Raw genomic sequence first — 144179 nt, forward strand, 5'->3', positions numbered from 1 at the left:
TGTTCCCAACAAGCTAGGTGAATGACGGCTTTCACACACACTTATCTCTCAGAACTGAGCATGTGGAGAGACGATCGTTCATCTAGCACAAAGGGAAGGGTTTGCAGGAGAAACTTTTACTCTGGTTTCTCAGTCTGTTTCCTAGTGTCGGTTTGAAGTTCCTGCAGTTTTCACTGTAAAACCGAGTTGGAGCTTGTACATCCCCATATATATGTATGGAGTGCAGTTTGCAACTGAAAAGAAACTTTGTTTTCCCAACAAGCTAGGTGAAGGACGGCTTTCACACACACTTATCTCTCAGAACTGAGCATGTGGAGAGACGTTCGTTCATCTAGCACAAAAGGAACGTGTTGCAGTAGAAATTTTTACTCTGGTCTCTCATTCTGTTTCCTAGTGTCGGTTTGATTTTACTTCAGTTTTCACTGTAAAACCGTGTTGGAGCTAGTACCTCCCCATATATATGTATGGAGAGGAGTTTGCAAAAGAAAAGAAACTTTGTGTTCCCAACAAGCTAGTTGAAGTACGGCTTTCACACACACTTATCTCTCAGAACTGAGCATGTGGAGAGACGTTAGTTCATCTAGCACAAAGGGAACGGGTTGCAGGAGAAACTTTTACTCTGGTTTCTCAGTCTGTTTCCTAGTACCGGTTTGAAGTTCCTGCAGTTTTCACTGTAAAACCGAGTTTGAGCTAGTACCTCCCCATATATATTTATGGAGTGGTGTTTGCAACTGAAAAGAAACTTTGTGTTCCTAACAAGCTAGGTGAAGTACGGCTTTCACACACACTTATCTTTCAGAACTGAGCATGTGGAGAGACGTTCGTTCATCTATCACAAAAGGAACGGTTTGCAGGTGAAACTTTATCTCTGGTTTCTCGGTCTGTTTCCTAGTGCCGGTTTGATGTTCCTGCAGTTTTCATTGTAAAATCGATTTGGAGCTAGTACCTCCCCATAAAAATGTTTGGAGTGGAGTTTGCAACTGAAAAGAAACTTTGTGTTCCCAACAAGCTAGGTGAATTAAGGCTTTCACACACACTTATCTCTGAGAACTGAGCATGTGGAGAGACTTTCGTTCATCTAGCAAAAAGGGAACGTGTTGCAGGAGGAACTTTTACTCTGGTCTCTCAGTCTGTTTCCTAGTGCCGGTTTGAAGTTCCTGCAGTTTTCACTGTAAAACAGAGTTGGAGCTAGTACCTCCCCATATATATGTATGAAGTGGAGTTTGCAACTGAAAAGAAACTTTGTGTTCCCAACAAGCTAGTTGAAGTACGGCTTTCACACACACTTATCTCTCAGAACTGAGCATGTGGAGAGACGTTAGTTCATCTAGCACAAAGGGAACGGGTTGCAGGAGAAACTTTTACTCTGGTTTCTCAGTCTGTTTCCTAGTGCCGGTTTGAAGTTCCTGCAGTTTTCACTGTAAAACCGAGTTTGAGCTAGTACCTCCCCATATATATTTATGGAGTGGTGTTTGCAACTGAAAAGAAAATTTGTGTTCCTAACAAGCTAGGTGAAGTACGGCTTTCACACACACTTATCTTTCAGAACTGAGCATGTGGATAGACGTTCGTTCATCTATCACAAAGGGAACGGTTTGCAGGTGAAACTTTAACTCTGGTTTCTCAGTCTGTTTCCTAGTGCCGGTTTGATGTTCCTGCAGTTTTCATTGTAAAATCGATTTGGAGCTAGTACCTCCCCATAAAAATGTTTGGAGTGGAGTTTGCAACTGAAAAGAAACTTTGTGTTCCCAACAAGCTAGGTGAATTAAGGCTTTCACACACACTTATCTCTGAGAACTGAGCATGTGGAGAGACTTTCGTTCATCTAGCAAAAAGGGAACGTGTTGCAGGAGAAACTTTTACTCTGGTCTCTCTGTCTGTTTCCTAGTGCCGGTTTGAAGTTCCTGCAGTTTTCACTGTAAAACCGAGTTGGAGCTAGTACCTCCCCATATATATGTATGGAGTGGAGTTTGCAACTGAAAAGAAACTTTGTGTTCCAAACAAGCTAGGTGAATACGGCTTTCACACACACTTATCTCTCAGAACTGAGCATGTGGAGGGACGTTCGTTCATCTAGCACAAAGGGAACGGGTTGCAGGAGAAACTTTTACTCTGGTTTCTCAGTCTGTTTCCTAGTGCCGATTTGATGTTCCTGCAGTTTTCACTGTAAAATCGATTTGGAGCTAGTACCTCCCCATAAAAATGTATGGATTGGAGTTTGCAACTGAAAAGAAACTTTGTGTTCCCAACAAGCTAGGTGAAGGAAGGCTTTCAAACACACTTATCTCTCAGAACTGAGCATGTGGAGAGACGTTCGTTCATCTAGCACAAAGGGAACGGGTTGCAGGAGAAACTTTTACTCTGGTTTCTCAGTCTGTTTCCTAATGCCGGTTTGAAGTTCCTGCAGTTTTCACTGTAAAACCGATTTGGAGCTAGTATATCCACATATATATGTATGGAGTGGGGTTTGCAAGTGAAAAGAAACTTTGTGTTCCCAAGAAGCTAGGTGAAGGACGGCTTTCACAAACATTTATCTCTCAGAACTGAGCATGTGGAGAGACGTTCGTTCATCTAGCACAAAGGGAACGGGTTGAAGGAGAAACTTTTAGTCTGGTTTCTCAGTCTGTTTCCTAGTTCCGGTTTGAAGTTCCTGCAGATTTCACTGTAAAACCGAGTTGGATCTGGTACCTCCCCACATATATGTATGGAGTGGAGTTTGCAACTGAAAAGAAACTTTGTGTTCCCAACAAGCTAGGTGAAGGACAGCTTTCACACACAATTATCTTTCAGAACTGAGCATGTGGAGAGATGTTCGTTCATCTATCACAAAGGGAACGGTTTACAGGTGAAACTTTAACTCTGGTTTCCCAGTCTGTTTCCTAGTGCCGGTTTGATGTTCCTGCAGTTTTCATTGTAAAATCGATTTGGAGCTAGTACCTCCCCATAAAAATATATGGAGTGGAGTTTGCAACTGAAAAGAAACATTGTGTTCCCCACAAGCTAGGTTAATTAAGGCTTTCACACACACTTATCTCTGAGAACTGAGCATGTGGAGAGACTTTCGTTCATCTAGCAAAAAGGGAACGTGTTGCAGGAGAAACTTTTACTCTGGTCTCTCAGTCTGTTTCCTAGTGCCGGTTTGAAGTTCCTGCAGTTTTCAATGTAAAACCGAGTTGGAGCTAGTACCTCCCCTTATATATGTATGGAGTGGAGTTTGCAACTGAAAAGAAACTTTGTGTTCCCAACAAGCTAGGTGAAGGACGGCTTTCACACACACTTATCTCTCAGAACTGAGCATGTGGAGAGACGTTCGTTCACCTAGCACAAAGGGAACGGGTTGCAGGAGAAACTTTTACTCTGGTTTCTCAGTCTGTTTCCTAGTGCCGGTTTGAAGTTCCAGCAGTTTTCACTGTAAAACCGATTTGGAGTTAGTACATCCCCATATATATGTATGGAGTGGAGTTTGCAAGTGAAAAGAAACTTTGTGATCCCAAGAAGCTAGGTGAATAAGGCTTTCACACACACTTATCTCTCAGAACTGAGCATGTGGAGAGACGTTCGTTCATCTAGCACAAAGGGAACGGGTTGCAGGAGAAACTTTTACTCTGGTTTCTCAGTCTGTTTCCTAGTGCCGGTTTGATGTTCCTGCAATTTTCACTGTAAAATCGATTTGGAGCTTGTACCTCCCCATAAAAATGTATGGAGTGGAGTTTGCAACTGAAAGGAACTTTGTGTTCCCAAGAAGCTGGGTGAAGGACGGCTTTCACACACACTTATCTCTCAGAAATGAGCATGTGGAGAGACTTTCGTTCATCTAGCACAATGGGAACATGTTGCAGGAGAAACTTTTACTCTCGTTTCTCAGTCTGTTTCCTAGTGCCGGTTTGAAGTTCCTGCAGTTTTCACTGTAAAACCGAGTTGGAGCTTGTACATCCCCATATATATGTATGGAGTGCAGTTTGCAACTGAAAAGAAACTTTGTTTTCCCAACAAGCTAGGTGAAGGATGGCTTTCACACACACTTATCTCTCAGAACTGAGCATGTGGAGAGACGTTCGTTCATCTAGCACAAAAGGAACGTGTTGCAGTAGAAATTTTTACTCTGGTCTCTCATTCTGTTTCCTAGTGTCGGTTTGATTTTACTTCAGTTTTCACTGTAAAACCGTGTTGGAGCTAGTACCTCCCCATATATATGTATGGAGAGGAGTTTGCAAAAGAAAAGAAACTTTGTGTTCCCAACAAGCTAGTTGAAGTACGGCTTTCACACACACTTATCTCTCAGAACTGAGCATGTGGAGAGACGTTAGTTCATCTAGCACAAAGGGAAAGGGTTGCAGGAGAAACTTTTACTCTGGTTTCTCAGTCTGTTTCCTAGTACCGGTTTGAAGTTCCTGCAGTTTTTACTGTAAAACCGAGTTTGAGCTAGTACCTCCCCATATATATTTATGGAGTGGTGTTTGCAACTGAAAAGAAACTTTGTGTTCCTAACAAGCTAGGTGAAGTACGGCTTTCACACACACTTATCTTTCAGAACTGAGCATGTGGAGAGACGTTCGTTCATCTATCACAAAAGGAACGGTTTGCAGGTGAAACTTTAACTCTGGTTTCTCGGTCTGTTTCCTAGTGCCGGTTTGATGTTCCTGCAGTTTTCATTGTAAAATCGATTTGGAGCTAGTACCTCCCCATAAAAATGTTTGGAGTGGAGTTTGCAACTGAAAAGAAACTTTGTGTTCCCAACAAGCTAGGTGAATTAAGGCTTTCACACACACTTATCTCTGAGAACTGAGCATGTGGAGAGACTTTCGTTCATCTAGCAAAAAGGGAACGTGTTGCAGGAGGAACTTTTACTCTGGTCTCTCAGTCTGTTTCCTAGTGCCGGTTTGAAGTTCCTGCAGTTTTCACTGTAAAACAGAGTTGGAGCTAGTACCTCCCCATATATATGTATGAAGTGGAGTTTGCAACTGAAAAGAAACTTTGTGTTCCCAACAAGCTAGTTGAAGTACGGCTTTCACACACACTTATCTCTCAGAACTGAGCATGTGGAGAGACGTTAGTTCATCTAGCACAAAGGGAACGGGTTGCAGGAGAAACTTTTACTCTGGTTTCTCAGTCTGTTTCCTAGTGCCGGTTTGAAGTTCCTGCAGTTTTCACTGTAAAACCGAGTTTGAGCTAGTACCTCCCCATATATATTTATGGAGTGGTGTTTGCAACTGAAAAGAAAATTTGTGTTCCTAACAAGCTAGGTGAAGTACGGCTTTCACACACACTTATCTTTCAGAACTGAGCATGTGGATAGACGTTCGTTCATCTATCACAAAGGGAACGGTTTGCAGGTGAAACTTTAACTCTGGTTTCTCAGTCTGTTTCCTAGTGCCGGTTTGATGTTCCTGCAGTTTTCATTGTAAAATCGATTTGGAGCTAGTACCTCCCCATAAAAATGTTTGGAGTGGAGTTTGCAACTGAAAAGAAACTTTGTGTTCCCAACAAGCTAGGTGAATTAAGGCTTTCACACACACTTATCTCTGAGAACTGAGCATGTGGAGAGACTTTCGTTCATCTAGCAAAAAGGGAACGTGTTGCAGGAGAAACTTTTACTCTGGTCTCTCAGTCTGTTTCCTAGTGCCGGTTTGATGTTCCAGCAGTTTTCACTGTAAAACCGAGTTGGAGCTAGTACCTCCCCATATATATGTATGGAGTGGAGTTTGCAACTGAAAAGAAACTTTGTGTTCCAAACAAGCTAGGTGAATACGGCTTTCACACACACTTATCTCTCAGAACTGAGCATGTGGAGGGACGTTCGTTCATCTAGCACAAAGGGAACGGGTTGCAGGGAAACTTTTACTCTGGTTTCTCAGTCTGTTTCCTAGTGCCGATTTGATGTTCCTGCAGTTTTCACTGTAAAATCGATTTGGAGCTAGTACCTCCCCATAAAAATGTATGGATTGGAGTTTGCAACTGAAAAGAAACTTTGTGTTCCCAACAAGCTAGGTGAAGGAAGGCTTTCAAACACACTTATCTCTCAGAACTGAGCATGTGGAGAGACGTTCGTTCATCTAGCACAAAGGGAACGGGTTGCAGGAGAAACTTTTACTCTGGTTTCTCAGTCTGTTTCCTAATGCCGGTTTGAAGTTCCTGCAGTTTTCACTGTAAAACCGATTTGGAGCTAGTATATCCACATATATATGTATGGAGTGGGGTTTGCAAGTGAAAAGAAACTTTGTGTTCCCAAGAAGCTAGGTGAAGGACGGCTTTCACAAACATTTATCTCTCAGAACTGAGCATGTGGAGAGACGTTCGTTCATCTAGCACAAAGGGAACGGGTTGAAGGAGAAACTTTTAGTCTGGTTTCTCAGTCTGTTTCCTAGTTCCGGTTTGAAGTTCCTGCAGATTTCACTGTAAAACCGAGTTGGATCTGGTACCTCCCCACATATATGTATGGAGTGGAGTTTGCAACTGAAAAGAAACTTTGTGTTCCCAACAAGCTAGGTGAAGGACAGCTTTCACACACAATTATCTTTCAGAACTGAGCATGTGGAGAGATGTTCGTTCATCTATCACAAAGGGAACGGTTTACAGGTGAAACTTTAACTCTGGTTTCCCAGTCTGTTTCCTAGTGCCGGTTTGATGTTCCTGCAGTTTTCATTGTAAAATCGATTTGGAGCTAGTACCTCCCCATAAAAATATATGGAGTGGAGTTTGCAACTGAAAAGAAACATTGTGTTCCCCACAAGCTAGGTTAATTAAGGCTTTCACACACACTTATCTCTGAGAACTGAGCATGTGGAGAGACTTTCGTTCATCTAGCAAAAAGGGAACGTGTTGCAGGAGAAACTTTTACTCTGGTCTCTCAGTCTGTTTCCTAGTGCCGGTTTGAAGTTCCTGCAGTTTTCAATGTAAAACCGAGTTGGAGCTAGTACCTCCCCTTATATATGTATGGAGTGGAGTTTGCAACTGAAAAGAAACTTTGTGTTCCCAACAAGCTAGTTGAAGGACGGCTTTCACACACACTTATCTCTCAGAACTGAGCATGTGGAGAGACGTTCGTTCACCTAGCACAAAGGGAACGGGTTGCAGGAGAAACTTTTACTCTGGTTTCTCAGTCTGTTTCCTAGTGCCGGTTTGAAGTTCCAGCAGTTTTCACTGTAAAACCGATTTGGAGTTAGTACATCCCCATATATATGTATGGAGTGGAGTTTGCAAGTGAAAAGAAACTTTGTGATCCCAAGAAGCTAGGTGAATAAGGCTTTCACACACACTTATCTCTCAGAACTGAGCATGTGGAGAGACGTTCGTTCATCTAGCACAAAGGGAACGGGTTGCAGGAGAAACTTTTACTCTGGTTTCTCAGTCTGTTTCCTAGTGCCGGTTTGATGTTCCTGCAATTTTCACTGTAAAATCGATTTGGAGCTAGTACCTCCCCATAAAAATGTATGGAGTGGAGTTTGCAACTGAAAGGAACTTTGTGTTCCCAAGAAGCTGGGTGAAGGACGGCTTTCACACACACTTATCTCTCAGAACTGAGCATGTGGAGAGACTTTCGTTCATCTAGCACAATGGGAACATGTTGCAGGAGAAACTTTTACTCTCGTTTCTCAGTCTGTTTCCTAGTTCCGGTTTGAAGTTCCTGCAGATTTCACTGTAAAACCGAGTTGGATCTGGTACCTCCCCACATATATGTATGGAGTGCAGTTTGCAACTGAAAAGAAACTTTGTGTTCCCAACAAGCTAGGTGAAGGACAGCTTTCACACACAATTATCTCTCAGAACTGAGCATGTGGAGAGATGTTCGTTCATCTATCACAAAGGGAACGGTTTGCAGGTGAAACTTTAACTCTGGTTTCCCAGTCTGTTTAGTAGTGCCGGTTTGATGTTCCTGCAGTTTTCATTGTAAAATCGATTTGGAGCTAGTACCTCCCCATAAAAATGTTTGGAGTGGAGTTTGCAACTGAAAAGAAACTTTGTGTTCCCAACTAGCTAGGTGAATTAAGGCTTTCACACACACTTATCTCTGAGAACTGAGCATGTGGAGAGACTTTCGTTCATCTAGCAAAAAGGGAACGTGTTGCAGGAGAAACTTTTACTCTGGTCTCTCAGTCTGTTTCTTAGTGCCGGTTTGAAGTTCCTGCAGTTTTCACTGTAAAACCGAGTTGGAGCTAGTACCTCCCCATATATATGTATGGAATGGAGTTTGCAACTGAAAAGAAACTTTGTGTTCCCAACAAGCTAGTTGAAGTACGGCTTTCACACACACTTATCTCTCAGAACTGAGCATGTGGAGAGACGTTAGTTCATCTAGCACAAAGGGAACGGGTTGCAGGAGAAACTTTTACTCTGGTTTCTCAGTCTGTTTCCTAGTGCCGGTTTGAATTTCCTGCAGTTTTCACTGTAAAACCGAGTTTGAGCTAGTACCTCCCCATATATATTTATGGAGTGGTGTTTGCAACTGAAAAGAAACTTTGTGTTCCTAACAAGCTAGGTGAAGTACGGCTTTCACACACACTTATCTTTCAGAACTGAGCATGTGGAGAGACGTTCGTTCATCTATCACAAAGGGAACGGTTTGCAGGTGAAACTTTATCTCTGGTTTCTCAGTCTGTTTCCTAGTGCCGGTTTGATGTTCCTGCAGTTTTCATTGTAAAATCGATTTGGAGCTAGTACCTCCCCATAAAAATGTTTGGAGTGGAGTTTGCAACTGAAAAGAAACTTTGTGTTCCCAACAAGCTAGGTGAATTAAGGCTTTCACACACACTTATCTCTGAGAACTGAGCATGTGGAGAGACTTTCGTTCATCTAGCAAAAAGGGAACGTGTTGCAGGAGAAACTTTTACTCTGGTCTCTCAATCTGTTTCCTAGTGCCGGTTTGAAGTTCCTGCAGTTTTCACTGTAAAACCGAGTTGGAGCTAGTACCTCCCCATATATATGTATGGAGTGGAGTTTGCAACTGAAAAGAAACTTTGTGTTCCCAACAAGCTAGGTGAATACGGCTTTCACACACACTTATCTCTCAGAACTGAGCATGTGGAGAGACGTTCGTTCATCTAGCACAAAGGGAACGGGTTGAAGGAGAAACTTTTAGTCTGGTTTCTCAGTCTGTTTCCTAATGCCGGTTTGAAGTTCCTGAAGTTTTCACTGTAAAACCGATTTGGAGCTAGTATATCCACATATATATGTATGGAGTGGGGTTTGCAAGTGAAAAGAAACTTTGTGTTCCCAAGAAGCTAGGTGAAGGACGGCTTTCACACACATTTATCTCTCAGAACTGAGCATGTGGAGAGACGTTCGTTCATCTAGCACAAAGGGAACGGGTTGAAGGAGAAACTTTTAGTCTGGTTTCTCAGTCTGTTTCCTAGTTCCGGTTTGAAGTTCCTGCAGATTTCACTGTAAACCCGAGTTGGATCTGGTACATCCCCACATATATGTATGGAGTGGAGTTTGCAACTGAAAAGAAACTTTGTGTTCCCAACAAGCTAGGTGAAGGACAGCTTTCACACACAATTATCTCTCAGAACTGAGCATGTGGAGAGATGTTCGTTCATCTATCACAAAGGGAACGGTATGCAGGTGAAACTTTAACTCTGGTTTCCCAGTCTGTTTCCTAGTGCCGGTTTGATGTTCCTGCAGTTTTCATTGTAAAATCGATTTGGAGCTGGTACCTCCCCATAAAAATATATGGAGTGGAGTTTGCAACTGAAAAGAAACATTGTGTTCCCCACAAGCTAGGTGAATTAAGGCTTTCACACACACTTATCTCTGAGAACTGAGCATGTGGAGAGACTTTCGTTCATCTAGCAAAAAGGGAACGTGTTGCAGGAGAAACTATTACTCTGGTCTCTCAGTCTGTTTCTTAGTGCCGGTTTGAAGTTCCTGCAGTTTTCAATGTAAAACCGAGTTGGAGCTAGTACCTCCCCTTATATATGTATGGAGTGGAGTTTGCAACTGAAAAGAAACTTTGTGTTCCCAACAAGCTAGGTGAAGGACGGCTTTCACACACACTTATCTCTCAGAACTGAGCATGTGGAGAGACGTTCGTTCACCTAGCACAAAGGGAACGGGTTGCAGGAGAAACTTTTACTCTGGTTTCTCAGTCTGTTTCCTAGTGCCGGTTTGAAGTTCCAGCAGTTTTCACTGTAAAACCGATTTGGAGTTAGTACATCCCCATATATATGTATGGAGTGCAGTTTGCAAGTGAAAAGAAACTTTGTGATCCCAAGAAGCTAGGTGAATACGGCTTTCACACACACTTATCTCTCAGAACTGAGCATGTGGAGAGACGTTCGTTCATCTAGCACAAAGGGAACGGGTTGCAGGAGAAACTTTTACTCTGGTTTCTCAGTCTGTTTCCTAGTGCCGGTTTGATGTTCCTGCAGTTTTCACTGTAAAATCGATTTGGAGCTAGTACCTCCCCATAAAAATGTATGGAGTGGAGTTTGCAACTGAAAAGAAACTTTGTGTTCCCAACAAGTTAGGTGAATTAAGGCTTTCACACACACTTATCTCTGAGAACTGAGCATGTGTAGAGACTTTCGTTCATCTAGCAAAAAGGGAACCTGTTGCAGGAGAAACTTTTACAATGGTCTCTCAGACTGTTTCCTAGTGCCGGTTTGAACTTCCTGCAGTTTTCACTGTAAAACCGAGTTGGAGCTAATACCTCCCCATATATATTTATGGAATGGAGTTTGCAACTGAAAAGAATCTTTGTGTTCCCAACAAGCTAGGTGAAGGGAGGCTTTCAAACACACTTATCTCTCAGAAATGAGCATGTGGAGAGACGTTCGTTCATCTATCACAAACGGAACGGGTTGCAGGAGAATCTTTTACTCTGGTTTCTCAGTCTGTTTCCTAGTGCCGGTTTGAAGTTCCTGCAGTTTTCACTGTAAAACCGAGTTGGAGCTAGTATATCCCCATATATATGTATGGAGTGGGGTTTGCAAGTGAAAAGAAACTTTGTGTTCCCAAGAAGCTAGGTGAAGGACGGCTTTCACACACACTTATCTCTCAGAATTGAGCATGTGGAGAGACGTTCGTTCATCTAGCACAAAGGGAACGGGTTGAAGGGGAAACTTTTATTCTGGATTCTCAGTCTGTTTCCTAGTTCCGGTTTGAAGTTCCTGCAGATTTCACTGTAAAACCGAGTTGGATCTAGTACCTCCCCACATATATGTATGGAGTGGAGTTTGCAACTGAAAAGAAACTTTGTGTTCCCAACAAGCTAGGTGAAGGACAGCTTTCACACACAATTATCCCTCAGAACTGAGCATGTGGAGAGACGTTCGTTCATCTAGCACAAAGGGAATGAGTTGCAGGAGAAACTTTTACTCTGGTTTCTCAGTCTGTTTGCTAGTGCCGGTTTGAAGTTCCTTCAGTTTTCACTGTAAAACCGAGTTGGAGCCATTACCTCCCCATATATATATGGATTGGAGTTTGAAACTGAAAAGAAACTTTGTGTTCCCAACAAGCTAGGTGAAGGACGGCTTTCAAACGTACTTATCTCTCAGAACTGAGCATGTGGAGAGACTTTCGTTCATTTAGCACAAAGGGAAGGGGTTGCAGGGAAACTTTACTCTGGTTTCTCAGTCTGTTTCCTAGTGCCGTTTTGAAGTTCCTGCAGTTTTCACTGTAAAAGAGAGTTGGGGCTAGTACCTCCCCATATATATGTATGGAATGGAGTTTGCAACTGAAAAGAAACTTTGTGTTCCCAACAAGCTAGGTGAAGGACGGCTTTCACACACACTTATCTCTCAGAACTGAGCATGTGGAGAAACGTTCGTTCATCTTGCACAAAGGGAACGGGTTGCAGGAGAAACTTTTTCTCTGGTTTCTCAGTCTGTTTCCTAGTGCCGGTTTGAAGTTCCTGCAGTTTTCACTGTAAAACCGAGTTGGAGCTAGTTCCTCCCCATATTTATGTATGGAGTGGAATTTGCAAATGAAAACAAACTTTGTGTTCCCAACCAGCTAAGTGTAGGACGGCTTTCACACACACTTATCTCTCAGAACTGAGCATGTGGAGAGACGTTCGTTCATCTAGCACAAAGGAACGGGTTGCAGGAGAAACTTTTACTCTGGTTTCTCACTCTGTTTCCTAGAGACGGTTTGAAGTTCCTGCAATTTTCACTGTAAAACAGATTTGGAGCTAGTACCTCCCCATATATATGTATGGAGTGGAGTTTGCAACTGAAAAGAAACTTTGTGTTCCCAACAAGCTAGGTGAAGGACGGCTTTCACACACACTAATCTCTCAGAACTGAGCATGTGGAGAGACGTTCATTCATCTAGCATAAAGGGAATGGGTTGCGGTAGAAAATTTGACTCTGGTTTCTCAGTGTGTTTCCTAGTGCCGGTTTGAAGTTCCTGCAATTTTCACTGTAAAACCGAGTTGGAGCTAGTACCTACCCAACAATATGTATGGAGTGGAGTTGGCAAGTGAAAAGAATCTTTGTGTTCCCAACAAGCTAGGTGAAGGACGGCTTTCACACACACTTATCTCTCAGAACTGAGCATGTGGAGTGAGGTTGGTTCATCTAGCACAAGGGGAACTGGGTGCAGGATAAACTTTTACTCTGGTTTCTCAGTCTGTTTACTAGTGCCGGTTTGAAGTTCCTGCAGTTTTCACTGTAAAACCGATTTGGAGCTAGTACCTCCCCATATATATGTATGCAGTGGAGTTTGCAACTGAAAAGAAACTTTGTGTTCTAAACAAGCTAGGTGAAGGACGGCTTTCACACACACTTATCTCTCAGAACTGAGCATGTGGAGAGACGATCGTTCATTTAGTCAAGGGGAACGGGTTGCATTAGAAACTTTTACTCTGGTTTCTCAGTCTGTTTCCTAGTGCCGATTTGAAGTTCCTGCATTTTTCACTGTAAAACCGAGTTTGAGCTAGTACCTCCCCTTATATATGTATGGAGTGGAATTTGCAACTGAAAAGAAACATTGTGTTCCCAACACCTAGGTGAAGGACGGCTTTCACAATCACTTATCTCTCAGAACTGAGCATGTGGAGAGACGTTCGTTCATCTAGCACAAATGGAACGGGTTGCAGGAGAAACTTTTTCTCTGGTTTCGCCGTTTTTTTCCTAGTGCCTGTTTGAAGTTCCTGCAATTTTCACTGTAAAACCGAGTTGGAGTTAGTACCACCCCATATATATGTATGGAGCGGAGTTTGCAACTGAAAAGAAACTTTGTGTTCCCAACAAGGTAGTTGAAGGACGGCTTTCACACACAATTATCTCTCAGAACTGAGCATGTGGAGAGACGTTCGTTCATCTAGCACAAAGCTAACTGGTTGCAGGAGAAACTTTTACTCATTTTTCTCAGTCTGTTTCCTAGTGCCGGTTTGAAGTTCCTGCAGTTTTCACTGTAAAACCGAGTTGGAGCTAGTACCTCGCCATATATATGTATGGAGTGGAGTTTGTAACTGAAAAGAAACTTTGTGTTCCCAACAATCTAGGTGAATTTCGGCTTTCACACACAATTATATCTCAGAAATGAGAATGTGGAGAGACGTTCGTTCATCTAGCACAAAGGGAACGGGTTGAAGGAGAAACTTTTTCTCTGGTTTCTCAGTCTGTTTCCTAGTGCCAGTTTGAAGTTCCTGTAGTTTTCACTGTAAAACCGAGTTGGAGCTACTTCCTCCCCATATATATGTATGGAGTGGAGTTTGCAACTGAAAGGAACTTTGTGTTCCCAAGAAGCTAGGTGAAGACGGCTTTCACACACACTTATCTCTCAGAACTGAGCATGTGGAGAAACGTTCGTTCATCTTGCACAAAGGGAACGGGTTGCAGGAGAAACTTTTACTCTGGTTTCTCAGTCTGTTTCCTAGTGCCGGTTTGAAGTTCCTGCAGTTTTCACTGTAAAACCGAGTTGGAGCTAGTTCCTCCCCATATTTATGTATGGAGTGGAATTTTCAAGTGAAAAGAATCTTTGTGTTCCCAACCAGCTAAGTGTAGGACGGCTTTCACACACACTTATCTCTCAGAACTGAGCATGTGGAGAGACGTTCGTTCATCTAGCACAAAGGAACGGGTTGCTGGAGAAACTTTTACTCTGGTTTCTCACTCTGTTTCCTAGAGACGGTTTGAAGTTCCTGCAATTTTCACTGTAAAACAGATTTGGAGCTAGTACCTCCCCATATATATGTATGGAGTGGAGTTTGCAACGGAAAAGAAACTTTGTGTTCCCAACAAGCTAGGTGAAGGACGGCTTTCACACACACTAATCTCTCAGAACTGAGCATGTGGAGAGACGTTCATTCATCTAGCATAAAGGGAATGGTTTGCGGTAGAAAATTTGACTCTGGTTTCTCAGTGTGTTTCCTAGTGCCGGTTTGAAGTTCCTGCAATTTTCACTGTAAAACCGAGTTGGAGCTAGTACCTACCCAACAATACGTATGGAGTGGAGTTGGCAAGTTAAAAGAATCTTTGTGTTCCCAACAAGCTAATTGAAGGACGGCTTTCACACACACTCATCTCTCAGAACTGAGCATGTGGAGTGAGGTTGGTTCATCTAGCACAAGGGGAACGGGGTGCAGGGTAAACTTTTACTCTGGTTTCTCAGTCTGTTTACTACTGCCGGTTTGAAGTTCCTGCAGTTTTCACTGTAAAACCGATTTGGAGCTAGTACCTCCCCATATATATGTATGGAGCGGAGTTTGCAACTGAAAAGAAACTTTGTGTTCCCAACAAGGTAGTTGAAGGACGGCTTTCACACACAATTATCTCTCAGAACTGAGCATGTGGAGAGACGTTCGTTCATCTAGCACAAAGCTAACTGGTTGCAGGAGAAACTTTTACTCATTTTTCTCAGTCTGTTTCCTAGTGCCGGTTTGAAGTTCCTGCAGTTTTCACTGTAAAACCGAGTTGGAGCTAGTACCTCGCCATATATATGTATGGAGTGGAGTTTGCAACTGAAAAGAAACTTTGTGTTCCCAACAAGCTAGGTGAATTTCGGCTTTCACACACAATTATATCTCAGAACTGAGAATGTGGAGAGACGTTCGTTCATCTAGCACAAAGGGAACGGGTTGAAGGAGAAACTTTTTCTCTGGTTTCTCAGTCTGTTTCCTAGTGCCAGTTTGAAGTTCCTGTAGTTTTCACTGTAAAACCGAGTTGGAGCTACTTCCTCCCCATATATATGTATGGAGTGGAGTATGCAACTGAAAGGAACTTTGTGTTCCCAAGAAGCTAGGTGAAGGACGGCTTTCACACACACTTATCTCTCAGAACTGAGCATGTGGAGAAACGTTCGTTCATCTTGCACAAAGGGAACGGGTTGCAGGAGAAACTTTTACTCTGGTTTCTCAGTGTGTTTCCTAGTGCCGGTTTGAAGTTCCTGCAGTTTTCACTGTAAAACCGAGTTGGAGCTAGTTCCTCCCCATATTTATGTATGGAGTGGAATTTTCAAGTGAAAAGAATCTTTGTGTTCCCAACCAGCTAAGTGTAGGACGGCTTTCACACACACTTATCTCTCAGAACTGAGCATGTGGAGAGACGTTCGTTCATCTAGCACAAAGGAACGGGTTGCTGGAGAAACTTTTACTCTGGTTTCTCACTCTGTTTCCTAGAGACGGTTTGAAGTTCCTGCAATTTTCACTGTAAAACAGATTTGGAGCTAGTACCTCCCCATATATATGTATGGAGTGGAGTTTGCAACTGAAAAGAAACTTTGTGTTCCCAACAAGCTATGTGAAGGACGGCTTTCACACACACTAATCTCTCAGAACTGAGCATGTGGAGAGACGTTCATTCATCTAGCATAAAGGGAATGGTTTGCGGTAGAAAATTTGACTCCGGTTTCTCAGTGTGTTTCCTAGTGCCGGTTTGAAGTTCCTGCAATTTTCACTGTAAAACCGAGTTGGAGCTAGTACCTACCCAACAATACATATGGAGTGGAGTTGGCAAGTTTAAAGAATCTTTGTGTTCCCAACAAGCTAGGTGAAGGACGGCTTTCACACACACTTATCTCTCAGAACTGAGCATGTGGAGTGAGGTTGGTTCATCTAGCACAAGGGGAACGGGGTGCAGGGTAAACTTTTACTCTGGTTTCTCAGTCTGTTTACTACTGCCGGTTTGAAGTTCCTGCATTTTTCACTGTAAAACCGATTTGGAGCTAGTACCTCCCCATATATATGTATGGAGTGGAGTTTGCAACTGAAAAGAAACTTTGTGTTCTAAACAAGCTAGGTGAAGGACGGCTTTCACACACACTTATCTCTCAGAACTGAGCATGTGGAGAGACGATCGTTCATCTAGTCAAGGGAACGGGTTGCATTAGAAACTTTTACTCTGGTTTCTCAGTCTGTTTCCTAGTGCCGATTTGAAGTTCCTGCATTTTTCACTGTAAAACCGAGTTTGAGCTAGTACCTCCCCTTATATATGTATGGAATGGAATTTGCAACTGAAAAGAAACATTGTGTTCCCAACACCTAGGTGAAGGACGGCTTTCACAATCACTTATCTCTCAGAACTGAGCATGTGGAGAGACGTTCGTTCATCTAGCACAAAGGGAACTGTTTGCAGGAGAAACTTTTTCTCTGGTTTCTCAGTCTGTTTCCTAGTGCCGGTTTGAAATTCCTGCAATTTTCACTGTAAAACCGAGTTGGAGCTAGTACCTACCCATATATATGTATGGAGTGGAGTTTGCAACTGAAAAGAAACTTTGTGTTCCCAACAAGCTAGGTGAAGGGCGGCTTTTACACACACTTATCTCTCAGAACTGAGCATGTGTAGAGACGTTCGTTCATCTAGCACAAATGGAACGGGTTGCAGGAGAAACTTTTTCTCTGGTTTCTCAGTTTGTTTCCTAGTGCCGGTTTGAAGTTCCTGCAATTTTCACTGTAAAACCGAGTTGGAGTTAGTACCACCCCATATATATGTATGGAGCGGAGTTTGCAACTGAAAAGAAACTTTGTGTTCCCAACAAGGTAGTTGAAGGACGGCTTTCACACACAATTATCTCTCAGAACTGAGCATGTGGAGAGACGTTCGTTCATCTAGCACAAAGCTAACTGGTTGCAGGAGAAACTTTTAATCATTTTTCTCAGTCTGTTTCCTAGTGCCTGTTTGAAGTTCCTGCAGTTTTCACTGTAAAACCGAGTTGGAGCTAGTACCTCGCCATATATATGTATGGAGTGGAGTTTGCAACTGAAAAGAAACTTTGTGTTCCCAACAAGCTAGGTGAATTTCGGCTTTCACACACAATTATATCTCAGAACTGAGAATGTGGAGAGACGTTCGTTCATCTAGCATAAAGGGAACGGGTTGAAGGAGAAACTTTTTCTCTGGTTTCTCAGTCTGTTTCCTAGTGCCAGTTTGAAGTTCCTGTAGTTTTCACTGTAAAACCGAGTTGGAGCTACTTCCTCCCCATATATATGTATGGAGTGGAGTTTGCAACTGAAAGGAACTTTGTGTTCCCAAGAAGCTAGGTGAAGGACGGCTATCACACACACTTATCTAGCAGAACTGAGCATGTGGAGAGACTTTCGTTCATCTAGCACAAAGGGAACGGGTTGCAGGAGAAACTTTTACTCTGGTTTCTCAGTCTGTTTCCTAGTGCCGGTTTGAAGTTCCTGCAGTTTTCACTGTAAAAGCGAGTTGGAGCTAGTACTTCCCCATATATATGTATGGAGTGGAGTTTGCAACTGAAAAGAAACTTTGTGTTCCCAACAAGCTAGCTGAAGGACGGCTTTCACACACACTTATCTCTCAGAACTGAGCATGTGGAGTGAGGTTGGTTCATCTAGCACAAGGGGAACGGGGTGCAGGATAAACTATTACTCTGGTTTCTCAGTCTGTTTACTAGTGCCGGTTTGAAGTTCCTGCAGTTTTCACTGTAAAACCGATTTGGAGCTAGTACCTCCCCATATATATGTATGGAGTGGAGTTTGCAACTGAAAAGAAACTTTGTGTTCTAAACAAGCTAGGTGAAGGACGGCTTTCACACACACTAATCTCTCAGAACTGAGCATGTGGAGAGACGATCGTTCATTTAGTCAAAGGGAACGGGTTGCATTAGAAACTTTTACTCTGTTTTCTCAGTCTGTTTCTTAGTGCCGATTTGAAGTTCCTGCATTTTTCACTGTAAAACCGAGTTTGAGCTAGTACCTCCCCTTATATATGTATGGAGTGGAATTTGCAACTGAAAAGAAACATTGTGTTCCCAACACCTAGGTGAAGGACGGCTTTCACAATCACTTATCTCTCAGAACTGAGCATGTGGAGAGACGTTCGGTCATCTAGCACAAAGGGAACTGTTTGCAGGAGAAACTTTTTCTCTGGTTTCTCAGACTGTTTCCGAGTGCCGGTTTGAAATTCCTGCAATTTTCACTGTAAAACCGAGTTGGAGCTAGTACCTACCCATATATATGTATGGAGTGGAGTTTGCAACTGAAAAGAAACTTTGTGTTCCCAACAAGCTAGGTGAAGGGCGGCTTTTACACACACTTATCTCTCAGAACTGAGCATGTGTAGAGACGTTCGTTCATCTAGCACAAATGGAACGGGTTGCAAGAGAAACTTTTTCTCTGGTTTCTCAGTTTGTTTCCTAGTGCCGGGTTGAAGTTCCTGCAATTTTCACTGTAAAACCGAGTTGGAGTTAGTACCACCCCATATATATGTATGGAGCGGAGTTTGCAACTGAAAAGAAACTTTGTGTTCCCAACAAGGTAGTTGAAGGACGGCTTTCACACACAATTATCTCTCAGAACTGAGCATGTGGAGAGACGTTCGTTCATCTAGCACAAAGCTAACTGGTTGCAGGAGAAACTTTTACTCATTTTTCTCAGTCTGTTTCCTAGTGCCGGTTTGAAGTTCCTGCAGTTTTCACTGTAAAACCGAGTTGGAGCTAGTACCTCGCCATATATATGTATGGAGTGGAGTTTGCAACTGAAAAGAAACTTTGTGTTCCCAACAAGCTAGGTGAATTTCGGCTTTCACACACAATTATATCTCAGAACTGAGAATGTGGAGAGACGTTCGTTCTTCTAGCACAAAGGGAACGGGTTGAAGGAGAAACTATTTCTCTGGTTTCTCAGTCTGTTTCCTAGTGCCAGTTTGAAGTTCCTGTAGTTTTCACTGTAAAACCGAGTTGGAGCTACTTCCTCCCCATATATATTTATGGAGTGGAGTTTGCAACTGAAAGGAACTTTGTGTTCCCAAGAAGCTAGGTGAAGGACGGCTATCACACACACTTATCTATCAGAACTGAGCATTTGGAGAGACTTTCGTTCATCTAGCACAAAGGGAACGGGTTGCAGTAGAAACTTTTACTCTGGTTTCTCAGTCTGTTTCCTAGTGCCGGTTTGAAGTTCCTGCAGTTTTCACTGTAAAAGCGAGTTGGAGCTAGTACTTCCCCATATATATGTATGGAGTGGAGTTTGCAACTGAAAAGAAACTTTGTGTTCCCAACAAGCTAGGTGAAGGACGGCTTTCACACACACTTATCTCTCAGAATTGAGCATGTGGAGAGACGTTCGTTCATCTAGCACAAAGTGAACGGGTTGAAGGAGAAACTATTTCTCTGGTTTCTCAGTCTGTTTAATGTTGCCGGTTTAAAGTTCCTGCAGTTATCACTGTAAAACCGAGTTGGAGCTACTACCTCCCCATATATATGTAAGGAGTGGAGTTTGAAACTGAAAGGAACTTTGTGTTCCCAAGAAGCTAGGTGAAGGACGGCTTTCACACCCACTAATCTCTCAGAACTGAGCATGTGGAGAGACGTTCATTCATCTAGCATAAAGGGAATGGGTTGCGGTAGAAAATTTGACTCTGGTTTCTCAGTGTGTTTCCTAGTGCCGGTTTGAAGTTCCTGCAATTTTCACTGTAAAACCGAGTTGGAGCTAGTACCTACCCAACAATATGTATGGAGTGGAGTTGGCAAGTGAAAAGAATCTTTGTGTTCCCAACAAGCTAGGTGAAGGACGGCTTTCACACACACTTATCTCTCAGAACTGAGCATGTGGAGTGAGGTTGGTTCATCTAGCACAAGGGGAACGGGGTGCAGGATAAACTTTTACTCTGGTTTCTCAGTCTGTTTACTAGTGCCGGTTTGAAGTTCCTGCAGTTTTCACTGTAAAACCGAGTTTGAGCTTGTACCTCCCCTTATATATGTATGGAGTGGAATTTGCAACTGAAAAGAAACATTGTGTTCCCAACACCTAGGTGAAGGGCGGCTTTCACAATCACTTATCTCTCAGAACTGAGCATGTGGAGAGACGTTCGTTCATCTAGCACAAAGGGAACTGTTTGCAGGAGAAACTTTTTCTCTGGTTTCTCAGTCTGTTTCCTAGTGCCGGTTTGAAATTCCTGCAATTTTCACTGTAAAACCGAGTTGGAGCTAGTACCTACCCATATATATGTATGGAGTGGAGTTTGCAACTGAAAAGAAACTTTGTGTTCCCAACAAGCTAGGTGAAGGGCGGCTTTTACACACACTTATCTCTCAGAACTGAGCATGTGGAGAGACGTTCGTTCATCTAGCACAAATGGAACTGTTTGCAGGAGAAACTTTTTCTCTGGTTTCTCAGTCTGTTTCCTAGTGCCGGTTTGAAATTCCTGCAATTTTCACTGTAAAACCGAGTTGGAGTTAGTACCACCCCATATATATGTATGGAGCGCAGTTTGCAACTGAAAAGAAACTTTGTGTTCCCAACAAGGTAGTTGAAGGACGGCTTTCACACACAATTATCTCTCAGAACTGAGCATGTGGAGAGACGTTCGTTCATCTAGCACAAAGCTAACTGGTTGCAGGAGAAACTTTTACTCATTTTTCTCAGTCTGTTTCTTAGTGCCTGTTTGAAGTTCCTGCAGTTTTCACTGTAAAACCGAGTTGGAGCTAGAACCTCGCCATATATATGTATGGAGTGGAGTTTGCAAGTGAAAAGAAACTTTGTGTTCCCAACAAGCTAGGTGAATTTCGGCTTTCACACACAATTATATCTCAGAACTGAGAATGTGGAGAGACTTTCGTTCATCTAGCACAAAGGGAACGGGTTGAAGGAGAAACTTTTTCTCTGGTTTCTCAGTCTGTTTCCTAGTGCCGGTTTGAAGTTCCTGTAGTTTTCACTGTAAAACCGAGTTGGAGCTACTTCCTCCCCATATATATGTATGGAGTGGAGTTTGCAACTGAAAGGAACTTTGTGTTCCCAAGAAGCTAGGTGAAGGACGGCTATCACACACACTTATCTATCAGAACTGAGCATGTGGTGAGACTTTCGTTCATCTAGCACAAAGGGAACGGGTTGCATGAGAAACTTTTACTCTGGTTTCTCAGTCTGTTTCCTAGTGCCGGTTTGAAGTTCCTGCAGTTTTCACTGTAAAAGCGAGTTGGAGCTAATACTTCCCCATATATATGTATGGAGTGGAGTTTGCAACTGAAAAGAAACTTTGTGTTCCCCACAAGCTAGGTGAAGGACGGCTTTCACACACACTTATCTCTCAGAATTGAGCATGTGGAGAGACGTTCGTTCATCTAGCACAAAGTGAACGGGTTGAAGGAGAAACTATTTCTCTGGTTTCTCAGTCTGTTTAATGTTGCCGGTTTAAAGTTCCTGCAGTTATCACTGTAAAACCGAGTTGGAGCAACTACCTCCCCATATATATGTATGGAGTGGAGTTTGCAACTGAAAGAAACTTTGTGTTCCTAAGAAGCTAGTTGAAGGACGACTTTCACACACACTTATCTCTCAGAACTGAGCATGTGGAGAGACGTTCGTTCATCTTGCACAAAGCGATCGGGTTGCAGGAGAAACTTTTACTCTGGTTTCTCAGTCTGTTTCCTAGTGCCGGTTAGAAGTTCCTGCAGTTTTCACTGTAAAACCGAGTTGGAGCTAGAAACTCCCCATATATATGTATGGAGTGGAGTTTGCAACTGAAAAGAAACTTTGTGTTCCCAACAAGCTAGCTGAAGGACGGCTTTCACACACACTTATCTCTCAGAACTGAGCATGTGGAGTGAGGTTGGTTCATCTAGCACAAGGGGAACGGGGTGCAGGATAAACTTTTACTCTGGTTTCTCAGTCTGTTTACTAGTGCCGGTTTGAAGTTCCTGCAGTTTTCACTGTAAAACCGATTTGGAGCTAGTACCTCCCCATATATATGTATGGAGTGGAGTTTGCAACTGAAAAGAAACTTTGTGTTCTAAACAAGCTAGGTGAAGGACGGCTTTCACACACACTTATCTCTCAGAACTGAGCATGTGGAGAGACGATCGTTCATCTAGTCAAAGGGAACGGGTTGCATTAGAAACTTTTACTCTGGTTTCTCAGTCTGTTTCCTAGTGCCGATTTGAAGTTCCTGCATTTTTCACTGTAAAACCGAGTTTGAGCTAGTACCTCCCCTTATATATGTATGGAGTGGAATTTGCAACTGAAAAGAAACATTGTGTTCCCAACACCTAGGTGAAGGACGGCTTTCACAATCACTTATCTCTCAGAACTGAGCATGTGGAGAGACGTTCGTTCATCTAGCACAAAGGGAACTGTTTGCAGGAGAAACTTTTACTCTGGTTTCTCAGTCTGTTTCCTAGTGCCGGTTTGAAATTCCTGCAATTTTCACTGTAAAACCGAGTTGGAGCTAGTACCTACCCATATATATGTATGGAGTGGATTTTGCAACTGAAAAGAAACTTTGTGTTCCCAACAAGCTAGGTGAAGGGCGGCTTTTACACACACTTATCTCTCAGAACTGAGCATGTGTAGAGACGTTCGTTCATCTAGCACAAATGGAACGGGTTGCAGGAGAAACTTTTTCTCTGGTTTCTCAGTTTGTTTCCTAGTGCCGGTTTGAAGTTCCTGCAATTTTCACTGTAAAACCGAGTTGGAGTTAGTACCACCCCATATATATGTATGGAGCGGAGTTTGCAACTGAAAAGAAACTTTGTGTTCCCAACAAGGTAGTTGAAGGACGGCTTTCACACACAATTATCTCTCAGAACTGAGCATGTGGAGAGACGTTCGTTCATCTAGCACAAAGCTAACTGGTTGCAGGAGAAACTTTTACTCATTTTTCTCAGTCTGTTTCCTAGTGCCGGTTTGAAGTTCCTGCAGTTTTCACTGTAAAACAGAGTTGGAGCTAGTACCTCGCCATATATATGTATGGAGTGGAGTTTGCAACTGAAAAGAAACTTTGTGTTCCCAACAAGCTAGGTGAATTTCGGCTTTCACACACAATTATATCTCAGAACTGAGAATATGGAGAGAAGTTCGTTCATCTAGCACAAAGGGAACGGGATGCAGGAGAAACTTTTTCTCTGGTTTCTCAGTTTGTTTCCTAGTGCCAGTTTGAAGTTCCTGTAGTTTTCACTGTAAAACCGAGTTGGAGCTACTTCCTCCCCATATATATGTATGGAGTGGAGTTTGCAACTGAAAGGAACTTTGTGTTCCCAAGAAGCTAGGTGAAGGACGGCTATCACACACACTTATCTATCAGAACTGAGCATTTGGAGAGACTTTCGTTCATCTAGCACAAAGGGAACGGGTTGCAGGAGAAACTTTTACTCTGGTTTCTCAGTCTGTTTCCTAGTGCCGGTTTGAAGTTCCTGCAGTTTTCACTGTAAAACCGAGTTGGAGCTAGAAACTCCCCATATATATGTATGGAGTGGAGTTTGCAACTGAAAAGAAACTTTGTGTTCCCAACAAGCTAGCTGAAGTACGGCTTTCACACACACTTATCTCTCAGAACTGAGCATGTGGAGAGACTTTCGTTCATCTAGCACAAAGGGAACGGGTTGAAGGAGAAACTTTTCCTCTGGTTTCTCAGTCTGTTTAACGTTGCCGGTTTAAAGTTCCTGCAGTTTTCACTGTAAAACCGAGTTGGAGCTACTACCTCCCCATATATATGTAAGGAGTGGAGTTTGAAACTGAAAGGAACTTTGTGTTCCCAAGAAGCTAGGTGAAGGACGGCTTTCACACACACTTATCTCTCAGAACTGAGAATGTGGAGAGACTTTCGTTCATCTAGCAGAAAGGGAACGGGTTGCAGGAAAAACTTTTACTCTGGTTTGTCATTCTGTTTCCTAGTGCCGGTTGAAGTTCCTGCAGTTTTCACTGTAAAACCGAGTTGGAGCTAGTTCCTCCCCATATTTATGTATGGAGTGGAATTTGCAAATGAAAAGAAACTTTGTGTTCCCAACCAGCTAAGTGTAGGACGGCTTTCACACACACTTATCTCTCAGAACTGAGCATGTGGAGAGACGTTCGTTCATCTAGCACAAAGGAACGGGTTGCAGGAGAAACTTTTACTCTGGTTTCTCACTCTGTTTCCTAGAGACGGTTTGAAGTTCCTGCAATTTTCACTGTAAAACAGATTTGGAGCTTGTACCTCCCCATATATATGTATGGAGTGGAGTTTGCAACTGAAAAGAAACTTTGTGTTCCCAACAAGCTAGTTGAAGGACGGCTTTCACACACACTAATCCCTCAGAACTGAGCATGTGGAGAGACGTTCATTCATCTAGCATAAAGGGAATGGGTTGCGGTAGAAAATTTGACTCTGGTTTCTCAGTGTGTTTCCTAGTGCCGGTTTGAAGTTCCTGCAATTTTCACTGTAAAACCGAGTTGGAGCTAGTACCTACCCAACAATATGTATGGAGTGGAGTTGGCAAGTGAAAAGAATCTTTGTGTTCCCAACAAGCTAGGTGAAGGACGGCTTTCACACACACTTATCTCTCAGAACTGAGCATGTGGAGTGAGGTTGGTTCATCTAGCACAAGGGGAACGGGGTGCAGGATAAACTTTTACTCTGGTTTCTCAGTCTGTTTACTAGTGCCGGTTTGAAGTTCCTGCAGTTTTCACTGTAAAACCGATTTGGAGCTAGTACCTCCCCATATATATGTATGGAGTGGAGTTTGCAACTGAAAAGAAACTTTGTGTTCTAAACAAGCTAGGTGAAGGACGGCTTTCACACACACTTATCTCTCAGAACTGAGCATGTGGAGAGACGATCGTTCATCTAGTCAAAGGGAACGGGTTGCATTAGAAACTTTTACTCTGGTTTCTCAGTCTGTTTCCTAGTGCCGATTTGAAGTTCCTGCATTTTTCACTGTAAAACCGAGTTTGAGCTAGTACCTCCCCTTATATATGTATGGAGTGGAATTTGCAACTGAAAAGAAACATTGTGTTCCCAACACCTAGGTGAAGGACGGCATTCACAGTCACTTATCTCTCAGAACTGAGCATGTGGAGAGACGTTCGTTCATCTAGCACAAAGGGAACTGTTTGCAGGAGCAACTTTTTCTCTGGTTTCTCAGTCTGTTTCCTAGTGCCGGTTTGAAATTCCTGCAATTTTCACTGTAAAACCGAGTTGGAGCTAGTACCTACCCATATATATGTATGGAGAGGAGTTTGCAACTGAAAAGAAACTTTGTGTTCCCAACAAGCTAGGTGAAGGGCGGCTTTACCACACACTTATCTCTCAGAAATGAGCATGTGGAGAGACGTTCGTTCATCTAGCACAAATGGAACGGGTTGCAAGAGAAACTATTTCTCTGGTTTCTCAGTTTGCTTCCTAGTGCCGGTTTGAAGTTCCTGCAATTTTCACTGTAAAACCGAGTTGGGGTTAGTACCACCCCATATATATGTATGGAGCGGAGTTTGCAACTGAAAAGAAACTTTGTGTTCCCAACAAGGTAGTTGAAGAACGGCTTTCACACACAATTATCTCTAAGAACTGAGCATGTGGAGAGACGTTCGTTCATCTAGCACAAAGCTAACTGGTTGCAGGAGAAACTTTTACTCATTATTCTCAGTCTGTTTCCTAGTGCCGGTTTGAAGTTCCTGCAGTTTTCACTGTAAAACCGAGTTGGAGCTACTTCCTCCCCATATATATGTATGGAGTGGAGTTTGCAACTGAAAAGAAACTTTGTGTTCCCAACAAGCTAGGTGAATTTCGGCTTTCACACACAATTATATCTCAGAACTGAGAATGTGGAGAGACGTCCGTTCATCTAGCACAAAGGGAACGGGTTGAAGGAGAAACTTTTTCTCTGGTTTCTCAGTCTGTTTCCTAGTGCCAGTTTGAAGTTCCTGTAGTTTTCACTGTAAAACCGAGTTGGAGCTACTTCCTCCCCATATATATGTATGGAGTGGAGTTTGCAACTGAAAGGAACTTTGTGTTCCCAAGAAGCTAGGTGAAGGACGGCTTTCACACACACTTATCTCTCAGAACTGAGCATGTGGTGAAACGTTCGTTCATCTTGCACAAAGGGAACGGGTTGCAGGAGAAACTTTTACTCTGGTTTCTCAGTCTGTTTCCTAGTGCCGGTTTGAATTTCCTGCAGTTTTCACTGTAAAACCGAGTTGGAGCTAGTTCCTCCCCATATTTATGTATGGAGTGGAATTTGCAAATGAAAAGAAACTTTGTGTTCCCAACCAGCTAAGTGTAGGACGGCTTTCACACACACTTATCTCTCAGAACTGAGCATGTGGAGAGACGTTCGTTCATCTAGCACAAAGGAACGGGTTGCTGGAGAAACTTTTACTCTGGTTTCTCACTCTGTTTCCTAGAGACGGTTTGAAGTTCCTGCAATTTTCACTGTAAAACAGATTTGGAGCTAGTACCTCCCCATATATATGTATGGTGTGGAGTTTGCAAATGAAAAGAAACTTTGTGTTCCCAACAAGCTAGGTGAAGGACGGCTTTCACACACACTTATCTCTCAGAACTGAGCATGTGGAGAAACGTTCGTTCATCTTGCACAAAGGGAACGGGTTGCAGGAGAAACTTTTACTCTGGTTTCTCAGTCTGTTTCCTAGTGCCGGTTTGAATTTCCTGCAGTTTTCACTGTAAAACCGAGTTGGAGCTAGTTCCTCCCCATATTTATGTATGGAGTGGAATTTGCAAATGAAAAGAAACTTTGTGTTCCCAACCAGCTAAGTGTAGGACGGCTTTCACACACACTTATCTCTCAGAACTGAGCATGTGGAGAGACGTTCGTTCATCTAGCACAAAGGAACGGGTTGCTGGAGAAACTTTTACTCTGGTTTCTCACTCTGTTTCCTAGAGACGGTTTGAAGTTCCTGCAATTTTCACTGTAAAACAGATTTGGAGCTAGTACCTCCCCATATATATGTATGGTGTGGAGTTTGCAACTGAAAAGAAACTTTGTGTTCCCAACAAGCTAGGTGAAGGACGGCTTTCACACACACTAATCTCTCAGAACTGAGCATGTGGAGAGACGTTCATTCATCTAGCATAAAGGGAATGGGTTGCGGTAGAAAATTTGACTCTGGTTTCTCAGTGTGTTTCCTAGTGCCGGTTTGAAGTTCCTGCAATTTTCACTGTAAAACCGAGTTGGAGCTAGAACCTACCCAACAATATGTATGGAGTGGTGTTGGCAAGTTAAAAGAATCTTTGTGTTCCCAACAAGCTAGGTGAATTACGGCTTTCACACACACTTATCTCTCAGAACTGAGCATGTGGAGTGAGGTTGGTTCATCTAGCACAAGGGGAACGGGGTGCAGGATAAACTTTTACTCTGGTTTCTCAGTCTGTTTACTAGTGCCGGTTTGAAGTTCCTGCAGTTTTCACTGTAAAACCGAGTTTGAGCTAGTAACTCCCCTTATATATGTATGGAGTGGAATTTGCAACTGAAAAGAAACTTTGTGTTCTAAACAAGCTAGGTGAAGGACAGCTTTCACACACACTTATCTCTCAGAACTGAGCATGTGGAGAGACGATCGTTCATCTAGTCAAAGGGAACGGGTTGCATTAGAAACTTTTACTCTGGTTTCTCAGTCTGTTTCCTAGTGCCGATTTGAAGTTCCTGCATATTTCACTGTAAAACCGAGTTTGAGCTAGTAACTCCCCTTATATATGTATGGAGTGGAATTTGCAACTGAAAAGAAACGTTGTGTTCCCAACACCTAGGTGAAGGACGGCTTTCACAATCACTTATCTCTCAGAACTGAGCATGTGGAGAGACGTTCGTTCATCTAGCACAAAGGGAACTGTTTGCAGGAGAAACTTTTCTCTGTTTTCTCAGTCTGTTTCCTAGTGCCGGTTTGAAATTCCTGCAATTTTCACTGTAAAACCGAGTTGGAGCTAGTACCTACCCATATATATGTATGGAGTGGAGTTTGCAACTGAAAAGAAACTTTGTGTTCCCAACAAGCTAGGTGAAGGGCGGCTTTTACACACACTTATCTCTCAGAAATGAGCATGTGTAGAGACGTTCGTTCATCTAGCACAAATGGAACGGGTTGCAGGAGAAACTTTTTCTCTGGTTTCTCAGTTTGTTTCCTAGTGCCGGTTTGAAGTTCCTGCAATTTTCACTGTAAAACCGAGTTGGAGTTAGTACCACCCCATATATATGTATGGAGCGGAGTTTGCAACTGAAAAGAAACTTTGTGTTCCCAACAAGGTAGTTGAAGGACGGCTTTCACACACAATTATCTCTCAGAACTGAGCATGTGGAGAGACGTTCGTTCATCTAGCACAAAGCTAACTGGTTGCAGGAGAAACTTTTACTCATTTTTCTCAGTCTGTTTCCTAGTGCCGGTTTGAAGTTCCTGCAGTTTTCACTGTAAAACCGAGTTGGAGCTAGTACCTCGCCACATATATGTATGGAGAGGAGTTTGCAACTGAAAAGAAACTTTGTGTTCCCAACAAGCTAGGTGAATTTCGGCTTTCACACACAATTATATCTCAGAACTGAGAATGTGGAGAGACGTTCGTTCATCTAGCACAAAGGGAACGGGTTGAAGGGGAAACATTTTCTCTGGTTTCTCAGTCTGTTTCCTAGTGCCAGTTTGAAGTTCCTGTAGTTTTCACTGTAAAACCGAGTTGGAGCTACTTCCTCCCCATATATATGTATGGAGTGGAGTTTGCAACTGAAAGGAACTTTGTGTTCCCAAGAAGCTAGGTGAAGTACGGCTATCACACACACTTATCTATCAGAACTGAGCATGTGGAGAGACTTTCGTTCATCTAGCACAAAGGGAACGGGTTGCAGGGGAAACTTTTACTCTGGTTTCTCAGTCTGTTTAACGTTGCCGGTTTAAAGTTCCTGCAGTTTTCACTGTAAAACCGAGTTGGAGCTACTACCTCCCCATATATACGTAAGGAGTGGAGTTTGAAACTGAAAGGAACTTTGTGTTCCCAAGAAGCTAGGTGAAGGACGGCTTTCACACACACTTATCTCTCAGAACTGAGCATGTGGAGAGACTTTCGTTCATCTAGCAGAAAGGGAACGGGTTGCAGGAGAAACTTTTACTCTGGTTTGTCATTCTGTTTCCTAGTGCCGGTTTGAAGTTCCTGCAGTTTTCACTGTAAAACCGAGTTGGAGCTAGTACCTCCCCATATATATGTATGGAGTGGAGTTTGCAACTGAAAAGAAACTTTGTGTTCCCAAAAATCTAGGTGAAGGACGGCTTTCACACACACTTATATCTCAGAACTGAGCATGTGGAGAGACATTCGTTCATCTAGCACAATGGGAACGGGTTGCAGTAGAAACTTTTAATCATTTTTCTCAGTCTGTTTCCTAGTGCTGGATTGAAGTTCCTGCAGTTTTCACTGTAAAGCATAGTTGGAGCTAGTACCTCCCCATATAAATGTATGGATTGGAATTTGCAAATGAAAAGAAAGTTTGTGTTCCCATCAAGCTAGGTGAAGGACGGCTTTCACACACAATTATCTCTCAGAACTGAGCATGTGGTGAGACGTTCGTTCATCTAGCACAAAGGGAACGGGTTGAAGGAGAAATTTTTCTCTGGTTTCTCAGTCTGTTTAATGTTGCCGGTTTAAAGTTCCTGCAGTTTTCACTGTAAAACCGAGTTGGAGCTACTACCTCCCCATATATATGTATGGAGTGGAGTTTGCAACTGAAAGGAACTTTGTGTTCCCAAGAAGCTAGGTGAAGGACGGCTTTCACACACACATATCTCTCAGAACTGAGCATGGGGAGAGACGTTCGTTCATCTAGCACAAAGGGAACGGATTGCAGGAGAAACTTTTACTCTGGTTTCTCAGTCTGTTTCCTAGTACCGGTTTGAAGTTCCTTCAGTTTTCACTGTAAAACCGAGTTGGGGCTAGTACCTCCCCATATATATGTATGGAGTGGAGTTTGAAACTGAAAAGAAACTTTGTGTTCCCAACAAGCTAGGTGAAGTACGGCTTTCACACTCAATTATCTCTAAGAACTGAGCATGTGGAGAGACGTTCATTCATCTAGCACAAAGCTAACGGGTTGCAGGGGAAACTATTACTCATTTTTCTCAGTCTGTTTCCAAGTGCTGGTTTGAAGTTCCTGCAGTTTTCACTATAAAACCGAGTTGGAGCTAGTACCTCCCTATATATATGTATGGAGTGGAATTTGCAAATGAATAGAAACTTTGTGTTCCCAACAAGCTAGGTGAAGGATGGCTTTCACACACACTTTTCTCTCAGAACTGAGCATGTGGAGAGACGTTCGTTCATCTAGCACAAAGGGAACGGGATGCAGGAGAAACTTTTACTCTGGATTCTCAGTTTGTTTCCTGGTGCCGGTTTGAAGTTCCTGCAGTTTTCACTGTAAAACCGATTTGGAGCTAGAAAATCCCCATATATATGTATGGAGTGGAGTTTGCAACTGAAAATAAACTTTGTGTTCCCAACAAGCTATGTGAAGGACGGCTTTCACACACAATTATCTCTCAGAACTGAGCATGTGGAGAGACGTTCGTTCATCTAGCACAAAGGGAACGGGTTGCAGGAGAAACTTTTACTCTGTTTTCTCAGTCTGTTTCCTAGTGCCGGTTTGAAGTTCCTGCAGTTTTCACTGTAAAACCGATTTGGGGCTAGTACCTCCCCATATATTTGTATGGAGTGGAGTTTGCAACTGAAAAGAAACTTTGTGTTTCCAACAAGATAGGTGAAGTACGGCTTTCACACACACTTAACTCTCAGAACTAAGCATGTGAAGAGAATTTCGTTCATCTAGCACAAAGGGAACGGGTTGAAGGAGAAACTTTTCCTCTGGTTTCTCAGTCTGTTTAAAGTTGCCGGTTTAAAGTTCCTGCAGTTTTCACTGTAAAACCGAGTTGGAGCTTCTACCTCCCCATATATATGTATGGAGTGGAGTTTGCAACTGAAAGGAACATTGTCTTCCCAAGAAGCTACGTGAAGGACGGCTTTCACACACACTTATATCTCAGAACTGAGCATGTGGAGAGACCTTCGTTCATCTAACACAAAGGGAACGGGTTGCAGGAGAAACTCTTACTCTGGTTTCTCAGTATGTTTCCTAGTGCCGGTTTGAAGTTCCTGCAGTTTTCACTGTAAAACCGAGTTGGAGCTAGTACCTCCCCATATATATGTATGGAGTGGAGTTTGCAACTGAAAAGAAACTTTCTGTTCCCAAAAAGCTAGGTGAAGGACGGCTTTCACACACACTTATCTCTCAGAACTGAGCATGTGGAGAGACTTTCGTTCATCTAGCACAAAGGGAACGGGTTGCAGGAGAAACTTTTACTCATTATTCTCAGTCGTTTCCTAGTGCCGGTTTGAAGTTACTGCAGTTTTCACTGTAAAAACGAGTTGGAGCTAGTACCTCCCCATAAATATGTATGGAGTGGAGTTTACAAGTGAAAAGAAACTTTGAGTTCCCAACAAGCTAGTTGAAGGATGGCTTTCACACACACTTATCTCTCAGAACTGAGCATGTGGAGAGACGTTCGTTCATCTAGCACAAAGGGAACGGGTTGAAGGAGAAACTTTTTCTCTGGTTTCACAGTCTGTTTAATGTTTCCGGTTTAAAGTTCCTGCAGTTTTCACTGTAAAACCGAGTTGGAGCTAGTACCTCCCCATATATATGTATGGAGTGGAGTTTGCAACTGAAAGGAACTTTGTGTTCCCAAGAAGCTAGGTGAAGGACGGCTTTCACACACACTTATCTCTCAGAACTGAGCATGTGGAGTGACTTTCGTTCATCTAGCACAATGGGAACATGTTGCAGGAGAAATTTTTACTCTGGTTTCTCAGTCTGTTTCCTAGTGCCGGTTTGAAGTTCCTGCAGTTTTCACTGTAAAACCGAGTTGCAGATAGTACCTCCCCATATATATGTATGGAGTGGAGTTTGCAACTGAAAATAATCTTTGTGTTCCCAAAAAGCAAGGTAAAGGACGGCTTTCAAACACACTTATCCCTCAGAACTGAGCATGTGGAAATACGTTCGTTCATCTAGCACAGAGGGATCGGGTTGCAGGAGAAACTTTTAATCATTTTTCTCAGTCTGTTTCCTAGTGCTGGATTGAAGTTCCTGCAGTTTTCACTGTAAAACCGAGTTGCAGATAGTACCTCCCCATATATATGTATGGAGTGGAGTTTGCAACTGAAAATAATCTTTGTATTCCCAAGAAGCTAGGTGAAGGACGGCTTTCACACACACTTATCTCTCAGAACTGAGCATGTGGAGAGACTTTCGTTCATCTAGCAGAAAGGGAACGGGTTGCAGGAGAAACTATTACTCTGGTTTGTCATTCTGTTTCCTAGTGCCGGTTTGAAGTTCCTGCAGTTTTCACTGTAAAAGAGAGTTGGGGCTAGTACCTCCCCATATATATGTATGGAATGGAGTTTGCAACTGAAAAGAAACTTTGTGTTCCCAACAAGCTAGGTGAAGGACGGCTTTCACACACACTTATCTCTCAGAACTGAGCATGTGGAGAAACGTTCGTTCATCTTGCACAAAGGGAACGGGTTGCAGGAGAAACTTTTACTCTGGTTTCTCAGTCTGTTTCCTAGTGCCGGTTTGAAGTTCCTGCAGTTTTCACTGTAAAACCGAGTTGGAGCTAGTTCCTCCCCATATTTATGTATGGAGTGGAATTTGCAAATGAAAAGAAACTTTGTGTTCCCAACCAGCTAAGTGTAGGACGGCTTTCACACACACTTATGTCTCAGAACTGAGCATGTGGAGAGACGTTCGTTCATCTAGCACAAAGGAACGGGTTGCAGGAGAAACTTTTACTCTGGTTTCTCACTCTGTTTCCTAGAGACGGTTTGAAGTTCCTGAAATTTTCACTGTAAAACAGATTTGGAGCTAGTACCTCCCCATATATATGTATGGAGTGGAATTTGCAACTGAAAAGAAACTTTGTGTTCCCAACAAGCTAGGTGAAGGACGGCTTTCACACACACTAATCCCTCAGAACTGAGCATGTGGAGAGACGTCCATTCATCTAGCATAAAGGGAATGGGTTGCGGTAGAAAATTTGACTCTGGTTTCTCAGTGTGTTTCCTAGTGCCGGTTTGAAGTTCCTGCAATTTTCACTGTAAAACCGAGTTGGAGCTAGTACCTACCCAACAATATGTATGGAGTGGAGTTGGCAAGTGAAAAGAATCTTTGTGTTCCCAACAAGCTAGGTGAAGGACGGCTTTCACACACACTTATCTCTCAGAACTGAGCATGTGGAGTGAGGTTGGTTCATCTAGCACAAGGGGAACGGGGTGCAGGATAAACTTTTACTCTGGTTTCTCAGTCTGTTTACTAGTGCCGGTTTGAAGTTCCTGCAGTTTTCACTGTAAAACCGATTTGGAGCTAGTACCTCCCCATATATATGTATGGAGTGGAGTTTGCAACTGAAAAGAAACTTTGTGTTCTAAACAAGCTAGGTGAAGGACGGCTTTCACACACACTTATCTCTCAGAACTGAGCATGTGGAGAGACGATCGTTCATCTAGTCAAAGGGAACGGGTTGCATTAGAAACTTTTACTCTGGTTTCTCAGTCTGTTTCCTAGTGCCGATTTGAAGTTCCTGCATTTTTCACTGTAAAACCGAGTTTGAGCTAGTACCTCCCCTTATATATGTATGGATTGGAATTTGCAACTGAAAAGAAACATTGTGTTCCCAACACCTAGGTGAAGGACGGCATTCACAGTCACTTATCTCTCAGAACTGAGCATGTGGAGAGACGTTCGTTCATCTAGCACAAAGGGAACTGTTTGCAGGAGAAACTTTTTTCTGGTTTCTCAGTCTGTTTCCTAGTGCCGGTTTGAAATTCCTGCAATTTTCACTGTAAAACCGAGTTGGAGCTAGTACCTACCAATATATATGTATGGATTGGAGTTTGCAACTGAAAAGAAACTTTGTGTTCCCAACAAGCTAGGTGAAGGGCGGCTTTACCACACACTTATCTCTCAGAACTGAGCATGTGGAGAGACGTTCGTTCATCTAGCACAAATGGAACGGGTTGCAAGAGAAACTTTTTCTCTGGTTTCTCAGTTTGCTTCCTAGTGCCGGTTTGAAGTTCCTGCAATTTTCACTGTAAAACCGAGTTGGGTTAGTACCACCCCATATATATGTATGGAGCGGAGTTTGCAACTGAAAAGAAACTTTGTGTTCCCAACAAGGTAGTTGAAGGACGGCTTTCACACACAATTATCTCTAAGAACTGAGCATGTGGAGAGACGTTCGTTCATCTAGCACAAAGCTAACTGTTTGCAGGAGAAACTTTTACTCATTTTTCTCAGTCTGTTTCCTAGTGCCAGTTTGAAGTTCCTGTAGTTTTCACTGTAAAACCGAGTTGGAGCTACTTCCTCCCCATATATATGTATGGAGTGGAGTTTGCAACTGAAAGGAACTTTGTGTTCCCAAGAAGCTAGGTGAAGGACGGCTTTCACACACACTTATCTCTCAGAACTGAGCATGTGGAGAAACGTTCGTTCATCTTGCACAAAGGGAACGTGTTGCAGGAGAAACTTTTACTCTGGTTTCTCAGTCTGTTTCCTAGTGCCGGTTTGAAGTTCCTGCAGTTTTCACTGTAAAACCGAGTTGGAGCTAGTTCCTCCCCATATTTATGTATGGAGTGGAATTTGCAAATGAAAAGAAACTTTGTGTTCCCAACCAGCTAAGTGTAGGACGGCTTTCACACACACTTATCTCTCAGAACTGAGCATGTGGAGAGACGTTCGTTCATCTAGCACAAAGGAACGGGTTGCTGGAGAAACTTTTACTCTGGTTTCTCACTCTGTTTCTTAGAGACGGTTTGAAGTTCCTGCAATTTTCACTGTAAAACAGATTTGGAGCTAGTACCTCCCCATATATATGTATGGAGTGGAGTTTGCAACTGAAAAGAAACTTTGTGTTCCCAACAAGCTAGGTGAAGGACGGCTTTCACACACACTAATCTCTCAGAACTGAGCATGTGGAGAGACGTTCATTCATCTAGCATAAAGGGAATGGGTTGCGGTAGAAAATTTGACTCTGGTTTCTCAGTGTGTTTCCTAGTGCCGTTTTGAAGTTCCTGCAATTTTCACTGTAAAACCGAGTTGGAGCTAGAACCTACCCAACAATATGTATGGAGTGGTGTTGGCAAGTTAAAAGAATCTTTGTGTTCCCAACAAGCTAGGTGAAGGACGGCTTTCACACACACTTATCTCTCAGAACTGAGCATGTGGAGTGAGGTTGGTTCATCTAGCACAAGGGGAACGGGGTGCAGGAGAAACTTTTACTCTGGTTTCTCAGTCTGTTTACTAGTGCCGGTTTGAAGTTCCTGCAGTTTTCACTGTAAAACCGATTTGGAGCTAGTACCTCCCCATATATATGTATGGAGTGGAGTTTGCAACTGAAAAGAAACTTTGTGTTCTAAACAAGCTAGGTGAAGGACGGCTTTCACACACACTTATCTCTCAGAACTGAGCATGTGGAGAGACGATCGTTCATCTAGTCAAAGGGAACGGGTTGCATTAGAAACTTTTACTCTGGTTTCTCAGTCTGTTTCCTAGTGCCGATTTGAAGTTCCTGCATTTTTCACTGTAAAACCGAGTTTGAGCTAGTAACTCCCCTTATATATGTATGGAGTGGAATTTGCAACTGAAAAGAAACGTTGTGTTCCCAACACCTAGGTGAAGGACGGCTTTCACAATCACTTATCTCTCAGAACTGAGCATGTGGAGAGACGTTCGTTCATCTAGCACAAAGAGAACTGTTTGCAGGAGAAACTTTTTCTCTGTTTTCTCAGTCTGTTTCCTAGTGCCGGTTTGAAATTCCTGCAATTTTCACTGTAAAACCGAGTTGGAGCTAGTACCTACCCATATATATGTATGGAGTGGAGTTTGCAACTGAAAAGAAACTTTGTGTTCCCAACAAGCTACGTGAATTTCGGCTTTCACACACAATTATATCTCAGAACTGAGAATGTGGAGAGACGTTCGTTCATCTAGCACAAAGGGAACGGGTTGAAGGGGAAATATTTTCTCTGGTTTCTCAGTCTGTTTCCTAGTGCCAGTTTGAAGTTCCTGTAGTTTTCACTGTAAAACCGAGTTGGAGCTACTTCCTCCCCATATATATGTATGGAGTGGAGTTTGCAACTGAAAGGAACTTTGTGTTCCCAAGAAGCTAGGTGAAGGACGGCTATCACACACACTTATCTATCAGAACTGAGCATGTGGAGAGACTTTCGTTCATCTAGCACAAAGGGAACGGGTTGCAGGAGAAACTTTTACTCTGGTTTCTCAGTCTGTTTAACGTTGCCGGTTTAAAGTTCCTGCAGTTTTCACTGTAAAACCGAGTTGGAGCTTCTACCTCCCCATATATATGTAAGGAGTGGAGTTTGAAACTGAAAGGAACTTTGTGTTCCCAAGAAGCTAGGTGAAGGACGGCTTTCACACACACTTATCTCTCAGAACTGAGCATGTGGAGAGACTTTCGTTCATCTAGCAGAAAGGGAACGGGTTGCAGGAGAAACTTTTAGTCTGGTTTGTCATTCTGTTTCCTAGTGCCGGTTTGAAGTTCCTGCAGTTTTCACTGTAAAACCGAGTTGGAGCTAGTACCTCCCCATATATATGTATGGAGTGGAGTTTGCAACTGAAAAGAAACTTTGTGTTCCCAAAAATCTAGGTGAAGGACGGCTTTCACACACACTTATATCTCAGAACTGAGCATGTGGAGAGACATTCGTTCATCTAGCACAATGGGAACGGGTTGCAGTAGAAACTTTTAATCATTTTTCTCAGTCTGTTTCCTAGTGCTGGATTGAAGTTCCTGCAGTTTTCACTGTAAAGCATAGTTGGAGCTAGTACCTCCCCATATAAATGTATGGATTGGAATTTGCAAATGAAAAGAAAGTTTGTGTTCCCATCAAGCTAGGTGAAGGACGGCTTTCACACACAATTATCTCTCAGAACTGAGCATGTGGTGAGACGTTCGTTCATCTAGCACAAAGGGAACGGGTTGAAGGAGAAATTGTTCTCTGGTTTCTCAGTCTGTTTAATGTTGCCGGTTTAAAGTTCCTGCAGTTTTCACTGTAAAACCGAGTTGGAGCTACTACCTCCCCATATATATGTATGGAGTGGAGTTTGCAACTGAAAGGAACTTTGTGTTCCCAAGAAGCTAGGTGAAGGACGGCTTTCACACACACATATCTCTCAGAACTGAGCATGGGGAGAGACGTTCGTTCATCTAGCACAAAGGGAACGGATTGCAGGAGAAACTTTTACTCTGGTTTCTCTGTTTCCTAGTACCGGTTTGAAGTTCCTTCAGTTTTCACTGTAAAACCGAGTTGGGGCTAGTACCTCCCCATATATATGTATGGAGTGGAGTTTGAAACTGAAAAGAAACTTTGTGTTCCCAACAAGCTAGGTGAAGTACGGCTTTCACACTCAATTATCTCTAAGAACTGAGCATGTGGAGAGACGTTCATTCATCTAGCACAAAGCTAACGGGTTGCAGGGGAAACTATTACTCATTTTTCTCAGTCTGTTTCCAAGTGCTGGTTTGAAGTTCCTGCAGTTTTCACTATAAAACCGAGTTGGAGCTAGTACCTCCCTATATATATGTATGGAGTGGAATTTGCAAATGAAAAGAAACTTTGTGTTCCCAACAAGCTATGTGAAGGACGGCTTTCACACACACTTTTCTCTCAGAACTGAGCATGTGGAGAGACGTTCGTTCATCTAGCACAAAGGGAACGGGATGCAGGAGAAACTTTTACTCTGGATTCTCAGTTTGTTTCCTGGTGCCGGTTTGAAGTTCCTGCAGTTTTCACTGTAAAACCGATTTGGAGCTAGAAAATCCCCATATATATGTATGGAGAGGAGTTTGCAACTGAAAATAAACTTTGTGTTCCCAACAAGCTATGTGAAGGACGGCTTTCACACACAATTATCTCTCAGAACTGAGCATGTGGAGAGACGTTCGTTCATCTAGCACAAAGGGAACGGGTTGCAGGAGAAACTTTTACTCTGTTTTCTCAGTCTGTATCCTAGTGCCGGTTTGAAGTTCCTGCAGTTTTCACTGTAAAACCGAGTTATGGCTAGTACCTCCCCATATATTTGTATGGAGTGGAGTTTGCAACTGAAAAGAAACTTTGTGTTTCCAGCAAGATAGGTGAAGTACGGCTTTCACACACACTTAACTCTCAGAACTGAGCATGTGAAGAGACTTTCGTTCATCTAGCACAAAGGGAACGGGTTGAAGGAGAAACTTTTCCTCTGGTTTCTCAGTCTGTTTAAAGTTGCCGGTTTAAAGTTCCTGCAGTTTTCACTGTAAAACCGAGTTGGAGCTTCTACCTCCCCATATATATGTATGGAGTGGAGTTTGCAACTGAAAGGAACATTGTCTTCCCAAGAAGCTACGTGAAGGACGGCTTTCACACACACTTATCTCTCAGAACTGAGCATGTGGAGAGACCTTCGTTCATCTAACACAAAGGGAACGGGTTGCAGGAGAAACTCTTACTCTGGTTTCTCAGTATGTTTCCTAGTGCCGGTTTGAAGTTCCTGCAGTTTTCACTGTAAAACCGAGTTGGAGCTAGTACCTCCCCATATATATGTATGGAGTGGAGTTTGCAACTGAAAAGAAACTTTGTGTTCCCAAAAAGCTAGGTGAAGGACGGCTTTCACACACACTTATCTCTCAGAACTGAGCATGTGGAGAGACTTTCGTTCATCTAGCACAAAGGGAACGGGTTGCAGGAGAAACTTTTACTCATTATTCTTAGTCGTTTCCTAGTGCCGGTTTGAAGTTACTGCAGTTTTCACTGTAAAAACGAGTTGGAGCTAGTACCTCCCCATAAATATGTATGGAGTGGAGTTTACAAGTGAAAAGAAACTTTGAGTTCCCAACAAGCTAGTTGAAGGATGGCTTTCACACACACATATCTCTCAGAACTGAGCATGTGGAGAGACGTTCGTTCATCTAGCACAAAGGGAACGGGTTGAAGGAGAAACTTTTTCTCTGGTTTCTCAGTCTGTTTAATGTTTCCGGTTTAAAGTTCCTGCAGTTTTCACTGTAAAACCGAGTTGGAGCTAGTACCTCCCCATATATATGTATGGAGTGGAGTTTGCAACTGAAAGGAACTTTGTGTTCCCAAGAAGCTAGGTGAAGGACGGCTTTCACACACACTTATCTCTCAGAACTGAGCATGTGGAGTGACTTTCGTTCATCTAGCACAATGGGAACATGTTGCAGGAGAAATTATTACTCTGGTTTCTCAGTCTGTTTCCTAGTGCCGGTTTGAAGTTCCTGCAGTTTTCACTGTAAAACCGAGTTGCAGATAGTACCTCCCCATACATATGTATGGAGTGGAGTTTGCAACTGAAAATAATCTTTGTGTTCCCAACAAGCAAGGTAAAGGACGGCTTTCAAACACACTTATCCCTCAGAACTGAGCATGTGGAAATACGTTCGTTCATCTAGCACAGAGGGATCGGGTTGCAGGAGAAACTTTTAATCATTTTTCTCAGTCTGTTTCCTAGTGCTGGATTGAAGTTCCTGCAGTTTTCACTGTAAAACAGAGTTGGAGCTAGTACCTCCCCATATATATGTATGGAGTGGAATTTGCAAATGAAAAGAAACTTTGTGTTCCCAACAAGCTAGGTGAAGGACGGCTTTCACACACACTTATCTCTCAGAACTGAGCATTTTGATAGACGTTCGTTCATCTAGAACAAAAGGAACGGGTTGCATTAGAAACTTTTACTCTGGTTTCTCAGTCTTTTTCCTAGAGCCGGATTGAAGTTCCTGCAGTTTTCACTATAAAACCGAGTTGGAGCTTGTACCTCCCCATATATATGTATGGAGTGGATTTTGCAACTGAAAAGAAACTTTGTGTTCCCAACAAGGTAGGTGAAGGACGGCTTTCACACACACTTATCTCTCAGAACTGAGCATGTGGAGAGACGTTCGTTCATCTAGCACAAAGGGAACGGGCTGCAGGAGAAACTTTTACTCATTTTTCTCAGTCTGTTTCCTAGTGCCTGTTTGAAGTTCCTGCATTTTTCACTGTAAAACCGAGTTGGAGCTATTACCTCCCCATAAATATGTATGGAGTGGAGTTTGCAAGTGAAAAGAAACTTTGTGTTCCCAACATGCTAGGTGAAGGACGGCTTTCACAGACACTTATCTCTCAGAACTGAGCATGTGGAGAGACGTTCGTTCATCTAGCACAAAGTGAACGGGTTGCAGGAGAAACTTTTACTCTGGTTTCTCAGTCTGTTTCCTGTTGCCGGTTTGAAGTTCCTGCAGTTTTCACTGTAAAACAGAGTTGGAGCTAGGAGCTCCCCATATATATGTTTGGAGTGGAGTTTGAAACTGAAAAGAAACTTTGTGTTCCCAACAAGCTACGTGAAGGACGGCTTTCACACACACTTATCTCTCAAAACTGAGCATGTTGAGAGACGTTCGTTGATCTAGAACCAAGGGAACGGGTTGCATTAGAAAATTTTACTCTGGTTTCTCAGTCTGTTTCCTAGTGCCAGTTTGAAGTTCCTGCAGTTTTCACTGTAAAACCGAGTTGGGGCTAGTACCTCCCCATATATATGTATGGATTGGAATTTGCATCTGAAAAGAAACTTTGTGTCCCAACAAGCTAGGTGAAGGACGGCTTTCACACACACTTATCTCTCAGAACTGAGCATGTTGAGAGACGTTCGTTCATCTAGCACAAATGGAACGGGTTGCAGGAGAAACTTTTTCTCTGGTTTCTCAGTCTGTTTCCTAGTGCCGGTTTGAAGTTCCTGCAATTTTCACTGTAAAACCGAGTTGGAGCTAGTACCTAACCATATATATGTATGGAGTGGAATTTGCAAATGAAAAGAAACTTTGTGTTCCCAACAAGCTAGGTGAAGGACGGCTTTCACACACGCTTATCTCTCAAAACTGAGCATGTGGAGAGACTTTCGTTCATCTAGCACAAAGGGAACGGGTTGCAGGAGAAACTATTTCTCTGGTTTCTCAGTCTGTTTCCTAGTGCCGGATTGAAGTTCCTGCCGTTTTCACTGTAAAACCGAGTTGGAACTAGTACCTCCCCATATATATGTATGGAGAGGAGTTTGCAACTGAAAAGAAACTTTGTGTTCCCAACAAGCTAGGTGAAGGACGGCTTTCACACACACTTATCTCTCAGAACTGAGCATGTGGAGAGACGTTCGTTCATCTAGCACAAAGGGGACGGGTTGCAGGGGAAACTTTTACTCATTTTTCTCAGAGTGTTTCCTAGTGCCGGTTTGAAGTTCCTGCAGTTTTCACTGTAAAACCGAGTTGGAGCTAGTACCTCCCCATAAATATGTATGGAGTGGAGTTTGCAAGTTAAAAGAAACTTTGTGTTCTCAACAAGCTAGTTGAAGGATGGCTTTCACACACAAATATCTCTCAGAACTGATCATGTGGAGAGACGTTCGTTCATCTAGCACAAAGGGAACGGGTTGAAGGAGAAACTTTTTCTCTGGTTTCTCAGTCTGTTTAATGTTTCCGGTTTAAAGTTCCTGCAGTTTTCACTGTAAAAAGAGTTGGAGCTAGTACCTCCCCATATATATGTAAGGAGTAGAGTTTGCAACTTAAAGGAACTTTGTGTTCCCAAGAAGCTAGGTGAAGGACGGCTTTAACACACACTTATCTCTCAGAACTGAGCATGTGGAGAGACTTTCGTTCATCTAGAACAATGGGAACATGTTGCAGGAGAAACTTTTATTCTGGTTTCTCAGTCTGTTTCCTAGTGCCGGTTTGAAGTTCCTGCAGTTTTCACTGTAATAACGAGTTGCAGATAGTACCTCCCCATATATATGTATGGAGTGGAGTTTGCAACTGAAAAGAATCTTTGTGTTCCCAACAAGCTAGTTAAAGGACGGCTTTCACACACACTTATCTCTCAGAACTGAGCATGTGGAGAGACGTTTGTTCATCTAGCACAAAGGGAACGGGTTGCAGGATAAACTTTTACTCTGGTTTCTCAGTCTGTTTCCTAGTGCCGGTTTGAAGTTCCTGCAGTTTTCACTGTAAAAGCGAGTTGGGGCTAGTACCTCCCCATATATATGTATGGAGTGGAGTTTGCAACTGAAAAGAAACTTTGTGTTCCCAAAAATCTAGGTGAAGGACGGCTTTCACACACTCTTATCTCTCAGAACTGAGGATGTGGAGAGAAGTTCGTTCATCTAGCAAAAAGGGAACGGGTTGCAGGAGAAACTTTACTCTGGTTTCTCAGTCTGTTTCCTAGTGCCGGTTAGAAGTTCCTGCAGTTTTCACTGTAAAATCGAGTTGGAGCTAGAAACTCCCCATATATATGTATGGAGTGGAGTTTGCAACTGAAAAGAAACTTTGTGTTCCCAACAAGCTAGCTGAAGGACGGCTTTCACACACACTTATCTCTCAGAACTGAGCATGTGGAGAGACTTTCGTTCATCTAGCACAAAGGGAACGGGTTGAAGGAGAAACTTTTCCTCTGGTTTCTCAGTCTGTTTAACGTTGCCGGTTTAAAGTTCCTGCAGTTTTCACTGTAAAACCGAGTTGGAGCTACTACCTCCCCATATATATGTAAGGAGTGGAGTTTGAAACTGAAAGGAACTTTGTGTTCCCAAGAAGCTAGGTGAAGGACGGCTTTCACACACACTTATCTCTCAGAACTGAGCATGTGGAGAGACTTTCGTTCATCTAGCAGAAAGGGAACGGGTTGCAGGAGAAACTTTTACTCTGGTTTGTCATTCTGTTTCCTAGTGCCGGTTTGAAGTTCCTGCAGTTTTCACTGTAAAACCGAGTTGGAGCTAGTACCTCCCCATATATATGTATGGAGTGGAGTTTGCAACTGAAAAGAAACTTTGTGTTCCCAAAAATCTAGGTGAAGGACGGCTTTCACACACACTTATATCTCAGAACTGAGCATGTGGAGAGACATTCGTTCATCTAGCACAATGGGAACGGGGTGCAGTAGAAACTTTTAATCATTTTTCTCAGTCTGTTTCCTAGTGCTGGATTGAAGTTCCTGCAGTTTTCACTGTAAAGCATAGTTGGAGCTAGTACCTCCCCATATAAATGTATGGAGTGGAATTTGCAAATGAAAAGAAAGTTTGTGTTCCCATCAAGCTAGGTGAAGGACGGCTTTCACACACAATTATCTCTCAGAACTGAGCATGTGGTGAGACGTTCGTTCATCTAGCACAAAGGGAACGGGTTGAAGGAGAAATTTTTCTCTGGTTTCTCAGTCTGTTTAATGTTGCCGGTTTAAAGTTCCTGCAGTTTTCACTGTAAAACCGAGTTGGAGCTACTACCTCCCCATATATATGTATAGAGTGGAGTTTGCAACTGAAAGGAACTTTGTGTTCCCAAGAAGCTAGGTGAAGGACGGCTTTCACACACACATATCTCTCAGAACTGAGCATGGGGAGAGACGTTCGTTCATCTAGCACAAAGGGAACGGATTGCAGGAGAAACTTTTACTCTGGTTTCTCAGTCTGTTTCCTAGTACCGGTTTGAAGTTCCTTCAGTTTTCACTGTAAAACCGAGTTGGGGCTAGTACCTCCCCATATATATGTATGGAGTGGAGTTTGAAACTGAAAAGAAACTTTGTGTTCCCAACAAGATAGGTGAAGTACGGCTTTCACACTCAATTATCTCTAAGAACTGAGCATGTGGAGAGACGTTCATTCATCTAGCACAAAGCTAACGGGTTGCAGGGGAAACTATTACTCATTTTTCTCAGTCTGTTTCCAAGTGCTGGTTTGAAGTTCCTGCAGTTTTCACTATAAAACCGAGTTGGAGCTAGTACCTCCCTATATATATGTATGGAGTGGAATTTGCAAATGAAAAGAAACTTTGTGTTCCCAACAAGCTAGGTGAAGGACGGCTTTCACACACACTTTTCTCTCAGAACTGAGCATGTGGAGAGACGTTCGTTCATCTAGCACAAAGGGAACGGGATGCAAGAGAAACTTTTACTCTGGATTCTCAGTTTGTTTCCTGGTGCCGGTTTGAAGTTCCTGCAGTTTTCACTGTAAAACCGATTTGGAGCTAGAAAATCCCCATATATATGTATGGAGTGGAGTTTGCACCTGAAAATAAACTTTGTGTTCCCAACAAGCTATGTGAAGGACGGCTTTCACACACAATTATCTCTCAGAACTGAGCATGTGGAGAGACGTTCGTTCATCTAGCACAAAGGGAACGGGTTGCAGGAGAAACTTTTACTCTGTTTTCTCAGTCTGTTTCCTAGTGCCGGTTTGAAGTTCCTGCAGTTTTCACTGTAAAACCGAGTTGGGGCTTGTACCTCCCCATATATTTGTATGGAGTGGAGTTTGCAACTGAAAAGAAACTTTGTGTTTCCAACAAGATAGGTGAAGTACGGCTTTCACACACACTTAACTCTCAGAACTGAGCATGTGAAGAGACTTTCGTTCATCTAGCACAAAGGGAACGGGTTGAAGGAGAAACTTTTCCTCTGGTTTCTCAGTCTGTTTAAAGTTGCCGGTTTAAAGTTCCTGCAGTTTTCACTGTAAAACCGAGTGGAGCTTCTACCTCCCCATATATATGTATGGAGTGGAGTTTGCAACTGAAAGGAACATTGTCTTCCCAAGAAGCTACGTGAAGGACGGCTTTCACACACACTTATCTCTCAGAACTGAGCATGTGGAGAGACCTTCGTTCATCTAACACAAAGGGAACGGGTTGCAGGAGAAACTCTTACTCTGGTTTCTCAGTATGTTTCCTAGTGCCGGTTTGAAGTTCCTGCAGTTTTCACTGTAAAACCGAGTTGGAGCTAGTACCTCCCCATATATATGTATGGAGTGGAGTTTGCAACTGAAAAGAAACTTTGTGTTCCCAAAAAGCTAGGTGAAGGACGGCTTTCACACACACTTATCTTTCAGAACTGAGCATGTGGAGAGACTTTCGTTCATCTAGCACAAAGGGAACGGGTTGAAGGAGAAACTTTTCCTCTGGATTCTCAGTCTGTTTAAAGTTGCCGGTTTAAAGTTCCTGCAATTTTCACTGTAAAACCGAGTTGGAGCTTCTACCTCCCCATATATATGTATGGAGTGGAGTTTGCAACTGAAAGGAACATTGTCTTCCCAAGAAGCTACGTGAAGGACGGCTTTCACACACACTTATCTCTCAGAACTGAGCATGTGGAGAGACGTTCGTTCATCTAGCACAAAGGGAACGGTTTGCAGGGGAAACTATTTCTCTGGTTTCTCAGTCTGTTTCCTAGTGATGGTTTGAAGTTCCTGCAATTTTCACTGTAAAACCGAGTTGGAGCTAGTACCTCCCCATTTATATGTATGGACTGGAGTTTGCAACTGAAAAGAATCTTTGTGTTCCCAAAAAGCTAGGTGAAGGACGGCTTTCACACACACTTATCTCTCAGAACTGAGCATGTGGAGAGACGTTCGTTCATCTAGCACAAAGGGAACGGGTTGCAGGAGAAACTTTTACTCATTATTCTCAGTCGTTTCCTAGTGCCGGTTTGAAGTTACTGCAGTTTTCACTGTAAAAACGATTTGGAGCTAGTACCTCCCCATAAATATGTATGGAGTGGAGTTTGCAAGTGAAAAGAAACTTTGAGTTCCCAACAAGCTACTTGAAGGATGGCTTTCACACACACTTATCTCTCAGAACTGAGCATGTGGAGAGACGTTCGTTCATCTAGCACAAAGGGAACGGGTTGAAGGAGAAACTTTTTCTCTGGTTTCTCAGTCTGTTTAATGTTTCCGGTTTAAAGTTCCTGCAGTTTTCACTGTAAAACCGAGTTGGAGCTAGTACCTCCCCATATATATGTATGGAGTGGAGTTTGCAACTGAAAGGAACTTTGTGTTCCCAAGAAGCTAGGTGAAGGACGGCTTTCACACACACTTATCACTCAGAACTGAGCATGTGGAGTGACTTTCGTTCATCTAGCACAATGGGAACATGTTGCAGGAGAAATTTTTACTCTGGTTTCTCAGTCTGTTTCCTAGTGCCGGTTTGAAGTTCCTGCAGTTTTCACTGTAAAACCGAGTTGCAGATAGTACCTCCCCATATATATGTATGGAGTGGAGTTTGCAACTGAAAATAATCTTTGTGTTCCCAACAAGCAAGGTAAAGGACGGCTTTCACACACACTTATCCCTCAGAACTGAGCATGTGGAAATACGTTCGTTCATCTAGCACAGAGGGATCGGGTTGCAGGAGAAACTTTTAATCATTTTTCTCAGTCTGTTTCCTAGTGCTGGATTGAAGTTCCTGCAGTTTTCACTGTAAAACAGAGTTGGAGCTAGTACCTCCCCATATATATGTATGGAGTGGAATTTGCAAATGAAAAGAAACTTTGTGTTCCCAACAAGCTAGGTGAAGGACGGCTTTCACACACACTTATCTCTCAGAACTGAGCATTTTGATAGACGTTCGTTCATCTAGAACAAAAGGAACGGGTTGTATTAGAAACTTTTACTCTGGTTTCTCAGTCTTTTTCCTAGAGCCGGATTGAAGTTCCTGCAGTTTTCACTGTAAAACCGAGTTGGAGCTTGTACCTCCCCATATATATGTATGGAGTGGATTTTGCAACTGAAAAGAAACTTTGTGTTCCCAACAAGGTAGGTGAAGGACGGCTTTCACACACACTTATCTCTCAGAACTGAGCATGTGGAGAGACGTTCGTTCATCTAGCACAAAGGGAACGGGCTGCAGGAGAAACTTTTACTCATTTTTCTCAGTCTGTTTCCTAGTGCCGGGTTGAAGTTCTTGCATTTTTCACTGTAAAACCGAGTTGGAGCTATTACCTCCCCATAAATATGTATGGAGTGGAGTTTGCAAGTGAAAAGAAACTTTGTGTTCCCAACAAGCTAGGTGAAGGACGGCTTTCACAAACACTTATCTCTCAGAACTGAGCATGTGGAGAGACGTTCGTTCATCTAGCACAAAGGGAACGGGTTGCAGGAGAAACTTTTACTCTGGTTTCTCAGTCTGTTTCCTGTTGCCGGTTTGAAGTTCCTGCAGTTTTCACTGTAAAATAGAGTTGGAGCTAGGAGCTCCCCATATATATGTTTGGAGTGGAGTTTGAAACTGAAAAGAAACTTTGTCTTCCCAACAAGCTACGTGAAGGACGGCTTTCACACACACTTATCTCTCAGAACTGAGCATGTTGAGAGACGTTCGTTGATCTAGAACCAAGGGAACGGGTTGCATTAGAAAATTTTACTCTGGTTTCTCAGTCTGTTTCCTAGTGCCAGTTTGAAGTTCCTGCAGTTTTCACTGTAAAACCGAGTTGGGGCTAGTACCTCCCCATATATATGTATGGATTGGAATTTGCATCTGAAAAGAAACTTTGTGTCCCAACAAGCTAGGTGAAGGACGGCTTTCACACACACTTATCTCTCAGAACTGAGCATGTTGAGAGACGTTCGTTCATCTAGCACAAATGGAACGGGTTGCAGGAGAAACTTTTTCTCTGGTTTCTCAGTCTGTTTCCTAGTGCCGGTTTGAAGTACCTGCAATTTTCACTGTATAACCGAGTTGGAGCTAGTACCTACCCATATATATGTATGGAGTGGAATTTGCAAATGAAAAGAAACTTTGTGTTCCCAACAAGCTAGGTGAAGGACGGCTTTCACACACGCTTATCTCTCAAAACTGAGCATGTGGAGAGACTTTCGTTCATCTAGCACAAAGGGAACGGGTTGCAGTGGAAACTATTTCTCTGGTTTCTCAGTCTGTTTCCTAGTGCCGGATTGAAGTTCCTGCCGTTTTCACTGTAAAACCGAGTTGGAACTAGTACCTCCCCATATATATGTATGGAGAGGAGTTTGCAACTGAAAAGAAACTTTGTGTTCCCAACAAGCTAGGTGAAGGACGGCTTTCACACACACTTATCTCTCAGAACTGAGCATGTGGAGAGACGTTCGTTCATCTAGCACAAAGGGGACGGGTTGCAGGGGAAACTTTTACTCATTTTTCTCAGAGTGTTTCCTAGTGCCGGTTTGAAGTTCCTGCAGTTTTCACTGTAAAACCGAGTTGGAGCTAGTACCTCCCCATAAATATGTATGGAGTGGAGTTTGCAAGTTAAAAGAAACTTTGTGTTCTCAACAAGCTAGTTGAAGGATGGCTTTCACACACAAATATCTCTCAGAACTGATCATGTGGAGAGACGTTCGTTCATCTAGCACAAAGGGAACGGGTTGAAGGAGAAACTTTTTCTCTGGTTTCTCAGTCTGTTTAATGTTTCCGGTTTAAAGTTCCTGCAGTTTTCACTGTAAAAAGAGTTGGAGCTAGTACCTCCCCATATATATGTAAGGAGTAGAGTTTGCAACTTAAAAGAACTTTGTGTTCCCAAGAAGCTAGGTGAAGGACGGCTTTAACACACACTTATCTCTCAGAACTGAGCATGTGGAGAGACTTTCGTTCATCTAGAACAATGGGAACATGTTGCAGGAGAAACTTTTATTCTGGTTTCTCAGTCTGTTTCCTAGTGCCGGTTTGAAGTTCCTGCAGTTTTCACTGTAATAACGAGTTGCAGATAGTACCTCCCCATATATATGTATGGAGTGGAGTTTGCAACTGAAAAGAATCTTTGTGTTCCCAACAAGCTAGTTAAAGGACGGCTTTCACACACACTTATCTCTCAGAACTGAGCATGTGGAGAGACGTTTGTTCATCTAGCACAAAGGGAACGGGTTGCAGGATAAACATTTACTCTGGTTTCTCAGTCTGTTTCCTAGTGCTGGTTTGAAGTTCCTGCAGTTTTCACTGTAAATCCGAGTTGGGGCTAGTACCTCCCCATATATATGTATGGAGTGGAGTTTGCAACTGAAAAGAAACTTTGTGTTCCCAAAAAGCTAGGTGAAGGACGGCATTCACACACACTTATCTCTCAGAACTGAGCATGTGGAGAGAAGTTCGTTCATCTAGCAAAAAGGGAACGGGTTGCAGGAAAAACTTTTACTCTGGTTTCTCAGTCTGTTTCCTAGTGCCGGTTTGAAGTTACTGCAGTTTTCACTGTAAAACCGAGTTGGAGTAAGAAAATCCCCATATATATGTATGGAGTGGTGTTTGGAACTGAAAAGAAACTTTGTGTTCCCAACAAGCTAGGTGAAGGACGGCTTTCACACACACTTATCTCTCAGAACTGAGCATGTGGAGAGACGTTCGTTCATCTAGCACAAAGGGAACGGGTTGCAGGAGAAACATTTACTCTGGTTTCTCAGTCTGTTTCCTAGTGCCGGTTTGAAGTTCCTGCAATATTCACTGTAAAATCGAGTTGGAGCTTGTACATCCCCATATATATGTATGGAGTGGAGTTTGCAAGTGAATTGAAACTTTGAGTTCCCAACAAGCTAGGTGAAGTATGGCTTTCACACACACTTATCTCTCAGAACTGAGCATGTGGAGAGACGTTCGTTCATCTAGCACAAAGGGAACAGTTTGAAGGGAAATTTTTCTCTGGTTTCTCAATCTGTTTCCTGTTGCCGGTTAAAAGTTCCTGCAGTTTTCACTGTAAAACCGAGTTGGAGCTAGTACCTCCCCATATAAATGTATGGAGTGGAGTTTGCAACTGAAAGGAACTTTGTGTTCCCAAGAAGCTAGGTGAAGGACGGCTTTCACACACACTTATCTCTCAGAGATGAGCATGTGGAGAGACGTTCGTTCATCTAGCACAAAGTTAACGGGTTGCTGGAGCCACTTTTACTCATTTTTCTCAGTCTGTTTCCTAGTGCCGGTTTGAAGTTCCTGCAGTTTTCACTGTAAAACCGAGTTGGGGCTAGTACCTCCCCATACAAATATATGGATTGGAGTTTGCAACTGAAAAGAAACTTTGTGTTCTAAACAAGCTAGGTGAAGGACGTCTTTCACACACAATTATCTCTCAGAACTGAGCATGTTGAGAGACATTCGTTCATCTAGAACAAATGGAACGGGTTGCATTAGAAACTTTTACTCTGGTTTCTCAGTCTGTTTCCTAGTGCCGGTTTGAAGTTCCTGCAGTATTCACTGTAAAACCGAGTTGGAGCTAGTACCTACCCAAATATATGTATGGAGTGGAATTTGCAACTGAAAAGAAACTTTGTGTTCCCAACACCTAGGTGAAGGAAGGCTTTCACACACACTTATCTCTGAGAACTGAGCATGTGGAGAGACGTTCGTTCATCTAGCACAAAGGGAACGGGTTGCAGGGGAAACTTTTTCTCTGGTTTCTCAGTCTTTTTCCTAGTGCCGGTTTGAAGTTCCTGCAATTTTCACCGTAAAACCGAGTTGGAGCTAGTACCTACCCATATATATGTATGGAGTGGAGTTTGCAACTGAAAAGAATCTTTGTGTTCCCAACAAGCTAGGTGAAGGAAGGCTTTCACACACACTTATCTCTCAGAACTGAGCATGTGGAGAGAAGTTCGTTCATCTAGCACAAATGGAACGGGTTGCAGGAGAAACTTTTACTCTGGTTTCTCAGTTTGTTTCCTAGTGCCTGTTGGAAGATCCTGCAGTTTTCACTGTAAAACCGAGTTGGAGCTAGAAACTCCCCATATATATGTATGGAGTGGTGTTAGGAACTGAAAAGAAACTTTGTGTTCCCAACAAGCTAGGTGAAGGACGGCTTTCACACACACTTATCTCTCATAACTGAGCATGTGGAGAGACGTTCGTTCATCTAGCACAAAGGGAACGGGTTGCAGGAGAAACATTTACTCTGGTTTCTCAGTCTGTTTCCTAGTGCCGGTTTGAAGTTCCTGCAGTATTCACTGTAAAATCGAGTTGGAGCTAGTACATCCCCATATATATGTATGGAGTGGAGTTTGCAAGTGAATTGAAACTTTAGGTTCCCAACAAGCTAGGTGAAGTATGGCTTTCACACACACTTATCTCTCAGAACTTAGCATGTGGAGAGACGTTCGTTCATCTAGCACAAAGGGAACAGGTTGAAGGGAAATTTTTCTCTGGTTTCTCAAACTGTTTCCTGTTGCCAGTTAAAAGTTCCTGCAGTTTTCACTGTAAAACCGAGTTGGAGCTAGTACCTCCCCATATAAATGTATGGAGTGGAGTTTGCAACTGAAAGGAACTTTGTGTTCCCAAGAAGCTAGGTGAAGGACGGCTTTCACCCACACTTATCTCTCAGAAATGAGCATGTGGAGAGACGTTCGTTCATCTAGCACAGAGGGAACGGGTTGTAGGAGAAACTTTTTCTCTGGTTTCTCAATCTGTTACCTATTGAAGGTCTGAAGTTCCTGCAATTTTCACTGTAAAACCGAGTTGGAGCTAGTACCTCCCCATATATATGTATGGAGAGGAGTTTGCAACTGAAAAGAAACTTTGTGTTCCCAACAAGCTAGGTGAAGGACGGCTTTCACACACACTTATCTCTCAGAACTGAGTTTGTGGAAAGACGTTCGTTCATCTAGCACAAAAAGAAAGGGTTGCAGGAGAAAATTTTTCTCTGGTTTCTCAGTCTGTTTCCTAGTGACGGTTTGAAGATCCTGCAGTTTTCACTGTAAAATCGAGTTGGGGCTAGTACCACCCCATATATATGTATGGAGTTGAATTTGCAACTGAAAAGGAACTTTGTGTTCCCAACAAGCTAGGTGAAGGACGGCTTTCACACACACTTATCTCTCAGAACTGAGCATGTTGAGACACGTTCGTTCATCTAGAACAAAGGGAACGGGTTGCATTAGAAACTTTTACTCTGTTTTCTCAGTCTGTTTAGTAGTGCCGGTTTGAAGTTCCTGCAGTTTTCACTGTAAAACCGAGTTGGAGCTTGTACCTCCCCATATATATGTATGGAGTGGAGTTTGCAACTGAAAAGAAACTTTGTGTTCCCAACAAACTAGGTGAAGGACGGCTTTCACACACACTTATCTCTCAGAACTGAGCATGTGGAGAGACGTTCGTTCATCTAGCACAAAGTTAACGGGTTGCAGGAGCAACTTTTAGTCATTTTTCTGTCTGTTTCCTAGTGCCGGTTTGAAGTTCCTGCAGTTTTCACTGTAAAACCGAGTTGGGGCTAGTACCTCCCCATACATATGTATGGATTGGAGTTTGCAACTGAAAAGAAACTTTGTGTTCTAAACAAGCTAGGTGAAGGACGGCTTTCACACACACTTATCTCTCAGAACTGAGCATGTGGAGAGAAGTTCGTTCATCTAGCATAAATGGAACGGGTTGCAGGAGAAAATTTTCCCCTGGTTTCTCAGTCTGTTTCCTAGTGCCGGTTTGAATTTCCTGCAGTTTTCACTGTAAAACCGGGTTGGAGGAAGAAAATCCCCTTATATATGTATGGAGTGTAGTTTTGAACTGAAAAGAAACTTTGTGTTCCCAACAAGCTAGGTGAAGGACGGCTTTCACACACACTTATCTCTCAGAACTGAGCATGTGGAGAGAAGTTCGTTCATCTAGCACAAAGGGAACGGATTGCAGGAGAAACTTTTACTCTGGTTTCTCAGTCTGTTTCCTAGTGCCGGTTTGAAGTTCCTGCAGTTTTCACTGTAAAACCGACTTGGAGCTAGTACCTCCCCATATATATGTATGGAGTGGAATTTTCAACTGAAAAGAAACTTTGTGTTCCCAACACCTAGGTATAGGAAGGCTTTCACACACACTTATCTCTCAGAACTGAGCATGTGGAGAGACGTTCGTTCATCTAGCACAAAGGGAACGGGTTGCAAAAGAAACTTTTTCTCTGGTTTCTCAGTCTGTTTCCTAGTGCCGGTTTGAAGATCCTGCAATTTTCACTGTAAAATCGAGTTGGAGCTAGTACCTACCCATATATATGTATGGAGTGGAGTTTGCAACTGAAAAGAATCTTTGTGTTCCCAACAAGCTAGGTGAAGGACGGCTTTCACACACACTTATCTCTCAGAACTGAGCATGTGGAGAGAAGTTCGTTCATCTAGCACAAAGGGAACGGGTTGCAGGAGAAACTTTTACTCTGGTTTCTCAGTCTGTTTCCTAGTGCCGGTTTGAAGTTCCCGCAGTTTTCACTGTAAAACCGAGTTGGAGCTAGTACCTCCCCATATATATGTATGGAGTGGAGTTTGCAACTGAAAAGAAACTTGGTGTTCCCAACAAGCTAGGTGAAGGACGGCTTTCACACACACTTATCTCTCAGAAATGAGCATGTGGAGAGACGTTCGTTCATCTAGCACAAAGGGAACGGGTTGCATGATAAACTTTTACTCTGGTTTCTCAGTCTGTTTCCTGTTGCCGGTTTGAAGTTCCTGCAGTTTTCACTGTAAAACAGAGTTGGAGCTAGGAGCTCCCCATATATATGTTTGGAGTGGAGTTTGCAACTGAAAAGTAACTTTGTGTTCCCAACAATCTACGTGAAGGACGGCTTTCACACACACTTATATCTCAGAACTGAGCATGTGGAGAGAAGTTCGTTCATCTAGCACAAAGGGAACGGGTTGCAGGAGAAACTTTTACTCTGGTTTCTCAGTCTGTTTCCTAGTGCCTGTATGAAGTTCCTGCATTTTTCACTGTAAAAACAAGTTGGAGCTAGTACCTCCCCTTATATATGTATGGAATGGTGTTTGCAACTGAAAAGAATCTTTGTGTTCCCAACAAGCTAGGTGAAGGACGGCTTTCACACACATTTTTCTCTCAGAACTGAGCATGTGGAGAGACGTTCGTTCATCTAGCACAAAGGGCACGGGTTGCAGGAGAAACTTTTACTCTGGATTCTCAGTCTGTTTCCTAGTGCCGGTTTGAAGTATCTGCATTTTTCACTGTAAAACCGAGTTGGAGCTCGTACCTACCCATATATATGTATGGAGTGGTGTTTGCAACTGAAAAGAAACTTTGTGTTCCCAACAAGCTAGGTGAAGGACGGCTTTCACACACACTTATCTCTCAGAACTGAGCATGTGGTGAGACGTTCGTTCATCTTGCACAAAGGGAACGGGTTGCAGGAGAAACTTTTACTGATTTTTCTCAGTCTGTTTCCTAGTGCCGGTTTCAAGTTCCTGCAGTTTTCACTGTAAAACCGAGTTGGAGCTAGTACCTCCCCATATATATGTATGGAGTTTGGTTTGCAACTGAAAAGAATCTTTGTGTTCCCAACAAGCTATTTAAAGTATGGTTTTAAAACACACTTATCCCTCAGAACTGAGCTTGTGGAGAGACGTTCGTTCATCTAGCAGAAAGGGAAAGGGTTGCAGGAGAAACTTTTTCTCTGGTTTCTCAGTCTGTTTCCTAGTGCCGGTTTGAAGATCCTGCAGTTTTCACTGTAAAATCGAGTTGGGGCTAGTACCTCCCAATATATATGTATGGAGTTGAGTTTGCAACTGAAAAGTAACTTTGTATTCCCAACAAGCTAGGTGAAGGACGGATTTCACACACACTTATCTCTCAGAACTGAGCATGTTGAGAGACGTTCGTTCATCTAGAACAATGGGAACGAGTTGCATTAGAAACTTTTACTGTGGTTTCTCAGTCTGTTTAGTAGTGCCGGTTTGAAGTTCCTGCAGTTTTCACTGTAAAACTGAGTTGGAGCTAGTACCTCCCCATATATATGTATGGAGTGGAGTTTGCAACTGAAAAGAAACTTTGTGTTCCCAACAAGCTAGGTGAAGGACGGCTTTAACACACACTTATCTCTGAGAACTGAGCATGTGGAGAGACGTTCGTTCATCTAGCACAAAGTTAACGGGTTGCAGGAGCAACTTTTACTCATTTTTCTCAGTCTGTTTCCTAGTGCCGGTTTGAAGTTCCTGAAGTTTTCACTGTAAAACCGAGTTGGAGCTAGTACCTCCCCATAAATATGTATGGAGTGGAGATTGCAAGTGAAAAGAAACTTTGTGTTCCCAACAAGCTAGGTGAAGGAAGGCTTTCAAACACACTTATCTCTGAGAACAGAGCATGTGGAGAGACGTTCGTTCATCTAGCACAAAGGGAATGGGTTGAAGGAGAAACTTTTTCTCTGGTTTCTCAGTCTGTTTAATGTTTCCGGTTTAAAGTTCCTGCAGTTTTCACTGTAAAACCGAGTTGGTCCTAGTACCTCCCCATATATATGTATGGAGTGGAGTATGCAACTGAAAGGAACTTTGTGTTCCCAAGAAGCTAGGTGAAGGACGGCTTTCACACACACTTATCTCTCAGAACTGAGCATGTGGAGAGACTTTCGTTCATCTAGCACAAAGGGAACGTGTGCAGGAGAAAATTTTACTCTGTTTTCTCAGTCTCTTTCCTAGTGCCGGTTTGAAGTTCCTGCAGTTTTCACTGTAAAACCGAGTTGGAGCAAGAAAATCCCCATATATATGTATGGAGTGGAGTTTGCAACTGAAAAGAATCTTTGTGTTCCCAACATGCTACGTGAAGGACGGCTTTCACACACACTTATCTCGCAGAACTGAGCATGTTGAGAGACGTTCGTTCATCTAGAACAAAGGGAACGGGTTGCATTAGAATCTTTTACTCTGGTTTCTCAGTCTGTTTCCTAGTGCCGGTTTGAAGTTCCTGCAGTTTTCACTGTAAAACCGAGTTGGAGCTAGTACCTCCCCATATATATGTATGGAGTGGAATTTTCAACTGAAAAGAAACTTTGTGTTCCCAACACCTAGGTGTAGGAAAGCTTACACACACACTTATCTCTCAGAACTGAGCATGTGGACAGACGTTCGTTCATCTAGCACAAAGGGAACGGGTTGCAGGGAAACTTTTTCTCTGGATTCACAGTCTGTTTCCTAGTGCCGGTTTGAAGTTCCTGCAATTTTCACTGTAAAACCGAGTTGGAGCTAGTACCTACCCATATATATGTATGGAGTGGAGTTTGCAACTGAAAAGAATCTTTGTGTTCCCAACAAGCTAGGTGAAGGACGGCTTTCACACACACTTATCTCTCAGAACTGAGCATGTGGAGAGAAGTTCGTTCATCTAGCAAAAAGGGAACGGGTAGCAGGAGAAACTTTTACTCTGGTTTCTCAGTCTGTTTCCTAGTGCCGGTTTGAAGTTCCTGCAATTTTCACTGTAAAACCGAGTTGGAGTAAGAAAATCCCCATATATATATATGGAGTGGAGTTTTGAACTGAAAAGAAACTTTGTGTTCCCAACAAGCTAGATGAAGGACGGCTTTCACACACACTTATCTCTCAGAACTGAGCATGTTGAGAGACGTTCGTTCACCTAGAACAAACGGAACGGGTTGCATTAGAAACTTTTACTCTGGTTTCTCTGTCTCTTTCCTAGTGCCGGTTTGAATTTCCTGCAGTTTTCACTGTAAAACCGAGTTGGAGCTAGTACCTCCCCATATATATGTATGGAGTGGAATTTTCAACTGAAAAGAAACTTTGTGTTCCCAACAACTAGGTGTAGGAAGGCTTTCACACACACTTATCTCTCAGAACTGAGCATGTGGAGAGACGTTCGTTCATCTAGCACAAAGGGAACGGGTTGCAAGAGAAACTTTTTCTCTGGTTTCTCAGTCTGTTTCCTAGTGCCGGTTTGAAGTTCCTGCAATTTTCACTGTAAAACCGAGTTGGAGCTAGTACCTACCCATATATATGTATGGAGTGGAGTTTGCAACTGAAAAGAATCTTTGTGTTCCCAACAAGCTAGGTGAAGGACGGCTTTCACACACATTTTTCTCTCAGAACTGAGCATGTGGAGAGACGTTCGTTCATCTAGCACAAAGGGAACGGGTTGCAGGAGAAACTTTTACTCTGGATTCTCAGTCTGTTTCCTAGTGCCGGTTTGAAGTATCTGCAGTTTTCACTGTAAAACCGAGTTGGAGCTCGTACCTACCCATATATATGTATGGAGTGGTGTTTGCAACTGAAAAGAAACTTTGTGTTCCCAACAAGCTAGGTGAAGGACGGCTTTCACACACACTTATCTCTCAGAACTGAGCATGTGGTGAGACGTTCGTTCATCTAGCACAAAGGGAACGGGTTGCAGGAGAAACTTTTACTGATTTTTCTCAGTCTGTTTCCTAGTGCCGGTTTCAAGTTCCTGCAGTTTTCACTGTAAAACCGAGTTGGAGCTAGTACCTCCCCATATATATGTATGGAGTTTGGTTTGCAACTGAAAAGAAACTTTGTGTTCCCAACAAGCTATTTAAAGTATGGTTTTAAAACACACTTATCCCTCAGAACTGAGCTTGTGGAGAGACGTTCGTTCATCTAGCACAAAGGGAAAGGGTTGCAGGAGAAACTTTTTCTCTGGTTTCTCAGTCTGTTTCCTAGTGCCGGTTTGAAGATCCTGCAGTTTTCACTGTAAAATCGAGTTGGGGCTAGTACCTCCCAATATATATGTATGGAGTTGAGTTTGCAACTGAAAAGAAACTTTGTATTCCCAACAAGCTAGGTGAAGGACGGATTTCACACACACTTATCTCTCAGAACTGAGCATGTTGAGAGACGTTCGTTCCTCTAGAACAAAGGGAACGAGTTGCATTAGAAACTTTTACTCTGGTTTCTCAGTCTGTTTAGTAGTGCCGGTTTTAAGTTCCTGCAGTTTTCACTGTAAAACTGAGTTGGAGCTAGTACCTCCCCATATATATGTATGGAGTGGAGTTTGCAACTGAAAAGAAACTTTGTGTTCCCAAGAAGATAGGTGAAGTACGGCTTTCACACACACTTATCTCTGAGAACTGAGCATGTGGAGAGACGTTCGTTCATCTAGCACAAAGTTAACGGGTTGCAGGAGCAACTTTTACTCATTTTTCTCAGTCTGTTTCCTAGTGCCGGTTTGAAGTTCCTGAAGTTTTCACTGTAAAACCGAGTTGGAGCTAGTACCTCCCCATAAATATGTATGGAGTGGAGTTTGCAAGTGAAAAGAAACTTTGTGTTCCCAACAAGCTAGGTGAAGGAAGGCTTTCACACACACTTATCTCTCAGAACAGAGCATGTGGAGAGACGTTCGTTCATCTAGAACAAAGGGAATGGGTTGAAGGAGAAACTTTTTCTCTGGTTTCTCAGTCTGTTTAATGTTTCCGGTTTAAAGTTCCTGCAGTTTTCACTGTAAAACCGAGTTGGTGCTAGTACCTCCCCATATATATGTATGGAGTGGAGTATGCAACTGAAAGGAACTTTGTGTTCCCAAGAAGCTAGGTGAAGGACGGCTTTCACACACACTTATCTCTCAGAACTGAGCATGCGGAGAGACTTTCGTTCATCTAGCACAATGGGAACATGTTGCAGGAGAAACTTTTTCTCTCGTTTCTCAGTCTGTTTCCTAGTGCCGGTTTGAAGTTCCTGCAGTTTTCACTGTAAAACCGAGTTGCAGATATTACCTCCCCATATATATGTATGGAGTGGAGTTTGCAACTGAAAAGAATCTTTGTGTTCCCAACAAGCTAGGTAAAGGACGGCTTTCAATCACACTTATCCCTCAGAACTGAGCATGTGGAGAGACGTTCGTTCATCTAGCACAAAGGGAACGGTTTGCAGGATAAACTTTTACACTTGTTTCTCAGTCTGTTTCCTAGTGCCCCTTTGAATTTCCTGCAGTTTTCACTGTAAAACAGAGTTGGGGCTGGTACCTACCCATATATATGTATGGAGTGGAGTTTGCAACTGAAAAGAATCTTTGTGTTCCCAACAATCTAGGTGAAAGACGGCTTTCACACACACTTACCTCTCAGAACTGAGCATGTGGAGAGACGTTCGTTCATCTAGCACAAAGGGAACGGTTTGCAGGAGAAACTTTTTCTCTGGTTTCTCGGTCTGTTTCCTAGTGCCGGTTTGAATTTCCTGCAATTTTCACTGTAAAACCGATTTGGAGCTTGTACCTACCCATATATATGTATGGAGTGGAGTTTGCAACTGAAAAGAATCTTTGTGTTCCCAACAATCTAGGTGAAAGACGGCTTTCACACACACTTATCTCTCAGAACTGAGCATGTGGAGAGAAGTTCGTTCATCTAGCACAAATGGAACGGGTTGCAGGAGAAAATTTTACCCTGGTTTCTCAGTCTGTTTCCTAGTGCCGGTTTGAATTTCCTGCAGTTTTCACTGTAAAACCGGGTTGGAGGAAGAAAATCCCCATATATATGTATGGAGTGTAGTTTTGAACTGAAAAGAAACTTTGTGTTCCCAACAAGCTAGGTGAAGGACGGCTTGCACACACACTTATCTCTCAGAACTGAGCATGTTGAGAGACGTTCGTTCATCTGGAACAAAGGGAACGGGTTGCATTAGAAACTTTTACTCTGGTTTCTCAGTCTTTTTCCTAGTGCCGGTTTGAAGTTCCTGCAGTTTTCACTGTAAAACCGACTTGGAGCTAGTACCTCCCCATATATATGTATGGAGTGGAATTTTCAACTGAAAAGAATCTTTGTGTTCCCAACAAGCTAGGTTAAGGACGGCTTTCACACACACTTATCTCTCAGAACTGAGCATGTGGAGAGAAGTTCGTTCATCTAGCACAAAGGGAACGGGTTGCAGGAGAAACTTTTACTCTGGTTTCTCAGTCTGTTTCCTAGTGCCGGTTTGAAGTTCCCGCAGTTTTCACTGTAAAACCGAGATGGAGCAAGAAAATCCCCATATATATGTATGGAGTGGAGTTTTGAACTGAAAAGAAACTTGGTGTTCCCAACAAGCTAGGTGAAGGACGGCTTTCACACACACTTATCTCTCAGAAATGAGCATGTGGAGAGACGTTCGTTCATCTAGCACAAAGGGAACGGGTTGCAGGATAAACTTTTACTCTGGTTTCTCAGTCTGTTTCCTGTTGCCGGTTTGAAGTTCCTGCAGTTTTCACTGTAAAACAGAGTTGGAGCTAGGAGCTCCCCATATATATGTTTGGAGTGGAGTTTGCAACTGAAAAGTAACTTTGTGTTCCCAACAAGCTACGTGAAGGACGGCTTTCACACACACTTATATCTCAGAACTGAGCATGTGGAGAGAAGTTCGTTCATCTAGCACAAAGGGAACGGGTTGCAGGAGAAACTTTTACTCTGGTTTCTCAGTCTGTTTCCTAGTGCCTGTATGAAGTTCCTGCATTTTTCACTGTAAAAACAAGTTGGAGCTAGTACCTCCCCATATATATGTATGGAATGGAGTTTGCAACTGAAAAGAATCTTTGTGTTCCCAACAAGCTAGGTGAAGGACGGCTTTCACACACATTTTTCTCTCAGAACTGAGCATGTGGAGAGACGTTCGTTCATCTAGCACAAAGGGAACGGGTTGCAGGAGAAACTTTTACTCTGGATTCTCAGTCTGTTTCCTAGTGCCGGTTTGAAGTATCTGCAGTTTTCACTGTAAAACCGAGTTGGAGCTCGTACCTACCCATATATATGTATGGAGTGGTGTTTGCAACTGAAAAGAAACTTTGTGTTCCCAACAAGCTAGGTGAAGGACGGCTTTCACACACACTTATCTCTCAGAACTGAGCATGTGGTGAGACGTTCGTTCATCTAGCACAAAGGGAACGGGTTGCAGGAGAAACTTTTACTGATTTTTCTCAGTCTGTTTCCTAGTGCCGGTTTCAAGTTCCTGCAGTTTTCACTGTAAAACCGAGTTGGAGCTAGTACCTCCCCATATATATGTATGGAGTTTGGTTTGCAACTGAAAAGAATCTTTGTGTTCCCAACAAGCTATTTAAAGTATGGTTTTAAAACAAACTTATCCCTCAGAACTGAGCTTGTGGAGAGACGTACGTTCATCTAGCACAAACGGAAAGGGTTGCAGGAGAAACTTTTTCTCTGGTTTCTCAGTCTGTTTCCTAGTGCCGGTTTGAAGATCCTGCAGTTTTCACTGTAAAATCGAGTTGGGGCTAGTACCTCCCCATATATATGTATGGAGTTGACTTTGCCACTGAAAAGAAACTTTGTATTCCCAACAAGCTAGGTGAAGGACGGATTTCACACACACTTATCTCTCAGAACTGAGCATGTTGAGAGACGTTCGTTCATCTAGAACAAAGGGAACGAGTTGCATTAGAAACTTTTACTGTGGTTTCTCAGTCTGTTTAATGTTTCTGGTTTAAAGTTCCTGCAGTTTTCACTGTAAAACCGAGTTGGTGCTAGTACCTCCCCATATATATGTATGGAGTGGAGTATGCAACTGAAAGGAACTTTGTGTTCCCAAGAAGCTAGGTGAAGGACGGCTTTCACACAAACTTATCTCTCAGAACTGAGCATGTGGAGAGACTTTCGTTCATCTAGCACAAAGGGAACGTGTTGCAGGAGAAAATTTTACTCTGTTTTCTCAGTCTCTTTCCTAGTGCCGGTTTGAAGTTCCTGCAGTTTTCACTGTAAAACCGAGTTGGAGCAAGAAAATCCCCATATATATGTATGGAGTGGAGTTTGCAACTGAAAAGAATCTTTGTGTTCCCAACATGCTACGTGAAGGACGGCTTTCACACACACTTATCTCGCAGAACTGAGCATGTTGAGAGACGTTCGTTCATCTAGAACAAAGGGAACGGGTTGCATTAGAATCTTTTACTCTGGTTTCTCAGTCTGTTTCCTAGTGCCGGTTTGAAGTTCCTGCAGTTTTCACTGTAAAACCGAGTTGGAGCTAGTACCTCCCCATATATATGTATGGAGTGGAATTTTCAACTGAAAAGAAACTTTGTGTTCCCAACACCTAGGTGTAGGAAAGCTTACACACACACTAATCTCTCAGAACTGAGCATGTGGACAGACGTTCGTTCATCTAGCACAAAGGGAACGGGTTGCAGGGAAACTTTTTCTCTGGTTTCTCAGTCTGTTTCCTAGTGCCGGTTTGAAGTTCCTGCAATTTTCACTGTAAAACCGAGTTGGAGCTAGTACCTACCCATATATATGTATGGAGTGGAGTTTGCAACTGAAAAGAATCTTTGTGTTCCCAACAAGCTAGGTGAAGGACGGCTTTCACACACACTTATCTCTCAGAACTGAGCATGTGGAGAGAAGTTCATTCATCTAGCAAAAAGGGAACGGGTTGCAGGAGAAACTTTTACTCTGGTTTCTCAGTCTGTTTCCTAGTGCCGGTTTGAAATTCCTGCAGTTTTCACTGTAAAACCGAGTTGGAGTAAGAAAATCCCCATATATATATATGGAGTGGAGTTTTGAACTGAAAAGAAACTTTGTGTTCCCAACAAGCTAGATGAAGGACGGCTTTCACACACACTTATCTCTCAGAACTGAGCATGTTGAGAGACGTTCGTTCACCTAGAACAAAGGGAACGGGTTGCATTAGAAACTTTTACTCTGGTTTCTCTGTCTCTTTCCTAGTGCCGGTTTGAATTTCCAGCAGTTTTCACTGTAAAACCGAGTTGGAGCTAGTACCTCCCCATATATATGTATGGAGTGGAATTTTCAACTGAAAAGAAACTTTGTGTTCCCAACAACTAGGTGTAGGAAGGCTTTCACACACACTTATCTCTCAGAACTGAGCATGTGGAGAGACGTTCGTTCATCTAGCACAAAGGGAACGGGTTGCAAGAGAAACTTATTCTCTGGTTTCTCAGTCTGTTTCCTAGTGCCGGTTTGAAGTTCCTGCAATTTTCACTGTAAAAACGAGTTGGAGCTAGTACCTACCCATATATATGTATGGAGTGGAGTTTGCAACTGAAAAGAATCTTTGTGTTCCCAACAAGCTAGGTGAAGGACGGCTTTCACACACATTTTTCTCTCAGAACTGAGCATGTTGATAGACGTTCGTTCACTTAGAACAAAAGGAACGGGTGGCATTAGAAACTTTTACTCTGTTTTCTCAGTCTGTTTCCTAGTGCCGGATTGAAGTTCCTGCAGTTTTCACTGTAAAACCGAGTTGGAGCTAGTACCTCCCCATATATATGTATGGAGTGGAGTATGCAACTGAAAGGAACTTTGTGTTCCCAAGAAGCTAGGTGAAGGACGGCTTTCACACACACTTATCTCTCAGAACTGAGCATGTGGAGAGACTTTCGTTCATCTAGCACAAAGGGAACGTGTTGCAGGAGAAAATTTTACTCTGTTTTCTCAGTCTCTTTCCTAGTGCCGGTTTGAAGTTCCTGCAGTTTTCACTGTAAAACCGAGTTGGAGCAAGAAAATCCCCATATATATGTATGGAGTGGAGTTTGCAACTGAAAAGAATCTTTGTGTTCCCAACATGCTACGTGAAGGACGGCTTTCACACACACTTATCTCTCAGAACTGAGCATGTGGACAGACGTTCGTTCATCTAGCACAAAGGGAACGGGTTGCAGGGAAACTTTTTCTCTGGTTTCTCAGTCTGTTTCCTAGTGCCGGTTTGAAGTTCCTGCAATTTTCACTGTAAAACCGAGTTGGAGCTAGTACCTACCCATATATAAGTATGGAGTGGAGTTTGCAACTGAAAAGAATCTTTGTGTTCCCAACAAGCTAGGTGAAGGACGGCTTTCACACACACTTATCTCTCAGAACTGAGCATGTGGAGAGACTTTCGTTCATCAAGCACAAAGGGAACGTGTTGCAGGAGAAACTTTTACTCTGGTTTCTCATTCTGTTTCCTAGTGCCGGTTTGAAGTTCCTGCAGTTTTCACTGTAAAACCGAGTTGGAGTAAGAAAATCCCCATATATATATATGGAGTGGAGTTTTGAACTGAAAAGAAACTTTGTGTTCCCAACAAGCTAGATGAAGGACGGCTTTCACACACACTTATCTCTCAGAACTGAGCATGTTGAGAGACGTTCGTTCACCTAGAACAAAGGGAACGGGTTGCATTAGAAACTTTTACTCTGGTTTCTCTGTCTCTTTCCTAGTGCCGGTTTGAATTTCCTGCAGTTTTCACTGTAAAACCGAGTTGGAGCTAGTACCTCCCCATATATATGTATGGAGTGGAATTTTCAACTGAAAAGAATCTTTGTGTTCCCAACAACTAGGTGTAGGAAGGCTTTCACACACACTTATCTCTCAGAACTGAGCATGTGGAGAGACGTTCGTTCATCTAGCACAAAGGGAACGGGTTGCAAGGGAAACTTTTTCTCTGGTTTCTCAGTCTGTTTCCTAGTGCCGGTTTCATGTTCCTGCAGTTTTCACTGTAAAACCGAGTTGGAGCTATTACCTCCCCATATATGTATGGAGTGGGGTTTGCAACTGAAAAGAAACTTTGTGTTCCCAACAAGCTATTTAAAGTACGGCTTTCAAACACACTTATCTCTCAGAACTGAGCTTGTGGAGAGACTTTCGTTCATCTAGCACAAAGGGAAAGGTTTGCAGGAGAAACTTTTTCTCTGGTTTCTCAGTCTGTTTCCTTGTGCCGGTTTGAAGATCCTGCAGTTTTCACTGTAAAATCGAGTTGGGGCTAGTACCTCCCATATATATGTATGGAGTGGAGTTTGCAACTGAAAAGAAACTTTGTGTTCCCAACAAGCTAGGTGAAGGACGGCTTTCACACACACATATCTCTCAGAACTGAGCATGTAGAGAGACGTTCGTTCATCTAGCACAAAGTTAACAGGTTGCAGGAGCCACTTTTACTCATTTTTCTCAGTCTGTTTCCTAGTGCCGGTTTGAAGTTCCTGCAGTTTTCACTGTAAAACCGAGTTGGGGCTAGTACCTCTCCATACTTATGTATGGATTGGAGTTTGCAACTGAAAAGATACTTTGTGTTCTAAACAAGCTAGGTGAAGGACGTCTTTCACACACAATTATCTCTCAGAACTGAGCATGTTGAGAGACATTCGTTCATCTAGAACAAAGGGAACGGGTTGCATTAGAAACTTTTAGTCTGGTTTCTCAGTCTGTTTCCTAGTGCCGGTTTGAAGTTCCAGCAGTATTCACTGTAAAACCGAGTTGGAGCTAGTACCTACCCATATATATGTATGGAGTGGAATTTGCAACTGAAAAGAAACTTTGTGTTCCCAACACATAGGTGAAGGAAGGATTTCACACACACTTATCTCTCAGAACTGAGCATGTGGAGAGAAGTTCGTTCATCTAGCACAAATGGAACGGGTTGCAGGAGAAAGTTTTACTCTGGTTTCTCAGTCTGTTTTTTAGTGCCGGTTGGAAGATCCTGCAGTTTTCACTGTAAAACCGAGTTGGAGCTAGAAACTCCCCATATATATGTATGGAGTGGTGTTTGGAACTGAAAAGAATCTTTGTGTTTCCAACAAGCTAGGTGAAGGACGGCTTTCACACACACTTATCTCTCATAACTGAGCATGTGGAGAGACGTTCGTTCATCTAGCACAAATGGAACGGGTTGCAGGAGAAACATTTTCTCTGGTTTCTCAGTCTGTTTCCTAGTGCCGATTTGGAGTTCCTGCAGTTTTCACTGTAAAACCGAGTTGGATCTAGTACATCCCCATATATATGTATGGATAGGAGTTTGCAACTGGTAAGAAACTATGTGTTCCCAACAAGTTAGGTGAAGGACGGCTTTCACACACACTTATCTCTCAGAACTGAGCATGTGGAGAGACGTTCGTTCATCTAGCACAAAGGGAACGGTTTGCAGGGGAAACATTTACTCAGGTTTCTCAGTCTGTTTCCTAGTGCCGGTTTGAAGTTCCTGCAGTATTCACTGTAAAATCGAGTTGGAGCTAGTACATCCCCATATATATGTATGGAGTGGAGTTTGCAAGTGAATTGAAACTTTGAGTTCCCAACAAGCTAGGTGAAGTATGGCTTTCACACACACTTATCTCTCAGAACTGAGCATGTGGAGAGACGTTCGTTCAACTAGCACAAAGGGAACAGGTTGAAGGGAAATTTTTCTCTGGTTTCTCAATCTGTTTCCTGTTGCCGGTTAAAAGTTCCTGCAGTTTTCACTGTAAAACCGAGTTGGAGCTAGTACCTCCCCATATAAATGTATGGAGTGGAGTTTGCAACTGAAAAGAAACTTTGTGTTCCCAACAAGCTATTTAAAGTAAGGCTTTCAAACACACTTATCTCTCAGAACTGAGCTTGTGGAGAGACGTTCGTTCATCTAGCACAAAGGGATAGGGTTGCAGGAGAAACTTTTTCTCTGGTTTCTCAGTCTGTTTCCTAGTTCCGGTTTGAAGATCCTGCAGTTTTCACTGTAAAATCGAGTTGGGGCTAGTACCACCCCATATATATGTATGGAGTTGAATTTGCAACTGAAAAGGAACTTTGTGTTCCCAACAAGCTAGGTGAAGGACGGCTTTCTCACACATTTATCTCTCAGAACTGAGCATGTAGAGAGACGTTCGTTCATCTAGCAGAAAGTTAACAGGTTGCAGGAGCCACTTTTACTCATTTTTCTCAGTCTGTTTCCTAGTGCCGGTTTGAAGTTCCTGCAGTTTTCACTGTAAAACCGATTTGGGGCTAGTACCTCCCCATACTTATGTATGGATTGGAGTTTGCAACTGAAAAGATACTTTGTGTTCTAAACAAGCTAGGTGAAGGACGTCTTTCACACACAAATATCTCTCAGAACTGAGCATGTTGAGAGACATTCGTTCATCTAGAACAAAGGGAACGGGTTGCATTAGAAACTTTTACTCTGGTTTCTCAGTCTGTTTCCTAGTGCCGGTTTGAAGTTCCAGCAGTATTCACTGTAAAACCGAGTTGGAGCTAGTACCTACCCATATATATGTATGGAGTGGAATTTGCAACTGAAAAGAAACTTTGTGTTCCCAACACATAGGTGAAGGAAGGCTTTCACACACACTTATCTCTCAGAACTGAGCATGTGGAGAGACGTTCGTTCATCTAGCACAAAGGGAACGGGTTGCAGGGGAAATTTTTTCTCTGGTTTCTCAGTCTTTTTCCTAGTGCCGGTTTGAAGTTCCTGCAATTTTCACTGTAAAACCGAGTTGGAGCTAGTACCTACCCATATATATGTATGGAGTGGAGTTTGCAACTGAAAAGAATCTTTGTGTTCCGAACAAGCTAGGTGAAGGAAGGCTTTCACACACACTTATCTCTCAGAACTGAGCATGTGGAGAGAAGTTCGTTCATCTAGCACAAATGGAACGGGTTGCAGGAGAAACTTTTACTCTGGTTTCTCAGTCTGTTTTCTAGTGCCGGTTGGAAGATCCTGCAGTTTTCACTGTAAAACCGAGTTGGAGCTAGAAACTCCCCATATATATGTATGGAGTGGTGTTTGGAACTGAAAAGAATCTTTGTGTTCCCAACAAGCTAGGTGAAGGACGGCTTTCACACACACTTATCTCTCATAACTGAGCATGTGGAGAGACGTTCGTTCATCTAGCACAAATGGAACGGGTTGCAGGAGAAACATTTTCTCTGGTTTCTCAGTCTGTTTCCTAGTGCCGATTTGGAGTTCCTGCAGTTTTCACTGTAAAACCGAGTTGGATCTAGTACATCCCCATATATATGTATGGATAGGAGTTTGCAACTGGAAAGAAACTATGTGTTCCCAACAAGTTAGGTGAAGGACGGCTTTCACACACACTTATCTTTCAGAACTGAGCATGTGGAGAGACGTTCGTTCATCTAGCACAAAGGGAACGGTTTGCAGGGGAAACATTTACTCAGGTTTCTCAGTCTGTTTCCTAGTGCCGGTTTGAAGTTCCTGCAGTATTCACTGTAAAATCGAGTTGGAGCTAGTACATCCCCATATATATGTATGGAGTGGAGTTTGCAAGTGAATTGAAACTTTGAGTTCCCAACAAGCTAGGTGAAGTATGGCTTTCACACACACTTATCTCTCAGAACTGAGCATGTGGAGAGACGTTCGTTCAACTAGCACAAAGGGAACAGGTTGAAAGGAAATTTTTCTCTGGTTTCTCAATCTGTTTCCTGTTGCCGGTTAAAAGTTCCTGCAGTTTTCACTGTAAAACCGAGTTGGAGCTAGTACCTACCCATATATATGTATGGATTGGAGTTTGCAACTGAAAAGAATCTTTGTGTTCCCAACAAGCTAGGTGAAGGAAGGCTTTCACACACACTTATCTCTCAAAACTGAGCATGTGGAGAGAAGTTCGTTCATCTAGCACAAAGGGAACGGGTTGCAGGAGAAACTTTTACTCTGGTTTCTCAGTCTGTTTCCTAGTGCCGGTTGGAAGATACTGCAGTTTTCACTGTAAAACCGAGTTGGAGCTAGAAACTCCCCATATATATGTATGGAGTGGTGTTTGGAACTGATAAGAATCTTTGTGTTCCCAACAAGCTAGGTGAAGGACGGCTTTCACTCACACTTATCTCTCATAACTGAGCATGTGGAGAGAAGTTCGTTCATCTAGCACAAATGGAACGGGTTGCAGGAGAAATTTTTTTTTCTCTGGTTTCTCAGTCTGTTTCCTACTGCCGATTTCGAGTTGCTGCAGTTTTCACTGTAAAACCGAGTTGGATCTAGTACATCCCCATATATATGTATGGATAGGAGTTTGCAACTGGAAAGAATCTATGTGTTCCCAACAAGCTAGGTGAAGGGCGGCTTTCACACACACTTATCTCTCAGAACTGAGCATGTGGAGAGAAGTTCGTTCATCTAGCACAAAGGGAACGGGTTGCAGGAGAAACTTTTCCTCTGGTTTCTCAGTCTGTTTCCTAGTGCCGGTTTGAAGTTCCTGCAATTTTCACTGTAAAACAGAGTTGGAGCTAGAACCTACCCATATATATGTATGGAGTGGAGTTTGCAACTGAAAAGAATTTTTGTGTTCCCAACAAGCTAGGTGAAGGAAGGCTTTCACACACACTTATCTCTCAGAACTGAGCATGTGGAGAGAAGTTCGTTCATCTAGCACAAAGGGAACGGGTTTCAGGAGAAACTTTTACTCTGGTTTCTCAGTCTGTTTCCTAGTGCCGGTATGAAGTTCCTGCATATTTCACTGTAAAAACAAGTTGGAGCTAGTACCTCCCCATATATATGTATGGGGTGGAGTTTGCAACTGAAAAGAATCTTTGTGTTCCCAACAAGCAAGGTGAAGGACGGCTTTCACACACAATTTTCTCTCAGAACTGAGCATGTGGAGAGACGTTCGTTCAACTAGCACAAAGGGAACGGGTAGCAGGAGAAACTATTACTCTGGTTTCTCAGTCTGTTTCCCAGTGCCGGTTTGAAGTATCTGCAGTTTTCACTTTAAAACCGAGTTGGAGCTCGTACCTCCCCATATATATGTATGGAGTGGAGTTTGCAACTGAAAAGAAACTTTGTGTTCCCAACAAGCTAGGTGAAGGACGGCTTTCACACACACTTATCTCTCAGAACTGAGCATGTGGTGAGACGTTCGTTCATCTAGCACAAAGGGAACGGGTTGCAGGAGAAACTTTTACTGATTTTTCTCAGTCTGTTTCCTAGTGCAGGTTTAGAAGTTCCTGCAGTTTTCACTGTAAAACCGAGTTGGAGCTAGTACCTCCCCTTATATATGTATGGAGTGGAATTTTCAACTGAAAAGAAACTTTGTGTTCCCAACACCTAGGTGTAGGAAGGCTTTCACACACACTTATCTCTCAGAACTGAGCATGTGGAGAGACGTTCGTTCATCTAGCACAAAGGGAACGGGATGCAGGAGAAACTATTTCTCTGGTTTCTCAGTCTGTTTCCTAGTGCCGGTTTGAATTTCCTGCAATTTTCACTGTAAAACCGAGTTGGAGCTAGTACCTACCCATATATATGTATGGAGTTTAGTTTGCAACTGAAAAGAATCTTTGTGTTCCCAACAAGCTAGGTGAAAGACGGCTTTCACACACACTTATCTCTCAGAACTGAGGATGTGGAGAGAAGTTCGTTCATCTAGCACAAAGGGAACGGGTTGCAGGAGAAACTTTTACCCTGGTTTCTCAGTCTGTTTCCTAGTGCCGGTTTGAATTTCCTGCAGTTTTCACTGTAAAACCGGGTTGGAGCAAGAAAATCCCCATATATTTGTATGGAGTGTAGTTTTGAACTGAAAAGAAACTTTGTGTTCCCAACAAGCTAGGTGAAGGACGGCTTTCACACACACTTATCTCTCAGAACAGAGCATGTTGAGAGACGTTCGTTCATCTAGAACAAAGGGAACGGGTTGGATTAGAATCTTTTACTCTGGTTTCTCAGTCTGTTTCCTAGTGCCGGTTTGAAGTTCCTCCAGTTTTCACTGTAAAACCTAGTTGGAGCTAGTACCTCCCCATATATATGTATGGAGTGGAATTTTCTACTGAAAAGAAACTTTGTGTTCCCAACACCTAGGTGTAGGAAGGCTTTCACACACACTTATCTCTCAGAACTGAGCATGTGGAGAGACGTTCGTTCATGTAGCACAAAGGGAACGGGTTGCCAGAGAAAATTTTTCTCTGGTTTCTCAGTCTGTTTCCTAGTGCCGGTTTGAAATTCCTGCAATTTTCACTGTAAAATCGAGTTGGAGCTAGTACCTACCCATATATATGTACGGAGTGGAGTTTGCAACTGAAAAGAATCTTTGTGTTCCCAACAAGCTAGGTGAAGGACGGCTTTCACACACACTTATCTATCTGAACTGAGCATGTGGAGAGAAGTTCGTTCATCTAGCACAAAGGGAACGGGTTGCAGGAGAATCTTTTACTCTGGTTTCTCAGTCTGTTTCCTAGTGCCGGTTTGAAGTTCCTGCAGTTTTCACTGTAAAACCGAGTTGGAGCTAGTACCTCCCCATATATATGTATGGAGTTTGGTTTGCAACTGAAAAGAAACTTTGTGTTCCCAACAAGCTATTTAAAGTATGGCTTTCAAACACACTTATCTCTCAGAACTGAGCTTGTGGAGAGACGTTCGTTCATCTAGCACAAAGGGAACGGTTTGCAGGAGAATCTTTTACTCTGGTTTCTCAGTCTGTTTCCTAGTGCCGGTTTGAAGTTCCTGCAGTTTTCACTGTAAAACCGAGTTGGGGCTAGTACCTCTCCATACTTATGTATGGATTGGAGTTTGCAACTGAAAAGATACTTTGTGTTCTAAACAAGCTAGGTGAAGGACGTCTTTCACACACAATTATCTCTCAGATCTGAGCATGTTGAGAGACATTCGTTCATCTAGAACAAAGGGAACGGGTTGCATTAGAAACTTTTACTCTGGTTTCTCAGTCTTTTTCCTAGTGCCGGTTTGAAGTTCCTGCAATTTTCACTGTAAAACCGAGTTGGAGCTAGTACCTACCCATATATATGTATGGAGTGGAGTTTGCAACTGAAAAGAATCTTTGTGTTCCGAACAAGCTAGGTGAAGGAAGGCTTTCACACACACTTATCTCTCAGAACTGAGCATGTGGAGAGAAGTTCGTTCATCTAGCACAAATGGAACGGGTTGCAGTAGAAACTTTTACTCTGGTTTCTCAGTCTGTTTTCTAGTGCCGGTTGGAAGATCCTGCAGTTTTCACTGTAAAACCGAGTTGGAGCTAGAAACTCCCCATATATATGTATGGAGTGGTGTTTGGAACTGAAAAGAATCTTTGTGTTCCCAACAAGCTAGGTGAAGGACGGCTTTCACACACACTTACCTCTCATAACTGAGCATGTGGAGAGACGTTCGTTCATCTAGCACAAATGGAACGGGTTGCAGGAGAAACATTTTCTCTGGTTTCTCAGTCTGTTTCCTAGTGCCGATTTGGAGTTCCTGCAGTTTTCACTGTAAAACCGAGTTGGATCTAGTACATCCCCATATATATGTATGGATAGGAGTTTGCAACTGGAAAGAAACTATGTGTTCCCAACAAGTTAGGTGAAGGACGGCTTTCACACACAATTATCTCTCAGAACTGAGCATGTGGAGAGACGTTCGTTCATCTAGCACAAAGGGAACGGTTTGCAGGGGAAACATTTACTCAGGTTTCTCAGTCTGTTTCCTAGTGCCGGTTTGAAGTTCCTGCAGTATTCACTGTAAAATCGAGTTGGAGCTAGTACATACCCATATATATGTATGGAGTGGAGTTTGCAAGTGAATTGAAACTTTGAGTTCCCAACAAGCTAGGTGAAGTATGGCTTTCACACACACTTATCTCTCAGAACTGAGCATGTGGAGAGACGTTCGTTCAACTAGCACAAAGGGAACAGGTTGAAGGGAAATTTTTCTCTGGTTTCTCAATCTGTTTCCTGTTGCCGGTTAAAAGTTCCTGCAGTTTTCACTGTAAAACCGAGTTGGAGCTAGTACCTCCCCATATAAATGTATGGAGTGGAGTTTGCAACTGAAAAGAAACTTTGTGTTCCCAACAAGCTATTTAAAGTAAGGCTTTCAAACACACTTATCTCTCAGAACTGAGCTTGTGGAGAGACGTTCGTTCATCTAGCACAAAGGGATAGGGTTGCAGGAGAAACTTTTTCTCTGGTTTCTCAGTCTGTTTCCTAGTGCCGGTTTGAAGATCCTGCAGTTTTCACTGTAAAATCGAGTTGGGGCTAGTACCACCCCATATATATGTATGGAGTTGAATTTGCAACTGAAAAGGAACTTTGTGTTCCCAACAAGCTAGGTGAAGGACGGCTTTCTCACACACTTATCTCTCAGAACTGAGCATGTTGAGAGACGTTCGTTCATCTAGAACAAAGGGAACGTGTTGCATTAGAAACTTTTACTCTGGTTTCTCAGTCTGTTTAGTAGTGCCGGTTTGAAGTTCCTGCAGTTTTCACTGTAAAACCGAGTTGGAGCTAGTACCTCCCATATATACGTATGGAGTGGAGTTTGCAACTGAAAAGAAACTTTGTGTTCCCAACAAGCTAGGCGAAGGACGGCTTTCACACACACATATCTCTCAGAACTGAGCATGTAGAGAGACGTTCGTTCATCTAGCACAAAGTTAACAGGTTGCAGGAGCCACTTTTACTCATTTTTCTCAGTCTGTTTCCTAGTGCCGGTTTGAAGTTCCTGCAGTTTTCACTGTAAAACCGAGTTGGGGCTAGTACCTCCCCATACTTATGTATGGATTGGAGTTTGCAACTGAAAAGATACTTTGTGTTCTAAACAAGCTAGGTGAAGGACGTCTTTCACACACAATTATCTCTCAGAACTGAGCATGTTGAGAGACATTCGTTCATCTAGAACAAAGGGAACGGGTTGCATTAGAAACTTTTACTCTGGTTTCTCAGTCTGTTTCCTAGTGCCGGTTTGAAGTTCCAGCAGTATTCACTGTAAAACCGAGTTGGAGCTAGTACCTACCCATATATATGTATGGAGTGGAATTTGCAACTGAAAAGAAACTTTGTGTTCCCAACACATAGGTGAAGGAAGGCTTTCACACACACTTATCTCTCAGAACTGAGCATGTGGAGAGACGTTCGTTCATCTAGCACAAAGGGAACGGGTTGCAGGGGAAATTTTTTCTCTGGTTTCTCAGTCTGTTTTCTAGTGCCGGTTGGAAGATCCTGCAGTTTTCACTGTAAAACCGAGTTGGAGCTAGAAACTCCCCATATATATGTATGGAGTGGTGTTTGGAACTGAAAAGAATCTTTGTGTTCCCAACAAGCTAGGTGAAGGACGGCTTTCACACACACTTATCTCTCATAACTGAGCATGTGGAGAGACGTTCGTTCATCTAGCACAAATGGAACGGGTTGCAGGAGAAACATTTTCTCTGGTTTCTCAGTCTGTTTCCTAGTGCCGATTTGGAGTTCCTGCAGTTTTCACTGTAAAACCGAGTTGGATCTAGTACATCCCCATATATATGTATGGATAGGAGTTTGCAACTGGAAAGAAACTATGTGTTCCCAACAAGTTAGGTGAAGGACGGCTTTCACACACAATTATCTCTCAGAACTGAGCATGTGGAGAGACGTTCGTTCATCTAGCACAAAGGGAACGGTTTGCAGGGGAAACATTTACTCAGGTTTCTCAGTCTGTTTCCTAGTGCCGGTTTGAAGTTCCTGCAGTATTCACTGTAAAATCGAGTTGGAGCTAGTACATCCCCATATATATGTATGGAGTGGAGTTTGCAAGTGAATTGAAACTTTGAGTTCCCAACAAGCTAGGTGAAGTATGGCTTTCACACACACTTATCTCTCAGAACTGAGCATGTGGAGAGACGTTCGTTCAACTAGCACAAAGGGAACAGGTTGAAGGGAAATTTTTCTCTGGTTTCTCAATCTGTTTCCTGTTGCCGGTTAAAAGTTCCTGCAGTTTTCACTGTAAAACCGAGTTGGAGCTAGTACCTCCCCATATAAATGTATGGAGTGGAGTTTGCAGCTGAAAAGAAACTTTGTGTTCCCAACAAGCTATTTAAAGTAAGGCTTTCAAACACACTTATCTCTCAGAACTGAGCTTGTGGAGAGACGTTCGTTCATCTAGCACAAAGGGATAGGGTTGCAGGAGAAACTTTTTCTCTGGTTTCTCAGTCTGTTTCCTAGTGCCGGTTTGAAGATCCTGCAGTTTTCACTGTAAAATCGAGTTGGGGCTAGTACCACCCCATATATATGTATGGAGTTGAATTTGCAACTGAAAAGGAACTTTGTGTTCCCAACAAGCTAGGTGAAGGACGGCTTTCTCACACACTTATCTCTCAGAACTGAGCATGTTGAGAGACGTTCGTTCATCTAGAACAAAGGGAACGTGTTGCATTAGAAACTTTTACTCTGGTTTCTCAGTCTGTTTAGTAGTGCCGGTTTGAAGTTCCTGCAGTTTTCACTGTAAAACCGAGTTGGAGCTAGTACCTCCTATATATACGTATGGAGTGGAGTTTGCAACTGAAAAGAAACTTTGTGTTCCCAACAAGCTAGGCGAAGGACGGCTTTCACACACACATATCTCTCAGAACTGAGCATGTAGAGAGACGTTCGTTCATCTAGCACAAAGTTAACAGGTTGCAGGAGCCACTTTTACTCATTTTTCTCAGTCTGTTTCCTAGTGCCGGTTTGAAGTTCCTGCAGTTTTCACTGTAAAACCGAGTTGGGGCTAGTACCTCCCCATACATATATATGGATTGGAGTTTGCAACTGAAAAGAAACTTTGTGTTCTAAACAAGCTAGGTGAAGGACGGCTTTCACACACAATTATCTCTCAGAACTGAGCATGTGGAGAGAAGTTCGTTCATCTAGCACAAAGGGAACGGGTTGCAGGAGAAACTTTTACTGATTTTTCTCAGTCTGTTTCCTAGTGCAGGTTTGAAGTTCCTGCAGTTTTCACTGTAAAACCGAGTTGGAGCTAGTACCTCCCCTTATATATGTATGGAGTGGAATTTTCAACTGAAAAGAAACTTTGTGTTCCCAACACCTAGGTGTAGGAAGGCTTTCACACACACTTATCTCTCAGAACTGAGCATGTGGAGAGACGTTCGTTCATCTAGCACAAAGGGAACGGGATGCAGGAGAAACTATTTCTCTGGTTTCTCAGTCTGTTTCCTAGTGCCGGTTTGAATTTCCTGCAATTTTCACTGTAAAACCGAGTTGGAGCTTGTACCTACCCATATATATGTATGGAGTGGAGTTTGCAACTGAAAAGAATCTTTGTGTTCCCAACAAGCTAGGTGAAAGACGGCTTTCACACACACTTATCTCTCAGAACTGAGGATGTGGAGAGAAGTTCGTTCATCTAGCACAAAGGGAACGGGTTGCAGGAGAAACTTTTACCCTGGTTTCTCAGTCTGTTTCCTAGTGCCGGTTTGAATTTCCTGCAGTTTTCACTGTAAAACCGAGTTGGTGCTAGTACCTCCCCATATATATGTATGGATTGGAGTATGCAACTGAAAGGAACTTTGTGTTCCCAAGGATCTAGGTGAAGGACGGCTTTCACACACACTTATCTCTCAGAACTGAGCATGTGGAGAGACTTTCGTTCATCTAGCACAAAGGGAACGTGTTGCAGGAGAAAATTTTACTCTGTTTTCTCAGTCTCTTTCCTAGTGCCGGTTTGAAGTTCCTGCAGTTTTCACTGTAAAACCGAGTTGGAGCAAGAAAATCCCCATATATATGTATGGAGTGGAGTTTGCAACTGAAAAGAATCTTTGTGTTCCCAACATGCTACGTGAAGGACGGCTTTCACACACACTTATCTCGCAGAACTGAGCATGTTGAGAGACGTTCGTTCATCTAGAACAAAGGGAACGGGTTGCATTAGAATCTTTTACTCTGGTTTCTCAGTCTGTTTCCTAGTGCCGGTTTGAAGTTCCTGCAGTTTTCACTGTAAAACCGAGTTGGAGCTAGTACCTCCCCATATATATGTATGGAGTGGAATTTTCAACTGAAAAGAAACTTTGTGTTCCCAACACCTAGGTGTAGGAAAGCTTACACACACACTTATCTCTCAGAACTGAGCATGTGGACAGACGTTCGTTCATCTAGCACAAAGGGAACGGGTTGCAGGGAAACTTTTTCTCTGGTTTCTCAGTCTGTTTCCTAGTGCCGGTTTGAAGTTCCTGCAATTTTCACTGTAAAACCGAGTTGGAGCTAGTACCTACCCATATATATGTATGGAGTGGAGTTTGCAACTGAAAAGAATCTTTGTGTTCCCAACAAGCTAGGTGAAGGACGGCTTTCACACACACTTATCTCTCAGAACTGAGCATGTGGAGAGAAGTTCATTCATCTAGCAAAAAGGGAACGGGTTGCAGGAGAAACTTTTACTCTGGTTTCTCAGTCTGTTTCCTAGTGCCGGTTTGAAGTTCCTGCAGTTTTCACTGTAAAACCGAGTTGGAGTAAGAAAATCCCCATATATATATATGGAGTGGAGTTTTGAACTGAAAAGAAACTTTGTGTTCCCAACAAGCTAGATGAAGGACGGCTTTCACACACACTTATCTCTCAGAACTGAGCATGTTGAGAGACGTTCGTTCACCTAGAACAAAGGGAACGGGTTGCATTAGAAACTTTTACTCTGGTTTCTCTGTCTCTTTCCTAGTGCCGGTTTGAATTTCTAGCAGATTTCACTGTAAAACCGAGTTGGAGCTAGTACCTCCCCATATATATGTATGGAGTGGAATTTTCAACTGAAAAGAAACTTTGTGTTCCCAACAACTAGGTGTAGGAAGGCTTTCACACACACTTATCTCTCAGAACTGAGCATGTGGAGAGACGTTCGTTCATCTAGCACAAAGGGAACGGGTTGCAAGAGAAACTTATTCTCTGGTTTCTCAGTCTGTTTCCTAGTGCCGGTTTGAAGTTCCTGCAATTTTCACTGTAAAAACGAGTTGGAGCTAGTACCTACCCATATATATGTATGGAGTGGAGTTTGCAACTGAAAAGAATCTTTGTGTTCCCAACAAGCTAGGTGAAGGACGGCTTTCACACACATTTTTCTCTCAGAACTGAGCATGTTGATAGACGTTCGTTCACTTAGAACAAAAGGAACGGGTGGCATTAGAAACTTTTACTCTGTTTTCTCAGTCTGTTTCCTAGTGCCGGATTGAAGTTCCTGCAGTTTTCACTGTAAAACCGAGTTGGAGCTAGTACCTCCCCATATATATGTATGGAGTGGAGTATGCAACTGAAAGGAACTTTGTGTTCCCAAGAAGCTAGGTGAAGGACGGCTTTCACACACACTTATCTCTCAGAACTGAGCATGTGGAGAGACTTTCGTTCATCTAGCACAAAGGGAACGTGTTGCAGGAGAAAATTTTACTCTGTTTTCTCAGTCTCTTTCCTAGTGCCGGTTTGAAGTTCCTGCAGTTTTCACTGTAAAACCGAGTTGGAGCAAGAAAATCCCCATATATATGTATGGAGTGGAGTTTGCAACTGAAAAGAATCTTTGTGTTCCCAACATGCTACGTGAAGGACGGCTTTCACACACACTTATCTCTCAGAACTGAGCATGTGGACAGACGTTCGTTCATCTAGCACAAAGGGAACGGGTTGCAGGGAAACTTTTTCTCTGGTTTCTCAGTCTGTTTCCTAGTGCCGGTTTGAAGTTCCTGCAATTTTCACTGTAAAACAGAGTTGGAGCTAGTACCTACCCATATATAAGTATGGAGTGGAGTTTGCAACTGAAAAGAATCTTTGTGTTCCCAACAAGCTAGGTGAAGGACGGCTTTCACACACACTTATCTCTCAGAACTGAGCATGTGGAGAGACTTTCGTTCATCAAGCACAAAGGGAACGTGTTGCAGGAGAAACTTTTACTCTGGTTTCTCATTCTGTTTCCTAGTGCCGGTTTGAAGTTCCTGCAGTTTTCACTGTAAAACCGAGTTGGAGTAAGAAAATCCCCATATATATATATGGAGTGGAGTTTTGAACTGAAAAGAAACTTTGTGTTCCCAACAAGCTAGATGAAGGACGGCTTTCACACACACTTATCTCTCAGAACTGAGCATGTTGAGAGACGTTCGTTCACCTAGAACAAAGGGAACGGGTTGCATTAGAAACTTTTACTCTGGTTTCTCTGTCTCTTTCCTAGTGCCGGTTTGAATTTCCTGCAGTTATCACTGTAAAACCGAGTTGGAGCTAGTACCTCCCCATATATATGTATGGAGTGGAATTTTCAACTGAAAAGAATCTTTGTGTTCCCAACAACTAGGTGTAGGAAGGCTTTCACACACACTTATCTCTCAGAACTGAGCATGTGGAGAGACGTTCGTTCATCTAGCACAAAGGGAACGGGTTGCAAGGGAAACTTTTTCTCTGGTTTCTCAGTCTGTTTCCTAGTGCCGGTTTCATGTTCCTGCAGTTTTCACTGTAAAACCGAGTTGGAGCTATTACCTCCCCATATATGTATGGAGTGGGGTTTGCAACTGAAAAGAAACTTTGTGTTCCCAACAAGCTATTTAAAGTACGGCTTTCAAACACACTTATCTCTCAGAACTGAGCTTGTGGAGAGACTTTCGTTCATCTAGCACAAAGGGAAAGGTTTGCAGGAGAAACTTTTTCTCTGGTTTCTCAGTCTGTTTCCTTGTGCCGGTTTGAAGATCCTGCAGTTTTCACTGTAAAATCGAGTTGGGGCTAGTACCTCCCATATATATGTATGGAGTGGAGTTTGCAACTGAAAAGAAACTTTGTGTTCCCAACAAGCTAGGTGAAGGACGGCTTTCACACACACATATCTCTCAGAACTGAGCATGTAGAGAGACGTTCGTTCATCTAGCACAAAGTTAACAGGTTGCAGGAGCCACTTTTACTCATTTTTCTCAGTCTGTTTCCTAGTGCCGGTTTGAAGTTCCTGCAGTTTTCACTGTAAAACCGAGTTGGGGCTAGTACCTCTCCATACTTATGTATGGATTGGAGTTTGCAACTGAAAAGATACTTTGTGTTCTAAACAAGCTAGGTGAAGGACGTCTTTCACACACAATTATCTCTCAGAACTGAGCATGTTGAGAGACATTCGTTCATCTAGAACAAAGGGAACGGGTTGCATTAGAAACTTTTAGTCTGGTTTCTCAGTCTGTTTCCTAGTGCCGGTTTGAAGTTCCAGCAGTATTCACTGTAAAACCGAGTTGGAGCTAGTACCTACCCATATATATGTATGGAGTGGAATTTGCAACTGAAAAGAAACTTTGTGTTCCCAACACATAGGTGAAGGAAGGATTTCACACACACTTATCTCTCAGAACTGAGCATGTGGAGAGACGTTCGTTCATCTAGCACAAAGGGAACGGGTTGCAGGGGAAATTTTTTCTCTGGTTTCTCAGTCTTTTTCCTAGTGCCGGTTTGAAGTTCCTGCAATTTTCACTGTAAAACCGAGTTGGAGCTAGTACCTACCCATATATATGTATGGAGTGGAGTTTGCAACTGAAAAGAATCTTTGTGTTCCGAACAAGCTAGGTGAAGGAAGGCTTTCACACACACTTATCTCTCAGAACTGAGCATGTGGAGAGAAGTTCGTTCATCTAGCACAAATGGAACGGGTTGCAGGAGAAACTTTTACTCTGGTTTCTCAGTCTGTTTTTTAGTGCCGGTTGGAAGATCCTGCAGTTTTCACTGTAAAACCGAGTTGGAGCTAGAAACTCCCCATATATATGTATGGAGTGGTGTTTGGAACTGAAAAGAATCTTTGTGTTTCCAACAAGCTAGGTGAAGGACGGCTTTCACACACACTTATCTCTCATAACTGAGCATGTGGAGAGACGTTCGTTCATCTAGCACAAATGGAACGGGTTGCAGGAGAAACATTTTCTCTGGTTTCTCAGTCTGTTTCCTAGTGCCGATTTGGAGTTCCTGCAGTTTTCACTGTAAAACCGAGTTGGATCTAGTACATCCCCATATATATGTATGGATAGGAGTTTGCAACTGGTAAGAAACTATGTGTTCCCAACAAGTTAGGTGAAGGACGGCTTTCACACACACTTATCTCTCAGAACTGAGCATGTGGAGAGACGTTCGTTCATCTAGCACAAAGGGAACGGTTTGCAGGGGAAACATTTACTCAGGTTTCTCAGTCTGTTTCCTAGTGCCGGTTTGAAGTTCCTGCAGTATTCACTGTAAAATCGAGTTGGAGCTAGTACATCCCCATATATATGTATGGAGTGGAGTTTGCAAGTGAATTGAAACTTTGAGTTCCCAACAAGCTAGGTGAAGTATGGCTTTCACACACACTTATCTCTCAGAACTGAGCATGTGGAGAGACGTTCGTTCAACTAGCACAAAGGGAACAGGTTGAAGGGAAATTTTTCTCTGGTTTCTCAATCTGTTTCCTGTTGCCGGTTAAAAGTTCCTGCAGTTTTCACTGTAAAACCGAGTTGGAGCTAGTACCTCCCCATATAAATGTATGGAGTGGAGTTTGCAACTGAAAAGAAACTTTGTGTTCCCAACAAGCTATTTAAAGTAAGGCTTTCAAACACACTTATCTCTCAGAACTGAGCTTGTGGAGAGACGTTCGTTCATCTAGCACAAAGGGATAGGGTTGCAGGAGAAACTTTTTCTCTGGTTTCTCAGTCTGTTTCCTAGTTCCGGTTTGAAGATCCTGCAGTTTTCACTGTAAAATCGAGTTGGGGCTAGTACCACCCCATATATATGTATGGAGTTGAATTTGCAACTGAAAAGGAACTTTGTGTTCCCAACAAGCTAGGTGAAGGACGGCTTTCTCACACACTTATCTCTCAGAACTGAGCATGTAGAGAGACGTTCGTTCATCTAGCAGAAAGTTAACAGGTTGCAGGAGCCACTTTTACTCATTTTTCTCAGTCTGTTTCCTAGTGCCGGTTTGAAGTTCCTGCAGTTTTCACTGTAAAACCGATTTGGGGCTAGTACCTCCCCATACTTATGTATGGATTGGAGTTTGCAACTGAAAAGATACTTTGTGTTCTAAACAAGCTAGGTGAAGGACGTCTTTCACACACAATTATCTCTCAGAACTGAGCATGTTGAGAGACATTCGTTCATCTAGAACAAAGGGAACGGGTTGCATTAGAAACTTTTACTCTGGTTTCTCAGTCTGTTTCCTAGTGCCGGTTTGAAGTTCCAGCAGTATTCACTGTAAAACCGAGTTGGAGCTAGTACCTACCCATATATATGTATGGAGTGGAATTTGCAACTGAAAAGAAACTTTGTGTTCCCAACACATAGGTGAAGGAAGGCTTTCACACACACTTATCTCTCAGAACTGAGCATGTGGAGAGACGTTCGTTCATCTAGCACAAAGGGAACGGGTTGCAGGGGAAATTTTTTCTCTGGTTTCTCAGTCTTTTTCCTAGTGCCGGTTTGAAGTTCCTGCAATTTTCACTGTAAAACCGAGTTGGAGCTAGTACCTACCCATATATATGTATGGAGTGGAGTTTGCAACTGAAAAGAATCTTTGTGTTCCGAACAAGCTAGGTGAAGGAAGGCTTTCACACACACTTATCTCTCAGAACTGAGCATGTGGAGAGAAGTTCGTTCATCTAGCACAAATGGAACGGGTTGCAGGAGAAACTTTTACTCTGGTTTCTCAGTCTGTTTTCTAGTGCCGGTTGGAAGATCCTGCAGTTTTCACTGTAAAACCGAGTTGGAGCTAGAAACTCCCCATATATATGTATGGAGTGGTGTTTGGAACTGAAAAGAATCTTTGTGTTCCCAACAAGCTAGGTGAAGGACGGCTTTCACACACACTTATCTCTCATAACTGAGCATGTGGAGAGAAGTTCGTTCATCTAGCACAAATGGAACGGGTTGCAGGAGAAACATTTTCTCTGGTTTCTCAGTCTGTTTCCTAGTGCCGATTTGGAGTTCCTGCAGTTTTCACTGTAAAACCGAGTTGGATCTAGTACATCCCCATATATATGTATGGATAGGAGTTTGCAACTGGAAAGAAACTATGTGTTCCCAACAAGGTAGGTGAAGGACGGCTTTCACACACACTTATCTCTCAGAACTGAGCATGTGGAGAGACGTTCGTTCATCTAGCACAAAGGGAACGGTTTGCAGGGGAAACATTTACTCAGGTTTCACAGTCTGTTTCCTAATGCCGGTTTGAAGTTCCTGCAGTATTCACTGTAAAATCGAGTTGGAGCTAGTACATCCCCATATATATGTATGGAGTGGAGTTTGCAAGTGAATTGAAACTTTGAGTTCCCAACAAGCTAGGTGAAGTATGGCTTTCACACACACTTATCTCTCAGAACTGAGCATGTTGAGAGACGTTCGTTCAACTAGCACAAAGGGAACAGGTTGAAAGGAAATTTTTCTCTGGTTTCTCAATCTGTTTCCTGTTGCCGGTTAAAAGTTCCTGCAGTTTTCACTGTAAAACCGAGTTGGAGCTAGTACCTACCCATATATATGTATGGATTGGAGTTTGCAACTGAAAAGAATCTTTGTGTTCCCAACAAGCTAGGTGAAGGAAGGCTTTCACACACACTTATCTCTCAAAACTGAGCATGTGGAGAGAAGTTCGTTCATCTAGCACAAAGGGAACGGGTTGCAGGAGAAACTTTTACTCTGGTTTCTCAGTCTGTTTCCTAGTGCCGGTTGGAAGATACTGCAGTTTTCACTGTAAAACCGAGTTGGAGCTAGAAACTCCCCATATATATGTATGGAGTGGTGTTTGGAACTGATAAGAATCTTTGTGTTCCCAACAAGCTAGGTGAAGGACGGCTTTCACTCACACTTATCTCTCATAACTGAGCATGTGGAGAGAAGTTCGTTCATCTAGCACAAATGGAACGGGTTGCAGGAGAAATTTTTTTTTCTCTGGTTTCTCAGTCTGTTTCCTACTGCCGATTTCGAGTTGCTGCAGTTTTCACTGTAAAACCGAGTTGGATCTAGTACATCCCCATATATATGTATGGATAGGAGTTTGCAACTGGAAAGAATCTATGTGTTCCCAACAAGCTAGGTGAAGGGCGGCTTTCACACACACTTATCTCTCAGAACTGAGCATGTGGAGAGAAGTTCGTTCATCTAGCACAAAGGGAACGGGTTGCAGGAGAAACTTTTCCTCTGGTTTCTCAGTCTGTTTCCTAGTGCCGGTTTGAAGTTCCTGCAATTTTCACTGTAAAACAGAGTTGGAGCTAGAACCTACCCATATATATGTATGGAGTGGAGTTTGCAACTGAAAAGAATTTTTGTGTTCCCAACAAGCTAGGTGAAGGAAGGCTTTCACACACACTTATCTCTCAGAACTGAGCATGTGGAGAGAAGTTCGTTCATCTAGCACAAAGGGAACGGGTTTCAGGAGAAACTTTTACTCTGGTTTCTCAGTCTGTTTCCTAGTGCCGGTATGAAGTTCCTGCATATTTCACTGTAAAAACAAGTTGGAGCTAGTACCTCCCCATATATATGTATGGGGTGGAGTTTGCAACTGAAAAGAATCTTTGTGTTCCCAACAAGCAAGTTGAAGGACGGCTTTCACACACAATTTTCTCTCAGAACTGAGCATGTGGAGAGACGTTCGTTCAACTAGCACAAAGGGAACGGGTAGCAGGAGAAACTATTACTCTGGTTTCTCAGACTGTTTCCCAGTGCCGGTTTGAAGTATCTGCAGTTTTCACTTTAAAACCGAGTTGGAGCTCGTACCTCCCCATATATATGTATGGAGTGGAGTTTGCAACTGAAAAGAAACTTTGTGTTCCCAACAAGCTAGGTGAAGGACGGCTTTCACACACACTTATCTCTCAGAACTGAGCATGTGGTGAGACGTTCGTTCATCTAGCACAAAGGGAACGGGTTGCAGGAGAAACTTTTACTGATTTTTCTCAGTCTGTTTCCTAGTGCAGGTTTGAAGTTCCTGCAGTTTTCACTGTAAAACCGAGTTGGAGCTAGTACCTCCCCTTATATATGTATGGAGTGGAATTTTCAACTGAAAAGAAACTTTGTGTTCCCAACACCTAGGTGTAGGAAGGCTTTCACACACACTTATCTCTCAGAACTGAGCATGTGGAGAGACGTTCGTTCATCTAGCACAAAGGGAACGGGATGCAGGAGAAACTATTTCTCTGGTTTCTCAGTCTGTTTCCTAGTGCCGGTTTGAATTTCCTGCAATTTTCACTGTAAAACCGAGTTGGAGCTAGTACCTACCCATATATATGTATGGAGTTTAGTTTGCAACTGAAAAGAATCTTTGTGTTCCCAACAAGCTAGGTGAAAGACGGCTTTCACACACACTTATCTCTCAGAACTGAGGATGTGGAGAGAAGTTCGTTCATCTAGCACAAAGGGAACGGGTTGCAGGAGAAACTTTTACCCTGGTTTCTCAGTCTGTTTCCTAGTGCCGGTTTGAATTTCCTGCAGTTTTCACTGTAAAACCGGGTTGGAGCAAGAAAATCCCCATATATTTGTATGGAGTGTAGTTTTGAACTGAAAAGAAACTTTGTGTTCCCAACAAGCTAGGTGAAGGACGGCTTTCACACACACTTATCTCTCAGAACAGAGCATGTTGAGAGACGTTCGTTCATCTAGAACAAAGGGAACGGGTTGGATTAGAATCTTTTACTCTGGTTTCTCAGTCTGTTTCCTAGTGCCGGTTTGAAGTTCCTCCAGTTTTCACTGTAAAACCTAGTTGGAGCTAGTACCTCCCCATATATATGTATGGAGTGGAATTTTCTACTGAAAAGAAACTTTGTGTTCCCAACACCTAGGTGTAGGAAGGCTTTCACACACACTTATCTCTCAGAACTGAGCATGTGGAGAGACGTTCGTTCATGTAGCACAAAGGGAACGGGTTGCCAGAGAAAATTTTTCTCTGGTTTCTCAGTCTGTTTCCTAGTGCCGGTTTGAAATTCCTGCAATTTTCACTGTAAAATCGAGTTGGAGCTAGTACCTACCCATATATATGTACGGAGTGGAGTTTGCAACTGAAAAGAATCTTTGTGTTCCCAACAAGCTAGGTGAAGGACGGCTTTCACACACACTTATCTCTCTGAACTGAGCATGTGGAGAGAAGTTCGTTCATCTAGCACAAAGGGAACGGGTTGCAGGAGAATATTTTACTCTGGTTTCTCAGTCTGTTTCCTAGTGCCGGTTTGAAGTTCCTGCAGTTTTCACTGTAAAACCGAGTTGGAGCTAGTACCTCCCCATATATATGTATGGAGTTTGGTTTGCAACTGAAAAGAAACTTTGTGTTCCCAACAAGCTATTTAAAGTATGGCTTTCAAACACACTTATCTCTCAGAACTGAGCTTGTGGAGAGACGTTCGTTCATCTAGCACAAAGGGAACGGTTTGCAGGAGAATCTTTTACTCTGGTTTCTCAGTCTGTTTCCTAGTGCCGGTTTGAAGTTCCTGCAGTTTTCACTGTAAAACCGAGTTGGGGCTAGTACCTCTCCATACTTATGTATGGATTGGAGTTTGCAACTGAAAAGATACTTTGTGTTCTAAACAAGCTAGGTGAAGGACGTCTTTCACACACAATTATCTCTCAGATCTGAGCATGTTGAGAGACATTCGTTCATCTAGAACAAAGGGAACGGGTTGCATTAGAAACTTTTACTCTGGTTTCTCAGTCTTTTTCCTAGTGCCGGTTTGAAGTTCCTGCAATTTTCACTGTAAAACCGAGTTGGAGCTAGTACCTACCCATATATATGTATGGAGTGGAGTTTGCAACTGAAAAGAATCTTTGTGTTCCGAACAAGCTAGGTGAAGGAAGGCTTTCACACACACTTATCTCTCAGAACTGAGCATGTGGAGAGAAGTTCGTTCATCTAGCACAAATGGAACGGGTTGCAGTAGAAACTTTTACTCTGGTTTCTCAGTCTGTTTTCTAGTGCCGGTTGGAAGATCCTGCAGTTTTCACTGTAAAACCGAGTTGGAGCTAGAAACTCCCCATATATATGTATGGAGTGGTGTTTGGAACTGAAAAGAATCTTTGTGTTCCCAACAAGCTAGGTGAAGGACGGCTTTCACACACACTTACCTCTCATAACTGAGCATGTGGAGAGACGTTCGTTCATCTAGCACAAATGGAACGGGTTGCAGGAGAAACATTTTCTCTGGTTTCTCAGTCTGTTTCCTAGTGCCGATTTGGAGTTCCTGCAGTTTTCACTGTAAAACCGAGTTGGATCTAGTACATCCCCATATATATGTATGGATAGGAGTTTGCAACTGGAAAGAAACTATGTGTTCCCAACAAGTTAGGTGAAGGACGGCTTTCACACACAATTATCTCTCAGAACTGAGCATGTGGAGAGACGTTCGTTCATCTAGCACAAAGGGAACGGTTTGCAGGGGAAACATTTACTCAGGTTTCTCAGTCTGTTTCCTAGTGCCGGTTTGAAGTTCCTGCAGTATTCACTGTAAAATCGAGTTGGAGCTAGTACATACCCATATATATGTATGGAGTGGAGTTTGCAAGTGAATTGAAACTTTGAGTTCCCAACAAGCTAGGTGAAGTATGGCTTTCACACACACTTATCTCTCAGAACTGAGCATGTGGAGAGACGTTCGTTCAACTAGCACAAAGGGAACAGGTTGAAGGGAAATTTTTCTCTGGTTTCTCAATCTGTTTCCTGTTGCCGGTTAAAAGTTCCTGCAGTTTTCACTGTAAAACCGAGTTGGAGCTAGTACCTCCCCATATAAATGTATGGAGTGGAGTTTGCAACTGAAAAGAAACTTTGTGTTCCCAACAAGCTATTTAAAGTAAGGCTTTCAAACACACTTATCTCTCAGAACTGAGCTTGTGGAGAGACGTTCGTTCATCTAGCACAAAGGGATAGGGTTGCAGGAGAAACTTTTTCTCTGGTTTCTCAGTCTGTTTCCTAGTGCCGGTTTGAAGATCCTGCAGTTTTCACTGTAAAATCGAGTTGGGGCTAGTACCACCCCATATATATGTATGGAGTTGAATTTGCAACTGAAAAGGAACTTTGTGTTCCCAACAAGCTAGGTGAAGGACGGCTTTCTCACACACTTATCTCTCAGAACTGAGCATGTTGAGAGACGTTCGTTCATCTAGAACAAAGGGAACGTGTTGCATTAGAAACTTTTACTCTGGTTTCTCAGTCTGTTTAGTAGTGCCGGTTTGAAGTTCCTGCAGTTTTCACTGTAAAACCGATTTGTAGCTAGTACCTCCCATATATACGTATGGAGTGGAGTTTGCAACTGAAAAGAAACTTTGTGTTCCCAACAAGCTAGGCGAAGGACGGCTTTCACACACACATATCTCTCAGAACTGAGCATCTAGAGAGACGTTCGTTCATCTAGCACAAAGTTAACAGGTTGCAGGAGCCACTTTTACTCATTTTTCTCAGTCTGTTTCCTAGTGCCGGTTTGAAGTTCCTGCAGTTTTCACTGTAAAACCGAGTTGGGGCTAGTACCTCCCCATACTTATGTATGGATTGGAGTTTGCAACTGAAAAGATACTTTGTGTTCTAAACAAGCTAGGTGAAGGACGTCTTTCACACACAATTATCTCTCAGAACTGAGCATGTTGAGAGACATTCGTTCATCTAGAACAAAGGGAACGGGTTGCATTAGAAACTTTTACTCTGGTTTCTCAGTCTGTTTCCTAGTGCCGGTTTGAAGTTCCAGCAGTATTCACTGTAAAACCGAGTTGGAGCTAGTACCTACCCATATATATGTATGGAGTGGAATTTGCAACTGAAAAGAAACTTTGTGTTCCCAACACATAGGTGAAGGAAGGCTTTCACACACACTTATCTCTCAGAACTGAGCATGTGGAGAGACGTTCGTTCATCTAGCACAAAGGGAACGGGTTGCAGGGGAAATTTTTTCTCTGGTTTCTCAGTCTGTTTTCTAGTGCCGGTTGGAAGATCCTGCAGTTTTCACTGTAAAACCGAGTTGGAGCTAGAAACTCCCCATATATATGTATGGAGTGGTGTTTGGAACTGAAAAGAATCTTTGTGTTCCCAACAAGCTAGGTGAAGGACGGCTTTCACACACACTTATCTCTCATAACTGAGCATGTGGAGAGACGTTCGTTCATCTAGCACAAATGGAACGGGTTGCAGGAGAAACATTTTCTCTGGTTTCTCAGTCTGTTTCCTAGTGCCGATTTGGAGTTCCTGCAGTTTTCACTGTAAAACCGAGTTGGATCTAGTACATCCCCATATATATGTATGGATAGGAGTTTGCAACTGGAAAAAAACTATGTGTTCCCAACAAGTTAGGTGAAGGACGGCTTTCACACACACTTATCTCTCAGAACTGAGCATGTGGAGAGACGTTCGTTCATCTAGCACAAAGGGAACGGTTTGCAGGGGAAATATTTACTCAGGTTTCTCAGTCTGTTTCCTAGTGCCGGTTTGAAGTTCCTGCAGTATTCACTGTAAAATCGAGTTGGAGCTAGTACATCCCCATATATATGTATGGAGTGGAGTTTGCAAGTGAATTGAAACTTTGAGTTCCCAACAAGCTAGGTGAAGTATGGCTTTCACACACACTTATCTCTCAGAACTGAGCATGTGGAGAGACGTTCGTTCAACTAGCACAAAGGGAACAGGTTGAAGGGAAATTTTTCTCTGGTTTCTCAATCTGTTTCCTGTTGCCGGTTAAAAGTTCCTGCAGTTTTCACTGTAAAACCGAGTTGGAGCTAGTACCTCCCCATATAAATGTATGGAGTGGAGTTTGCAACTGAAAAGAAACTTTGTGTTCCCAACAAGCTATTTAAAGTAAGGCTTTCAAACACACTTATCTCTCAGAACTGAGCTTGTGGAGAGACGTTCGTTCATCTAGCACAAAGGGATAGGGTTGCAGGAGAAACTTTTTCTCTGGTTTCTCAGTCTGTTTCCTAGTGCCGGTTTGAAGATCCTGCAGTTTTCACTGTAAAATCGAGTTGGGGCTAGTACCACCCCATATATATGTATGGAGTTGAATTTGCAACTGAAAAGGAACTTTGTGTTCCCAACAAGCTAGGTGAAGGACGGCTTTCTCACACACTTATCTCTCAGAACTGAGCATGTTGAGAGACGTTCGTTCATCTAGAACAAAGGGAACGTGTTGCATTAGAAACTTTTACTCTGGTTTCTCAGTCTGTTTAGTAGTGCCGGTTTGAAGTTCCTGCAGTTTTCACTGTAAAACCGAGTTGGAGCTAGTACCTCCCATATATACGTATGGAGTGGAGTTTGCAACTGAAAAGAAACTTTGTGTTCCCAACAAGCTAGGCGAAGGACGGCTTTCACACACACATATCTCTCAGAACTGAGCATGTAGAGAGACGTTCGTTCATCTAGCACAAAGTTAACAGGTTGCAGGAGCCACTTTTACTCATTTTTCTCAGTCTGTTTCCTAGTGCCGGTTTGAAGTTCCTGCAGTTTTCACTGTAAAACCGAGTTGGGGCTTGTACCTCCCCATACATATGTATGGATTGGAGTTTGCAACTGAAAAGAAACTTTGTGTTCTAAACAAGCTAGGTGAAGGACGGCTTTCACACACAATTATCTCTCAGAACTGAGCATGTGGAGAGAAGTTCGTTCATCTAGCACAAAGGGAACGGGTTGCAGGAGAAACTTTTACTGATTTTTCTCAGTCTGTTTCCTAGTGCAGGTTTGAAGTTCCTGCAGTTTTCACTGTAAAACCGAGTTGGAGCTAGTACCTCCCCTTATATATGTATGGAGTGGAATTTTCAACTGAAAAGAAACTTTGTGTTCCCAACACCTAGGTGTAGGAAGGCTTTCACACACACTTATCTCTCAGAACTGAGCATGTGGAGAGACGTTCGTTCATCTAGCACAAAGGGAACGGGATGCAGGAGAAACTATTTCTCTGGTTTCTCAGTCTGTTTCCTAGTGCCGGTTTGAATTTCCTGCAATTTTCACTGTAAAACCGAGTTGGAGCTTGTACCTACCCATATATATGTATGGAGTGGAGTTTGCAACTGAAAAGAATCTTTGTGTTCCCAACAAGCTAGGTGAAAGACGGCTTTCACACACACTTATCTCTCAGAACTGAGGATGTGGAGAGAAGTTCGTTCATCTAGCACAAAGGGAACGGGTTGCAGGAGAAACTTTTACCCTGGTTTCTCAGTCTGTTTCCTAGTGCCGGTTTGAATTTCCTGCAGTTTTCACTGTAAAACCGGGTTGGAGCAAGAAAATCCCCATATATATGTATGGAGTGTAGTTTTGAACTGAAAAGAAACTTTGTGTTCCCAACAAGCTAGGTGAAGGACGGCTTTCACACACACTTATCTCTCAGAACAGAGCATGTTGAGAGACGTTCGTTCATCTAGAACAAAGGGAACGGGTTGCATTAGAATCTTTTACTCTGGTTTCTCAGTCTGTTTCCTAGTGCCGGTTTGAAGTTCCTCCAGTTTTCACTGTAAAACCGAGTTGGAGCTAGTACCTCCCCATATATATGTATGGAGTGGAATTTTCTACTGAAAAGAAACTTTGTGTTCCCAACACCTAGTTGTAGGAAGGCTTTCACACACACTTATCTCTCAGAACTGAGCATGTGGAGAGACGTTCGTTCATGTAGCACAAAGGGAACGGGTTGCAAGAGAAAATTTTTCTCTGGTTTCTCAGTCTGTTTCCTAGTGCCGGTTTGAAATTCCTGCAATTTTCACTGTAAAATCGAGTTGGAGCTAGTACCTACCCATATATATGTACGGAGTGGAGTTTGCAACTGAAAAGAATCTTTGTGTTCCCAACAAGCTAGGTGAAGGACGGCTTTCACACACACTTATCTCTCTGAACTGAGCATGTGGAGAAAAGTTCGTTCATCTAGCACAAAGGGAACGGGTTGCAGGAGAATCTTTTACTCTGGTTTCTCAGTCTGTTTCCTAGTGCCGGTTTGAAGTTCCTGCAGTTTTCACTGTAAAACCGAGTTGGAGCTAGTACCTCCCCATATATATGTATGGAGTTTGGTTTGCAACTGAAAAGAAACTTTGTGTTCCCAACAAGCTATTTAAAGTATGGCTTTCAAACACACTTATCTCTCAGAACTGAGCTTGTGGAGAGACGTTCGTTCATCTAGCACAAATGGAACTGATTGCAGGAGAAACATTTTCTCTGGTTTCTCAGTCTGTTTCCTAGTGCCGATTTGGAGTTCCTGCAGTTTTCACTGTAAAACCGACTTGGATCTACTACATCCCCATATATATGTATGGATAGGAGTTTGCAACTGGAAAGAAACTATGTGTTCCCAACAAGTTAGGTGAAGAACGGCTTTCACACACACATATCTCTCAGAACTGAGCATGTGGAGAGACGTTCGTTCATCTAGCACAAAGGGAACGGGTTGCAGGAGAAACATTTACTCTGGTTTCTCAGTCTGTTTCCTAGTGCCGGTTTGAAGTTCCTGCAGTATTCACTGTAAAATCGAGTTGGAGCTAGTACATCCCCATATATATGTATGGAGTGGAGTTTGCAAGTGAATTGAAATTTTGAGTTCCCAACAAGCTAGGTGAAGTATGGAATTCACACAGATTTATCTCTCAGAACTGAGCATGTGGAGAGACGTTCGTTCATCCAGCACAAAGGGAACAGGTTGAAGGGAAATTTTTCTCTGGTTTCTCAATCTGTTTCCTGTTACCGGTTAAAAGTTCCTGCAGTTTTCACTGTAAAACCGAGTTGGAGCTAGTACCTCCCCATATAAATGTATGGAGTGGAGTTTGCAACTGAAAGGAACTTTGTGTTCCCAAGAAGCTAGGTGAAGGACGGCTTTCACACACACTTATCTCTCAGAAATGAGCATGTGGAGAGACGTTCGTTCATCTAGCACAGAGGGAACGGGTTGTAGGAGAAACTTTTTCTCTGGTTTCTCACTCTGTTTCCTATTGAAGGTTTGAAGTTCCTGCAATTTTCACTGTAAAACCGAGTTGGAGCTAGTACCTCCCCATATATAAGTATGGAGAGGAGTTTGCAACTGAAAAGAAACTTTGTGTTCCCAACAAGCTAGGTGAAGGACGGCTTTCACACACACTTATCTCTCAGAACTGAGCATGTGGAGAGACGTTCGTTCATCTACCACAAAGGGAACGGGTTGCAGGAGAAACTTTTACTCTGGTTTCTCAGTCTGTTTCCTAGTTCCTGTTTCAAGTTCCTGCAGTTTTCACTGGAAAACCGTGTTGGAGCTATTACCTCCCCATATATGTATGGAGTGGGGTTTGCAACTGAAAAGAAACTTTGTGTTCCCAACAAGCTATTTAAAGTACGGCTTTCAAACACACTTATCTCTCAGAACTGAGCTTGTGGAGAGACGTTCGTTCATCTAGCACAAAGGGAAAGGGTTGCAGGAGAAACTTTTTCTCTGGTTTCTCAGTCTGTTTCCTAGTGCCGGCTTGAAGATCCTGCAATTTTCACTGTAAAATCGAGTTGGGGCTAGTACCACCCCATATATATGTATGGAGTTGAATTTGCAACTGAAAATGAACTTTGTGTTCCCAACAAGCTAGGTGAAGGACGGCTTTCACACACACTTATCTCTCAGAACTGAGCATGTTGAGAGACGTTCGTTCATCTAGAACAAAGGGAACGGGTTGCATTAGAAACTTTTACTCTGGTTTCTCAGTCTGTTTAGTAGTGCCGGTTTGAAGTTCCTGCAGTTTTCACTGTAAAACCGAGTTGGAGCTAGTACCTCCCCATATATAAGTATGGAGAGGAGTTTGCAACAGAAAAGAAACTTTGTGTTCCCAACAAGCTAGGTGAAGGACGGCTTTCACACACAATTATCTCTCAGAACTGAGCATGTGGAGAGAAGTTCGTTCATCTACCACAAAGGGAACGGGTTGCAGGAGAAACTTTTACTCTGGTTTCTCAGTCTGTTTCCTAGTTCCTGTTTCAAGTTCCTGCAGTTTTCACTGTAAAACCGAGTTGGAGCTATTAACTCCCCATATATGAATGGAGTGGGGATTGCAACTGAAAAGAAACATTGTGTTCCCAACAAGCTATTTAAAGTACGGCTTTCAAACACACTTATCTCTCAGAACTGAGCTTGTGGAGAGACGTTCGTTCATCTAGCACAAAGGGAAAGGGTTGCAGGAGAAAATTTTACTCTGGTTTCTCAATCTGTTTCCTAGTGCCGGTTTGAAGTTCCTGCAGTTTTCACTGTAAAACCGAGTTGGTGCTAGTCCCTCCCCATATATATGTATGGAGTGGAGGTTGCAAGTGAAAAGAAACTTTGTGTTCCCAACAAGCTAGTTGAAAGACGGCTTTCACAAACTGTTATCCCTCAGAACTGAGCATGTGGAGAGACGTTCGTTCATCTAGCAAAAAGGGAACGGGTTGCAGGAGAAACTTTTTTTCTGGTTTCTCAGTCTGTTTCCTGTTGCCGGTTTGAAGTTCCTGCAGTTTTCACTGTAAAACCGAGTTGGAGCTAGTACCTCCCCATATATATGTATGGAGTGGAGTTTGCAAGTGAAAAGAAACTTTGTGTTCCCAAAAGCTAGGTGAAGGACGGCTTTCACACACACTTAACTCTCAGAATTGAGCATGTGGAGAGACATTCGTTCATCTAGCACAAAGGGAACGGGATGCAGGAGAAATTTTTAATCAGGTTTCTCATTCTGTTTCCTAGTGCCGGTTTCAAGTTCCTGCAATTTCCACTGTAAAACCGATTTGGAGCTAGTACCTCCCCATATATATGTATGGATTGGAGTTTGCAACTGAAAAGAAACTTTGTGTTCCCAAAAAGCTAGGTGAAAGACGGTTTTCACACACAATTATCTCTCAGAACTGAGCATGTGGAGAGACGTTCGTTCATCTAGCACAAAGGGAAAGGGTTGCAGTAGAAACTTTTACTCTGGTCTCTCAGTCTGTTTCCTAGTGCCGGTTTGAAGTTCCTGCAGTTTTCACTGTAAAACAGATTTGGAGCTAGTACCTCCCCATATATATGTATGGAATGGAGTTTTCAAGTGAAAAGAAAATTTGTGTTCCCAAAAAGCTAGGTGAAGGACGGCTTTCACACACACTTATCTCTCAGAACTGAGCATGTGGAGAGACGTTCGTTCATCTAGCACAAAGGGAACGGTTTGCAGGGGAAACTTTTACTCTGGTTTCTCAGTCTGTTTCCTAGTGCCGGTTTGATGTTCCTGCATTTTTCACTGTAAAACCGAGATGGAGCTAGTACCTCCCCATATATATGTATGGAGTGGAGTTTGCAACTGAAAAGAAACTTTGTGTTCCGAACAAGCTAGGTGAAGGACGGCTTTCCCACACACTTATCTCTCAGACCTGAGCATGTGGAGAGACGTTCGTTCATCTAGCACAAAGGGAACGGGTTGTAGTACAAACTTTTACTCTGGTTTCTCAGTCTGTTTCCTAGTGCCGGTTTGAATTTCCAGCAGTTTTCACTGTAAAACCGAGTTGGAGCTAGTACCTCCCCATATATATGTATGGAGTGGAGTTTGCAACTGAAAAGAAACTTTGTGTTCCAAAGAAGCTAGGTGAAGGACGGCTTTCACACACTCTTATCTCTCAGAACTGAGCATGTGGAGAGACGTTCGTTCATCTAGCACAAAGGAATCGGGTTGCAGGAGAAACTTAACTCTGGTTTCTCATTCTGTTTCCTAGTGCCGGTTTGAAGTTCCTGCAGTTTTCACTGTAAAACCGATTTGGAGCTAGTATCTCCCCATATATATGTATGGAGTGGAGGTTGCAAGTGAAAAGAAACTTTGTGTTCCCAACAAGCTAGGTGAAGGAAGGCTTTCACACACACTTATCTCTCAGAACTGAGCATGTGGAGAGACGTTCGTTCATCTAGCACAAAGGATAGTGTTGTAGGAGAAAATTTTACTCTGGTTTCTCAGTCTGTTTCCTAGTGCCGGTTTGAAGTTCCTGCAGTTTTCACTGTAAAACCGAGTTGGTGCTAGTACCTCCCCATATATATGTATGGAGTGGAGGTTGCAAGTGAAAAGAAACTTTGTGTTCCCAACAAGCTAGTTGAAGGACGGCTTTCACAAACAGTTATCCCTCAGAACTGAGCATGTGGAGAGACGTTCGTTCATCTAGCAAAAAGGGAACGGGTTGCAGGAGAAACTTTTTTCTGGTTTCTCAGTCTGTTTCCTGTTGCCGGTTTGAAGTTCCTGCAGTTTTCACTGTAAAACCGAGTTGGAGCTAGTACCTCCCCATATATATGTATGGAGTGGGGTTTGCAAGTGAAAAGAACTTTGTGTTCCCAACAAGCTAGTTGAAGGACGTCTTTCACACACACTTAAATCTCAGAATTGAGCATGTGGAGAGACGTTCGTTCATCTAGCACAAAGGGAACGGGATGCAGGAGAAACTTTTACTCTGGTTTCTCATTCTGTTTCCTAGTGCCGGTTTCAAGTTCCTGCAATTTTCACTGTAAAACCGAGTTGGAGCTAGTACCTCCCCATATATATGTATGGATTGGAGTTTGCATCTGAAAAGAAACTTTGTGTTCCCAAAAAGATAGGTGAAAGACGGCTTTCACACACAATTATCTCTCAGAACTTAGCATGTGGAGAGACGTTCGTTCATCTAGCACAAAGGGAAAGGGTTGCAGGAGAAACTTTTACTCTGGTCTCTCAGTATGTTTCCTAGTGCCGGTTTGATGTTCCTGCAGTTTTCACTGTAAAACAGAGTTGGAGCTAGTACCTCCCCATATATATGTATGGAATGGAGTTTTCAAGTGAAAAGAAACTTTGTGTTCCCTAAAAGCTAGGTGAAGGACGGCTTTCACACACACTTATCTCTCAGAACTGAGCATGTGGAGAGACGTTCGTTCATCTAGCACAAAGGGAACGGTTTGCAGGGGAAACTTTTACTCTGGTTTCTCAGTCTGTTTCCTAGTGCCGGTTTGAAGTTCCTGCAGTTTTCACTGTAAAACCGAGTTGGAGCTAGTAACTCCCCATATATATGTATGGAGTGGAGATTGCAACTGAAAAGAAACTTGTGTTCCCAACAAGCTAGGTGAAGGACGGCTTTCACACAGACTTATCTCTCAGAACTGAGCATGTGGAGAGACGTACGTTCATCTAGCACAAATGGAACGGGTTGCAGGAGAAACTTTTACTCTGGTTTCTCTGTCTGTTTTCTAGTGCCGGTTTGACGTTCCTGCAGTTTTCACTGTAAAACCGAGTTGGAGCTAGTACCTCCCCATATATATGTATGGAGTGGAGGTTGCAAGTGAAAAGAAACTTTGTGTTCCCAACAAGCTATGTGAAGGACGGCGTTAACACACACTTATCTCTCAGAACTGAGCATGTGGAGAGACGTTCGTTCATCTAGCACAAAGGATCGTGTTGTAGGAGAAAATTTTACTCTGGTTTCTCAGTCTGTTTCCTAGTGCCGGTTTTACGTTCCTGCAGTTTTCACTGTAAAACCGAGTTGGAGCTAGTACCTCCCCATATATATGTATGGAGTGGAGGTTGCAAGTGAAAAGAAACTTTGTGTTCCCAACAAGCTAGGTGAAGGACGGCTTTCACACACACTTATCTCTCAGAACTGAGCATGTGGAGAGACGTTCGTTCATCTAGCACAAAGGATCGTGTTGTAGGAGAAAATTTTACTCTGGTTTCTCAGTCAGTTTCCTAGTGCCGGTTTGAAGTTCCTGCAGTTTTCACTGTAAAACCGAGTTGGTGCTAGTACCTCCCCATATATATGTATGGAGTGGAGTTTGCAAGTGAAAAGAAACTTTGTGTTCCCAACAAGCTAGTTTAAGGACGGCTTTCACAAACTGTTATACCTCAGAACTGAGCATGTGGAGAGACGTTCGTTCATCTAGCAAAAAGGGAACGGGTTGCAGGAGAAACTTTTTTTCTGGTTTCTCAGTCTGTTTCCTGTTGCCGGTTTGAAGTTCCTGTAGTTTTCACTGTAAAACCGAGTTGGAGCTAGTACCTCCCCATATATATGTATGGAGTGGAGTTTGCAAGTGAAAAGAAACTTTGTGTTCCCACAAGCTAGGTGAAGGACGGCTTTCACACACACTTAACTCTCAGAATTGAGCATGTGGAGAGACGTTCGTTCATCTAGCACAAAGGGAACGGGATGCAAGAGAATGTTTAATCTGGTTTCTCATTCTGTTTCCTAGTGCCGGTTTCAAGTTCCTGCAATTTTCACTGTAAAACCGAGTTGGAGCTAGTACCCCCCCATATATATATATGGATTGGAGTTTGCAACTGAAAAGAAACTTTGTGTTCCCAAAAAGCTAGGTGAAAGACGGCTTTCACACACAATTATCTCTCAGACCTGAGCATGTGGAGAGACGTTCGTTCATCTAGCACAAAGGGAAAGGGTTGCAGTAGAAACTTTTACTCTGGTCTCTCAGTCTGTTTCCTAGTGCCGGTTTGAAGTTCCTGCAGTTTTCACTGTAAAACCGAGTTGGAGCTAGTACCTCCCCATATATATGTATGGAGTGGAGTTTGCAACTGAAAAGAAACTTTGTGTTCCGAACAAGCTAGGTCAAGGACGGCTTTCCCACACACTTATCTCTCAGAAATGAGCATGTGGAGAGACGTTCGTTCATCTAGCAGAAAGGGAACGGGTTGTAGGAGAAACTTTTACTCTGGTTTCTCAGTCTGTTTCCTAGTGCCGGTTTGAAGTTCCTGCAGTTTTCACTGTAAAACCGATTTGGAGCTAGTACCTCCCCATATATATGTATGGAGTGCAGTTTGCAAGTGAAAAGAAACTTTGTGTTCCCAAGAAGCTAGGTGAAGTACGGCTTTCACACACTCTTATCTCTCAGAACTGAGCATGTGGAGAGACGTTCGTTCATTTAGCACAAAGAAGCGGGTTGCAGGAGAAACTTAACTCTGGTTTCTCATTCTTTTTCCTAGTGCCGGTTTGAAGTTCCTGCAGTTTTCACTGTAAAACCGATTTGGAGCTAGTACCTCCCCATATATATGTATGGAGTGGAGTTTGCAAGTGAAAAGAAACTTTGTGTTCCCAACAAGCTATTTGAAGGACGGCTTTCACACAGAGTTATCCCTCAGAACTGAGCATGTGGAGAGACGTTCGTTCATCTAGCACAAATGGAACGGGTTGCAGGAGAAACTTTTACTCTGGTTTCTCAGTCTGTTTTCTAGTGCCAGTTTGACGTTCCTGCACTTTTCACTGTAAAACCGAGTTGGAGCTAGTACCTCTCCATATATATGTATGGAGTGGAGTTTGCAACTGAAAAGAAACTTTGTGTTCCGAACAAGCTAGGTGAAGGACGGCTTTCCCACACACTTATCTCTCAGAACTGAGCATGTGGAGAGACGTTCGTTCATCTAGCACAAAGGGAACGGTTTGTAGGAGAAACATTTGCTCTGGTTTCTCAGTCTGTTTCCTAGTGCCGGTTTGAATTTCCTGCAGTTTTCACTGTAAAACCGAGTTGGAGCTAGTACCTCCCCATATATATGTATGGAGTGGAGTTTGCAACTGAAAAGAAACTTTGTGTTCCCAAGAAGCTAGGTGAAGGACGGCTTTCACACACACTTATCTCTCAGAACTGAGCATGTGGAGAGACGTTCGTTCATCTAGCACAAAGGAATCGGGTTGCAGGAGAAACTTAACTCTGGTTTCTCATTCTGTTTCCTAGTGCCGGTTTGAAGTTCCTGCAGTTTTCACTGTAAAACCGTTTTGGAGCTAGTACCTCCCCATATATATGTATGGACTGGAGTTTGCAACTGAAAGGAACTTTGTGTTCCCAAGAAACTATTTGAAGTTCGGCTTTCACACACACTTATCTCTCAGAACTGAGCATGTGGAGAGACGTTCGTTCATCTAGCACAAAGAGAACGGTTTGCAGGAGAAACTTTTGCTCTATTTTCTCAGTCTGTTTCCTAGTGCCGGTTTGAAGTTCCTGCAGTATTCACTGTAAAACCGATTTGGAGCTAGTAACTCCCCATATATATGTATGGATTGGAGTTTGCAACAGAAAAGAAACTTTGTGTTCCCAACAAGCCTTGTGAAGGACGGCTTTCACACACACTTATCTCTCAGAACTGAGCATGTGGAGAGACGTTCGTTCATCTAGCACAATGGGAACGGGTTGCAGGAGGAACTTTTACTCTGGTTTCTCAGTCTGTTTCCTAGTGCCGGTTTGAAGTTCCTGCAGTTTTCACTGTAAAACCGATTTGGAGCTAGTACCTCCCCATATATATGTATGGATTGGAGTTTGCAACTGAAAAGAAACTTTGTGTTCCCTAGAAGCTAGGTGCAGTACGGCTTTCACACACTCTTATCTCTCAGAACTGAGCATGTGGAGAGACGTTCGTTCATCTAGCACCAAGAAGCGGGTTGCAGGAGAAACTTAACTCTGGTTTCTCATTCTGTTTCCTAGTGCCGGTTTGAAGTTCCTGCAGTTTTCACTGTAAAACCGAGTTGGAGCTAGTACCTCCCCATATATATGTATGGATTGGAGTTTGCAACTGAAAAGAAACTTTGTGTTCCCAAGAAGCTAGGTGAAGTACGGCTTTCACACACTCTTATCTCTCAGAACTGAGCATGTGGAGATACGTTCGTTCATCTAGCACAAAGAAGCGGGTTGCAGGAGAAACTTTTACTCTGGTTTCTCAGTCTGTTTCCTAGTGCCGGTTTGAAGTTCCTGCAGTTTTCACTGTAAGAGCGAGTTGAAGCTAGTACCTCCCCATATATATGTATGGATTGGAGTTTGCAAATGAAAAGAAACTTTGTGTTCCCTAGAAGCTAGGTGAAGTATGGCATTCACACACTATTATCTCTCAGAACTGAGCATGTGGAGATACGTTCGTTCATCTAGCACAAACGGAACGGGTTGCAGGAGAAACTTAACTCTAGTTTCTCAGTCTGTTTCCTAATGCCGGTTTGAAGTTCCTGCAGTTTTCAGTGTAAACCCGAGATGCATCTAGTACCTCCTCATATATATGTATGAAGTGGAGTTTGCAAGTGAAAAGAAACTTTGTGTTCCCAACAAGCTAGTTGAAGGACGGATTTCACACACACATTTCTCTCAGAACTGAGCATGTGGAGAGACGTTCGTTCATCTAGCACAAAGGGAACGGGTTGTAGGAGAAACTTTTTCTCTGGTTTCTCAGTATGTTTCCTGTTGCCGGTTTAAAGTTCCTGCAGTTTTCACTGTAAAACCGAGTTGGAGCTAGTACATCCCCTTATATATGTATGGAGTGGAATTTGTAACTGAAAGGAAATTTGTTTTCCCAAGAAACTAGGTGAAGGTCGGCTTTCACACACACTTATCTCTCACAACTGAGCATGTGGAGAGACGTTCGTTCATCTAGCACAAAGGGAACGGGTTGCAGGAAAAACATTTACTCTGGTTTCTCAGTCTGTTTCCTAGTGCCGGTTTGAAGTTCCTGCAGTTTTCACTGTAAAACAGATTTGGAGCTAGTACCTCCCCATATATATGTATGGAGTGGGGTTTGCAAGTGAAAAGAAACTTTGTGTCCCCAACAAGCTAGATGATGGACGGCTTTCACACACACTTATCTCTCAGAACTGAGCATGTGGAGAGACGTTCGTTCATCTAGCACAAAGGGAACGGGTTGCAGGAGAAACTTTTACTCTGGTTTCTCAGTCTGTTTCCTAGTGCCGGTTTGAAGTTCCTGCAGTTTTCATTGTAAAACAGATTTGGAGCTATTACCTCCCCATATATTTGTACGGAGTGGAGTTTGCAAGTGAAAAGAAACTTTGTGTTCCCAACAAGCTAGGTGAAGGACGGCTTTCACACACACTTATCTCTCAGAACTGAGCATGTGGAGAGACAATCGTTCATCTAGCACAAAGGGAACGGGTTGATGGAGAAACTTTTTCTCTGGTTTCTCTGTCCGTTTCCTGTTGCCGGTTTAAAGTTCCTGCAGTTTTCACTGTAAAAACGATTTGGAGGTAGTACCTCCCCATATATATGTATGGAGTGGAGTTTGCAACTGAAAGGAACTTTGTGTTCCCAAGAAGCTAGGTGAAGGACGGCTTTCACACACACTTATCTCTCAGAACTGAGCATGTGGTGAGACTTTCGTTCATCTAGCAAAATTGGAACGGGTTGCAGGAGAAACTATTACTCTGGTATCTCAATCTGTTTCCTGTTGCCGGTTTGAATTTCCTGCAATTTTCACTGTAAAACCGATTTGGAGCTTGAACATCCCCATATATTTGTATGGAGGGGAGTTTGCAAATGAAAAGAAACTTTGTGTTCCCAACAAGCTAGGTGAAGGACGGCTTTCACACACACTTATCTCTCAGAAATGAGCATGTGGAGAGACGTTCGTTCATCTAGCACAAAGGGAACGGGTTGCAGGAGAAACTTTTACTCTGGTTTCTCTGTCTGTTTCCTGTTGCCGGTTTAAAGTTCCTGCAGTTTTCACTGTAAAAACGATTTGGAGGTAGTACCTCCCCATATATTTGTATGGAGGGGAGTTTGCAAATGAAAAGAAACTTTGTGTTCCCAACAAGCTAGGTGAAGGACGGCTTTCACACACACTTATCTCTCAGAAATGAGCATGTGGAGAGACGTTCGTTCAACTAACACAAAGGGAACGGTTTGCTGGAGAAACTTTTACTCTGGTTTCTCAGTCTGTTTCCTAGTGCCGGTTTGAAGTTCCTGCAGTTTTCACTGTAAAACCGATTTGGAGCTAGTACCTCCCCATATATATGTATGGATTGGAGTTTGCAAGTGAAAAGAACTTTGTGTTCCCAACAAGCTAGTTGAAGGACGGCTTTCACACACACTTATCTCTCAGAACTGAGCATGTCGAGAGACGTTCGTTCATCTAGCACAAAGGGAACGGGTTGCAGGAGAAACTTTTACTCTTGTTTCTCATTCTGTTTCCTAGTGCCGGTTTGAATATCCTGCAATTTTCACTGTAAAACAGATTTGGAGCTAGTACCTCCCCATATATATGTATGGATTGGAGTTTGCAAGTGAAAAGAAACTTTGTGTTCCCAAAAAGCTAGGTGATGTACGGCTTTAACACACACTTATCTCTCAGAACTGAGCATGTGGAGAGACGTTCGTTCATCTAGCACAAAGGGAACGGGTTGCAGGAGAAACTTTTACTCTGGTTTCTCAGTCTGTTTTCTAGTGCCGGTTTGAAGTTCCTGCAGTTTTCACTGTAAAACCGAGTTGGAGCTAGTACCTCCCCATATATATGTATGCATTGGAGTTTGCAACTGAAAAGAAACTTTGTGTTCCCAAGAAGCTAGGTGAAGTACGGCTTTCACACACTCTTATCTCTCAGAACTGAGCATGTGGTGAGAAGTTCGTTCATCTAGCACAAAGAAGCGGATTGCAGGAGAAACTTTTACTCTGGTTTCTCAGTCTGTTTCCTAGTGCCGGTTTGAAGTTCCTGCAGTTTTCACTGTAAGAGCGAGTTGAAGCTAGTACCTCCCCATATATATGTATGGATTGGAGTTTGCAAATGAAAAGAAACTTTGTGTTCCCTAGAAGCTAGTTGAAGTATGGCATTCACACACTATTATCTCTCAGAACTGAGCATGTGGAGAGACGTTCGTTCATCTAGCACAAAGGAAACGGGTTGCAGGAGAAACTTAACTCTGGTTTCTCAGTCTGTTTCCTAGTGCCGGTTTGAAGTTCCTGCAGTTTTCACTGTAAAACCGAGATTGAGCTAGTACATCCCCTTATATATGTATGGAGTGGAAATTGCAACTGAAAGGAACTTTGTGTTCCCAAGAAACTATTTGAAGTTCGGCGTTCACACACACTTATCTCTCAGAACTGAGCATGTGGAGAGACGTTCGTTCATCTAGCACAATGGGAACGGGTTACAGGAGGAACAATTACTCTGGTTTCTCAGTCTGTTTCCTAGTGCCGGTTTGAAGTTCCTGCAGTTTTCACTGTAAAACCGATTTGGAGCTAGTACCTCCCCATATATATGATGGATTGGAGTTTGCAACTGAAAAGATACTATGTGTTCCCAAGAAGCTAGGTGAAGTACGGCCTTCACACACTCTTATCTCTCAGAACTGAGCATGTGGAGAGACGTTCGTTCATCTAGCACAAAGAAGCGGGTTGCAGGAAAAACTTAACTCTGGTTTCTCATTCTGTTTCCTAGTGCCGGTTTGAAGTTCCTGCAGTTTTCACTGTAAAACCGAGTTGGAGCTTGTACCTCCCCATATATATGTATGGAGTGGAGTTTGCAAGTGAAAAGAAACTTTGTGTTCCCAACAAGCTATTTGAAGGACGGCTTTCACACACAGTTATCCCTCAGAACTGAGCATGTGGAGAGACGTTCGTTCATCTAGCACAAAGGGAATGGTTTGCAGGAGAAACTTTTACTCTGGTTTCTCATTCTGTTTCCTTGTGCCGGTTTGAATTTCCTGCAATATTCACTGTAAAACCGAGTTGGAGCTAGTACCTCCCCATATATATGTACGGAGTGGAGTTTGCAAGTTAAAAGAAACTTTGTGTTCCCAACAAGCTAGGTGAAGGACGGCTTTCACACACCTTATCTCTCAGAACTGAGCATGTGGAGAGACATTCGTTCATCTAGCACAAAGGGAACGGTTTGATGGAGAAACTTTTTCTCTGGTTTCTCTGTCTGTTTCCTGTTGCCGGTTTAAATTTCCTGCAGTTTTCACTGTAAAAACGATTTGGAGGTAGTACCTCCCCATATATATTTATGGAGTGGAGTTTGCAACTGAAAGGAACTTTGTGTTCCCAAGAAGCTAGGTGAAGGACGGCTTTCACACACACTTATCTCTCAGAACTGAGCATGTGGGGAGACGTTCGTTCATCTAGCAAAATGGGAACGGGTTGCAGGAGAAACTTTTACTCTGGTTTCTCAGTCTGTTTCCTGTTGCCGGTTTGAAGTTCCTGCAATTTTCACTGTAAAACCGATTTGGAGCTAGAACATCCCCATATATTTGTATGGAGGGGAGTTTGCAAATGAAAAGAAACTTTGTGTTCCCAACAAGCTAGGTGAAGGACGGCTTTCACACACACTTATCTCTCAGAAATGAGCATGTGGAGAGACGTTCGTTCATCTAGCACAAAGGGAACGGGTTGCAGGAGAAACTTTTACTCTGGTTTCTCAGTCTGTTTCCTAGTGCCGGTTTGAAGTTCCTGCAGTTTTCACTTTAAAACCGATTTGGAGCTAGTACCTCCCCATATATATGTATGGATTGGAGTTTGCAAGTGAAAAGAAACTTTGTGTTCCCAACAAGCTAGTTGAAGGACGGCTTTCACACACACTTATCTCTCAGAACTGAGCATGTCGAGAGACGTTCGTTCATCTAGCACAAAGGGAACGTGTTGCAGGAGAAACTTTTACTCTGGTTTCTCATTCTGTTTCCTAGTGCCGGTTTGATGTTCCTGCAATTTTCACTGTAAAACCGATTTGGAGCTAGTACCTCCCCATATATACGTATGGATTGGAGTTTGCAAGTGAAAAGAAACTTTGTGTTCCCAAAAAGCTAGGTGAAGTACGGCTTTAACACACACTTATCTCTCAGAACTGAGCATGTGGAGAGACGTTCTTTGATCTAGCACAAAGGGAACGGGTTGCAGGAGAAACTTTTACTCTGGTTTCTCAGTCTGTTTCCTAGTGCCGGTTTGAAGTTCCTGCAGTTTTCACTGTAAAACCGATTTGGAGCTAGTACCTCCCCATATATATGTATGGAGTGGAGTTTGCAAGTGAAAAGAAACTTTGTGTTCCCAACAAGCTAGGTGAAAGACGGCTTTCACACACGCTTATCTCTCAGAACTGAGCATGTGGAGAGACGTTCGTTCATCTAGCACAAAGGGAACGGGTTGCAGGAGAAACTTTTACTCTGGTTTCTCAGTCTGTTTCCTAGTGCCGGTTTGAAGTTCCTGCAGTTTTCACTGTAAGAGCGAGTTGAAGCTAGTACCTCCCCATATATATGTATGGATTGGAGTTTGCAAATGAAAAGAAACTTTGTGTTCCCAAGAAGCTAGGTGAAGTATGGCATTCACACACTATTATCTCTCAGAACTGAGCATGTGGAGAGACGTTCGTTCATCTAGCACAAAGGAAACTGGTTGCAGGGGAAACTTAACTCTGGTTTCTCAGTCTGTTTCCTAGTGCCGGTTTGAAGTTCCTGCAGTTTTCACTTTAAAACCAAGTTGGAGCTAGTACAACCCCTTATATATGTATGGAGTGGAATTTGCAACTGAAAGGAACTTTGTGTTCCCAAGAAACTATTTGAAGTTCGGCTTTCACACACACTTATCTCTCAGAACTGAGCATGTGGAGAGACGTTCGTTCATCTAGCACAAAGGGAACGGTTTGCAGGAGAAACTTTTACTCTCTTTTCTCAGTCTGTTTCCTAGTGCCGGTTTGAATTTCCTGCAATATTCACTGTAAAACCGATTTGGAGCTAGTAACTCCCCATATATATGTATGGATTGGAGTTTGCAACTGAAAAGAAACTTTGTGTTCCCAACAAGCCTTGTGAAGGACGGCTTTCACACACACTTATCTCTCAGAACTGAGCTTGTGGAGAGACGTTCGTTCATCTAGCACAATGGGAACGGGTTGCAGGAGGAAATATTACTCTGGTTTCTCAGTCTGTTTCCTAGTGCCGGTTTGAATTTCCTGCAGTTTTCACTGTAAAACAGATTTGGAGCTAGTACCTCCCCATATATATGTATGGAGTGGAGTTTGCAACTGAAAAGAATCTTTGTGTTCCCAAGAAGCTAGGTGCAGTACGGCTTTCACACACTCTTATCTCTCAGAACTGAGCATGTGGAGAGACGTTCGTTCATGTAGCACAAAGAAGCGGGTTGCAGGAGAAACTTAAGTCTGGTTTCTCATTCTGTTTCCTAGTGCCGGTTTGAAGTTCCTGCAGTTTTCACTGTAAAACCGAGTTGGAGCTAGTACCTCCCCATATATATGTATGGATTGGAGTTTTCAACTGAAAAGAAACTTTGTGTTCCCAAGAAGCTAGGTGAAGTACGGCTTTCACACACTCTTATCTCTCAGAACTGAGCATGTGGAGAGACGTTCGTTCATCTAGCACAAAGAAGCGGGTTGCAGGAGAAACTTTTACTCTGGTTTCTCAGTCTGTTTCCTAGTGCCGGTTTGAAGTTCCTGCAGTTTTCACTGTAAGAGCGAGTTGAAGCTAGTACCTCCCCATATATATGTATGGATTGGAGTTTGCAAATGAAAAGAAACTTTGTGTTCCCTAGAAGCTAGGTGAAGTATGGCATTCACACACTATTATCTCTCAGAACTGAGCATGTGGAGAGACGTTCGTTCATCTAGCACAAAGGAAATAGGGTTGCAGGAGAAACTTAACTCTGGTTTCTCAGTCTGTTTCCTAGTGCCGGTTTGAAGTTCCTGCAGTTTTCACTGTAAAACCGAGTTGGAGCTAGTACATCCCCTTATAAATGTATGGAGTGGAATTTGCAACTGAAAGGAACTTTGTGTTCCCAAGAAACTATTTGAAGTTCGGCTTTCACACACACTTATCTCTCAGAACTGAGCATGTGGAGAGACGTTCGTTCATCTAGCACAATGGGAACGGGTTGCAGGAGGAACTATTACTCTGGTTTCTCAGTCTGTTTCCTAGTGCCGGTTTGAAGTTCCTGCAGTTTTCACTGTAAAACCGATTTGGAGATAGTACCTCCCCATATATATGTATGGAGTGGGGTTTGCAAGTGAAAAGAAACTTTGTGTTCTCAACAAGCTAGGTGAAGGACGGCTTTAACACACAATTATCTCTCAGAACTGAGCATGTGGAGAGACGTTCGTTCATCTAGCACAAAAGGAACGGGTTGCAGGAGAAACTTTTACTCTGGTTTCTCAGTCTGTTTCCTAGTGCCGGTTTGATGTTCCTGCAGTTTTCACTGTAAAACCGAGTTGGAGCTTGTACCTACCCATATATATGTATGCAGTGGAGTTTGCAACTGAAAAGAAACTTTGTGTTCCCAACAAGCTATTTGAAGGACGGCTTTCACACACAGTTATCCCTCAGAACTGAGCATGTGGAGAGACGTTCGTTCATCTAGCACAAAGGGAATGGGTTGAAGGAGAAACTTTTACTCTGGTTTCTCATTCTGTTTCCTAGTGCCGGTTTGAATTTCCTGCAATTTTCACTGTAAAACCGAGTTGGAGCTAGTACCTCCCCATATATATGTATGGATTGGAGTTTGCAAGTGAAAAGAAACTTGGTGTTCCCAACAAGCTAGGTTAAGGACGGCTTTCACACACCTTATCTCTCAGAACTGAGCATGTGGAGAGACGTTCGTTCATCTAGCAGAAAGGGAACGGGTTGTAGGAGAAACTTTTACTCTGGTTTCTCAGTCTGTTTCCTAGTGCCGGTTTGAATTTCCTGCAGTTTTCACTGTAAAACCGAGTTGGAGTTTGTACCTCCCCATATATATGTATGGAGTGGAGTTTGCAACTGAAAAGAAACTTTGTGTTCCCAAGAAGCTAGGTGAAGGACGGCTTTCACACACTCTTATCTCTCAGAACTGAGCATGTGGAGAGACGTTCGTTCATCTACCACAAAGGAATCGGGATGCAGGAGAAACTTAACTCTGGTTTCTCATTTTGTTTCCTAGTGCCGGTTTGAAGTTCCTGCAGTTTTCACTGTAAAACCGATTTGGAGATAGTACCTCCCCATATATATGTATGGAGTGGAGTTTGCAAGTGAAAAGAAACTTTGTGTACCCAACAAGCTAGGTGAAGTACCGCTTAAACACACAATTATCTCTCAGAACTGAGCATGTGGAGAGACGTTCGTTCATCTAGCACAAAAGTAACGGGTTGCAGGAGAAACTTTTACTCTGGTTTCTCAGTCTGTTTCCTAGTGCCGGTTTGAAGTTCCTGCAGTTTTCATTTTTAAACCGAGTTGGAGCTAGTACCTCCCCATATAAATGTATGGAGTGGAGTTTGCAAGTGAAAAGAAACTTTGTGTTCCCAACAAGCTATTTGAAGGACGGCTTTCACACACAGTTATCCCTCAGAACTGAGCATGTGGAGAGACGTTCGTTCATCTAGCAGAAAGGGAATGGGTTGCAGGTGAAACTTTTACTCTGGTTTCTCAGTCTGTTTCCTAGTGCCGGTTTGAAGTTCCTGCAGTTTTCACTGTAAGAGCGAGTTGAAGCTAGTACCTCCCCATATATATGTACGGAGTGGAGTTTGCAAATGAAAAGAAACTTTGTGTTCCCTAGAAGCTAGCTGAAGTATGGCATTCAAACACTATTATCTCTCAGAACTGAGCATGTGGACATACGTTCGTTCATCTAGCACAAACGTAACGGGTTGCAGGAGAAACTTAACTCTAGTTTCTCAGTCTGTTTCCTAGTGCCGGTTTGAAGTTCCTGCAGTTTTCAGTGTAAATCCGAGATGCATCTAGTACCTCCTCATATATATGTATGAAGTGGAGTTTGCAAGTGAAAAGAAACTTTGTGTTCCCAACAAGCTAGTTGAAGGACGGCTTTCACACACACTTTTCTCTCAGAACTGAGCATGTGGAGAGACGTTCGTTCATCTAGCACAAAGGGAACGGGTGGAAGGAGAAATTTTTCTCTGGTTTCTCAGTATGTTTCCTGTTGCCGTTTTAAAGTTCCTGCAGTTTTCACTGTAAAACCGAGTTGGAGCTAGTACATCCCCTTATATATGTATGGAGTGGAATTTGCAACTGAAAGGAACTTTGTGTTCCCAAGAAACTAGGTGAAGGTCGGCCTTCACACACACTTATCTCTCACAACTGAGCATGTGGAGAGACGTTCGTTCATCTAGCACAAAGGGAACGGGTTGCAGGAGAAACTTTTTGCTCTCTTTTCTCAGTCGGTTTCCTAGTGCCGGTTTGAAGTTCCTGCAGTTTTAACTGTAAAACAGATTTGGAGCTAGTAACTCCCCATATATATGTATGGATTGGAGTTTGCAACTGAAAAGAAACTTTGTGTTCCCAACAAGCCTTGTGAAGGACGGCTTTCACACACAATTATCTCTCAGAACTGAGCATGTGGAGAGACATTCGTTCATCTAGCACAAAGGGAACGGGTTGAAGGAGAAACTTTTTCTCTGGTTTCTCTGTCTGTTTCCTGTTGCCGGTTTAAAGTTCCTGCAGTTTTCACTGTAAAAACGATTTGGAGGTAGTACCTCCCCATATATATGTATGGAGTGGAGTTTGCAACTGAAAGGAACTTTGTGTTCCCAAGAAGCTAGGTGAAGGACGGCTTTCACACACACTTATCTCTCAGAACTGAGCATGTGGAGAGACGTTTGTTCATCTAGCAAAAAGGGAACGGGTTGCAGGAGAAACTTTTTCTCTGGTTTCTCAGTCTGTTTCCTGTTGCCGGTTTGAAGTTCCTGCAATTTTCACTGTAAAACCGAGTTGGAGCTAGAACATCCCCATATATTTGTATGGAGGGGAGTTTGCAAATGAAAAGAAACTTTGTGTTCCCAACAAGCTAGGTGAAGGACGGCTTTCACACACACTTATCTCTCAGAAATGAGCATGTGGAGAGACGTTCGTTCATCTAGCACAAAGGGAACGGGTTGCAGGAGAAACTTTTACTCTGGTTTCTCAGTCTGTTTCCTAGTGCCGGTTTAAAGTTCCTGCAGTTTTCACTTTAAAACCGATTTGGAGCTAGTACCTCCCCATATATATGTATGGATTGGAGTTTGCAAGTGAAAAGAAACTTTGTGTTCCCAACAAGCTAGTTGAAGGACGGCTTTCACACACACTTATCTCTCAGAACTGAGCATGTCGAGAGACGTTCGTTCATCTAGCACAAAGGGAACGTGTTGCAGGAGAAACTTTTACTCTGGTTTCTCATTCTGTTTCCTAGTGCCGGTTTGATGTTCCTGCAATTTTCACTGTAAAACCGAGTTGGAGCTAGTACCTCCCCATATATACGTATGGATTGGAGTTTGCAAGTGAAAAGAAACTTTGTGTTCCCAAAAAGCTAGGTGAAGTACGGCTTTAACACACACTTATCTCTCAGAACTGAGCATGTGGAGAGACGTTCTTTGATCTAGCACAAAGGGAACGGGTTGCAGGAGAAACTTTTACTCTGGTTTCTCAGTCTGTTTCCTAGTGCCGGTTTGAAGTTCCTGCAGTTTTCACTGTAAAACCGATTTGGAGCTAGTACCTCCCCATATATATGTATGGAGTGGAGTTTGCAAGTGAAAAGAAACTTTGTGTTCCCAGCAAGCTAGGTGAAAGACGGCTTTCACACACGCTTATCTCTCAGAACTGAGCATGTGGAGAGACGTTCGTTCATCTAGCACAAAGGGAACGGGTTGCAGGAGAAACTTTTACTCTGGTTTCTCAGTCTGTTTCCTAGTGCCGGTTTGAAGTTCCTGCAGTTTTCACTGTAAGAGCGAGTTGAAGCTAGTACCTCCCCATATATATGTATGGATTGGAGTTTGCAAATGAAAAGAAACTTTGTGTTCCCAAGAAGCTAGGTGAAGTATGGCATTCACACACTATTATCTCTCAGAACTGAGCATGTGGAGAGACGTTCGTTCATCTAGCACAAAGGAAACTGGTTGCAGGGGAAACTTAACTCTGGTTTCTCAGTCTGTTTCCTAGTGCCGGTTTGAAGTTCCTGCAGTTTTCACTTTAAAACCAAGTTGGAGCTAGTACAACCCCTTATATATGTATGGAGTGGAATTTGCAACTGAAAGGAACTTTGTGTTCCCAAGAAACTATTTGAAGTTCGGCTTTCACACACACTTATCTCTCAGAACTGAGCATGTGGAGAGACGTTCGTTCATCTAGCACAAAGGGAACGGTTTGCAGGAGAAACTTTTACTCTCTTTTCTCAGTCTGTTTCCTAGTGCCGGTTTGAATTTCCTGCAATATTCACTGTAAAACCGATTTGGAGCTAGTAACTCCCCATATATATGTATGGATTGGAGTTTGCAACTGAAAAGAAACTTTGTGTTCCCAACAAGCCTTGTGAAGGACGGCTTTCACACACACTTATCTCTCAGAACTGAGCTTGTGGAGAGACGTTCGTTCATCTAGCACAATGGGAACGGGTTGCAGGAGGAACTATTACTCTGGTTTCTCAGTCTGTTTCCTAGTGCCGGTTTGAATTTCCTGCAGTTTTCACTGTAAAACAGATTTGGAGCTAGTACCTCCCCATATATATGTATGGAGTGGAGTTTGCAACTGAAAAGAATCTTTGTGTTCCCAAGAAGCTAGGTGCAGTACGGCTTTCACACACTCTTATCTCTCAGAACTGAGCATGTGGAGAGACGTTCGTTCATGTAGCACAAAGAAGCGGGTTGCAGGAGAAACTTAAGTCTGGTTTCTCATTCTGTTTCCTAGTGCCGCTTTGAAGTTCCTGCAGTTTTCACTGTAAAACCGAGTTGGAGCTAGTACCTCCCCATATATATGTATGGATTGGAGTTTTCAACTGAAAATAAACTTTGTGTTCCCAAGAAGCTAGGTGAAGTACGGCTTTCACACACTCTTATCTCTCAGAACTGAGCATGTGGAGAGACGTTCGTTCATCTAGCACAAAGAAGCGGGTTGCAGGAGAAACTTTTACTCTGGTTTCTCAGTCTGTTTCCTAGTGCCGGTTTGAAGTTCCTGCAGTTTTCACTGTAAGAGCGAGTTGAAGCTAGTACATCCCCATATATATGTATGGATTGGAGTTTGCAAATGAAAAGAAACTTTGTGTTCCCTAGAAGCTAGGTGAAGTATGGCATTCACACACTATTATCTCTCAGAACTGAGCATGTGGAGAGACGTTCGTTCATCTAGCACAAAGGAAATAGGGTTGCAGGAGAAACTTAACTCTGGTTTCTCAGTCTGTTTCCTAGTGCCGGTTTGAAGTTCCTGCAGTTTTCACTGTAAAACCGAGTTGGAGCTAGTACATCCCCTTATAAATGTATGGAGTGGAATTTGCAACTGAAAGGAACTTTGTGTTCCCAAGAAACTATTTGAAGTTCGGCTTTCACACACACTTATCTCTCAGAACTGAGCATGTGGAGAGACGTTCGTTCATCTAGCACAATGGGAACGGGTTGCAGGAGGAACTATTACTCTGGTTTCTCAGTCTGTTTCCTAGTGCCGGTTTGAATTTCCTGCAGTTTTCACTGTAAAACCGAGTTGGAGTTTGTACCTCCCCATATATATGTATGGAGTGGAGTTTGCAACTGAAAAGAAACTTTGTGTTCCCAAGAAGCTAGGTGAAGGACGGCTTTCACACACTCTTATCTCTCAGAACTGAGCATGTGGAGAGACGTTCGTTCATCTACCACAAAGGAATCGGGATGCAGGAGAAACTTAACTCTGGTTTCTCATTTTGTTTCCTAGTGCCGGTTTGAAGTTCCTGCAGTTTTCACTGTAAAACCGATTTGGAGATAGTACCTCCCCATATATATGTATGGAGTGGAGTTTGCAAGTGAAAAGAAACTTTGTGTACCCAACAAGCTAGGTGAAGTACCGCTTAAACACACAATTATCTCTCAGAACTGAGCATGTGGAGAGACGTTCGTTCATCTAGCACAAAAGTAACGGGTTGCAGGAGAAACTTTTACTCTGGTTTCTCAGTCTGTTTCCTAGTGCCGGTTTGAAGTTCCTGCAGTTTTCACTTTTAAACCGAGTTGGAGCTAGTACCTCCCCATATAAATGTATGGAGTGGAGTTTGCAAGTGAAAAGAAACTTTGTGTTCCCAACAAGCTATTTGAAGGACGGCTTTCACACACAGTTATCCCTCAGAACTGAGCATGTGGAGAGACGTTCGTTCATCTAGCAGAAAGGGAATGGGTTGCAGGTGAAACTTTTACTCTGGTTTCTCAGTCTGTTTCCTAGTGCCGGTTTGAAGTTCCTGCAGTTTTCACTGTAAGAGCGAGTTGAAGCTAGTACCTCCCCATATATATGTACGGAGTGGAGTTTGCAAATGAAAAGAAACTTTGTGTTCCCTAGAAGCTAGCTGAAGTATGGCATTCAAACACTATTATCTCTCAGAACTGAGCATGTGGACATACGTTCGTTCATCTAGCACAAACGGAACGGGTTGCAGGAGAAACTTAACTCTAGTTTCTCAGTCTGTTTCCTAGTGCCGGTTTGAAGTTCCTGCAGTTTTCAGTGTAAATCCGAGATGCATCTAGTACCTCCTCATATATATGTATGAAGTGGAGTTTGCAAGTGAAAAGAAACTTTGTGTTCCAAACAAGCTAGTTGAAGGACGGCTTTCACACACACTTTTCTCTCAGAACTGAGCATGTGGAGAGACGTTCGTTCATCTAGCACAAAGGGAACGGGTTGAAGGAGAAATTTTTCTCTGGTTTCTCAGTATGTTTCCTGTTGCCGTTTTAAAGTTCCTGCAGTTTTCACTGTAAAACCGAGTTGGAGCTAGTACATCCCCTTATATATGTATGGAGTGGAATTTGCAACTGAAAGGAACTTTGTGTTCCCAAGAAACTAGGTGAAGGTCGGCCTTCACACACACTTATCTCTCACAACTGAGCATGTGGAGAGACGTTCGTTCATCTAGCACAAAGGGAACGGGTTGCAGGAGAAACTTTTTGCTCTCTTTTCTCAGTCGGTTTCCTAGTGCCGGTTTGAATTTCCTGCAGTTTTCACTGTAAAACAGATTTGGAGCTAGTACCTCCCCATATATATGTATGGAGTGGAGTTTGCAACTGAAAAGAATCTTTGTGTTCCCAAGAAGCTAGGTGCAGTACGGCTTTCACACACTCTTATCTCTCAGAAATGAGCATGTGGAGAGACGTTCGTTCATGTAGCACAAAGAAGCGGGTTGCAGGAGAAACTTAAGTCTGGTTTCTCATTCTGTTTCCTAGTGCCGGTTTGAAGTTCCTGCAGTTTTCACTGTAAAACCGAGTTGGAGCTAGTACCTCCCCATATATATGTATGGATTGGAGTTTTCAACTGAAAATAAACTTTGTGTTCCCAAGAAGCTAGGTGAAGTACGGCTTTCACACACTCTTATCTCTCAGAACTGAGCATGTGGAGAGACGTTCGTTCATCTAGCACAAAGAAGCGGGTTGCAGGAGAAACTTTTACTCTGGTTTCTCAGTCTGTTTCCTAGTGCCGGTTTGAAGTTCCTGCAGTTTTCACTGTAAGAGCGAGTTGAAGCTAGTACCTCCCCATATATATGTATGGATTGGAGTTTGCAAATGAAAAGAAACTTTGTGTTCCCTAGAAGCTAGGTGAAGTATGGCATTCACACACTATTATCTCTCAGAACTGAGCATGTGGAGAGACGTTCGTTCATCTAGCACAAAGGAAATAGGGTTGCAGGAGAAACTTAACTCTGGTTTCTCAGTCTGTTTCCTAGTGCCGGTTTGAAGTTCCTGCAGTTTTCACTGTAAAACCGAGTTGGAGCTAGTACATCCCCTTATAAATGTATGGAGTGGAATTTGCAACTGAAAGGAACTTTGTGTTCCCAAGAAACTATTTGAAGTTCGGCTTTCACACACACTTATCTCTCAGAACTGAGCATGTGGAGAGACGTTCGTTCATCTAGCACAATGGGAACGGGTTGCAGGAGGAACTATTACTCTGGTTTCTCAGTCTGTTTCCTAGTGCCGGTTTGAAGTTCCTGCAGTTTTCACTGTAAAACCGATTTGGAGATAGTACCTCCCCATATATATGTATGGAGTGGGGTTTGCAAGTGAAAAGAAACTTTGTGTTCTCAACAAGCTAGGTGAAGGACGGCTTTAACACACAATTATCTCTCAGAACTGAGCATGTGGAGAGACGTTCGTTCATCTAGCACAAAAGGAACGGGTTGCAGGAGAAACTTTTACTCTGGTTTCTCAGTCTGTTTCCTAGTGCCGGTTTGATGTTCCTGCAGTTTTCACTGTAAAACCGAGTTGGAGCTTGTACCTACCCATATATATGTATGCAGTGGAGTTTGCAACTGAAAAGAAACTTTGTGTTCCCAACAAGCTATTTGAAGGACGGCTTTCACACACAGTTATCCCTCAGAACTGAGCATGTGGAGAGACGTTCGTTCATCTAGCACAAAGGGAATGGGTTGAAGGAGAAACTTTTACTCTGGTTTCTCATTCTGTTTACTAGTGCCGGTTTGAATTTCCTGCAATTTTCACTGTAAAACCGAGTTGGAGCTAGTACCTCCCCATATATATGTATGGATTGGAGTTTGCAAGTGAAAAGAAACTTGGTGTTCCCAACAAGCTAGGTTAAGGACGGCTTTCACACACCTTATCTCTCAGAACTGAGCATGTGGAGAGACGTTCGTTCATCTAGCAGAAAGGGAACGGGTTGTAGGAGAAACTTTTACTCTGGTTTCTCAGTCTGTTTCCTAGTGCCGGTTTGAATTTCCTGCAGTTTTCACTGTAAAACCGAGTTGGAGTTTGTACCTCCCCATATATATGTATGGAGTGGAGTTTGCAACTGAAAAGAAACTTTGTGTTCCCAAGAAGCTAGGTGAAGGACGGCTTTCACACACTCTTATCTCTCAGAACTGAGCATGTGGAGAGACGTTCGTTCATCTACCACAAAGGAATCGGGATGCAGGAGAAACTTAACTCTGGTTTCTCATTTTGTTTCCTAGTGCCGGTTTGAAGTTCCTGCAGTTTTCACTGTAAAACCGATTTGGAGATAGTACCTCCCCATATATATGTATGGAGTGGAGTTTGCAAGTGAAAAGAAACTTTGTGTACCCAACAAGCTAGGTGAAGTACCGCTTAAACACACAATTATCTCTCAGAACTGAGCATGTGGAGAGACGTTCGTTCATCTAGCACAAAAGTAACGGGTTGCAGGAGAAACTTTTACTCTGGTTTCTCAGTCTGTTTCCTAGTGCCGGTTTGAAGTTCCTGCAGTTTTCACTTTTAAACCGAGTTGGAGCTAGTACCTCCCCATATAAATGTATGGAGTGGAGTTTGCAAGTGAAAAGAAACTTTGTGTTCCCAACAAGCTATTTGAAGGACGGCTTTCACACACAGTTATCCCTCAGAACTGAGCATGTGGAGAGACGTTCGTTCATCTAGCAGAAAGGGAATGGGTTGCAGGTGAAACTTTTACTCTGGTTTCTCAGTCTGTTTCCTAGTGCCGGTTTGAAGTTCCTGCAGTTTTCACTGTAAGAGCGAGTTGAAGCTAGTACCTCCCCATATATATGTACGGAGTGGAGTTTGCAAATGAAAAGAAACTTTGTGTTCCCTAGAAGCTAGCTGAAGTATGGCATTCAAACACTATTATCTCTCAGAACTGAGCATGTGGACATACGTTCGTTCATCTAGCACAAACGGAACGGGTTGCAGGAGAAACTTAACTCTAGTTTCTCAGTCTGTTTCCTAGTGCCGGTTTGAAGTTCCTGCAGTTTTCAGTGTAAATCCGAGATGCATCTAGTACCTCCTCATATATATGTATGAAGTGGAGTTTGCAAGTGAAAAGAAACTTTGTGTTCCCAACAAGCTAGTTGAAGGACGGCTTTCACACACACTTTTCTCTCAGAACTGAGCATGTGGAGAGACGTTCGTTCATCTAGCACAAAGGGAACGGGTTGAAGGAGAAATTTTTCTCTGGTTTCTCAGTATGTTTCCTGTTGCCGTTTTAAAGTTCCTGCAGTTTTCACTGTAAAACCGAGTTGGAGCTAGTACATCCCCTTATATATGTATGGAGTGGAATTTGCAACTGAAAGGAACTTTGTGTTCCCAAGAAACTAGGTGAAGGTCGGCCTTCACACACACTTATCTCTCACAACTGAGCATGTGGAGAGACGTTCGTTCATCTAGCACAAAGGGAACGGGTTGCAGGAGAAACTTTTTGCTCTCTTTTCTCAGTCGGTTTCCTAGTGCCGGTTTGAAGTTCCTGCAGTTTTAACTGTAAAACAGATTTGGAGCTAGTAACTCCCCATATATATGTATGGATTGGAGTTTGCAACTGAAAAGAAACTTTGTGTTCCCAACAAGCCTTGTGAAGGACGGCTTTCACACACAATTATCTCTCAGAACTGAGCATGTGGAGAGACATTCGTTCATCTAGCACAAAGGGAACGGGTTGAAGGAGAAACTTTTTCTCTGGTTTCTCTGTCTGTTTCCTGTTGCCGGTTTAAAGTGCCTGCAGTTTTCACTGTAAAAACGATTTGGAGGTAGTACCTCCCCATATATATGTATGGAGTGGAGTTTGCAACTGAAAGGAACTTTGTGTTCCCAAGAAGCTAGGTGAAGGACGGCTTTCACACACACTTATCTCTCAGAACTGAGCATGTGGAGAGACGTTCGTTCATCTAGCACAAAGGGAACGGTTTGCAGGAGAAACTTTTACTCTGGTTTCTCAGTCTGTTTCCTAGTGCCGGTTTGAAGTTCCTGCAGTTTTCACTGTAAAACCGATTTGGAGCTAGTACCTCCCCATATAAATGTATGGAGTGGAGTTTGCAAGTGAAAAGAAACTTTGTGTTCCCAACAAGCTATTTGAAGTACGGCTTTCACACACAGTTATCCCTCAGAACTGAGCATGTGGAGAGACGTTCGTTCATCTAGCACAAAGGGAATGGGTTGCAGGAGAAACTTTTACTCTGGTTTCTCATTCTGTTTCCTAGTGCCGGTTTGAAGTTCCTGCAATTTTCACTGTAAAACCGATTTGGAGCTAGTACCTCCCCATATATATGTATGGATTGGAGTTTGCAAGTGAAAAGAAACTTTGTGTTCCCAACAAGCTAGGTGAAGGACGGCTTTCACACACAATTATCTCTCAGAACTGAGCATGTGGAGAGACGTTCGTTCATCTAGCACAAAGTGAACGTGTTGCAGGTGAAACTTTTACTCTGGTTCCTCAGTCTGTTTCCTAGCGCCGGTTTGAAGTTCCTGCAGTTTTCACTGTAAGAGCGAGTTGAAGCTAGTACCTCCCCATATATATGTATGGAGTGGAGTTTGCAAATGAAAAGAAACTTTGTGTTCCCTAGAAGCTAGGTGAAGTATGGCATTCACACACTATTATCTCTCAGAACTGAGCATGTGGAGTTACGTTCGTTCATCTAGCACAAACGGAAAGGGTTGCAGGAGAAACTTAACTCTAGTTTCTCAGTCTGTTTCCTAGTGCCGGTTTGAAGTTCCTGCAGTTTTCAGTGTAAACCCGAGATGCATCTAGTACCTCCTCATATATATGTATGAAGTGGAGTTTGCAAGTGAAAAGAAACTTTGTGTTCCCAACAAGCTAGTTGAAGGACGGCTTTCACACACACTTTTCTCTCAGAACTGAGCATGTGGAGAGACGTTCGTTCATCTAGCACAAAGGGAACGGGTTGAAGGAGAAACTTTTTCTCTGGTTTCTCAGTATGTTTCCTGTTGCCGGTTTAAAGTTCCTGCAGTTTTCACTGTAAAACCGAGTTGGAGCTAGTACATCCCCTTATATATGTATGGAGTGGAATTTGCAACTGAAAGGAACTTTGTGTTCCCAAGAAACTAGGTGAAGTTCGGCTTTCACACACACTTATCTCTCACAACTGAGCATGTGGAGAGACGTTCGTTCTTCTAGTACAAAGGGAACAGGTTGCAGGAGAAACTTTTACTCTCTTTTCTCAGTCGGTTTCCTAGTGCCGGTTTGAAGTTCCTGCAGTTTTAACTGTAAAACAGATTTGGAGCTAGTAACTCCCCATATATATGTATGGATTGGAGTTTGCAACTGAAAAGAAACTTTGTGTTCCCAACAAGCCTTGTGAAGGACGGCTTTCACACACACTTATCTCTCATAACTGAGCATGTGGAGAGACATTCGTTCATCTAGCACAAATTTAACGGGTTGATGGAGAAACTTTTTCTCTGGTTTCTCTGTCTGTTTCCTGTTGCCGGTTTAAAGTTCCTGCAGTTTTCACTGTAAAAACGATTTGGAGGTAGTACCTCCCCTTATATATGTATGGAGTGGAGTTTTCAACTGAAAGGAACTTTGTGTTCCCAAGAAGCTAGGTGAAGGACGGCTTTCACACACACTTATCTCTCAGAACTGAGCATGTGGAGAGACGTTCGTTCATCTAGCACAAAAGGAACGGGTTGCAGGAGAAACTTTTACTCTGGTTTCTCAGTCTGTTTCCTAGTGCCGGTTTGATGTTCCTGCAGTTTTCACTGTAAAACCGAGTTGGAGCTTGTACCTACCCATATATATGTATGCAGTGGAGTTTGCAACTGAAAAGAAACTTTGTGTTCCCAACAAGCTATTTGAAGGACGGCTTTCACACACAGTTATCCCTCAGAACTGAGCATGTGGAGAGACGTTCGTTCATCTAGCACAAAGGGAATGGGTTGAAGGAGAAACTTTTACTCTGGTTTCTCATTCTGTTTCCTAGTGCCGGTTTGAATTTCCTGCAATTTTCACTGTAAAACCGAGTTGGAGCTAGTACCTCCCCATATATATGTATGGATTGGAGTTTGCAAGTGAAAAGAAACTTGGTGTTCCCAACAAGCTAGGTTAAGGACGGCTTTCACACACCTTATCTCTCAGAACTGAGCATGTGGAGAGACGTTCGTTCATCTAGCAGAAAGGGAACGGGTTGTAGGAGAAACTTTTACTCTGGTTTCTCAGTCTGTTTCCTAGTGCCGGTTTGAATTTCCTGCAGTTTTCACTGTAAAACCGAGTTGGAGTTTGTACCTCCCCATATATATGTATGGAGTGGAGTTTGCAACTGAAAAGAAACTTTGTGTTCCCAAGAAGCTAGGTGAAGGACGGCTTTCACACACTCTTATCTCTCAGAACTGAGCATGTGGAGAGACGTTCGTTCATCTACCACAAAGGAATCGGGATGCAGGAGAAACTTAACTCTGGTTTCTCATTTTGTTTCCTAGTGCCGGTTTGAAGTTCCTGCAGTTTTCACTGTAAAACCGATTTGGAGATAGTACCTCCCCATATATATGTATGGAGTGGAGTTTGCAAGTGAAAAGAAACTTTGTGTACCCAACAAGCTAGGTGAAGTACCGCTTAAACACACAATTATCTCTCAGAACTGAGCATGTGGAGAGACGTTCGTTCATCTAGCACAAAAGTAACGGGTTGCAGGAGAAACTTTTACTCTGGTTTCTCAGTCTGTTTCCTAGTGCCGGTTTGAAGTTCCTGCAGTTTTCACTTTTAAACCGAGTTGGAGCTAGTACCTCCCCATATAAATGTATGGAGTGGAGTTTGCAAGTGAAAAGAAACTTTGTGTTCCCAACAAGCTATTTGAAGGACGGCTTTCACACACAGTTATCCCTCAGAACTGAGCATGTGGAGAGACGTTCGTTCATCTAGCAGAAAGGGAATGGGTTGCAGGTGAAACTTTTACTCTGGTTTCTCAGTCTGTTTCCTAGTGCCGGTTTGAAGTTCCTGCAGTTTTCACTGTAAGAGCGAGTTGAAGCTAGTACCTCCCCATATATATGTACGGAGTGGAGTTTGCAAATGAAAAGAAACTTTGTGTTCCCTAGAAGCTAGCTGAAGTATGGCATTCAAACACTATTATCTCTCAGAACTGAGCATGTGGACATACGTTCGTTCATCTAGCACAAACGGAACGGGTTGCAGGAGAAACTTAACTCTAGTTTCTCAGTCTGTTTCCTAGTGCCGGTTTGAAGTTCCTGCAGTTTTCAGTGTAAATCCGAGATGCATCTAGTACCTCCTCATATATATGTATGAAGTGGAGTTTGCAAGTGAAAAGAAACTTTGTGTTCCCAACAAGCTAGTTGAAGGACGGCTTTCACACACACTTTTCTCTCAGAACTGAGCATGTGGAGAGACGTTCGTTCATCTAGCACAAAGGGAACGGGTTGAAGGAGAAATTTTTCTCTGGTTTCTCAGTATGTTTCCTGTTGCCGTTTTAAAGTTCCTGCAGTTTTCACTGTAAAACCGAGTTGGAGCTAGTACATCCCCTTATATATGTATGGAGTGGAATTTGCAACTGAAAGGAACTTTGTGTTCCCAAGAAACTAGGTGAAGGTCGGCCTTCACACACACTTATCTCTCACAACTGAGCATGTGGAGAGACGTTCGTTCATCTAGCACAAAGGGAACGGGTTGCAGGAGAAACTTTTTGCTCTCTTTTCTCAGTCGGTTTCCTAGTGCCGGTTTGAAGTTCCTGCAGTTTTAACTGTAAAACAGATTTGGAGCTAGTAACTCCCCATATATATGTATGGATTGGAGTTTGCAACTGAAAAGAAACTTTGTGTTCCCAACAAGCCTTGTGAAGGACGGCTTTCACACACAATTATCTCTCAGAACTGAGCATGTGGAGAGACATTCGTTCATCTAGCACAAAGGGAACGGGTTGAAGGAGAAACTTTTTCTCTGGTTTCTCTGTCTGTTTCCTGTTGCCGGTTTAAAGTTCCTGCAGTTTTCACTGTAAAAACGATTTGGAGGTAGTACCTCCCCATATATATGTATGGAGTGGAGTTTGCAACTGAAAGGAACTTTGTGTTCCCAAGAAGCTAGGTGAAGGACGGCTTTCACACACACTTATCTCTCAGAACTGAGCATGTGGAGAGACGTTTGTTCATCTAGCAAAAAGGGAACGGGTTGCAGGAGAAACTTTTTCTCTGGTTTCTCAGTCTGTTTCCTGTTGCCGGTTTGAAGTTCCTGCAATTTTCACTGTAAAACCGAGTTGGAGCTAGAACATCCCCATATATTTGTATGGAGGGGAGTTTGCAAATGAAAAGAAACTTTGTGTTCCCAACAAGCTAGGTGAAGGACGGCTTTCACACACACTTATCTCTCAGAACTGAGCATGTGGAGAGACGTTCGTTCATCTAGCACAAAGGGAACGGTTTGCAGGAGAAACTTTTACTCTGGTTTCTCAGTCTGTTTCCTAGTGCCGGTTTGAAGTTCCTGCAGTTTTCACTGTAAAACCGATTTGGAGCTAGTACCTCCCCATATAAATGTATGGAGTGGAGTTTGCAAGTGAAAAGAAACTTTGTGTTCCCAACAAGCTATTTGAAGTACGGCTTTCACACACAGTTATCCCTCAGAACTGAGCATGTGGAGAGACGTTCGTTCATCTAGCACAAAGGGAATGGGTTGCAGGAGAAACTTTTACTCTGGTTTCTCATTCTGTTTCCTAGTGCCGGTTTGAAGTTCCTGCAATTTTCACTGTAAAACCGATTTGGAGCTAGTACCTCCCCATATATATGTATGGATTGGAGTTTGCAAGTGAAAAGAAACTTTGTGTTCCCAACAAGCTAGGTGAAGGACGGCTTTCACACACAATTATCTCTCAGAACTGAGCATGTGGAGAGACGTTCGTTCATCTAGCACAAAGTGAACGTGTTGCAGGTGAAACTTTTACTCTGGTTCCTCAGTCTGTTTCCTAGCGCCGGTTTGAAGTTCCTGCAGTTTTCACTGTAAGAGCGAGTTGAAGCTAGTACCTCCCCATATATATGTATGGAGTGGAGTTTGCAAATGAAAAGAAACTTTGTGTTCCCTAGAAGCTAGGTGAAGTATGGCATTCACACACTATTATCTCTCAGAACTGAGCATGTGGAGATACGTTCGTTCATCTAGCACAAACGGAAAGGGTTGCAGGAGAAACTTAACTCTAGTTTCTCAGTCTGTTTCCTAGTGCCGGTTTGAAGTTCCTGCAGTTTTCAGTGTAAACCCGAGATGCATCTAGTACCTCCTCATATATATGTATGAAGTGGAGTTTGCAAGTGAAAAGAAACTTTGTGTTCCCAACAAGCTAGTTGAAGGACGGCTTTCACACACACTTTTCTCTCAGAACTGAGCATGTGGAGAGACGTTCGTTCATCTAGCACAAAGGGAACGGGTTGAAGGAGAAACTTTTTCTCTGGTTTCTCAGTATGTTTCCTGTTGCCGGTTTAAAGTTCCTGCAGTTTTCACTGTAAAACCGAGTTGGAGCTAGTACATCCCCTTATATATGTATGGAGTGGAATTTGCAACTGAAAGGAACTTTGTGTTCCCAAGAAACTAGGTGAAGGTCGGCTTTCACACACACTTATCTCTCACAACTGAGCATGTGGAGAGACGTTCGTTCTTCTAGTACAAAGGGAACGGGTTGCAGGAGAAACTTTTACTCTCTTTTCTCAGTCGGTTTCCTAGTGCCGGTTTGAAGTTCGTGCAGTTTTAACTGTAAAACAGATTTGGAGCTAGTAACTCCCCATATATATGTATGGATTGGAGTTTGCAACTGAAAAGAAACTTTGTGTTCCCAACAAGCCTTGTGAAGGACGGCTTTCACACACACTTATCTCTCATAACTGAGCATGTGGAGAGACATTCGTTCATCTAGCACAAATTTAACGGGTTGATGGAGAAACTTTTTCTCTGGTTTCTCTGTCTGTTTCCTGTTGCCGGTTTAAAGTTCCTGCAGTTTTCACTGTAAAAACGATTTGGAGGTAGTACCTCCCCTTATATATGTATGGAGTGGAGTTTTCAACTGAAAGGAACTTTGTGTTCCCAAGAAGCTAGGTGAAGGACGGCTTTCACACACACTTATCTCTCAGAAATGAGCATGTGGAGAGACGTTCGTTCATCTACCAAAAAGGGAACGGGTTGCAGGGAAACTATTACTCTGGTTTCTCAGTCTGTTTCCTGTTGCCGGTTTGAAGTTCCTGCAATTTTCACTGTAAAACCGATTTGGAGCTAGAACATCCCCATATATTTGTATGGAGGGGAGTTTGCAAATGAAAAGAAACTTTGTGTTCCCAACAAGCTAGGTGAAGGACGGCTTTCACACACACTTATCTCTCAGAACTGAGCATGTGGAGAGACGTTCGTTCATCTAGCACAAAGGGAACGGGTTGCAGGAGAAACTTTTACTCTGGTTTCTCAGTCTGTTTCCTAGTGCCGGTTTGAAGTTCCTGCAGTTTTCACTGTAAAACCGATTTGGAGCTAGTACCTCCCCATATATATGTATGGAGTGGAGTTTGCAACTGAAAAGAAACTTTGTGTTCCCAACAAGCTAGGTGAAAGACGGCTTTCACACACGCTTATCTCTCAGAACTGAGCATGTGGAGAGACGTTCGTTCATCTAGCACAAAGGGAACGGGTTGCAGGAGAAACTTTTACTCTGGTTTCTCAGTCTGTTTCCTAGTGCCGGTTTGAAGTTCCTGCAGTTTTCACTGTAAGAGCGAGTTGAAGCTAGTACCTCCCCATATATATGTATGGATTGGAGTTTGCAAATGAAAAGAAACTTTGTGTTCCCTAGAAGCTAGGTGAAGTATGGCATTCACACACTATTATCTCTCAGAACTGAGCATGTGGAGAGACGTTCGTTCATCTAGCAGAAAGGAAACGGGTTGCAGGGGAAACTTAACTCTGGTTTCTCAGTCTGTTTCCTAGTTCCGGTTTGAAGTTCCTGCAGTTTTCACTGTAAAATCAAGTTGGAGCTAGTACATCCCCTTATATATGTATGGAGTGGAATTTGCAACTGAAAGGAACTTTGTGTTCCCAAGAAACTATTTGAAGTTCGGCTTTCACACACTCTTATCTCTCAGAACTGAGCATGTGGAGAGACGTTCGTTCATCTAGCAGAAAGAAGCGGGTTGCAGGAGAAACTTAACTCTGGTTTCTCATTCTGTTTCCTAGTGCCGGTTTGAAGTTCCTGCAGTTTTCACTGTAAAACCGAGTTGGAGCTAGTACCTCCCCATATATATGTATGGATTGGAGTTTGCAACTGAAAAGAAACTTTGTGTTCCCAAGAAGCTAGGTGAAGTACGGCTTTCACACAGTATTATCTCTCAGAACTGAGCATGTGGAGAGACGTTCGTTCATCTAGCACAAAGAAGCGGGTTGCAGGAGAAACTTAACTCTGGTTTCTCATTCTGTTTCCTAGTGCCGGTTTGAAGTTCCTGCAGTTTTCACTGTAAAACCGATTTGGAGATAGTACTTCCCCATATATATGTATGGAGTGGGGTTTGCAAGTGAAAAGAAACTTTGTGTTCCCAACAAGCTAGGTGAAGGACGGCTTTAACACACAATTATCTCTCAGAACTGAGCATGTGGAGAGACGTTCGTTCATCTAGCACAAAGGGAATGGGTTGCAGGAGAAACTTTTACTCTGGTTTCTCATTCTGTTTCCTAGTGCCGGTTTGAATTTCCTGAAATTTTCACTGTAAAACCGAGTTGGAGCTAGTACCTCCCCATATATATGTATGGATTGGAGTTTGCAAGTGAAAAGAAACTTTGTGTTCCCAACAAGCTAGGTTAAGGACGGCTTTCACACACTCTTATCTCTCAGAACTGAGCATGTGGAGAGACGTTCGTTCATCTAGCACAAAGGAATCGAGTTGAAGGAGAAACTTAACTCTGGTTTCTCATTTTGTTTCCTAGTGCCGGTTTGAAGTTCCTGCAGTTTTCACTGTTAAACCGAGTTGGAGCTAGTACCTCCCCATATAAATGTATGGAGTGGAGTTTGCAAGTGAAAAGAAACTTTGTGTTCCCAACAAGCTATTTGAAGGACGGCTTTCACACACAGTTATCCCTCAGAACTGAGCATGTGGAGAGACGTTCGTTCATCTAGCACAAAAGGAATGGGTTGCAGGTGAAACTTTTACTCTGGTTTCTCAGTCTGTTTCCTAGTGCCGGTTTGAAGTTCCTGCAGTTTTCACTGTAAGAGCGTGTTGAAACTAGTACCTCCCCATATATATGTATGGAGTGGAGTTTGCAAATGAAAAGAAACTTTGTGTTCCCTAGAAGCTAGGTGAATTATGGCATTCAAACACTATTATCTCTCAGAACTGAGCATGTGGACATACGTTCGTTCATCTAGCACAAACGGAACGGGTTGCAGGAGAAACTTAACTCTAGTTTCTCAGTCTGTTTCCTAGTGCCGGTTTGAAGTTCCTGCAGTTTTCAGTGTAAAACCGAGATGCATCTAGTACCTCCTCATATATATGTATGAAGTGGAGTTTGCAAGTGAAAAGAAACTTTGTGTTCCCAACAAGCTAGTTGAAAGACGGCTTTCACACACACTTTTCTCTCAGAACTGAGCATGTGGAGAGACGTTCGTTCATCTAGCACAAAGGGAACGGGTTGAAGGAGAAATTTTTCTCTGGTTTCTCAGTATGTTTCCTGTTGCCGTTTTAAAGTTCCTGCAGTTTTCACTGTAAAACCGAGTTGGAGCTAGTACATCCCCTTATATATGTATGGAGTGGAATTTGCAACTGAAAGGAACTTTGTGTTCCCAAGAAACTAGGTGAAGGTCGGCCTTCACACACACTTATCTCTCACAACTGAGCATGTGAAGAGACGTTCGTTCATCTAGCACAAAGGGAACGGGTTGCAGGAGAAACTTTTTCTCTCTTTTCTCAGTCGGTTTCCTAGTGCCGGTTTGAAGTTCCTGCAGTTTTAACTGTAAAACAGATTTGGAGCTAGTACCTCCCCATATATATGTATGGATTGGAGTTTGCAACTGAAAAGAAACTTTGTGTTCCCAACAAGCCTTGTGAAGGACGGCTTTCACACACACTTATCTCTCAGAACTGAGCATGTGGAGAGACATTCGTTCATCTAGCACAAAGGGAACGTGTTGAAGGAGAAACTTTTTCTCTGGTTTCTGTGTCTGTTTCCTGTTGCCGGTTTAAAGTTCCTGCAGTTTTCACTGTAAAAACGATTTGGAGGTAGTACCTCCCCATATATATGTATGGAGTGGAGTTTTCAACTGAAAGGAACTTTGTGTTCCCAAGAAGCTAGGTGAAGGACGGCTTTCACACACACTTATCTCTCAGAACTGAGCATGTGGAGAGACGTTCGTTCATCTAGCAAAAAGGGAACGGGTTGCAGGAGAAACTTTTACTCTGGTTTCTCAGTCTGTTTCCTGTTGCCGGTTTGAAGTTCCTGCAATTTTCACTGTAAAACCGAGTTGGAGCTAGAACATCCCCATATAATTGTATGGAGGGGAGTTTGCAAATGAAAAGAAACTTTGTGTTCCCAACAAGCTAGGTGAAGGACGGCTTTCACACACACTTACCTCTCAGAACTGAGCATGTGGAGAGACGTTCGTTCATCTAGCACAAAGGGAACGGGTTGCAGGAGAAACTTTTACTCTGGTTTCTCAGTCTGTTTCCTAGTGCCGGTTTGAAGTTCCTGCAGTTTTCACTGTAAAACCGATTTGGAGCTAGTACCTCCCCATATAAATGTATGGAGTGGAGTTTGCAAGTGAAAAGAAACTTTGTGTTCCCAACAAGCTATTTGAAGTACGGCTTTCACACACAGTTATCCCTCAGAACTGAGCATGTGGAGAGACGTTCGTTCATCTAGCACAAAGGGAATGGGTTGCAGGAGAAACTTTTACTCTGGTTTCTCATTCTGTTTCCTAGTGCCGGTTTGAATTTCCTGCAATTTTCACTGTAAAACCGAGTTGGAGCTAGTACCTCCCCATATATATGTATGGAGTGGAGTTTGCAAATGAAAAGAAACTTTGTGTTCCCTAGAAGCTAGGTGAAGTATGGCATTCACACAGTATTATCTCTCAGAACTGAGCATTTGGAGATACGTTCGTTCATCTAGCACAAACGGAAAGTGTTGCAGGAGAAACTTAACTCTAGTTTCTCAGTCTGTTTCCTAGTGCCGGTTTGAAGTTCCTGCAGTTTTCAGTGTAAACCCGAGATGCATCTAGTACCTCCTCATATATATGTATGAAGTGGAGTTTGCAAGTGAAAAGAAAGTTTGTGTTCCCAACAAGCTAGTTGAAGGACGGCTTTCACACACACTTTCCTCTCAGAACTGAGCATGTGGAGAGACGTTCGTTCATCTAGCACAAAGGGAACGGGTTGAAGGAGAAACTTTTTCTCTGGTTTCTCAGTATGTTTCCTGTTGCCGGTTTAAAGTTCCTGCAGTTTTCACTGTAAAACCGAGTTGGAGCTAGTACATCCCCTTATATATGTATGGAGTGGAATTTGCAACTGAAAGGAACTTTGTGTTCCCAAGAAACTAGGTGATGGTCGGCTTTCACACACACTTATCTCTCACAACTGAGCATGTGGAGAGACGTTCGTTCATCTAGCACAAAGGGAAAGGGTTGCAGGAGAAACTTTACTCTCTTTTCTCAGTCGGTTTCCTAGTGCCGGTTTGAAGTTCCTGCAGTTTTAACTGTAAAACAGATTTGGAGCTAGTAACTCCCCATATATATGTATGGATTGGAGTTTGCAACTGAAAAGAAACTTTGTGTTCCCAACAAGCCTTGTGAAGGACGGCTTTCACACACACTTATCTCTCAGAACTGAGCATGTGGAGAGACATTCGTTCATCTAGCACAAAGTTAACGGGTTGATGGAGAAACTTTTTCTCTGGTTTCTCTGTCTGTTTCCTGTTGCCGGTTTAAAGTTCCTGCAGTTTTCACTGTAAAAACGATTTGGAGGTAGTACCTCCCCATATATATGTATGGAGTGAAGTTTTCAACTGAAAGGAACTTTGTGTTCCCAAGAAGCTAGGTGAAGGACGGCTTTCACACACACTTATCTCTCAGAACTGAGCATGTGGAGAGACGTTCGTTCATCTACCAAAAAGGGAACGGGTTGCAGGAGAAACTATTACTCTGGTTTCTCAGTCAGTTTCCTGTTGCCGGTTTGAAGTTCCTGCAATTTTCACTGTAAAACCGATTTGGAGCTAGAACATCCCCATATATTTGTATGGAGGGGAGTTTGCAAATGAAAAGAAACTTTGTGTTCCCAACAAGCTAGGTGAAGGACGGCTTTCACACACACTTATCTCTCAGAACTGAGCATGTGGAGAGACGTTCGTTCATCTAGCACAAAGGGAACGGGTTGCAGGAGAAACTTTTACTCTGGTTTCTCAGTCTGTTTCCTAGTGCCGGTTTGAAGTTCCTGCAGTTTTCACTGTAAAACCGATTTGGAGCTAGTACCCCCCCATATATATGTATGGATTGGAGTTTGCAAGTGAAAAGAAACTTTGTGTTCCTAACAAGCTAGGTGAAGGACGGCTTTCACACACACTTATCTCTCAGAACTGAGCATGTCGAGAGACGTTCGTTCATCTAGCACAAAGGGAACGGGTTGCAGGAGAAACTTTTACTCTGGTTTCTCATTCTTTTTCCTAGTGCCGGTTTGAAGTTCCTGCAATTTTCACTGAAAAACCGAGTTGGAGCTAGTACCTCCCCATATATATGTATGGATTGGAGTTTGCAAGTGAAAAGAAACTTTGTGTTCCCAAAAAGCTAGGTGAAGTACGGCTTTAACACACACTTATCTCTCAGAACTTAGCATGTGGAGAGACGTTCGTTCATCTAGCACAAATGGAACGGGTTGCAGGAGAAACTTTTTGCTCTCTTTTCTCAGTCGGTTTCCTAGTGCCGGTTTGAAGTTCCTGCAGTTTTCACTGTAAAACCGAGTTGCAGCTAGTACATCCCCATATATATGTATGGAGTGGTATTTGCAACTGAAAAGAAACTTTGTGTTCCCAACAAGCTAGGTGAAAGACGGCTTTAACACACGCTTATTTCTCAGAACTGAGCATGTGGAGAGACGTTCGTTCATCTAGCACAAAGGGAACGGTTTGCAGGAGAAACTTTTACTCTGGTTTCTCAGTCTGTTTCCTAGTGCCGGTTTGAAGTTCCTGTAGTTTTCACTATAAGAGCGAGTTGAAGCTAGTACCTCCCCATATATATGTATGGAGTGGAGTTTGCAAATGAAAAGAAACTTTGTGTTCCCAAGAAGCTAGGTGAAGTATGGCATTCACACACTATTATCTCTCAGAACTGAGCATGTGTAGATACGTTCGTTAATCTAGCACAAACTGAACGGGTTGCAGGAGAAACTTAACTCTAGTTTCTCAGTCTGTTTCCTAGTGCCGGTTTGAAGTTCCTGCAGTTTTCAGTGTAAACCCGAGATGCATCTAGTACCTCCTCATATATATGTATGAAGTGGAGTTTGCAAATGAAAGAAACTTTGTGTTCCCAAAAAGCTAGGTGAAGTACGGCTTTAACACACACTTATCTCTCAGAACTTAGCATGTGGAGAGACGTTCGTTCATCTAGCACAAAGGGAACGGGTTGCAGGAGAAACTTTTACTCTGGTTTCTCAGTCTGTTTCCTAGTGCCGGTTTGAAGTTCCTGCAGTTTTCACTGTAAAACCGAGTTGCAGCTAGTACATCCCCATATATATGTATGGAGTGGTATTTGCAACTGAAAAGAAACTTTGTGTTCCCAACAAGCTAGGTGAAAGACGGCTTTAACACACGCTTATTTCTCAGAACTGAGCATGTGGAGAGACGTTCGTTCATCTAGCACAAAGGGAACAGGTTGCAGGAGAAACTTTTACTCTCTTTTCTCAGTCGGTTTCCTAGTGCCGTTTTGAAGTTCCTGCAGTTTTAACTGTAAAATAGATTTGGAGCTTGTAACTCCCCATATATATGTATGGATTGGAGTTTGCAACTGAAAAGGAACTTTGTGTTCCCAACAAGCCTTGTGAAGGACGGCTTTCACACACACTTATCTCTCACAACTGAGCATGTGGAGAGACATTCGTTCATCTAGCACAAAGGGAACGGGTTGATGGAGAAACTTTTTCTCTGGTTTCTCTGTCTGTTTCCTGTTGCCGGTTTAAAGTTCCTGCAGTTTTCACTGTAAAATCAATTTGGAGGTAGTACCTCCCCATATATATGTATGGAGTGGAGTTTACAACTGAAAGGAACTTTGTGTTCCCAAGAAGCTAGGTGAAGGACGGCTTTCACACACAATTATCTCTCAGAACTGAGCATGTGGAGAGACGTTCGTTCATCTAGCAAAAAGGGAACGGGTTGCAGGAGAAACTTTTTCTCTGGTTTCTCAGTCTGTTTCCTAGTGACGGTTTGATATTCCTGCAGTTTTCACTGTAAAACCGAGTTGGAGCTAGAACATCACCATATATTTGTATGGTGGGGAGTTTGCAAATGAAAAGAAACTTTGTGTTCCCAACAAGCTAGGTGAAGGACGGCTTTCACACACACTTATCTCTCAGAAATGAGCATGTGGAGAGACGTTCGTTCATCTAACACAAAGGGAACGGGTTGCAGGAGAAACTTTAACTCTGGTTTCTCAGTCTGTTTCCTAGTGCCGGTTTGAAGTTCCTGCAGTTTTCACTGTAAAACCGATTTGGAGCTAGTACCTCCCCATAAATATGTATGGTTTGGAGTTGGAAGGGAAAAGAAACTGTGTGTTCCCAATAAGCTAGTTCAAGGACGGCTTTCACACACACTTATCTCTCAGAACTGAGCATGTCGAGAGACTTTCGTTCATCTAGCACAAAGGGAACGGGTTGCAGGAGAAACTTTTACTCTGGTTTCTCATTCTGTTTCTTAGTGCCGGTTTGAAGTTCCTGCAATTTTCACTGTAAAACCGAGTTGGAGCTAGTACCTCCCCATATATATGTATGGATTGGAGTTTTCAAGTGAAAAGAAACTTTGTGTTCCCAAAAAGCTAGGTGAAGTACGGCTTTCACACACACTTATCTCTCAGAACTGAGCATGTGGAGAGACGTTCGTTCATCTAGCACAAAGGGAACGGGTTGCAGGAGAAATTTTACTCTGGTTTCTCAGTCTGTTTCCTAGTGCCGGTTTGAAGTTCCTGCAGTTTTCACTGTAAAACCGAGTTGGAGCTAGTACCTCCCCATATATATGTATGGATTGGAGTTAGCAACTGAAAAGAAACTTTGTGTTCCCAACAAGCTAGGTGAAAGACGGCTTTCACACACGCTTATCTCTCAGAACTGAGCATGTGGAGAGACGTTCGTTCATCTAGCACAAAGGGAACGGGTTGCAGGAGGAACTTTTACTCTGGTTTCTCAGTCTGTTTCCTAGTGCCAGTTTGAAGTTCCTGCAGTTTTCACTGTAAAACCGATTTGGAGCTAGTACCTCCCCATATATATGTATGGATTGGAGTTTGAAGGGAAAAGAAACTTTGTGTTCCCAATAAGCTAGTTCAAGGACGGCTTTCACACACACTTATCTCTCAGAACTGAGCATGTCGAGAGACGTTCGTTCATCTAGCAGAAAGGGAACGGGTTGCAGGAGAAACTTTTACTCTGGTTTCTCATTCTGTTTCCTAGTGCCGGTTTGAAGTTCCTGCAGTTTTCACTGTAAAATCGAGTTGGAGCTAGTACCTCCCCATATATATGTATGGATTGGAGTTTGCAAGTGAAAAGAAACTTTGTGTTCCCAAAAAGCTATGTGAAGTACGGCTTTCACACACACTTATCTCTCAGAACTGAGCATGTGGAGAGACGTTCGTTCATCTAGCACAAAGGGAACGGGTTGCAGGAGAAATTTTACTCTGGTTTCTCAGTCTGTTTCATACTGCCGGTATGAAGTTCCTGCAGTTTTCACTGTAAAACCGAGTTGGAGCTAGTACCTCCCCATATATATGTATGGAGTGGAGTTTGCAAATTAAAAGAAACTTTGTGTTCCCTAGAAGCTAGGTGAAGTATGGCATTCACACACGCTTATCTCTCAGAACTGAGCATGTGGAGAGACGTTCGTTCATCTAGCACAAAGGAAACGGGTTGCAGGAGAAACTTAACTCTGGTTTTTCAGTCTGTTTCCTAGTGCCGGTTTGAAGTTCCTGCAGTTTTCACTGTAAAACCGAGTTGGAGCTAGTACATCCCGTTATATATATATGGAGTGGAATATGCAACTGAAAGGAACTTTGTGTTCCCAAGAAACTATTTGATGGTCGGCTTTCACACACACTTATCTCTCAGAACTGAGCATGTGGAGAGACGTTCGTTCATCTAGCACAAAGGGAACGGGTTGCAGGAGAAACTTTTACTCTGGTTTCTCAGTCTGTTTCCTAGTGCCGGTTTGAAGTTCCTGCAGTTTTCACTGTAAAACAGAGTTGGAGCTAGTACCTCCCCATAAAAATGTACGGAGTGGAGTTTGCAAGTGAAAAGAAACTTTGTGTTCCCAACAAGTTAGGTGAAGGACGGCTTTCACACACACTTATCTCTCAGAACTCAGCATGTGGAGAGACATTCGTTCATCTAGCACAAAGGGAACGGGTTGAAGGAGAAACTTTTTCTCTGGTTTCTCTGTCTGTTTCCTGTTGCCGGTTTAAAGTTCCTGCAGTTTTCACTGTAAAACCGAGTTGGGGGGTAGTACCTCCCCATATATATTTATGGAGTGGAGTTTGCAACTGAAAGGATCTTTGTGTTCCGAAGAAGCTAGGTGAAGGACGGCTATCACACACACTTATCACTCAGAACTTAGCATGTGGAGAGACGTTCGTTCATCTAGCAAAATGGAACGGGTTGCAGGAGAATCTTTTACTCTGGTTTCTCAGTCTGTTTCCTCTTGCCGGTTTGAAGTTCCTGCAGTTTTCCCTGTAAAACCGATTTGGAGCTAGAACCTCCCCATATATATGTATGGAGGGGAGTTTGCAAATGAAAAGAAACTATGTGTTCCCAACAAGCTAGGTGAAGGACGGCTTTCACACACAATTATCTCTCAGAAATGAGCATCTGGAGAGACGTTCGTTCATCTAGCACAAAGGGAACGGGTTGCAGGAGAAACTTTTACTCTGGTTTCTCAGTCTGTTTCCTAGTGCCGGTTTGAAGTTCCTGCAGTTTTCACTGTAAAACCGATTTGGAGCTAGTACCTCCCCATATATATGTATGGAGTGGAGATTGCAAGTGAAAAGAAACTTTGTGTTCCCAACAAGCTAGTTGAAGGACGGCTTTCACACACACTTATCTCTCAGAACTGAGCATGTCGAGAGACGTTCGTTCATCTAGCACAAATGGAACGGGTTGAAGGAGAAACTTTTTCTCTGGATTCTCAGTCTGTTTCCTAGTGCCGGTTTGAAGTTCCTGCAGTTTTCACTGTAAACACGAGGTGCAGCTAGTACCTACTCATATATATGTATGGATTGGAGTTTGCAAGTGAAAAGAAAATTTGTGTTCCCAACAAACTAGGTGAAGGACGGCTTTCACACACACTTATCTCTCAGAAATGAGCATGTGGAGAGACGTTCGTTCATCTAGCACAAAGGGAACGGGTTGCAGGAGAAACTTTTACTCTGGTTTCTCAGTCTGTTTCATAGTGCCTGTTAGAAGTTCCTGCAGTTTTCACTGTAAAACCGAGTTGGAGCTAGTACCTCCCCATATATATGTATGGAATGGAGTTTGCAAGTGAAAAGAAACTTTGTGTTCCCAACAAGCTAGATGAAGGACGGCTTTCACACACACTTAACTCTCAGAACTGAGCATGTGGAGAGACGTTCGTTCATCTAGCACAAAGGGAACGGGTTGCAGGAGAAACTATTACTCTGGTTTCTCAGTCTGTTTCCTAGTGCCGGTTTGAAGTTCCTACAGTTTTCACAGTAAAACCGAGTTGGAGCTAGTACCTCCCCATATATATGTATGGAGTGGAGTTTGCAACTGAAAAGAAACTTTGTGTTCCCAACAAGTTAGGTGAAGGACGGCTTTCACACACACTTATCTCTCAGAAGTGAGCATGTGGAGAGACGTTCGTTCATCTAGCACAAAGGGAACGGGTTGCAGGGGAAACTTTTACTCTGGTCTCTCAGTCTGTTTCCTAGTGCCGGTTTGAAGTTCCTGCAGTTTTCACTGCAAAACCGAGTTGGAGCTAGTACCTCCCCATATATATGTATGGAGTGGAGTTTGCAACTGAAAAGAAACTTTGTGTTCCCAAGAAGCTAGATGAAGTATGGCATTCACACACAATTATCTCTCAGAACTGAGCATGTGGAGAGACGTTCGTTCATCTAGCACAAAGGAAACGGTTTGCAGGGGAAACTTAACTCTGGTTTCTCATTCTGTTTCCTAGTGCCGGTTTGAAGTTCCTGCAGTTTTCACTGTAAACCCGAGATGTAGCTCTTACCTCCTCATATATATGTATGGAGTGGAGTTTGCAATTGAAAAGAAACTTTGTGTTCCCAAGAAGCTAGGTGAAGGACGGCTTTCACACACTCTTATCTCTCAGAACTGAGCATGTGGAGAGACGTTCGTTCATCTAGCACAAAGGAAGCAGGTTGTAGGAGAAACTTAACTCTGGTTTCTCAGTGTTTTTCCTGTTGCCGGTTTGAAGTTCCTGCAGTTTTCACTGTAAAACCGAGTTGGAGCTAGTACCTCCCCATATATATGTATGGAGTGGAGTTTGCAAGTGAAAAGAAACTTTGTGTTCCCAACAAGCTAGGTGAAGGACGGCTTTCACACACATTTATCTCTGAGAACTGAGCATGTGGAGAGACGTTCGTTCATCTAGCACAAAGGGAACGGGTTGCAGGAGAAACTATTACTCTGGTTTCTCAGTCTGTTTCCTAGTGCCGGTTTGAAGTACTTGCAGTTTTCACTGTAAAACCGATTTGGAGCTAGTACCTCCCCATATATATGTATGGAGTGGAGTTTGCAACTGAAAAGAAACTTTGTGTTCCCAAGAAGCTAGGTGAAGTACGGCTTCCACACACTGTTATCTCTCAGAACTGAGCATGTGGAGAGTCGTTCGTTCATCTAGCAAAAAGGAAGCGGGTTGCAGGAGAAACTTTTACTCTGGATTCTCAGTCTGTTTCCTAGTGCCATTTTGAAGTTCCTGCAGTTTTCACTGTAAAACCGAGTTGGAGCTAGTACCTCCCCATATATATGTATGGAGTGGAGTTTGAAACTGAAAAGAAACTTTGTGTTCCCAAGAAGCTAGTTGAAGTATGGCATTCACACATTATTATCTCTCAGAACTGAGCATGTGGAGAGACGTTCGTTCATCTAGCACAAAGGAAACGAGTTGCAGGAGAAACTTAACTCTGGTTTCACAGTCTGTTTCCCAGTGCCGGTTTGAAGTTCCTGCAGTTTTCACTGTAAACCCGAGATGCAGCTAGTAGCTCCCCATATATATGTACGGAGTGGAGTTTGCAACTGAAAAGAAACTTTGTGTCCCCAAGAAGATAGTTGAAGGACGGCTTTCACACACACTTATCTCTCAGAACTGAGCATGTCGAGAGACGTTCGTTCATCTAGCACAAAAGGAACGGGATGCAGGGGAAGCTTTTACTCTGGTTTCTCAGTCTGTTTCCTAGTGCCGGTTAGAAGTTCCTGCAGTTTTCACTGTAAAACCGTTTGGAGCTAGTACCTCCCCATATATATGTACGGAGTGGTGTTTGGAAGAGAAAAGAAACTTTGTGTTCCTACAAGCTAGGTGAAGGACAGCTTTCACACACACTTATCCCTATAACTGAGCTTGTGGAGAGACGTTCGTTCATCTAGCAAAAAAGAACGGGTTGCAGGAGAAACTTTTTTTCTGGTTTCTCAGTCTGTTTCCTAGTGCCGATTAGAAGTTCCGGCAGTTTTCCCTGTAAAACCTAGTTGGAGCTAGTACCTCCCCATATATATGTATGGATTGAAGTTTGCAAATGAAAAGAAACTTTGTGTTCCCTAGAAGCTAGGTGAAGTATGGCATTCACGCACTATTATCTCTCAGAACTGAGCATGTGGAGAGACTTTCGTTCATCTAGCACAAAGGAAACGGGTTGCAGGAGAAACTTAACTCTAGTTTCTCAGTCTGTTTCCTAGTGCCGGTTTGAAGTTCCTGCAGTTTTCAGTGTAAACCCGAGATGCAGCTAGTACCTCCTCATATATATGTATGGAGTGGAGTTTGCAAGTGAAAAGAAACTTTGTGTTCCCAACAAGCTAGGTGAAGGACGGCTTTCACACACACTTTTCTCTCAGAAATGAGCATGTGGAGAGACGTTCGTTCATCTAGCACAAAGGGAATCGGATGAAGGAGAAACTTTTTCTCTGGTTTCTGAGTATGTTTCCTGTTGCCGGTTTGAAGTTCCTGCAGTTTTCACTGTAAAACAGAGTTGGAGCTAGTACATCCCCATATATATATATGGAGTGGAGTATGCAAGTGAAAAGAAACTTTGTGTTCCCAACAAGTTAGGTGAAGGACGGCTTTCACACACACTTATCTCTCAGAACTGAGCATGTGGAGAGACGTTCGTTCATCTAGCACAAATGGAACGGGTTGCAGGAGAAACTTTTACTCTGGTTTCTCAGTCTGTTTCCTAGTGCCGGTTTGAAGTTCCTGCAGTTTTCACTGTAAAACCGAGTTGGAGCTAGTACCTCCCCATATATATGTATGGAGTGGAGTTTGCAACTGAAAAGAAACTTTGTGTTCCCAAGAAGCTAGTTGAAGTATGGCATTCACACACTATTATCTCTCAGAACTGAGCATGTGGAGAGACGTCGTTCATCTAGCACAAAGGAAACGGGTTGCAGGAGAAACTTAACTCTGGTTTCTCATTCTGTTTCCTAGTGCCGGTTTGAAGTTCCTGCAGTTTTCACTGTAAACCCGAGATGCAGCTAGTACCTCCTCATATATATGTATGGAGTGGAGTTTGCAATTGAAAAGAAACTTTGTGTTCCCAAGGAGCTAGGTGAAGGACGGATTTCACACACACTTATCTCTCAGAACTGAGCATGTGGAGAGACGTTCGTTCATCTAGCACAAAGGAAGCAGGTTGCAGGAGAAACTTAACTCTGGTTTCTCAGTGTGTTTCCTGTTGCCAGTTTGAAGTTCCTGCAGTTTTCACTGTAAAACCGAGTTGGAGCTAGTACCTCCCCATATATATGTATGGAGTGGAGTTTGCAATTGAAAAAAACTTTGTGTTCCCATCAAGCCTAGTGAAAGAAGGCTTTCACACACACTTATCTCTCAGAACTGAGCATGTGGAGACACGTTCGTTCATCTGGCAAAAAGGGAACGGGTTGCAGGAAAAACTTTTACTCTGGTTTCTCAGTCTGTTTCCTAGTGCCGGTTTGAAGTTCCTGCAGTTTTCACTGTAAAACCGAGTTGGAGCTAGTACCTCCCCATATATATGTATGGAGTGGAGTTTGCAAGTGAAAAGAAACTTTGTGTCCCCAACAAGCTAGATGATGGACGGCTTTCACACACACTTATCTCTCAGAACTGAGCATGTGGAGAGACGTTCGTTCATCTAGCACAAAGGGAACGTGTTGCAGGAGAAACTTTTACTCTGGTTTCTCAGTCAGTTTCCTAGTGCCGGTTTGAAGTTCCTGCAGTTTTCACTGTAAAACCGAGTTGGAGCTAGTACCTCCCCATATAATTGTACGGAGTGGAGTTTGCAAGTGAAAAGAAACTTTGTGTTCCCAACAAGCTAGGTGAAGGGCGGCTTTCACACACACTTATCTCTCAGAACTCAGCATGTGGAGAGACATTCGTTCATCTAGCACAAAGGGAACGGGTTGAAGGAGAAATTTTTCTCTGGTTTCTCTGTCTGTTTCCTGTTGCCGGATTAAAGTTCCTGCAGTTTTCACTGTAAAATCGAGTTGGGGGGTAGTACCTCCCCATATATATGTATGGAGTTGAGTTTGCAACTGAAAGGAACTTTGTGTTCCGTAGAAGCTAGGTGAAGGACGGCTATCAAACACACTTATCACTCAGAACTTAGCATGTGGAGAGACGTTCGTTCATCTATCAAAATGGAACGGGATGCAGGAGAATCTTTTACTCTGGTTTCTCAGTCTGTTTCCTCTTGCCGGTTTGAAGTTCCTGCAGTTTTCACTGTAAAACCGATTTGGAGCTAGAACCTCCCCATATATATGTATGGAGGGGAGTTTGCAAATGAAAAGAAACTTTGTGTTCCCAACAAGCTAGGTGAAGGGCGGCTTTCACACACAATTATCTCTCAGAAATGAGCATGTGGAGAGACGTTCGTTCATCTAGCACAAAGGGAACGGGTTGCAGGAGAAACTTTTACTCTGGTTTCTCAGTCTGTTTCCTAGTGCCGGTTTGAAGTTCCTGCAGTTTTCACTGTAAAACAGATTTGGAGCTAGTACCTCCCCATATATATGTATGGAGTGGAGTTTGCAAGTGAAAAGAAACTTTGTGTTCCCAACAAGCTAGTTGAAGGATGGCTTTCACACACACTTATCTCTCAGAACTGAGCATGTCGAGAGACGTTCGTTCATGTAGCACAAATGGAACGGGTTGAAGGAGAAACTTTTTCTCTGGATTCTCAGTCTGTTTCCTAGTGCCGGTTTGAAGTTCCTGCAGTTTTCACTGTAAACACGAGATGCAGCTAGTACCTACTCATATATATGTATGGAGTGGAGTTTGCAAGTGAAAAGAAACTTTGTGTTCCCAACAAACTAGGTGAAGGAAGGCTTTCACACACACTTATCTCTAAGAAATGAGCATGTGGAGAGACGTTCGTTCATCTAGCACAAAGGGAACGGGTTGCAGGAGAAACTTTTACTCTGGTTTCTCAGTCTGTTTCCTAGTGCCTGTTAGAAGTTCCTGCAGTTTTCACTGTAAAACCGAGTTGGAGCTAGTACCTCCCCATATATATGTATGGAATGGAGTTTGCAAGTGAAAAGAAACTTTGTGTTCCCAACAAGCTAGATGAAGGACGGCTTTCACACACACTTAACTCTCAGAACTGAGCATGTGGAGGGACGTTCGTTCATCTAGCACAAAGGGAACGGGTTGCAGGAGAAACTATTACTCTGGTTTCTCAGTCTGTTTCCTAGTGCCGGTTTGAAGTTCCTACAGTTTTCACAGTAAAACCGATTTGGGGCTAGTACCTCCCCATATATATGTATGGAGTGGAGTTTGCAACTGAAAAGAAACTTTGTGTTCAAAAGAAGCTAGTTGAAGTATGGCATTCACACACAATTATCTCTCAGAACTGAGCATGTGGAGAGACGTTCGTTCATCTAGCACAAAGGAAACGGTTTGCAGGGGTAACTTAACTCTGGTTTCTCATTCTGTTTCCTAGTGCCGGTTTGAAGTTCCTGCAGTTTTCACTGTAAACCAGAGATGCAGCTAGTACCTCCTCATATATATGTATGGAGTGGATTTTGCAATTGAAAAGAAACTTTGTGTTCCCAAGAAGCTAGGTGAAGTACGGCTTTCACACACTCTTATCTCTCAGAACTGAGAATGTGGAGAGACGTTCGTTCATCTAGCAAAAAAGAACGGGTTGCAGGAGAAACTTTTTTCTGGTTTCTCAGTCTGTTTCCTAGTGCCGGTTAGAATTTCCTGCAGTTTTCCCTGTAAAACCTATTTGGAGCTAGTACCTCCCCATATATATGTATGGATTGAAGATTGCAAATGAAAAGAAACTTTGTGTTCCCTAGAAGCTAGGTGAAGTATGGCATTCACGCACTATTATCTCTCAGAACTGAGCATGTGGAGAGACGTTCGTTCATCTAGCACAAAGGAAACGGGTTGCAGGAGAAACTTAACTCTAGTTTCTCATTCTGTTTCCTAGTGCCGGTTTGAAGTTCCTGCAGGTTTCAGTGTAAACCCAAGATGCAGCTAGTACCTCCTCATATATATGTATGAAGTGGAGTTTGCAAGTGAAAAGAAACTTTGTGTTCCCAAAAAGCTAGGTGAAGGACGGCTTCCACACACTCTTATCTCTCAGAACTGAGCATGTGGAGAGTCGTTCGTTCATCTAGCACAAAGGAAGCGGGTTGTAGTAGAAACTTAACTCTGGTTTCTCAGTCTGTTTCCTAGTGCCGGTTTGAAGTTCCTGCAATTTTCACTGTAAAACCGACTTGGAGCTAGTACCTCCCCATATATATTTATGGAGTGGAGTTTGCAAGTGAAAAGAAACTTTGTGTTCCCAACAAGCTAGGTGAAGGACGGCTTTCACACACACTTATCTCTGAGAACTGAGCATGTGGAGAGACTTTCGTTCATCTAGCACAAAGGGAACGGGTTGCACGAGAAACTATTACTCTGGTTTCTCAGTCTGTTTCCTAGTGCCGGTTTGAAGTTCCTGCAGTTTTCACTGTAAAACCGAGTTGGAGCTAGTACCTCCCCATATATATGTATGGAGTGGAGTTTGCAACTGAAAAGAAACTTTGTGTTCCCAAGAAGCTAGGTGAAGGACGGCTTCCACACATTCTTATCTCTCAGAACTGAGCATGTGGAGAGACGTTCGTTCATGTAGCACAAAGTGAACGGGTTGAAGGGGAAACTTTTACTCTGGTTTATCAGTCTCTTTCCTAGTGCCTGTTTGAAGTTCCTGCAGTTTTCACAGTAATACAGAGTTGGAGCTAGTACATCCCCATATATATTTATGGAGACGTGCTTGCAACTGAAAAGAAACTTTGTGTTCCCAACAAGATAGCTGAAGGACGGCTTTCACAAACAATTATCTCTCAGAACTGAGCATGTGGAGAGACCTTCGTTCATCTAGAACAAAGGGAATGGGTTGCAGGAGAAAATTTTACTCTGGTTTCTCAGTCTTTTTCCTAGTACCGGTTTGAAGATCCTGCAGTTTTCACTGTAAAACCGAGTTATAGATATAACCTCCCCATATATATGTATGAAGTGGATTTTGCAACTGAAAAGAAACTATGTGTTCCCAACAAGCTTTGTGAAGGACGGCTTTCACACACACTTATCTCTAAGAACTGAGCATGTGGAGAGACTTTCGTTCATCTAGCACAAAGGGAACGGGTTGCAGGAGAAATTTTAATTTGGTTTCTCAGTCTGTTTCTTAGCCGGTTTGAAGTTCCTGCAGTTTTCACTGTAAAACCGAGTTGGAGCTAGTACCTCCCCATATATATGTATGGAGTGGAGTTTGCAAGTGTAAAGAAACTTTGTGTTCCCAACAAGCTAGGTGAAGGACGGCTTTCACACAACATATCTTTCAGAACTGAGCATGTGGAGAGACGTTCGTTCATCTAGCACAAAGGGAACGGTTTGCAGGAGAAACTTTTACTCTGGTTTCTCAGTCTGTTTCCTAATGCCGGTTTGAAGTTCCTGCAGTTTTCTCTGTAAAACCGAGTTGGAGCTAGTACCTCCCCATATATATGTATGGATTGGTGTTTGCAACTGAAAAGAAACTTTATGTTCCCAACAAGCTAGTTGAAGGACGGCTTTCACACACACTTATCTCTCAGAAATTAGCATGTGGAGAGACAATCGTTCATCTAGCACAAACGGAACGGGGTGCAGGAGAAACTTTTACTCTGGTTTCTCACTCTGTTTCCTAGTGCCGTTTTGAAAATCCTGCAGCTTTCACTGTAAAACCGAGTTGGAGCTAGTACCTCCCCATATATATGTATGGAGTGGAGTTTGCAACTGAAAAGAAACTATGTGTTCCCAACAAGCTGGTTGAAGGACGGCTTTCACACAAACTTATCTCTCAGAACTGAGCATGTGGAGAGATATTCGTTCATCTAGCACAAAGTGAACGGGTTGAAGGGGAAACTTTTACTCTGGTTTCTCAGTCTGTTTCCTAGTGACGGTTTGAAGTTCCTGCAGTTTTCACTGTAAAAGAGAGTTGGAGCTAGTACCTCCCCATATATATTTATGGAGACGTGTTTGCAACTGAAAAAAAACATTGTGTTCCCAACAAGCTAGTTGAAGTACGGCTTTCACAAACAATTATCTCTCAAAACTGAGCATGTGGAGAGACGTTCGTTCATCTAGCACAAAGGGAATGGGTTGCAGGAGAAAATTTTTCTCTTGTTTCTCAGTCTGTTTCCTAGTGCCGGTTTGAAGTTCCTGCAGTATTCACTGTAAAACCGAGTTATAGCTAGAACCTCCCCATATATATGTCTGGAGTGAATTTTGCAACTGAAAAGAAACTATGTGTTCCCAACAAGCTTGGTGAAGGACGGCTTTCACACACACTTATCTCTCAGAACTGAGCATGTGGAGAGACGTTCGTTCATCTAGCACAAAGGGAACGGGTTGCAGGAGAAATTTTACTTTGGTTTCTCAGTCTGTTTCTGAGCCGGTTTGAAGTTCCTGCAGTTTTCACTGTAAAACCGAGTTGGAGCTAGTACCTCCACATATATATGTATGGAGTGGAGTTTGCAAGTGAAAAGAAACTTTGTGTTCCCAACAAGCTAGGTGAAGGACGGCTTTCACACACAATTATCTCTCAGAACTGAGCATGTGGAGAGACTTTCGTTCATCTAGCACAAAGGGAACGGGTTGCAGGAGAAACTTTTACTCTGGTTTCTCAGTCTGTTTCCTAATGCCGGTTTGAAGTTCCTGCAGTTTTCTCTGTAAAACCGAGTTGGAGCTTGTACCTCCCCATATATATGTATGGATTGGTGTTTGCAACTGAAAAGAAACTTTGTGTTCCCAACAAGCTAGTTGAAGTACGGCTTTCACACACACTTATCTCTCAGAACTGAGCATGTGGAGAGACGTTCGTTCATCTAGCACAAACGGAATGGGTTGCAGGAGAAACTTTTACTGTGGTTTCTCAGTCTGTTTCCTAGTGCCGGTTTGAACTTCCTGAAGTTTTCACTGTAAAACCGAGTTGTAGCTAGTACATCCCCTTATATATGTATGGAGTGGGGTTTGCAATTGAAAAAAAACTTTGTGTTCCCAAGAAGCCAGGTGAAGAACGGTTTCACACACACTTATCTCTCAGAACTGAGCATTTGGAGAGACGTTCATTCATCTAGCACAAAGGAACTTGTTGCAGGAGAGACTTTTACTCTGTTTTCTCAGTCTGTTTCCTAGTGCCGGTTTTTAAGTTCCTGCAGTTTTCACTGTAAAACCGAGTTGGAGCTAGTACCTCCCCATATATATGTATGGAGTGGAGTTTGCTACTGAAAAGAAACTATGTATTCCCAACAAGCTAGGTGAAGGACGGCTTTCACACACACTTATCTCTCAGAACTGAGCATGTGGAGAGACATTCTTTCATCTAGCACAAAGTGAACGGGTTGAAGGGGAAACTTTTACTCTGGTTTATCAGTCTCTTTCCTAGTGCCGGTTTGAAGTTCCTGCAGTTTTCACTGTAAAACAGATTTGGAGCTAGTACCTCCCCATATATATTTATGGAGACGTGTTTGCAACTGAAAAGAAACTTTGTGTTCCCAACAAGCTAGGTGAAGGACGGCTTTCACAAACACTTATCTCTCAGAACTGAGCATGTGGAGAGACGTTCGTTCATCTAGAACAAAGGGAATGCGTTGAAGGGGAAAATTTTACTCTGGTTTCTCAGTCTTTTTCCTAGTACCGGTTTGAAGTTCCTGCAGTTTTCACTGTAAAACCGAGTTGGAGCTGGGACCTCCCCATTAATATGTATGGAGTGGAGTTTGCAACTTAAAAGAATCTTTGTGTTCCCAAGAAGCTAGGTGAAGGACGGCTTTCATACACAAATATCTCTCAGAACTGAGCATGTGGAGAGACGTTTGTTCATCTAGCACATAGGGAACGGGTTGCAGGGGAATCTTTTACTCTGGTTTCTCAGACTGTTCCTAGTGCCGGTTTGAAGTTTCTGCAGTTTTCACTGTAAAACAGAGTTGGAGCTAGTACCTCTGCATATATATGTATGGAGTGGAGTTTGCAACTGAAAAAAACTTTGTGTTCCCAACAAGCTAGCTGAAGGACGGCTTTCACACAC

Source organism: Camelus dromedarius, chromosome 1, assembly GCF_036321535.1.
Source record: "Camelus dromedarius isolate mCamDro1 chromosome 1, mCamDro1.pat, whole genome shotgun sequence".
Classification (NCBI taxonomy): Eukaryota; Metazoa; Chordata; class Mammalia; order Artiodactyla; family Camelidae; genus Camelus; species Camelus dromedarius.